Consider the following 136,875-nt stretch of genomic DNA (forward strand, 5'->3'; position numbering starts at 1 on the left):
ACTGTGCCGGGACTTCTGTGTCTAAATTTCTAGTTTCAACATTGAATCAGGCGATTTTTTCAGATAAAGTTATTTAAAACCAAAACCCAAACAACAACAACAAAAAACAGTATCTACAAGACAAAGTCAGGGGCTCTACTAAAATGTTGGGGGAAACTCTTTTAGGCTTATTTCCACGCTTTGTTGCATCTCATCTTAAAATTCTCATTCCCAGACGGGACTTAGGGAGAGAGATGGAATCTCAATCTCATTGACTCATTGCTGGTGGCATCTCTCAGAGATGGCTACTTTTCCTTCCATGAGGGTATCAGAACCCTCTTGTGCCGCCAAAGAATCTGCTCTGTTCTAGGGCACTGCAGTCCTGCGAGTTACGGACATGGAGCCAGGTGAGCTCTAGTTGGGCAAAAAGCCCAGCTCCCTGTCAGGGAGGGAGGGAGACGGCTACGACTTTCAAGGTCACTTGGCCATGAGGTGGGGACCATTCTTCCTCAAGGCCTCTCCTTTGCAAGGCTCCTGTGTGCCCCTTCCAGAGGAACTCTGAGGGCCTAGACCCCTCCTACCTTCTGCTGCGATGTAGTTGTCTGTTTTATAGGTGAGGGAGGGGAGTCCCTGTGAAGTTAAGTGTATTTGTTCAACGTTACAGGTTGAATGTGGGGTCAAGTCTTGGGATGAAATCAAATCATCAGTAGCAAGTCGCCCTTCTAAAAACCCAAACTGCAAATGTGTGCCCAGAGCCTATGTTGGGGAAGTGAGGTGGTGTTCCTGAACGAGACCATTGTTAGAGTTAAGATGAAGCAAGGGCCGAGTGGAGTGAGTGACCACAGCAATGTGGAGGGGCCTGTTTTTCAAGGCAGTTTAAGAGAGGAAGGAATCACTTTATTATTGGGGGAATGTAAAAGCGGTCACATGGAGTTGGGGAGAAGGGTAAGCTGAAGTTCTGGGAGGCTTCCTGGAGGAGGTCGCCTTTGAACAGTATCTGGAAGAATGTACTCAACAATTGACCACTGGTACCTCCCTCCACTCCCTCATTTGTCAATCTGTTTATTCATTTACTCATTTGCCCTGCATTCACCTGTCCCTTCATCCATCCACCATGCATTCACCTGTCCCTCCATCCATCTACTCACCATGCATTCACCTGTCCCTCCATTTATCCACCATGCATTCACCTGTTCCTCCATCCATCCACCATGCATTCACCTGTCCCTCCATCCATCCACCATGCATTCACCTGTCCCTCCATCTTCCACCATGCATTCACCTATCCCTCCATCCATTCACCCACCATGAATTCACCTGTCCCTCATCCATCCACCATGCATTCACCTGCCCCTCCATCCACCCACCATGCATTCACCTGTCCCTCCATCCAGCCACCCACCATGCATTCTCCTGTCCCTCCATCCAGCCACCATGAATTGACATGTCCATCCATCCACCATGCATTCTCCTGTCCCTCCATCTATCCACCATGAATTGACCTGTCCCTCCATTTATCCACCATGCATTCACCTGTCCCTCCATCCATCCACCATGCATTCACCTGTCCCTCCATTCATCCACCCACCATGCATTCACCTGCCTCTCTATCTGTTCATTTTTTTTTATCAATCCATTCATTTATTACATAGATATTAAGTTTCTACTGTGTGCCAGGGACAGTTCTGGGTACTTTCACATACATTCTTGTTTAATTATAGGAATTCTATCAGTTAGGTAATAGTATCCCAAATTTACAGATAAGGATGCTGACTCTAGGCAACAAAATTCTTCCCCTTTTACCCCTTTACAGTCTATCTCATCCTGCATCAATGAAGAAACATCTTATCTTCAAAAGCTCCCCCAACCTGCTTCACCAACCTCCCTGCCTCTATTCACTTCTCCACTCTAATCCATTCATGTCTCAACTGCCTGAGTTATCTAAGACACAGACCGAAGCAAGGCACATTTCTTGCCAATAACCTCACAGGGCTTGCTTTTGACCAGGGGCCAAGTCTCATCCATGGAATTCGATGGTGGAGACCCTGCATAACCTACTTTAACTGACTTCATCTCATGTGTTTTTCTCACAAACTTTTATTTTAGTTAAATTAGGCAACCCACTGTTCTCTGAGCACCTCTGCATTTTTCCCATTTCGGAGCCTTTGTTCACTCTATTTAAAATTACCCACCCTGTCTAAATTGACCTCCCTGCACAGTACAAATGTGTTAAGTTGAATTCAATTCCAAATGTGCCCTAAATCCTCCTTCCTTCAGGATGTACACAGAAGGGCACTTTCCAGATCTTATGGTGCCTCCTGGAACCCAGGACAATAATTGCAGCCCCCAACCCCAGCTTGTGGGGCAGGGAGCTATTTCTAGTTGATGATATTGGGCAGGCAAACACCCTGTTCTCAGGTTTAGTTCCCAGGAGTCTGCAATGCCTCAGTCATAGCGAATGGTTCCCAGTACCAGCCACCATATTGGATATTTTGACTGTGTGCCCTCAAACTGCATACATAGTATTTGTTATCATCAGGAAATATATGCCATAGGCATCTCCTTCTGCCCGGATCCTTTCCTCCCTTAGCTGCTGATTCAAACCCCATCCTGAGGTTTACCCAGCCCTGACTTTGATTTGGTCACATGCTCAACTTCATTCCTTAGAGATGTTGATGTAGATGTCAGATTTGCCTGGTAGTTCTACTTTGTTAATCAGCAGGGAATGTTACTCATTGTTCTTGTAAAATAGTATTAGGAACTAAATATTTATGTCTCCCCAAAATTTGTATGTTGAAACCCTAATCCTTAATGTGATGGTATTTTGAGGTTGGGCTTTTGGGAGGTAATTAGACTGTGAGGATGAAGCCATCATGATAGGATTAGTGCCCTTATAAGAAGAGACATAAGAGCTTACTGCTTCTTTCTCTCTGCTCTCTACCATGTGAGGACATAGCAAGAAGACGGCCATCTGCAAACCAGGAGGAGAGCTCTCACCAGGTACCAGATTTGTCAGTATGTTGATCTTGGACTTCCAGCCTCCAGAAGTGTAAGAAATAAATGTTTGTTGTTGAAGCCACCAGTCTATGGCAATTTGTTATAGCAGCCCAAATGGACTAAGACAAATGGAAAAGTAAAGCACTCTACCAGCTTCCCAGGTGGGTTTTCATCCGTTTTCACATAATTCATTCCATAAATTAGAGTGGGAGTTTTGCAGACATGGCATCAAAGCACCTGCTTTCTGTAGAAGGTAGTTCAAGGCCAGTGCAACAAAACAAGGTGCTCAAAAGTGATGCAAGGATGAGAGATGCAGGAGCACCAGGGACAGGGTGGGAAGTAGAGATTCCCAGAAGGTGGGGACAGATTGAGGCTCCAGTGTGGTTTGGGGCCATAGTGCCAGATGCATACTTATTTGGAAATAAAAAAGAATTTTTAGGCCCTGTCAAAATGTTTTCTCAACATAGCCTGGCATTAAAATGGTCTTGTTAAGCAAAGACCAACTAACTTTGGAGGAGAGATCTGCTCTGCCATTCACACCAGCTCAACGCTGGGGTCAGGGGACCAAGGCTTTCATCTGGGCTTTCTCTCAAACTTGCCATAAGATCTCTTTTCACTGCATTTCTGTGATTGGCTTTCTCCTCTGTAAATTGAATACCAACTTGCAGAGTGACCGAAAGGGCACATACCCTAATGCTTTGAGCTCCTTGCTTTGTTGTACTGGCCTTGAACTACCTCCTATAGAAACCAGGTGCTTTGATGCCATATCTGCAAAACTCCCACTCTAATTTATGGAATGAATTATGTGAAAACAAATGAAAACTCACCTGGGAAACTGGTAGAGTGCTTTACTTTTCCATTTGTCTTAGTCTATTTGGGCTGCTATAAGCAGTTTGAAAATGTGCAAAGCCTCCTCCATGTGCAAAGCTCTCAGAATGATGGTTTAACAAAGGCATCATGGCCAGGTGAGGTTGCTCATGCCTGTAATCCCAGCGCTTTGGGAGGTAAAGATGGGAGGATTGCTTGAGGCCATGACTTTGTGACCAACTTAGGCAACATAGCAAAACCCCATTTTTACAAAATAATGAATGAGTGAATGAATAAATAAATAAAATAATAATAAAATAAAAACTAAAAAATTAGCTGGGTGTGGTGGTGTGCCCCTGTAGTCCTGGAAACTCAGGAGGCTGAGTTGGGGGGATTGTCTGAGCCCAAGAGCTCAAGGCTACAGTGAGCTATGATGGCACTGCTGCACTCCAGCCTGGGAGACAGAGTGAGATCCTGTCTTAAAAAACAAACAAACAACAACAACTACAACAAAAAGGCGCCTTGGGAGAGGAAGCTCATTCCCAGCAGACCTGTGACACAGCCTGTCTCCCCAGCGAACCCAGACCATTTCCCACTCTGTGGGCAGATTGACCAAGCAACAGCACTTTTCTGTCTTCATCTGGAGTCCCTGGCAGAGGCCACCTCACTGAGGTTCAAGGCAATCCAGACTCTTGGGTAGAGCACACTCTGATGGTGGCACTACATCAGCTTGCACGAGCATGTGGCACAGGGGCCAGGCAGGAGCTGGTGTCTGCAAGGAGCCGGGAAGGGAGGGGCTCCTAGGCTTGCCACGGCTGCAGTCTCCAGGAATGAAAACCTGTCCTGCCAGTTGCATATGTAGCAATTTTGAATGCAAATAGCCACTTCCCAGATTTTTTTTTCTTTCTTCCCAGCAAAACACCCACATCATTTCCTTCCTTTGTTGGGCCCTTCCTGAGACCACTGGCTGGGGGCACATAGTAGGCACTCAATAAATATTTGCCGAGTGCGTGAATGGGTGGTAATCCAGCACTAATCCCCCTCTCTTCAGCTCCCCACCCCCAGGAAGAAATAAAAGATGTCCATTTGTGGCTTGGCCACATTCAGGCAAACTTCCATATTGCTGCCAAGTCCTGCCATCTGCCACCTCCGAGGTGCAGGTGCTGGGCACCCACAAAGCCCGGCCGTGGGCACAAAGGCCCGATGTGCACTGATAATTGCCGAGTGCACAGCCCGCCAGGCCGGCCAGGCTGATGCAAGTTTGCTGGGTCTGCTGAGATTTGCATACAGATGGCCAGTCGGGGCGCAGGGCCGCCGCCACCGCGACAACGCCGCCCGCGCCCCGGGTAGACCGGCCGCAGCCCCTTTAGAAGTGCGGGAGGCTTTGACTGCAGCCGAGCCCCAGAGAGGCCTCATTCTGCCTGTCCTGAATAGTCCGTCATTCAAAGCAACGCTTTGAAATTTGAAAAAGAGAGAGAGGAAAAGAGAGAGAGGAGAGACTGAAAAGCAGAGAGAGAGAAACAGAGACACACAGAGAGACAGGCAGAGACAGAAAGAGAGACAGAGACAGGGAGACAGAGACTGAGACTGAGACAGAAAGATTCAGACAGAGACTGAGAGAGGCTGTGAGACAGAGACAAACAGTGAGAGAGCTAGAGAAAGAGAAGGAGAGCTTGGAGGAAGGGGAAAAAAAAGCAAATTCTTTTCTTTGTGAGACTGGGGAGTGTTGGGCAAGGAGCCAGGGGGCTTCAAGAATGTGAGCGAGGCACCAGGAAGGAGGGGATCTCTGTGGAGACGCAGCTTCGGACGTGTGGCATGCACTCTCCTCCTGGTCATCCGGAGCAAGGGTCTTCAGAGCCCGAGATGCGCGACGCGCAGGAAGCACCAGAGAGGGTGGCGGGAAGAAAAGGCACCTCCATCACTTTGAAATGTCAGAGGCAAGTTGCGGCTGCGTTGAAACTAACAAAAAGAAAACACCTGCACACGCAGAAATTTTTAAAAACCCCTGTAAGCAAAACCACAAGCTCCGAAGGTAAAGCCGGAGGAGCTGTCCCTGAGTCGCGCCCGGGAGCCCCTCCGCTGTCAGTAGGTGCCGAAGGCATTTGTTCTTTGTGTGTCTTCATCTCATTTGGTTTGGAAACGGCTCGCAGGGGGAGTGTCCAGGCCTCAGGGACACGCCCGGGCGCTCTGGGCATCGGACACATGGCAGGTGTTCCGGCCTCGCCTGATTCAGCCCGGCTCTCTGTTTAACAACCATCCCGAGGCCTTCGCTTCATGTTTACTAATACCCCTCGCCCTCAGTCCTCCCACCAGCTCCCCCACCCCACCGACATCAGTGAATGACCAACACAGCTAAAAACAAGAAAGGCGTTATTGAGAGAGGGTTGCCTCCCTTGTCCAAACTAAATGAAAGGGAAATAGAATAGCAACAGAGAGTAGCTATTTATCATGTTCCTAACGGAACGTTCCAACCTGCTTCCCGTCCTGTGTCACCTCTGTATGAGAAATCTGGACGCCCGCCTAGATTTTCCACTGTCACCCTCAGCAGCCAGGCAAGCCCCGGGGCGTCGGCTCTCCTGCCTTTAACTTGCTACTGTCCATCTGCACTTTCTGCAGGCTGCCCCATGGCCCGTGGGGGCGCCTCTAGCGCTCCTTTTCTTCACCCTTGGCTCCTCACCCCCCAACCCATCTTCTCTCACTGCAGCCAGAAAGCTGTTTCTAAAACACCATTTTAGTTATATCTCTGTCTTCCTTAGAACAGTCCAACGACGGATGACTGTCATCCTGAGAATAAAGACCAACCTCTTCAGGTTGGCATGGAAACCCTCATTGGTCCAGTTGCTCTCCTGCACCTTGCAGGCTGGCCCTGCACCTTGCACCTAATGAACAAACTGCTTCTAGATTCCTCCCTAGTCTGGGTTGTTTCACGTCCTTGCCTCTTTCCTAAAATGGCGTCACTTCTTGGCTTGCCCTTACCTCACTTGATGAACAAGATGAGGCTCCTTCCTTCCTCCTGCCTACCTTTCCTTTTTTCTTCCATTCAGCTGGCAAGTACTTTTTTGGTACCAAGCCGATCTCAGGTGCTGAAGAGAAAGGGATGGAGAGAGGAACACTTTTGTCTTCCACACTTTCCCCTAGTATTGTAAGGCAAGCAGAGGGGGTAACAGTGGGGCCCCCTGCCGTGGTACCCCACACCCCTTCCCAGGCGAGACAGGATGGTATGGGGCCCCCTGCCATGGTACCCCATCCCCCTTCCCAGGTGAGACAGAATGGTATGGGGCCCCCTGCTGTGGTACCCCATCCTCCTTCCAGGCGAGATGGCTAAGGAGCCCCCTGCCGTGATACCCCACACCCCTTCCCAGGCGAGAGAAGATGGTATGGGGCCCCACACCCCTTCCAGGCGAGACAGGATTGTATGGGCCCCCTGCTGTGGTACCCCACACCCCTTCCCAGGCGAGACAGGATGATATGGGGCCTCCTGCCGTGGTACCCCATCCCCCTTCCCAGGCGAAACAGGACAGTATGGGGCCCCCTGTTTTGTTACCCCATCCCCCTTCCAGGTGAAACAGGATGGTATGGGGCCCCCTGCCTTGGTACCCCATACCCCTTCCAGGCGAGACAGGATGGTAGTTTCCACCGTCTGGATCCAGACATTGACTGTTTTTCCATCAGAGGCAAAGCCAATGAACTCAAGACTAGTGAACCCTGAACCGAACGATTTTCGTCAATATTTTCATCATATGTTTATCGTCTGAAACTTTGCCAAGAGCTCAGGGGAAGTTATTCCCAGAGGATCAATCACAGAGAGTCAATCGTGAAAGAGAAAAGGGAAGTTACTGATAATTTGACCCAGACATAGTTTTATGATCTCTTTTTCCTTTCACCACTTGAAAGGTCAGAACAAAACTCACTTTAGATGCTGTATTTCATTCTTTCAACAAATATTTGACTCGAATGAATGAGACTGTGAGTGAGGTATTTGTGTGATGATTTTCTGTGAATTAGCTCTGAAATGTGAATATTTTCATGCTCAGGAACATACCCCTATGTGGTGACTTTCTCAGAATAACTTTGTACATGCTCTTCTCATTCACTGCAGGTCTTGCATGGATTTTGGCCAAAAGCAATACAGTCTGGTCTAACCAGAAATGGAAAGATGTGCTATAATTTAAAAAGCGTTGCAGGGAGCAGAATAGCTAAGTAAAATGGTTTCTTGCCTGGCTTTTAGTTGACAATAACCCTTCTTCAGGCTTCTGCTGATTCCTCCATAACTTAGCAATAGGCAGAGCATTTTCAAGGGCTGGGCATTGGGGGGGTGGCAGAGGGGAGGGGAGAATAAATGATCATAAATATGAGAAAACAATATAAGTATTGTAGATGAGCTCACAAGCACTTTGGGAAGCCAAGGTGGGAGTAGCTCTTGAGGCCAGCTCTTTGAGACCAGCCTGGGCAACACAGTGAGACTCCATCTCACAAAAAATAAAAAAAAATTAGCTGGGTGCATTGGTGCATGCTTGTAGCCCCAGCTACTTGGGAGACTGAGGCAAGAGTATCGCTTGATCCTGAGAGGTGGAGGCTGCAGTGAGCTATGATCACACCACTGCACTCCAGCTGGGCAACAAAGTGAGACCCTGTCCCCTCCCCCAACCCCCCCCCCCCAAAAAAAAACGACACAATATATTGTAGGTGATTTCAAAGTGTTCACCTTAGTCAGTTTCATCTCATTTCAAACTAAATTTGCATCAGTGTTGGAAAGACAATGTGGTAAAAACAAAGAGAAGAGACAATGTCAGAGGAACTATGGAAACCCTGTTACCAGGGATATGATTTGGGGCCAGGCACTCACGCTTGCTGAACACATTTTTCTTAGCTTTAAAGATAATAACACCTCCTTTCTAGGCTTTTTGTAAGGATTAAGTGAAATAATGTATACCCAGTGGAGTATCTGGCAAATAATATGGTGCGAAAAAGGTATTATTATTATTATTTATATTTATTATTGGTAAGAACAAAGTAAAAATGAAGAAAGAAACCTATGGACGGTTGGATCTTTTACCCACAGAAAGTATGCAACAGAAACAAATAATTATTGCACCTTAGCTGCCCTGTTTCTAATTGTACTTCATTTGCAACATTTTCTTTATGGCAAGTTCACAAACATGAAGTGGCACTAACTTTATTTAGAGTACGAAATGGCTGTGTTCCCACTTCCTAGTCACTTCAAGGGGCAATAGCTATTGAAATATAATATATTATAAGACATCACTCAGATAAATTCCATTTAATTCTATTCAACAGATATTTCTGGAATGTAACAGACATTTCTGGAAGAGCAAGGCACTATGATGTGGGCAACAAAATGACTAGAATGAGTAATACATGTAAGAGCTCTAACAGATTACTACAGCAACACAGCCTGGGATGTTCAGTGCCCTGACGCTGAACCCCGCCCCGCAACTGACTCAGGGACCTTGAGCAAGTTACTTAACTTCTTCTTCAACTGTAAAAAGAAAATAGTACATTTGATCTTGCAGGGTTGCTGTGAAGAAGAGAAGAGAGTAGAGATAGACAGGTAGGATACCTGGCGTTGGGGCACAAGCTAGTCTCAGGCAATTTTAACGTATGGACAAGTGTAGCCATGACATTGTCATCAACGGGCATAGCAACTTGTTCTCTTACTATGATGCTTTCCTTGGCTTCTTCTCTCTGCTCCAGGCCAGAGGCCACCAAAGCTATGGGCTGTCAGCCCGGGGCAACAGTAGGCATGAGAGAGGCAAGTTAGCTTTTCAGTGCCACGAAGACTAGAGCGTCTTGGAAAACTGGGGCCTCCCTGAGCCTTGCTTTCCTCCTTTCACTAATGGGGAGATTCTGCCCTTTCTTTCTTTCTTTCTTTCTTTCTTTCTTTCTTTCTTTCTTTCTTTCTTTCTTTCTTTCTTTCTCTTTCGTTCTTTCTTTCTTTCTCTTTCTTTCTTTCTTTCTTTCTTTCTTTCTTTCTTTCTTTCTTTCTTTCCTTCCTTCCTTCCTTCCTTCCTTCCCTTCCCCTTCCTTCCTTCCTTCCTTCCTTCCTTCCTTCCTTCCTTCCTTCCTTCCTTCCTTCCCTCCTTCCTTCCTTCCTTCCTTCCTTCCTTCCTTCCTTCCTTCCTTCCTTCCTTCCTCTCTCTCTCTCTCTTTCTTTCTTTCTTTCTTTCAATGGCGTCTTGCTCTGTCTCCCAGGCTGGAGTGATTGGTGCAATCTTGACTCACTACAACCTCCACCTCCCGGGTTCAAATGATTCTCTTGCCTCAGCACCCTGAGGAGCTGGGACTACAGGCGCACAGCACCATGCCCAGCTAATTTCTACATTTTCAGCACAGACGAGGTTTCATCATGTTGGCCAGGCTGGTCTTGAACTCCTGACCTCAAATGATCCACCCGCCTCAGCCTCCCAAAGTGCTGGGATTACAGATGTGAGCCACCATGCCCAGCCTAGATTCTGCCTTCTTGGACTTCCTCCCAGTGTGGGGGGAAGAGAAATGAGAAGACAGGCAGGAGAGGGCTCTGTAAATAGTAAATTGCCATACCAGTGCAAAAGATTGTTGTCAGCTCCCCAAAAAGGAGGCACAGAGACAATCCTATCAATGAATGAGCTCTCTCAGTTTTGTGTGACTTCTGCAAGGAGGTTTTGTTTTGGGCTGGTGGGGAGCAATTGCCAACCCAGTCTACAACCTTCCCACTCAACGTGTGGTCCACGGACCAGTGGCATCTGCGTCACCTGAGAGCGTATTAGAGATGCAGGACCGGGGTCCTCAGGTCACACTTAACAGAGCTGAATCTGCCTTTTCACAAAACACTGAGTCGTAGGCACATTCAAGTTTGAGAAGCAGTGGTCTACAGGCCTTGGTGTTAAAAGAGAAAGAAAAGGCATTGATAACAATGTGCTCAGTAGAAAATAAAGCCAATGATAGCCAAGAAGTGCTGTGGCCCCGGAGGAGCAAAGCGATGAGCTGTGGGCACCCACCTTCGGGGCTTTGTGGTTACTTGGGACCATGGCAGAACTAATTATAAACAATAAAAGAGAAGGTGAGAAAAGAGTAAGGGGACCTCTGTACTCAAAAAAAGTTATAAAATGTTAGGCTTTCGCAAAATATAGGGGTTCATGCACTGATTGTTTTCTGGGGTACAGCTTCCCCAGAGCCTCCTTCAACCACCGATAGTTCAGCTCCGGCGGTCACATCAGATCACGTCGCATCATTCCTCAGACAAGCCTTTTAGGAGCTCTGCAAGAAAATCCAGGCAAACAGCTGTCTCAGAGGAACAGCTGTTTCAGAGGAGCCTAAATTCTTTGGAAGATCCTACTTAGCTCAATCAAGGCTTCTAATGAGGAGATAGCATTTAGGAACTCTTTGTTATCAATTGGTTAATCATTAGGTCAACCTGCACTTATTGATGGTTGGACTAACTATCCTTAGAGGCACCGTGACATTTTTACTTTTACAAGATTACTCAGAGGTGGATCTCATTGTCTCCCCATGCATTTTCAGGCTGTCTTACATTTCAGTGCCAGGTTCCTTCTGCTTAGAAACCTTTCTCTTTCATTCTTTTCTCAATTTAATGCTTAATGAGGGACTTATTATCCCTTAAGACTTAGTTCAGTTGCCACCTCCACAGTGTGACGCCGATCTCAGGGGGATCCTCAGCCCCATCAATTTTGGGTAAGAGTACACTTGGAAGCTGAAGACCTGGAAAGGGAAATTATTCCCTTAAAACTTCCAGCGACTTCTTTCCTCATGGGAAGTCTTTGTGTAATGGGGCAAGATGTCTGGCATTACTGGCAGAGCACCTCCTTTGTGGATAGCACTTTCTAGGTGTTTTGCAGCCATTGATTTATGTCATCCTTACAAGGACCTTCCCAGGTAGGTGTTATTATCTCTGTTTTACACACAAAGAAAACTGAGACTCAATAGAGCTAGGATTTATACACAGCATTCTCTAGCTCCTTCCACCCTGTGCAGGTTCATGGAGTGGGGAGCAGGGTGAGGAGTGGAAGGTGGGGGTTGAGGGGAGGGAGGGAGGCCCTGTCTGTGATGGGGATCCCCTGCGAGGTATCACCAGGTTCCTGGACTGACAGTACCTGGAAGTCCAGCTTTGGAGGGAGTGCACATGAGGATTTCTAATATGGGTTGCTCAGGCCATTGTCCATCTTTCCTAAGTCCATGGATTTCTTTAGGGGGTGGATCAGGATCCTATAGCCCCAAACACCTGGATGGGCTAAAATGAGAGATCCCTTCCAGCTGTAATGCTCCACAGTACCATGAGACTAGAGGAAAAACATACCCTTTTTTTCTTTCTTTACTAAACTTTCTCTCTTTTCTTGTTTCTTTTTGTTTCTTTCTTCTTTCTTTTGTTTTTTCTTTTCTTGTGTATTTAGCCATTATAACTGGTTAGAAGCCAGAGATAGTTAGGCGTCTTCTGGTTGAAACAGAAATGGCCCTGTTAGCTGTGGACTGCGTCCAAGCTCCTGAACAGCGCCACGAAAAAGATCTCCATATAAATGGTTCCTTCAGGACTCCCCTTTCAATGCTTTCTTGGTCTTGGGGGTCTGAAATGGAGCCAATTTGAGGGAGTTCCAGGCATTTCCCACAGGGCCTCCTTCCCAAAAGCTTTTCAAAGCAATCCCAGAGGTCCAAGCATCCTCTCTAACTAGGGACTCTCGCCATTGTGAGGAATTTGGAAAACTTGCTTGTTAGGTCCCTGACACCTTTGCCCCTAACAATTTGGAAATCTACAAACCTGGCTGGCACATCCTCCAGTGCAGAGACACTACCCAGGACAATAACTGGCACATAGTAGGTTTGCAGTGAATGTTTGTTAGCTAAAACTATAAAATATATAGAAATTCTCAAATACACTGATGGCCAAAGGATTTCTTGGTGTCCACACAGTTACTAATTACACTTTTAATAAATGGAATAAACTAGTGACCTATGTATACCCTTAAATATATGAAAGAATCTCAGTAAACTCACTGATATTCCAAGTTTTCTTGCATGAACGTGAACCCTGGAGGTATTACGTGTTTGTTAAAATAATAATAGCAAAAGCAGGCCAGGCACAGTGGCTCATGCCTGTAATCCTAGCACTTTGGGAGGCCAAGGCAGGTGGATCACCTGAGATCAGGAGTTTGAGACCAGCCTGGCTAACATGGCGAAACCTGTCTTTACTAAAAATACAGAAAAATTAGCCGGGTGTGGTGGCAGGTGCCTGTAAACCCAGCTACTCGGGAGACTGAGGCAGGAGAATCTCTTAGACCTAGGAGGTGGAGGTTGCAGTTAGCTGAGATCACGTCACTGCACTCCAGCCTGGGAGACAGAGTGAGACTCCATCTCAAAAAAACAATAATAAAACAAAGAAAACAACAACAACGAAGTCACTTCAGCAAAGAACAGTAGGAAAAGGTACGGTCTTGGCAGATGTTGGTTTGAACCCATGTTTTCTTCCTAGTAGGACTTCAGATAACTGCTTGATCTCTTTGAACCTGTTTCCTCATCGCTATTAGCTTTTTAAAGCATTTTCTTGAATGAGATAAAAACTAAGAAAACACTTTGCAAAGTATAAGCTTATTCATACTTCTATTTATTTAGGTTAATTTTTAGAAGCTAGCAAACTGAGCTTTAAAGGAAAAAAAACCCACATTCTAAATGAACTCATCCTGAGTTAATAGTATTTCATTGTGTTTAAAATGTGCAGTACGTGGGAAGAGGGAGCTGAGGCCCAGAGAGGTTTAGTAACCATCCACATCTTCACAGCCCTGGCATCTGGCCTGAGGAATTATTCTCTTGAACCCCAGACTCCATGCTTTAGTTTCCTTCTTCTCATTGGCCAGAGAGCAGTCAGCGTACCTTGTGTCTTTTTTGCCCCCAAGGTCACCATTGTGCTGTGGAAACTTGGACAATTCTGCTTTCTCCGGGTTGCTGTTTCCTGGTATGTAAAGTAAACATGAGGGACCTGAAAATCTCGAGGGCTCTTTCCCATTCCAGTCTTTCAGCATTCTAGTTCAGGTTCACCAGAAGACAGTTGTAGAAAGAGCATGCTTAGTTTGCACATTCAAATCTCCCCTTGGATTGAACAGACTCCTTGCTCCCCTGAGCTGGCACACATTTTTTTTTTTTTTTAGGCTCAATTGCATCAGGTGTTGTACTGTGTTTCAGTTTCCTTGGGGGTAGGAAATATATCTCATGAATATTTCTTTTTATCTTTTGAAGACCCTAGCACAGAGCTGGCACAAAATAAGTGTTCAGGAAATGTTTGTTAAATTGAAAACCCATCAGGCAATTGGTCAGCACCTTGATTCTACTGCCACTAAAATGGTAATGAAGAAAACTACAGAGAACCAAGGAAAAATGACTAAGACATAGGATCAATGAAAACAGTGGACACTGAGATAGTCTCCACACTCTGATTAAATCAGAAAACGTTTGCATCTGGACAACGGTAGAACAGGGTAATAATAATAGTACCACCCCCCAACCAATATCTCTTGAACTTACATGTGTCTAGTGGTTTTTTAAGCTCTTCAAATATATTATTTCACTTAATTGCCACAAAATCCTCATGAGGAATGTAATAACACTATGTGCATTTTACAGATTAGGAAACTGAGGTGCAAGAAATTTAAATAACTTGCCTCGGGCCCCACAGCTAGTGGATGGCAGAGCTGGGACATACACCTGAGGACCTCCTACATGGCAGGCACTTTCGGTGTTCTACAGTGATTAATTCAGTTAATTTTCACAACCACCCTCCCAGGGAGTTATTTTTATCCCCAATTTACACCAGAAAAAACCTGAGACTCAGAGAGAATTCGACAGAGCCAGGAACTGCTCCCTATCCAACAGAGATCACAGAATAGCAGCAAGAGAGGCAAGGGGACACCCAGGTATGAGCACGGTCTCTGAGGCTGTTTTGTTCTGCCTGGGTTCTAGCCCTGCTCTGCTGTTGGAAGCCATGTGAACTTGGGCAAGTTGCTTAATCATTCTGTGGCTCAGTCTCTTCATTTGTAAAATGAGGATAATTTCAGGTAATGACCAGTGCCTTGAAGAAAACTCAACAGAGTGATGAGAGAATGATACAATCACGCCAGGCATGCGGAGATGAGCATCCCAGCTGAGGCTGTGTGTATTCAAGGAACAGAAAAGCTCTAGTGACTGGTGTATGGAGAGAGGGGAGAGTGGTAAAAAGAGGATTTTTCTAAAGAGAGAGTCTAAGCTCCAAATAGGACACAATATAGCCTTGGAGATTAATGTGGATTCTGCATAATATTTGATTTTTCTGAAGTTGTCCTTTATGTTAATACAGCAGTAAACATTTTAGAGGAAACAAATTTGGAATGAAATAACAAAGAAAATCAGTTTCTGAAACTGATCACTCACTGTGGAATCTGAAAGTCACATTTTTCTCACTGGTCAGGGAACAGCTCATTCTCCATCATATTGTTCTTGTTATCACTATAATGATGATCATATTAAGGCAATTATTAAAAATAATTATTACCATTGTTTATTGATTTATAAACGTGCTTTCCAAACTGTAAGACCCTCATTTATATATAAAGAAAGAAAGACCATTAATGAGCAGAGAGCTGGATACTGTCAGCTGCTGCTTTGATGTGTTAATTGCAAGTCATTCTAATCTTATTATTAAAGAAGAGCTTCTGCCAGGCAGTGAGCCCAATTGTAAATACCATATGTACTTGAAATTAATCCGACTGCATTTATTTTGAACACTCCTGCAATTTTCACTTTATACAACTGTTTATTAAGCATCTACTGTGCCCATAGCACCACAGCCAGCTTTTTGGTTGAATAAGGAGCAATAAACGACATGACCGTGGCCTCTGCTTTCAAAGCTCTTAGAGGCTAGCTGAGATTACTAGATGCATCAGCATGAAAAGTATAGGGAATAGGATTTAAAATCAGATGTGATTGCATGTGCCCTGTGACTTTGAGCAAGTTATTTTGTATCTTTGAGCTGCAATTTATCATATAGAGATAGTGATAGAGGCAGGATCACATAGAGGTTACACACTTGGACTCTGGAAACAGACTGAGTTCTGACACCTCTCAGCTGTGTGATCTTAGACATGTTACTTAACCTCTCTGTGCCTCAATTCCCTGTCTGGAAAATGAGGGTAGTGATAGTTCTTGCCTCATGAATTTGCTATGAAGATTAAATTAGTTAATAGTATAAAGAGCTTAGAAGAGTCCCTGAAAAATGATAAATTCTAAGGGTTTATTAAATCAACGAAATAAGTAATGCCTATCTCACAGTATTGCTTTTAAAATTAAATGGAATAGCATATAAATTTCCTAGTATAAAACTTTGCATATAATATTCAATTAATGTTGTTTCTTCCTTTCTTTGCTCTTTTTCTTCCTTTTAGAATAGTATACCAGGAGCATTTTCTGCCTATGTTTGCATATGAGATGTAGACTGGTGGTTCACAAACTTTGCTGCATGTTAGAACCAGTTGGGATCTTTAAATATTCCTGATTCCTAGGCTCACCTTAGATGAAGTAAATCACATTGACTAGGGATAGAACCCAGGAATCAACATTAAAAAAAACTGTCCCACGATTTCAATGTTTAGCCAAGTTGGAGAACCAGTAGAATATAGAATAGCAGGGGCCCAGAAGGTTTCTTGGAGGTCTTCTTCTTTTTTTTTTTTTTTTTGAGATGGAGTCTCACTGTGTTGCCCAGGCTGAAGTGCAGTGGTGTGATCTCTGTTTCCTGCAACCTCCGTCGCTTGAGCGATTCTCCTGCTTTGGCCTCCCGAGTAGCTGAGATTACAGGCATGTGCCACCATGCCCGGCTAATTTTGCTAGAAGGTTTTCACCATGTTGGCCAGGCTGATCTCGAACTCCTGACCTCAAGTGATCTGCCTGCCTTGGCCTCCCAAACTGCTGGGATTACAGGCATGAGCCACCGCACCCAGCCAGGAGGTTTTCTTTTTATTGGCTCATAGAAGTTGTCTTTGCAGCTCAACCTCCTCAGCAACTGAAATTGTACCTTCCACAATCATTATTGGCACTTGTGATGTGTGGGGTACAAAGGGTGCATCATTGAGCAAGGAAAGCAAAGGCCCATCCTCATGGAATTTTCATGAGAAAGTGGAGGTAGACACATGTGGTAAAGGATAAATATAGTGCTAAGAAGGACAGCAGTGCATGCTACAAAGTGGAGAAAACAGCAGTGGTGTAGAGTAGTGCAGAGTGTGGGGTAAGCTCAGGAGAGCTTTTCTGTGAAGTTCAATGTTGGAGCTGAGCCCAGAGTGAGGAGATGGTGCCCCTCACGGGAAGAGCACCACAGGTAGCAGCAACGGCTTCGTGAATTAGAGGGGCAGAGGCTGTGAGGCGGCTGCACAGTGGGTGCTGAGGAAGGACCTGGACAGGAGCACGGGGCATGGAGAAGTGGAGCATGGAAAGGCAGACCCTGGGCTTGCAGGACTTTTTGGAGATGCTGAGGATTTTATTTGGGTTTTGTTTGACCTGCAATAGGAAGCCACCTGAGGCAGATAAGTGATCTACTTTACATTTTAAAAAATGGTCCCTGTCACATGGGTAGGGGCTGGGGCGTTAAGGGTGAGCAGTGAGTGCAGGGGGACTGGTCAGGAGGCTGCAAGTGCAGCTCAAGTTAGAGGTGACCTTGACCACCTTTGGACAAGGGTGGTAGCAGTAAGGCAGGATGGCATCAGTTGGATTGCAGAAACCCCATTGAGGAAGAGCCCATATGTATTAGTCCGTTTTCATGCTGCTGATAAAGAGATACCCGAGACTAGCCAATTTACAAAATAAAGAGCTTTAATTGGACTTACAGTTTCACATGGCTGGGGAGGCCTCACAATCATGGCGAATGGCAAGGAGGAGCAGGTCACATCTTACGTGGATGGCAGCAGGCAAAAAAAATAAGAGCTCGTGCAAAGAAACTCGTGTTTTTTAAAACCATCAGATCTCGTGAGCCGCATTCACTATCATGAGAACAGCATGGGAAAGACCCGCCCCCATGATTCAGTCATCTCCCACCGGGTCCCTCCCACAACATGTGGGAATTATAAGAGCTACAATTTGAGGTTTGGGTTGGGGCCACAGAAGCAAAGCTTATCACTCACTATAGGACTTGCTGATGGACGGGACCTAGTAGGTTCAGGAAGGCGCAGAGTCAAAATGACTCCCAGATGTTTGGCCTGAACAAGTGAATGGATGGTGCCATTTTTAGAGGGGGAGGACTGAGGGAAGAATGGATATCGAGAGGGTGGGAACAAGAGCAAGAGTGATGAGACAGGAAACCAACAACTCTGCAGCAGACAGGTTAAGGTGCCACGTGACATTCAGGTGGAAATGTCTGGGTCCCAGGGAAAGGGTCAGACTGAGATCTCAATGCAGGCAGTGTCATGTTTAGAGGACATTTAAGCCGTGTGCCGGTTGAGATCCACCTCCCTGAGGCTCAGGGTCAGCTGTTGTTCCCCAACATTCTTCAGGCCCCCTTCCCACTGGTCGGAGGCTCGTAGTAGGGTTTCTGGATGTCTTGGGTTGGTACCCGTGGCCAGGCTGGGGATGAGGTGGAGAGACTAAAACTCCTGTTTTTACTGGGAATGCCAGGCCTATTCAGAATCCGGCTCAGGAGCATTTGGGAGAAGCTGTGGTCTCACCTTGAATCAGCTGTGAAATTTCTACAAATGACATGGCCATGCTGTGCAGAACAGCACCTGGGAATAGGTATAGTCTAGAGGGATTTCAAGCATTCTTTTTTTCTCTCTCTGTCTTTCCCTGGAAGCAGAGTTGAGTTGGTTGCCTCGGCAAACTCATCTCAGTCATCTTAAAACTGAGCTTTGAATTTCTTTTCCAGCAACTTCCTGGAAGCAGCACGGTTGAAAGAGCCCTTGGCTGGAAGCCCAGCTGACTGGCTTTGTGATCTTGGGCAAGTCACTTAACCTCCAGGAGCCACGGTGCCTTCATCTGCAAAATGAGGAGGTCAGATGGGGTGTTGGCTCCACTCTCTTTTAGCGCTAATGATCCGGCTCCTTAAAGTCAATTGCTTCCTCTGCTCCTATCAAAGAAGTGAGGCAGAGAGAGGTGGGGAGGGGTTGCCTGCTCGGATCAAAGTGTTGCCTCCCAGAGCCCTTGCCTTCAGCCTGTGGGATTTTCTCATCCTGCCTCTTAAAAACTAAAAGGAAGAGAAATGTGACAATTGAAGACCTTTGTGGATTCTGGGGTGGGACTTGATCAATACTTGATCACCTACTCAGAGCCTAAGCATAAGCTCCTCTTTGGGGAACTAGAGAGGATTAGTCAAAAGAAAGAAGAAAGGAATAACAATAATCATAAAGAGACGATTCATTTCCAGCTCTTAAGAAAGTCATATTCTAATTGCTCAGTAAAGCATAACATTATCGAACCCTTACTATGTTCTAAGAAATGAATGTTAGATAAATGTGGTATATCATTTAATTCTCTTTTAAAATGCTAAATACTTTCCTTTTTATCAATTTTCAGGATAGCTTTGTGCTCAAGCAACTTCTAAGATAAACAATGATGTTTAAAAATTTATTATGAACTCAAAGATTTTTATATATTTCACTTTTTTCTTTCTTTCTTTCTTTCTTTTTTCTTTTCTTCTTCTTTTTTTTTTTTTTTGAAATGAAGTCTTTCTCTGTTGCCTAGGCTGGAGTGCAGTGCGCGATCTCGGCTCACTGCAACCTTTGCCTCTTGGGTTCAAGCAATTCTGCTGCCTCAGCCTCCCAAGTAGCTGGGACTACAGGTGCCCACCACCATGTCGGGCTACTTTTTGTATTTTTAGTAGAGACAGGCTTTCGCCATGTTGGCCAGGCTGATCTCAAACTCCTGACCTCAGGTGATATGCTCATCTCCCAAAGTGCTGGGGTTACAGGTGTGAGCCACCGCACCCGGCCTGTATTTCACATTTTAATCCTTTGGTTTCCTTTTTTTTTTTTTTTTTTTGAGACAGAGTCTCACTCTGTTGCCCAGGCTGGAGTGCAGTGGCATGATCTCGGCTCACTGCAACCTCTGCCCTCCGAGTTCAAGCAATTCTCCTGCCTCGGCCTCCCGAGTACCTGGGATTACAGGCACCTGCCAACGGGCCTGGCTAATTTTTTTGTATTTTTAGTAGAGACAGGGTTTCACCATCTTGGCCAGGCTGGTCTTGAACTCCTGACCTTGTGATTCACCTGCCTTTTGGTCAGGGGCAATCCTTCAAATTTGCTCCTATGTCTTTTGACACAGTTTCCTTGTTTTTTGGTACATTACTTCATTCTTACAACAACCCCAAAGAGATAGACACTATTATTATCTGCATTTTACAGATGATGAAATGGAGTACTGCCCAAGGCCACAAGGCCATTAAAGGTGGCTTTGGGATCTGATCGTCACCACTACACCATATAAACGATTTGAAGAGATACATTAACACACACACACACACAAAAGGATTCAGTAAGCGGCACTGAGTGATGTATTCCTTTTGATCAATTCATTGGCTATTTGTTGGCTCCAATCACATGCAAATTTCTAGGTCTCTGTGGAGCTCATGTTCCAGCAAGCATACTTGTGGACATTGGTGCTCAGGATACTGAGTAGGAAAGGAATTCACTGTGGGCTGCGAAAACCTGGGGAGACCCCCGGGATGGGATTGGAGATGGCCTTTGAGGCCTGATTAAGAGCTTGTCAGGGAAGAGGCATTTCAGGCAGAGGATGGCATGAGCAAAGGTTCAGAGGCAGGAACCGGGCTGGCAGAGGAGGTGGCAGAAACCCACCTTGCCTCAACCCTCTCATTTTCCGTAAGTTTGACCCCAAGACGGGGGAGGCTCACGGATCAAGTGTGTTATGCAAATGATGCTTAAATGTCAAAAGAACACTCAAGTTCTCCGTTGTGGGGGAAGTCACGGGTTATGGGAAGATTTGCCCCAAATGGTCTGCAACATTATGCTATAGTTTTTATTGAACTGTTCCCATACAGAATGACAATGATAGTCCATTTTGCATGGGGTTTAGAGTGGTGTGTGTGTATGTCATGGGATCTCCCCAAGGTAGATGCCATATCTGTTGGTCACTGTGTCCTCAGTAATCACCATACAGGTTGGTTCTTAATAATTTTTAAAAATAGAAATAAAAATTCCTTTAAGACATCATAATTGATAATCCCACTATACGTTCCAGAAAATCTGTTGCAAAGAAATAATCAGGACCCAGACAAACATTTATACCAAAAATGTTCATTACAGAAGTATTTGTATGAAAAAAAAAAACAAAACCTAAGGTGAATGCTTAATTACACTATGGTCCATCCTATGCTATTCTAGGTATGATTGCAGTAGAACCGGAACCTGATGTAGATATTAAATAGCATGTTTACAGAGAGGTGTTTTTTTTTGTTGTTGTTGTTTGTTTGTTTTTAAGAACGAGGCTCACTCTGTTGTCCAGGCTTGAGTGCAGTGGCACAATCTCGGTTCACTTTAACCTCTGCCTCCTGGGCTCAAATGATCCTCTCACCTCAGCCTCCCAGGTAGCTGGGACTACAGGAATGCCCCATCATGCCCTACTAATTTTTTTTTTTTTGTAAAGATGGGGTTTCGTCATGTTGCCCAGGCTGGTCTCAAACTCCTGGGCTCAAGCAATCCTCCCGCCTTGGCCTCCCAAAGTGCTGGGATTATAGGCATGAGGCACATGCCTGGCCCTACACAGAGTTTTTCATCATATGAGATATTCTTAGGACATACTGTTAACGCAAAACATTCAGGGTGTGAAATTATAAACACAAAATGACCCCAACTATGTAAAAACAAATGCATATAAAAAGCCTGGCAAGAAATACACCACAAATGTCAGTAAGTGCTTGTCTGTGAGATGCTTGTTATTTTCTTCCTTTTGCTTTTCTCTGCTTTCTAAAATGGGTATGCCTGACTTTTATAATAGGCAGAGCAAAAGTCACGGAAAGGGTGGCTATTGCGCTTCTTTAGATCCTGACTCAACATTTTCACGAGTTAAAAGTAGAATGTTATTTTTGCCACCTAAAACCCAACATGAAAGCCATGAAGGGTGATGAGCGCGCTGGGAAGGGTGGGTGGGTAAAGGTCCCAGCGGAGCCATCCAGGCAGAGGAATGAGGTCACAGAGTTGGCGTGATGAAGGGCTGGGGGGTCCCCACCTTGGTGGTTCCCACCCCTGCTCCTGGGCTACCTGAAAAGGTAGCTGGGCAAATGCTGGGGGAACCTTCAATTTTACGGCAATTAGGGGCACCCGTGGGCTGGGCAATCAGCCGAGGCTCTGATCTGGTTAACCTCGCTGGGGGTCAGGCCGCGCTGACCTCGCAGTGTTCTCACTCCGAAGCCGCAGCTGGGTCAGTGCTCCCATTGTGTGACCGGTCGACATTAACTCCCGGGCCAAAGAACAGGGCCTGCTCCCCACAGCCCTGCCTCCCGCCCAAGTGGGCCAGCTTTGTTCGCTTCCCATTGGCTCCCATTGTGCCTACTCAGGGGGAAAAAGCCTGCGTTCATTTCCTTACTCTAATGGCTCCATCCTCTTCCAGCCCATAAGCATTTTGTCACTGTGACCCCAGAGGTTATTCAGGCCTTTTGATCTTGCCTACCTCCAGCCCAGTTTCCCAGCTGCCCTGCGGACCCACCACCCAGAGGGTGAGCCTATGGGCAGGATTGGGCCCCGGGCATGAGGAGGGGTTACCTAAGCGGGGGCGGTGTTGGGGGGATTGGAGACCAGGGTGGGGTGGGCTCCAGCGGGAGGCATTTCAGTCTTTCTCTCCATCAGAATCTCCTCTCCTCCTGGAAATCAAAGGCCCAGGGCCTGGGGCCTTCTTCCCTCGGGGAAGAGCCAGGAGGAGCTCTCTCTAAGGCCTCCAGCCCTCCATAGCTGCCCAGCGAGCCGGGCCTGTCTGTCTCCCACTCTTGGCCCCGGTGCATTTCCTAGGACTTTCTGTTTGCTTGCTGGACAGTCTTGTTGTCCCTGGATGTTCAGCCCTGCCCCCCTCACTCCGTCTTCCACAAGTTCTCCCCCACACTCCACATTAATGTAACACTGCCCTATCCCTGTAGCACGGGGTCTATGACAACACTTTGGTGGCCAGCTGCCGACAGCCCAGCTACTTCCCCTTACCTTGGGGTCCACTGTGACCGCCAGCTCCTGGGGACAGATGCCTTGCTTTCTGTATTGTTGGAGCCTCCCTCCCCACCCCACAGCCTGGAACAATGAAGGGTAGTGTTCAGTCCCTTTGAGCCAGGAATAGGGTGACTTCGGATGTTTTTAGAAGGAGCTTTATAGACTAGACAGGAATGAATAAGGTTTATGACCCAAATTCTTCTGATAGGCGTCTAAGATGTTGAGAGGTGGTAGAGGTACTGGAAAGGGCTTGGTGAGTTTTTAAAACATGAAAGGATCGATTTATTTGCTCACTTATTTGTACAAACAGGAATGGAACCCCTTCTCTGGATGACTGTTAAATTGCTCTTAGCACTGGGAAAGCAGACGGTAAAAGACTCTAGTCCTGCCCGTGCTGGGTTCGTAGTCTGGTAGTGGTGACAGGTACACAGAGAGGAACTCACGACCCACCAGGAGGTCTCCTGACAGCTCAGCCCTTATGCATGTTTAATTCTACACAGAGGGAGAAGGAGCTGGACCTTAAAGAAAAGGTTAAACTTACTGAGACAGATGTAAAATGTCCACCACACCAAATTTATTAGGCAATATTGTATAGCCTGGGAGAATTAATCTATTTCCTCCAAAGTGAATAATCTCAATTCAAATTCCAATTAATGGCTTTGAGGAAACTACACTGAAGCATCAAACAGCAAATTAAATACAGCCTTTTCTGTTTGCCTCTCGACAGCCGGATGCACTTTATTGACATTTGTCTCTATGCCTCTTCAGGAAATTTGGGCTCGCCCATCGGCAGCCAGCCAGCACTGCCTGTGCTCCGTGCCAGCCCTTCAGGAATCTACCTAGAGTCCCCTCTCCAGCAGGGTGGAGTCTATTATGGGTCGATTAGCTGCTCCTTTTCAGCGCAGATTTAACACTGTCCAAAAGGTAAACTTACGTTTTCTCATTAGTACATTCTCCTTCATTCATTCATTTCCAATCTATAATTAATTCTTTCTCAGTTAATGAGTTATTTTCATTTCTTCATTACACAAGTGCTTTGCTAAGTGCTTGGCACCATGCTAGGTTTAGGAGTTATAAAAATGAATACAGGGTGGTCTCTGCTCTGAAAAAAAATTATTTTAGTGAGGGTCTCTGATGAGGCCACCTGGGAAGTGCTGTGCTGAGGGAGAGAAACATATTAGGGAAACCTTTGGGAGGGGCCTTAACTCTATTTGGGGATAGCCAAGAAGGCAAAAGCTTTGCTGGACAAGACTACACTGAAAGCTTTCCTTTGTATTTTTTGAAAAGTGTTTTAAGAGATGGACTCTTGCTATGTTGCCCAGGCTGGTCTTCAACTGGGCTCCAGTGATCCTCCTGCCTTGCCCTCCCAAAGTGCTGGGATTACAGGTGTACACCACCATGCCTGGCTCCTTGAATGTGTCTTAAAAGTTAAAGAACTATCAGGTGAGGAAAAGGGGAGGGGTGGAGAGTTGTGTTTAAGGTCAGAAGGCAGGTGGATTAATCGGGGAGACCTTGGAAACAGGGAGGAGGTTGGCATAGGAATCCAGGCTGGACCCCAAGTAGGCCCTGGCCCTCGTTTCCGCAGCGCCCCTTCAGGGTGGGGATTGTGCATCCCATCAGTGTGGTTTCTTTTTTTTTTTGGAGACGAAGTCTCGCTCTGTCACCCAGGCTGGAGTGCAGTCGCCCAATCTTGGCTCATTACAACCTCCGCCTCCTGGGTTCTTGCAATCCTCCTGCCTCAGCCTCCCAAGTAGCTGGGACTCCAGGTGCGCACCTCCGTCCTGGGTTAATTTTTTGCATTTTTAATAGAGACTGGGCTTCGCCATGTTGGCCAGGCTGGTCTTGAACTCCTGACCCCAGGTGATCCACCCGCCTCAGTCTCCCAAAATGCTGGGGTTACAGGCGTGAGCCTCCGTGCCCAGCCCCATCAGCATGGCCTCTGCTGGAACATCCCACTGTGTCCTGGGCATGGGCCGCAGTTTGACCATGACCTCCTGATAGACTGCAGCTCTGGACACCAGATTTGCCCATACCACTCTTTAGCAGGACCTACCTTTGTCCCTCATAAACTCCCTAGCAGCATGGGGAAGCTCCACCATCCTCCAGAATGGTTTGCCTGGTCTGTGCAAGTAGCTTTCTTTCTTTCTGTTTTTAGTTTTTGGAGATGGAGTTTCACTCTGTGGCCCAGGCTGGAGTGCAATGGCGCCATCTTGGCTCACTGCAACCCCCACCTCCCGGGTTCAAGCGATTCTCCTGCTTCAGCCTCCTGAGTAGCTGGGATTACAGGCGTGCACCACCACATCCAGCTAATTTTTGTATTTTTAGTAGAGACAGGGTTTTACCATGTTGGCCAGGCTGGTCTCGAACGGCTGACCTCAGGTGATCCAGCTGCCTTGGCCTCCCAAAATGCTGGGATTACAGGCGTGAGCCACCTCACCCGGCCGCAAGTAGCTTTCTAGAACACTCACTGCCTCTGGACAGTCCTACATTTAGTTGAGCGGCGTCTTCTCCCCCACCCCACTCCCCGGATATGTGGACAGATGCCGCCGAATGCACTGTCTGGATGTGAGGCAGAAATATAATTATTTTCCTTTCTCATAAGGAAAAGCTAATTACTAGAAGGAATCCTAGCATAATTACACAGTTAGGCTTAGCGTCTTGGTACACATTGCTTCCTGGCAAAGACGTCCAGTTACCTTATAGCCATTTGTTGGAGGCAGGGGCGGCCATTTCTGATTCTCTCCTGCTCCCCTACCCCATTGTCTGCCCCTCACTGATGACCCCTTGGGGTGGGTAAACTGAGTCAGATGCCCAGGTAACAGGACCAGGGAGCAGTGCCTACAGCCGTCGGCTCCTCACTGTCCCTTGTAGGGGAGTTACCAGGCCACTCACACAGAGGGGAGAGCTGGTGCTCAGGGAGCCTGTGCCACTCGCTCGGGATCTCTCCTCTCCCTGTAGGAATTGAAGCTGGGATTGGAACCTGGGTCTCTCTGGCTGGAAAGCTTCCCCCTTTCTCCATGACAGCCTCGCCATGGGATGTTTGACTTAGCTGTCACAGTGCCCCATGTGGACGGCCAGGGAAGGAATGAGGAATGTGCTTCTCAGTGGGCCGGGCCAGGTAGGGGGAATATTTGCAGTGTGGTTGAGCTCCTACTGGCATGCCCTGGCAGAGAGGGTGGGATCCCAGGTGTGGTCCTGGGGGGTGGAGGGCAGCAGTGCCCAGCCCAGAGGGGGTGAGTGTGTCTCATCAGGGGTGCTTCCATCCCTGGGGGCCCACCCCATCCCAACACAGACAGGGAGGCAGCGCTCTACAGAGGAGGGCCAGCTGGCTTTAAAGTCTGTGGTTTTCTCCACAAGGAGAGATGGGCCAGGAGACAGTATGAGGATGTTCCAGGCAGAAGAAAGAGAAGAGCAAAGAATTGAGCAAAGGCCAAATACTGGAAGTGGGTCAAACTGGCAGGGGTGGAGTGGAGATGGAGGGTTTGGGGGGAAGTGGGGTGGAGGGGAGTGTTTTGTTGAGTGAGTGGTGACTACTGGCCCGGATCACATGGCACCACTGTGAGTTCTCATCTGGAAGGGGTGGAGCTGACTGCAAAGGTTCCTTCCTATTTGACACTCTGTAAGTCAATATTTAAAATATGCTTAAATAGTTAGAATGCTGTTTGGACACATTGATCAAGGATGTTAAACTATTCATACCCTTTGACTTAGTAATTCAACTTCAGGAAATCTTTCTGAAGAAAATAGACATATAAACAAGGATGTTTGTTACAGCATTGTTTATAACAGGGAAAAATTGGGAATAACCTAAAGATCCAGCACGAGGGGATTCACTGCGTAAACTCTATTACATCCTGACAACAGGTTTTCAGACAGTAGTTGAAAGGATGTTTGTGAAGACTTTATAAAAACAAATGGAAATGGTTATATCATAATACTATGGGGGAGAGACACCAAGAGGTCAAATGATGCATTTAGTCACAATGGTGAACACACACAGTCTCATAGAGCAACAGACATGGAACTAGCATACGGAAAAGCTAGAAAGAAGTATTAATGGTATTTGTCTTTGGTTGATGAAACTACAGGGAATTTAAAAACTATTTTACTTTGCTAATAAAAAGGACAAACTTGGCTTGCCAGGGTGGCTCACACTCATAATCCCAGCACTTCGGGAGGCTGAGGAGAGCGGATCGAAGAGTTCAAGACCAGCCCGGGCAACATGGTGAAACCCTGTGTCTACAAAAAATACAAAAATTAGTCGGGTGTGGTGATGTGCATTTGTAGTCCCAGCTACTCGAGAGGCTAAGGTGGGAGGATCGCTTGAGCCCAGGAGGCAGAGGCTGCAGTGAGCTGTAATTGTGTCACTGCACTCCAGCCTGGGTGATGGAGTGAGACCCTGTCTCAAAAGAAAAAAAGAAAAGATAAACTGTATTAATATGTTAAAAAAAGTTAAAACACAAAATAGGAGCAACAAAAACAGGACAAAAACTCTAGGACAAGGGCTGGACAATTCTCATTCCTCTCTGGCAGCTGCAGACTATGACTGGTCCATGCCTTGGCAGGAGACAGCCTCAGGCCATAGAAGAGACCTTGGAAACAGACAACCATGTAAGGAAGCTTTGGAGGTGGGGGTGATGGGGGACCTCAGACCGAAAGGCAGGTTTCTTAGTGAGTTCAACTCCCCTGAGGCTCTGACTGGAGCCGTCAGGTCGCACTGAATCTCAGGGGTCTGTCAGCACCTGCAGTGCCTGAGCTGACATGGAGAAAGTTGTGAGTCTATCTAGGGTTTTGCAAAATGTTAAAATGGCCTAATTTCTGTCTTTAAACTTCTTAGGACACAGTGGGAGGCCAAGTGGTTTGACGGTCGAGTTTAGACTGTAAGCTCAGAGAATCAGGCCCAAATCCTGCTTCTACTTCTTATTCCTCCTAAATTCTTGGGTTTTGTCTGTCAAAGAGGGAATTATAACCCAGGCTCCAAAGAGGTAGGCACAGGAATTTAAAGGAGGTCTTGTCTGCAAAGTGCCTGAAACAGAGGAGGGCTCAGCACCCGGTAGCTCACGTTTGCAGTACTCTTCTTAGCTAACAGGTAACCTGACTTCACTGCTTCTTTCTTTGTTGGTGAGAGGCGTTTTCCTGGTTGTGAGCAGTGGCTGTGACCATCCAGTTTTAAATTGGCCAGTTTGGTTAATGACATGGCCTAGCAGGCAGTCCTCATTGTGTGATGAGCACTAAATTAGTCCCACAAAGGAAATTGCTTTACTGATGTCCTGTACTGGTACCAATGAGAATCTTCTTCTCTCCCCAGGATAAAGCAGGTGGCCAATTGCTCCACGCTGCCGAAGGGTTTTACATGTCTGAGACCTGGAGGCAAAGCTGGCTTTTACAGGGGCTGGCTTGGCTCCTGGGGAGGTGAGCTTGTGTGCCCTTCTGACATGTCTTCCACCTGCTTGGCACCAGTTTAGTGAACACCTTTAGGTTCCATGGCTATGAGCAAAATCTTCCCATTGTTGCTAAATGGAGATTTCACAAAGGTTGATGACACGTATTTTCTGACCAAATGGTTCAGGGAAACCCTGAGAGCTCCAAGATGACCGAATAAGCTAGGGGCTTAGATGGCTAGGATTTTTGGGGTTGCAGGGGAGACTATGTTGTCTAGAAAGGCCTGCTAATTGATGCCTGCTATTCCACCATGCCAGCCCCAACTCTGCAGAGCCTTGAAGGCACTTAGGTCTCAGGTCTCTTTTTCCAAGGTAGACCATCTTGGGAAGGTCACGTCCTATACCATTACTGGTAGCTGTCATTAGGTCAGGTTAATAGGAATTAGTAAGGATAGAGTGCTGGCTAGGTCCTGAGAAGCATGGCCAGGCAAAAGTCAAACCAGACAGGAGAACAGCAGTGGAGACAACACAGACCAGCCCTCTCTGATCCCCTGGGATTTAGATTCCATCTGTTTTTAAGTGTAGTTTGAAGTTAAGCCTAAAGCATGATAATGATTAAGGTAGGAGAGAATCTAGGGAACCATCTTGCATGGGGGTGGGATGGGTATGGGATGGTGTCAGGGAGATAGTGAGTGACATTGGTGCATGATGCACAGGCAGGGGACATCGAGGGCTTGGCTGTTCAACTAGGACCTGAGGGGTGGCCGAGATGACCCTCCAGAGTCACTTTCAAGCCCAAATATTTGCCTTCCATTCTTAATGCAGCAGAGAAGTTCCTTCTGATTTGTTGATCTCTGGTTGATACCCGAGCATTGGGGTTGTCATGGAGTCAGGATCGACTGAGGAAAGTGAATTGGGAGCTGCCACAAAATCGGATTCATGCCCACATGGCTATTCATACATTTCATACATTCACATTAAATGCTGTCATGTGAGGACTCCTAACGTCCCTGTGCCTGGACTGTAAGTAGGAAAAGGACCATAGCATGTCTGGGCCATACTTTTTCAGATGGGGAGAGTGAGGTCCAGAGGGGAAGTGACTTCCCCACTGTGAGTCACAGAAATAATTCACCCCAGTCACCAGGCCCCTGTTTTCTTGGTTTCTAGACCCTCTATCTCCTTTTTGTGCCCTGAGTCTTGGATCACTCCCCCCAGGCAGGGCTCTTAGGCGTTTCCTGCCTCATGTGTACAATTGTGAGGATTTATTGTAGCTGGGATTTTGTTTCAAGCCTTTAATATGATTAGCAAACATCAAATATCAAAAGCTTATCTAGTAAACACCTCCCGTCCATGCCATGGATGTTATGGTCAGCTCTGGATTGAAGTCGAGTCACATTTCAAAACAGATGCAATTTCAAGAGGCCAGAGCGAGGCCGCCGCATCTGCTGGCTGTGATCTTTCGTGTGCAGTAAATGGCATTGTTGGAGAGCTGGGCTGTAAAACTCAGCCTGGTCAGCAGGACCTGCTCACAATGCAGGGAGCTTTCCGGGGGATTTTAAAAATGCAGTCGAGCACTCCGAGCCTGGTGGGCAGTCTGCCGGGGCAAGAACAAGCCGTCTGTTCAAGACTGGGATGTTCAAATCAAATATTTGTAATCTTTGACCAAAATTTAAGTGATACTCTTAGGAACCAGTGGGGTTTCCAGGAATGACTCTGTCAGGGGAGGAGGGAGGGAGATGGTGAGCGTTTGTAAAAGAAGACTATGGTGCCTCCCAAATCTCACAGTTTAAGCCAACAGAAGCACACTTCCATCCTTTTCCTAGACACGAGATTAAAAAAAAATTCTTTGTTCTATTTGTGAGTAAAAGTGCTGGAGGAATCTAAGGTCTGCTCAGTGGTGTTTCCCTTGGGTCCGTGGATATTGTGGCGAAGTGCAGTGCGTCTTGTTGGACATATCAAGACCAGAGGCTGGGCTCTGTCCCAGTGCCACTGAGCACTCCAGCTCTTCTTCACGGATGCTGGGTGTATTTATGTGAGCACATGTGTGTGAGAGAGCAGGAGAGTGGGTGAGTACATGGACTTCCGAAGGATTCCGATCGGTGCAGCTCAGCCCCTACCATGTCCAGGCCACTTTGCCCTTCCTGCTATTCCCATGGGAGGCAGGAGACACCCTATCTGGAGGACTAATGTTTCCCCAAGTACCACAGCCCATGGAGTTCAGTGACCCGTTCCAGCTGTTTCTGGCGGCAGCGCTGAAGCTGTCGGCAGCCCGGCGGGTGGCAGGGTGGGTTACACCGTGGAAAATGCCTTCCTAATGGGGCAACAGCTGCCACCGGCAAGAGCTCCAGGAATTGGTGTAATGAGAGAAATTGTTCTCTGCTGCTGGGTATGGCTGATTTCACCCATAAAGGAAGATTTGCTGCTTCCAACAGGGGAGGCACTCTCTTGTTTAGATTCCTGTAAGTCGATGAGGAGTGAGCTGTAGCCATGAGAAAGTCACCAAGGACTCTTGCAAGAACATGGGGCTTTGCTCTGTATTCTAGCTGGGGGTGAACTGGCCCAAGCTTGATACCATCTGCAGTGTACCGTGTTGCTGAAGTTCAAAGTCACCTGGGTTTCTCAAGGTGAATCCCAATCTAGGTGCTGCATCTGGGAGGGGGCAAGAGCAGAGTGAGAGGGCAGGGATCATTCTCACAGGACTGGAGGGTGGGACTGGAAGGGATTTCCACCTGCCTGCCACAGCCAGTGGCTCAGGGTGTTGACATTGCCACACTGACCATTGCTAAAGTCCAGTGAGGCTTCCCTCACTCCCTTCCTCCCTCCCTTCCTTCCTTCCTTCCTTCCTCCCTCCTCCCTGTCTCCCTCCCTCCTCCCTGTCTCCCTCCCTCCTCCCTGTCTTCCTCTCTCTCTCCTTCCTTTCTTTCTTCCATCCCTTCCCTTCCCTTCCCTTCCCTTTCCTTTCCTTTTCTTTCTTTCTTTCTTTCTTTCTTTCTTTCTTTTTCTTTCTTTCTCTTCCTTTCTCTTTCTTTCTTTCTTCCTTCCTTCCTTCCTTCCTTCCTTCCTTCCTTCTTTCCTTCCTTCCTTCCTTCCTTCCTTTTTAAACTTTTATTAAAGTTATTCAGGCACACTATTTAAAACTTCCCCAAGGCTTCTTGTGAAAAGCAGCAGTTTCCCCCACCCTCTTTCTTCTTGTTTCCTTTTCCCCAGAGGCAGTGACTTTTAACTCTCCTGGTTGAATCTTGTTATTTTCTTCCTCCCCTTTCAGCAACATATTGTTTCTTGATGTGACAGCTTTAGGAACAATCTGTACACTTTGCACCATGGAAGATGAACATTTAGCTTCTTTTATATCGGTCCCTGTCTCAATACCACTGGCGCCAGCGCCAGTGCCTGATCCTGAACTAGTTTTGCTACTTCTCAGACCCGGCTTCATCATGAAGGTCGGCGTTAGGGTTACTGATTATTTCCTTTTCTGCCCAGGTCTGTTTAACTGGTGGACACCAATCACCTTTCTGTTGCCTGTAGTGCTTTCCCACTGATAGAATTCCCAGTTCACCTACTACAACTAAATGACTCAGAAAAGTGTCCAGAGAGCTGGAGATGCAAGTGGGAGGAGGGGGTCCCTAGTCGTGCTCAAAGCACCTACTTTTCTTGCTAACTCTAAAGGAAGGAAAGCAAGGGCTTTCACTCTGTTCAACTCTGGACTCTGGGTTTGGGAGCATGATTTTTTTTTTTTAATTAAAAAAATGTGCCCATTACAGTAAATTTCTATTGATGTAAACATTGCAGTTCTCCTGACAATGGCCCTCACATCACAACTCTGGGCAGGGAAGAGCAAAGGGGCTCAAGCAATAGAATGGAGCCCAGACACTCGCAGCCAAGTGAGGATAAAACTATTTCTCAGTGAATGTGGAAAATGTGGAGTTAGGAGCTAAAATTACCCACGAAAAGGCTGACTGGTGCATGCAGACCCCAAAGCAATGCGATGTATTCCATAAGGCAGGGAATTCTTGGAAAACCTGTGTGTTGGTAAAGTGTGTCTTTCTCCACCTTTCTACCCCTGCAATACTGTGTGATAGAGAAACCTAGTTGAGATTAGAAATGCACTTTTCTCAGGGCTCAGGAGACCCAGGAGAGGTGGGCAGGGGACACATAAATAATAGAGGAGATATGGCAAATGCATTAGAAGTGAGCCATCTGTCCCTGCTGCAGAACTGAGCCGTGAAAATGTGATTCAACCACAAGCTCTCAGAACAGGGAAGGACCAGTTTACATTTATGACAGGCCCTGGATGGAGCATCGTGCTTGGCACAAAAGTGGATGCTTGAACCGAATTTGTCTTCAATAAATCAAACAGCTCATTTTGCAAATAAGTAAACTGAAACTCAAAGAATTAAACTGGCATGTCCCGGGTCATGCAGCAGGTTCATGGTGGGGCTAGTAGAGCAGCCCAGATCCCCTGACTCCTCTACTCCCTGCACCTCTTCTATTGATTCATTCAGCACAAACCTGTGCCAGGTACTGTGTAAGATGCTAAGGAGTAAAAACGCAGAAGAGGCTGGGCGTGGTGGCTCACACCTGTAATCCCAGCATTTTGGGAGGCTGAGGTGGGTGGATCATCTGACGTCAGGAGTTTGAGACCAGCCTGGCCAACATGGAGAAACCCCATTTCTACTAAAAATACAAACATTAGTCGGGAATGGTGGCGGATGCCTGTAATCCCAGCTACTTGGGAGGCTGAGGCAGGAGCACTGCTTGAACCTGGGAGGTGAAGGTTGCAGTGAGCTGAGACGGTGCCATTGCACTCTAGCCAGGGTGACAGAGTGAGACTCTGTCTCTAAATAAATAAATAAGTAAAAAGACAGAAGACCAGACTCTGTGTCAGAGGAGCTGAGAGTTTGGCTGGGAGGCCACAAGTAAACAAATAATTACGGAAGTGTGGAATGCTGTGATGGGACGAACTTATGCAAAGGACTTTGGGAAAATGGAGAAGGGGGAATTAATTTAGATTAGGAATCAAGGTGGGGGGGGGCTCCCAGAGGAAGTGATAATTGAATTTGATCATGAAGGATGAATCAACTCAGCCCAAACGAATATGGCCAGACTTCCATTATACGCTCTGTTGACAGAAGATGCCAGGACAGCTGGGAGGAAAGGGTCTGGAGGCAGGGAGATCAGGGAGGAGGCTCTCGTACTTCTCCAGGTGAGAGAAGACATCAGCTTGAACCAGCAGGACAGTGGCAGGGAAATGTGAAGAAAGGGAAGATTTGAGAAATACCTTGGTCCAAGAGGTGCATCACCCTGTGGTTGGCTGGAGGAGGGTGGGAGAGGGAGGGCCTAGGCTGACTCCCAGGGTCCTGACCATCCAGGTATTTGCCTGGATGGTGATGCCATTCACTGGAATGGAGGACACAAGAGATGATGAGAGAGGTTTTTGGGGAAAAAGGGTAAGTTCAGGTTTGAGCTCCCAGCATTTGACATAGGTGGACATGGGTGAGAAATCTAAGAAAAATATTCAGCAAGCAGTTGAACTGAAGGCTTTTAAATACAGAAGAGAGAAATTGGAGGTGTAGATGGTTGTCAAAGTCATAGAAAAGGAGTGGTATCCGTCAGGGGCACGTGCAACAACAGAAGAAGCTTGAGGGCAGAACCCCGAGGAACACCAACATGTTGGGGGGGGACACGTAAAGGTGTCTGCAAAGGAGAACCCAGAGACATAGGAGGACCTGCTGTCAAGGAGAGAAAGTTGATTTCAAGAAGGAGGTGATGGTCAATGTGTCTAATGCAGCAGGAAAGTCTAGGAAGGAAAAGACTGGTGAAGCCCATTGGGTCAGGCAATGTGGTGGAGAGTGAACACCAGAATTCGGTAGAGCAGTGCACCTTTGGGAGCCAACTTTCATGTCATACAGACACTCTCTCTGGCCTTGGGATGAACAGAGGATACCAATCTGCAGTCCTAGCTCCTAGAGACCCATGGAAGAGCTGACCTAGCAGGCCAGGGGATGGATTCCAGCCCAAGCTGAGGCCAAGCCAGTTTGACTGATGAGGAAATAGTGTCCATTTCTTCTTCTTGACAACTCTATACCCTGGTGAATGTTTTTTCTCCCCACTCTGACTGGTGTACACATTTATGAGCATCCAGTGCCCAATGTTTGCTGCTCTTTCTAGGTGGAGATTCACCAGAATGAGATATTGCAGAACCAGGATTCAAAGGTAAGGCCCACAGTCCACAGAGTTTTAAATTTTTTTTAAATTAATTAATTAATTAATTAATTTTTTTCAGACAGAGTCTCGCTCTGTCCCCCAGGCTGGAGTGCAGTGGCGTGATCTCAGGCTCACTGCAAGCTCTGCCTCCTGGGTTCACGCCATTCTCCGGCCTCAGCCTCCCCAGTAACTGGGACTACAGGCACCTGCCACCGCGCCCGGTGAATTTTTTGTATTTTTAGTAGAGATGGGGTTTCACCCTGTTAGCCAGGATGGTCTCAATCTCCTGACCTTGTGATCCTCCCGCCTCGGCCTCCCAAAGTGCTGGGATTACAGGCGTGAGCCACCATGCCCGGCCGTTATTTTTAAACTCTCTAACAAGATCTCCTTCCTGATGGGAAGACTGAGCTAAGCAGTTTCATTTCTTCTTTTCTTGAATAAATCCACTGGCAAATCTTGTATGTGTGATCTCTAAACCTTGGGTTAGATGAGGACCTTGCATTTATTCTTTGGATGAGAAAAATAAATGGCAAAGATGGGCCCCAGATAGACATGTGGGGTATGTTATACATATTTCTGCTTGTTTGTGTAATAAGCCATTTAGGAACCAGACAGATAAAGGGTATGTGTATTTTCCACAGATTATTTCCAGATTTTTACTCATTTAATAGTTTCCTATGAGTGTCCATGGTGGGGTGGCTGGAGAGCCAGTTTTGACTTTGACCCAAATGGCGCTTAAACCTTTTCATTAAAATTCTGCTCTTCTAAAAAAAATCAGAGGAGTTTGAATTGTCACGTCAATGAAACAAGACCATTCAAGACTAGAGAAAAGAGACATGGGAATATCCTGTGTGGGGAGAGAGAAAAGCATCACAGGTAGTTGGGATAAGGTAGAATTGCAGGTGAGAACTACCTTTGTTAAGCTTCTTGATCCCAAGGCAAGAAGGAAAACGAGCTGGTTGTATAATTGTCTACATTGAAATTACATAAATACAATCAGCAATGATTTTAGAGATTGTATAATTGTATATTTAGACAAAAGGGCTGGTATGGAGGACAAGGAGCCCCACTGGCTTCAACACTCCCATCTGCCCCCATCCTGGTATAGGGCTTCACGAAAAAGTGTAAGTCACTTTTCTCATTTAGCCACTTCATTTCACAGATGGGGTAACTGAGGCCAAAGAAGTGAATGCATTTGCTCAATGTCATTCAGTTAATTGGTGGGTGAACTGGGACTAAATTCTGAGTCTTCTGCCTGCTTTTCTATCTATAGTCATTTTATGAGTCTTCAAGAAAATCTATTATTTAAGGTTTGATTCTTATTAAATCCACTAAACATTGGCCAATCTCATCATTCAGAGGTAGGTCCTATTAACATTCAGACACACACAAACGCAAACACAATTTATAGGTTATATATCCATTTATTTTTGCCTTTCTTGACTTAACATTATATCATAGTTTCTCATATTGTTACACATTTTTCTTTGACTGTGATTTTTAATATTTATATCAGGTATTGCTGGGTGTAGTGGCTCATGCCTGTAATCCTAGCACTTTGGTAGGCCGAGGCTGGTGGATCACTTGAGGTTAGGAGTTCGAGACCAGCCTGGCCAACATGGTGAAACCCCTTCTCTACTAAAAATACAAAAATTAGCCAGGCATGGTGGCAGGCACCTGTAGTCCTAGCTACTAGAGAGGCTGAGGCAGGAGAATTGCTTGAACATGGGAGGCAGAGGTTGCAGTGAGCCAAGATCGTGCCACTGCACTCCAGCCTGGGAGACAGAGAGAGACTCTGTCTCAAAAAAAAAAAAAAAAAAAAAGATATTACTATAAGGATATATCATATAATAAACTATTGGAAGGATTGGCTGTCTTTTATCCCCAGGTAAAATCTGTTTAAAGACATGCACATCTGCCCAGCCTTCTGGGGGAAACAACCCCAGGAAAATTTTCCAGCTCTGAAAGCTCAGCTCACCTTCCATATAGTGATATTTGAGAGGATGACCTGTAGCTTCTGAATTCCAGGGAGTAGCTTCCATTATTTCAATACTTTTGGCCAATGTCTTCCCACAGCTTTATTTCCACAACCACGGCTTGGCTTGCTGTCTGGGCTGGAAGCACTCAGTGCTTCCTCACTCAGCTGAGGAGCAAGGGGAAAGCCACTGACTTATCCAGCATCAGTAGCGGAATGTCCGAAAGAGTTGGGCATTGACCAAAGAGGACATCGATTCTTTGGGATTTAGAAGGGCTAACATAAAATCGATTCCTACAAGACTAACAAATTGGGAAAGAATAAGGAATGGTGTTCAGAAAGATGACCTCAGTCATGGCCAGGCCTGAAAGCACCTCCGAATCATCAGAGAAAAATTGCACTGCTGCCAGGGTGGTTATAATGTCAGGTTCTGTTTATGATGTCTGGATGCCTTGAAAATTAATCATTTAAGAAAAAACATTATTTATTTATGACCCATACTCTACTCCCCTGCTCTATCCCTCCCCACCTCCTTAAAGGCAACACATTTTGGCACTTTAAGTTGGTTTTTCCATTTTCTATATGCTTCTATTGGTATTTTTAGATTTATTAATGCCAGGCATTGTGCATATTGACTGCAGGTGCGCTTCTGGTGGATTACATGTGTTACTGATTCTTTTTGTTTTTTGAGACAGAGTCTTGTTCTGTCACCCAGGCTGGAGTGTGGTGGTACAATCATGGCTCACTGCAGCCTTGACCTCTTGGACACAAGTGATCCTCCTGCCTCAGCCTCTGGAATAGTTGGGACCACAGGTGCACACCACCATGAAGGGCTAAGTTTTTTATTTTTTAAATTTTTTGAAGAGACGGGTTTTGCTATGTTGCCCAGGCTGATGTCAAACTCCTAGTCTTGAGCAATCCTCCCACCTTGGCCTCCTAAAGTGTTGGAATTACAGGCATGTGCCACTGTGCCTGGCTGTATTACAGATTCCTGATGGAGCACCAGAATACAGAGTGAGATATTACAGAACTAGAATCCAGGAAAGAATAGTTAACCATCACACGACTTGAGTAGACTTGAGGAGTTCAATCTGTCATAACTATTCCCCTCAATTTCTCTCTTTCTATTCTCCCCATAATGCTCACTTTACAATTTGAAGTTAAATTGATAGTATTTACATTTTTACTATGAAAATATTGTTCACTGAAGAAACAAGTACTGTATGAGTACCTCCCTTTTTAAATAGAATATTTTTGTTTCTTTTGGAGCTAATAATTTTTTCATTTTTTTCTCTTTTGACTTGAATAGTACTACGTACATATTTTTCTGTTTAATTGAGCTTGTTAATCATTTTCTTTTGCCAGTGCTTATATAAAGCAGATAATCTGCCAGTTGCATTTTCCCACCTGTAAAACTCCCTCCCGTAGCGCTCCATCTTCTGCTCCGGTTCTGAATGACTGTTTTTTGAGCCTAATATGCAGCTGTCATCCTGGGATGTGGTAGACTGCTTGTTAAACATATTCACTGCACCTTCTTGCATGGGGATTATATTTCTGTGTCCCATTGATACCTGGCTTTGTCACGTAATTTGCTTTGGCCAATGAAATGTAAGTAGAAGTGTAAGTAGTGTGTATCACTCTGGAGAAGGAACTTTAGAACCAGGAAATGGTTTATCATGGTCTCTTTTATTTTCTGCCATGACAGTTGTCAATGTTTCAGATAGAGAATGCTAAGTCAAGTCAGATCTGGGGTAAAGAGGACATGGAGCAGAGCTATAGCCAACCCACAATGGACATGTAACAAGAAGAGAGCCTCTGTAGTTGTATGCTACAGCCTGAACTGGCCTATCTTGTTTAGGCCACACAATTGATGATTGTAGCCTTCCTGCTTTGGCAGTTGCTGTGTTCTGAATGTTTGTGTCCCTCCATAACTTGTATGTTGAAATCTAATTCCCAATACAATGGGGTTAAGAAGTGGGGCCCTTAGCAGGTGATTAGATCATGAGGGCAGAACTCTCAGGAATGGGATTAGTGCCCTTATAAAAGGTCCAAAGGAGCTAGTTTGTCCCTTTCACCATGTAAGTATACATAGAAGGCACCATCTATGAGCAATGGGACCTTACCACCCATTGAGTCTGTTGGTACCTTGATCTTGGACTTCTCAGCCTCCAGAACTGTGAGCAACAAATTTCTATTGTTTATAACTTACCAGTCTAAGGCATTTTGTTATCGCGGCCCTAACATACTAGGACAGCTGGTCTGTTCCTAGCTTGCTTGCTTGCTTATTGTTTAATCTATTGTTTTGATGGAGCATAACCTATTCCAGCTTCCTAAGAAATGGTGCACAGAACATAAAACTTGTGAGTTCTTGCTTAACTAAAATTTCCTTTCTTCTATCTTCACATTATTTGGCTAGTTTGGTTGGGTATAGTGGTCTATGTTAAAATTACTTTTAGAATTTTGAAGATGTGGCTTCTTTGTTTTCTAATATTCTGTGTTGCTGTTGAGAAGTCTGATGCCATTTTGATCCAATCCTTGGAAGAAAATTTTAATTTTTTTCCATAGAGGCTTTAAATTTTTTCCTTATCCCAATGAGTTGAAATTTTACTCTGATATAACTTTCTATGGCTGTTTTCTCATCATTTTTTTTCCTGTATACTTTCAATCCTGGAACTCGTGTTCTTTCCTTCTAGAAAATTTTTTCAAAAATAATGATTATGTCTTTGATAATTTCTCCTCTCTGTTTTATCTTTCTGTAATTAGCATTAGTCAGATGTTAGATATTCTGGATTGATCCTGACATTTCAACTTTTCTTTCCTATGTTCCAACTCTGTTATTTTAAAAAAAAAGGATATTTGAAGATTCCTTATTTTCTGGTCTTTCTATTAAGTTTTCTATTTTAGCTGTGTTGTCTAATTCATAGGAATTTACAAGAGAATACAGAGGAGATGACTTTGGGAATTTAATTTATGACGTTTAGATTTAAAATTTGCATAAACCTTGAAATTGCTGATGTTGGTGTCTTCCACTTCGCAATACCACCCCGCAGTTCACAGATGAGAATGATAATTTCCAGAAAAGAAAATGACTTAAAGTAATAGCACGTCCTCCTAATTCTAGGTCAGCTTCTTTCCACCCCCAATGTTGTGCCTTTTCGTCTTACTGTAGCTGAAACTTTATTTCAATTCTAATAAAGGACACTTTTAAAATTAGCTTCTGAATGGAAGGAAGCAATGAAGATTGGTTAGGGCATCATTGAAAAGCAGGCACTTGGCCGGGTGTGGTGGCTTACGCCTGTAATCCCAGCACTTTGGGAGGCCGAGGTGAGCGGATCACAAGGTCAGGAGATCAAGACCGTCCTGGCCAACATTGTGAAACCCTGTCTCTACTAAAATACAAAAAATTAGCTGGGCATGGTGGTGGGCACCTGTAGTCCCAGCTACTTGGGAGGCTGAGGCAGGGGAATTGCTTGAACCTGGGAGGTGGAGGTGCAGTGAGCCAAGATCGCACCACTGCACTCCAGCCTGGTGACAGAACAAGACTCCATCTCAAAAAAAAAAAAAAAAAAAAAAGAAAAAAGAAAAGCAGGCACTTATGTGGTGGTGAGCTAGCATCACTTGGGGCTGAGATGAAAATCCAATGCCTCTCTGGCTCTGACTCACACGGAATCTGTCGAGTTGTTTCATTTTTTTAGACATTGGTTTCTTCATCTACAAATTGAGGAGGTGGGAGTAGGTCTTTGCTCTTCAAACTCTTGAGGTTCCATGGGGTGCCTAGGGCCTTAAGGGCTTGGGGAGGGGGCGGAATGAGGGAAAGGGAGGTAGGGCTCTGGGTCCTTGCTCAGCTTCACCTGAACAGTTCCACTTAGTCCCGTTTTATGTATTTGGTTTTCATGTAGGCTTTTGTTGCTAAAAAAGGTTTTGTGACTAAATGTTTGGGAATCACTTCACCAACCTTCTGTAGGTTTTCTTTTGGCATTGTACTTTTCCGGTACTCTGATTAGAGATGTTCTTTTAGGCTCTCAACTTTGACTGGCTGAAACTTATAAGCCATCAAGCTCTCTGGCGTTCCTATAAATTAGGATGCATGTGGAGGTAATTACCATTCTGGAATTCTAAGCCCTGGAATCCTGGTCAATTCTTTTTTTATTATTTTATTTATTTTATTTATTTACTTTTCTGAGACAGGGTCTGGCTCTGTAACCAAGGCTGGAGTGTAGTGGCATGATCTCTGCTCACTGCAACCTCTGCCTCCTGGGCTCAAGCGATCCTCCTACCTCAGCCTCCTGAGTAGTTGGGACTACAGGTACATGCCACCACGCCTGGCTAATTTTTGTATTTTTTTGTAGAGATGGGCATTTTGCCATGTTGCCCAGGCTGGTCTTGAACTACTGAGCTAAAGTGATCTGCCCACCTCAGCCTCCCAAAGTGCTGGGATTATGAATACTAGTCAATTCTTAAACTGTCTTTCAAATCAATAGTCTCACTGCAGACACTGTCACTCAATACATATTATCAATGCCAACACAATGGGAAACTGGATCCTGCCATTTTCTTGATTAGATAGTAGAGACAGGCTGGATCCTGCCATTTTCCTGATTAGATAGTAGAGACAGGCTAAAGTAGAGTCTTAGCTGTCATTCTGCTGTCGGGGTCCTGCTTCCCTCCACGGAGAATCAAAGTCTGGATGTCAGACTTTGTTCCCTTGGCTGAGGAGAGGGACAGAAGAGACCAGCTTGTAGTCCCTTGCCCTTGGGAAGGAAACTGGTTTTCTGCTCTGTTCAACCATGTTTACTAATCATTAAAGGAAACAATAGATGTAGGCCAAATGCTGGTATCAGATGAGAGGGTTGAGAGTGAGCAGATCAGTGTCGGAGCCTGGGATTAAGGAAGTCAAGGTCAGCAGTGGATCCCTCGGAGGCCCAGAGAAATGGCTTGGTTAGGGCACGTCTGCTACCTGGGGTGGGGGAGGCAGAGATTCGCTTCAAGATGAATCGCATTCGCCTTAGAATTAGAATGCCCTTCCTAGAAAGCCCTTAGAGATTATGTGATTAAACCTCCTTATCTTACACATGGAAAAACTAAAACCTATAGAAGGGACACCTCTTGCCTGTGGTCACCCACAATTAATGTTTTATTCCTCCCAGTCCACACTTGTGCAGTCCTCACATATCTCTGAACAGGGACTGGGTACTTAAATTAGGTAACTGGCAAGGAGGTTTTTTTGAGAAGGGAAGGTGAGGGAATTTTTCGACCTTGTGCCATTGCTTGAGAGGCAGAAGCCAACACACCATTAGTTAAACCCAGACCAAATTCATCAGCTTGTGAGACTCTAGACCCCACACCTGTCTAAGGACTGCAAAGAGCAGTCAGTGTACATAAGAATTCCCTCCTGCCTCCTGTGATTCTCAGCCCTCACCAGCCTGGGCCCATTGGTAAATTTATCTTGAGTTAAAAATACTGCTTCTACCACCAGCACACGCCAAATAGAGTCCTTGAGACACCTATGCACTGAAGCACCTACACGGTGTTTAGCACTGATACGGTACTCTGCCCTTTCTGAGCCTGGTAGTCTGGCTGTCTGATAGGAGCAGGGAACCCACAGATATCATCTACTTCCGTAAAATTCGTTCAATTAATGAGCATCCACCGGGAGAAGAAGGATCATTTTCAGCCTCCCTGACCACAGGCTTTGGTTTCAGGACAATGCAGACTGGGCAGCAGATCAAATAAAGCCATCACCAGCGCATAGGACAGTCTCAAGGGGGTTAACTGTCCCTGTCCTCTACAATTGTTGCTGGGGAGCAATTTGCCCTTGAATCTTCCATACTGTCCCTAAATTGACAATTTCATTTCCTTCCAATCCCGCCCCCTGCCCTGAAGATCTGCTGAGGCTGCGAGTTCCATGTGAGAAGGCAGGAGGATAATAGGTGAGTTCCATCCATCCGTCAGCCATAATGGTCGCGGACACTCCACGCCTTTTGTCTGCTGGTTTCCCTGAGGATGCAGGCTAGGGACCTGGGGTATTTACACTGCCTTTATGTGTGTGGTTTTTAAATCAGCCCTCTTGTTTACTTCCCAGCCTTTACCCAGGCTGTTTACTACCTTTGGAGGGGCCAGGCCACTAAGTCAACATGCATTAAGACCCAACATCAAAATGTCATAATGCGAATGAGCAGAATTCTGAAAGGCCAGGGACATTGGCTGCTCTGTTGGGTCCTGTTTAGTCTGAGGGTAATGAAGAGCTCACAGATGACCTGATTTCATTAAACTAGGTCAGACTCAGCTGAAAAGCGGCTATGACTCTCACCCAGTTATATAGCCAGCTCTTCCTCTCTCCCTGCCTCCCTCCGCCCCCACCCCCACCTCGGGGCTTGAATGCTTTCTGGGAATTAACGCTGAGTTTTGTCAATACAGTAGCTAAATCTCCATGGAATAATTGGACCTTTCCCTTCGGCTTCTGTTTGCGCAGTGGCAAGGCCAGGCATGGGAGAGAAGCGGGTGGACTTTAACGCAGCATGTATGATTCAGTTGTAGCAGTTTGCTTTTGAGCCAGACATTCTGAGTTACAGCATCTTATCTGAGGGCTGTATTGACGGAAGCAGCTGAACTGACTCAAAGAGGAGTTATCATGCAAACAAGGCTTTCAATGTGTCCAGGCTCACCAGCAACACACGGGCCCTCTGCATCTTCAGAAGCCTCCTGGTGGGGAGTAGGAAAGGGACCAGGCAGAGGGTGGAGGCAGGAAGGAGTGGTGTCTGAAGGCTGCTGAGGGAGGAGAGGTGGTCCTCCCCCGTCCCTCCTTGCCAGGGAAAGACTGAGTCTGTGGTGGGCATTCCAGGCAGGCAGAATTCACTTCATCCATACAGAAGAAAGCATTTCTAACAATTAAAACTGTCTGAAGATTGGATGGGCTGTCAGATGAGCTCACTTATACTTTATTAAGCACCTACTATGTCTCAGACTTTATGCTGGGGACCTTGCTCTGAGCTCTGCAACATCTCAGTTCATAAGAGATGAGGAAACCAAGGTTTAGAAGTAAGTGACTTATGTAAGGTACCAAAACTAATATGAGGCAGACACAGGATTTGAACCCAGATCTTTCTATGTCCATGCTCCTTCCACTGTCCCCTCTGCCCCCACCTCTTGTTCAGGGCACATGGGGGATGGCTTATTTTTGCTCCATGATGTCTGAGGCCTTAGCTATGAGACTCAAAGTTTGGGGACTGAGATCACTGAAGGCTTGCTGCGTCACATGCCTGGTGGTGAATGCTGGCTGTTGGCTGGGGGTCTCGGTTCCTCTCCACATGGACTTCAGTGTGTGGACTCTCCATGTGGGTTGCTTGGGCTTCCTCACAGCATGGTGGCTGGGTTCCAAGGGTGAGCGTCCCAAGACAGAACATAAAGTTGGAACACTTTTTCAGTCTATGCTTGAAAGTCACACAGTGTCACTTCTGCACATTGGTATTAGATAGAATTCATTAGAAGCAAGTCACTAAACCTGCCTCATGTTCCAAGGGGAGGGAAATTAAACTCAATCTTTTTTTTGTTTGTTTTTACGATAATACCTTTAAACAATTTTTCTGATTATAAAAGTAATGCATGAGTAAGGCAAAAACTCCAAACATTGTAATGTAGAGCGTATGACACCCTTATGCTAAATTCCCAAATGAAAGAATCATCAATATGTGTCGTTTTCTTGTTGCTTTTTGTATATTACTATTGCTTTTTGAATATTACTATTTGTATTAGGGTTCTCTAGAGGGACAGAACTAATAGGATTGAAGTATATATGAAGAGGAGTTTATTAAATAGTGTTGACTCACACGATCACAAGGTGAAGTCCCACAATAGGCCATCTGGAAGCTGAGGAACAAGGAAGCCAGTCTGAGTCCCAAAACCTCAAAATTAGGGAAGCCGACAGTGCAACCTTCAGTCTGTGGCGAAGGCCTGAGAGACCCTGGCAAACCACTGGTGTAAAGTCCAAGAGTCCAAAAGCTGAAGAACTTGGAGTCTGATGTTCAAGGGCAGGAAGCATCCAGCACAGGAGAAAGATGAAGGCCAGAAGACTCAGCAAGTCTGCTCTTTCCATCTTCTCCTGCCTGTTTATTCTAGCTGCGCTGGCAGCTGATTAGATGGTGCCCACCCAGATCGAGGGTGGGACTGCCTCTCCCAGTCCACTGACTGAAATGTTAATCTCCTTTGGTAACACAGACACACCCAGGAACAATACTTTGCATCCTTCAATCCAATCAAGTTGACACTCAATATTAACCATCAAACTATTCTAAGTAGTCGTATGACATGATTAAAGTGGTATTTTGGAAAGATCACTTTGGTGGCAGCAGTAATTAGAGGGAGAGAAACTGAAGTCCAGGAGACTACCTAGGGGTTAGCATCATTATTTAACAAATGTATGAATACCTTCAATGTTGGCTTCTCATAGTCAAGTCTGAAGATAATAGGGGACTGCTTTAGGGGAACAGAAAAAATTAAAGAGGAATGGATGAATTCAAGAGACACTTTCAAGGAAGATTCATTAGGGTTAGTGACTGGATTGTGATTGGGGCAAAGGAGAAAGAGGAGCAAAAGGTGCCTGGGGATTTCAAGTGTGAGTTTTTGGGAGAATCACCCATTATCAGCTCGAGGCAAGTCAGGGATGGAAGCTCAGTTTTGGGGAGAGAGATGAATGGGATGTATTTGGACTGAGCTGTCAGAAATCACTATGTTTAGGAGCTAAGCAGAGAAGCCACTCAAAGCAATAGGCAAAGAACAGCCAGGTTTGGGAAGACAGAAGCAAGAGCATGCAGGCCCAGAGCAGAGGGGAAGAGATTCAGAGAGGGTGGCTACGGTGCCAGGTGCCGTAGACATCTCAGAGAGAGTAAGGCTTGGGAAAGGTGATGGGCATATAGAGCGAGCAGTCATGGTTGACTGAGCATCCTTGATGCCAGTGAAATGGCAGAGGCAGAATCCAGATTATAAAGGCAATAAAGAATATTAACAGCCCTAAACTCAATCTTTTGATGAGAGGAGTGGCAAGGTTCTAGAAACACACATGGAACCAGAAGTATTGCTGAGGGCTTTTTGGGAAAATACAACCTAAAACAATATTCAAAATCCTTAAGCTCGTGTTCTAATATGTAAGAGGCTGAAAGACTACCTCCTAGGGTTGTAGGCTTAAGCCACAGGTTTCCCAGACTTTTTGGATCATGGTGCTCCTAGGCCAAAAAAATATGTAACTGTTCTGTTTAAGTGTTTATATATATATATATATATATATAGTATCTCCTAATGAATTAGTAGGTATTTGAAATAATACTGATAAATGGAAAGAAAAAGTACTGTCTTTATTTCTTTCACAAATAACTACAACTCACAGGATATGTGAGCCAGTTGGGCCCTATGCACCTTCTCAGATCTTGGAATCTGATGGGCCACTACCACCTTCACCGCCCGTTCCACATTGGTTTTCACACTGCACGTGCCTGTTATCCCTGCAACCACCTCAAACTCAGCTTTGCAAGGATATGATGTCCTTGAAAGGGATGCAGCACAATCTAATGCTGAAACGGTGAGCAGCCTGGAGCTCAGAGCTGTATGTTGCCCTGTGGGTGTTGGGTATGGCTTCTACATTTAAAATACTCTTCAGGTTGGGCATAGTGGCTCATGCCTGTAATCCCAGCACTTTGGGAGTCTGAGGTGAGTGGATCACCTGAGATCGGGAGTTCAAGACCAGCCTGGCCAACATGGTGAACCCCATCTCTACTAAAAATACAAAATTAGCTGGGCATGGTGGTCCATGCCTGTATCCCGGCTACTTGGGAGGCTGAGGCAGGAGAATCGCTTGAACCCAGGAGGTAGGGGTTGCAGTGGGCTGAGATCGCACCACTGCACTCCAGCCTGGGCAACAAGGACGAAACTCTGTCTCAACAAAACAAAACAAAATGGAAAAAAAACCAGCTCTTTAGTGCTCTTGTGAGTTTGCTGTGGGCCTCAGGGTACCTCATCACACAGTTTGAGAAGTGTGGGTTTAAACATAGTAGATCCAGAATGAGGGACTATTTAATGTGCCAAAGTGATAGTTTCCTAACACATACCAAACTTCCTAACAAGGTTATTCAGATTTCACATGTCTAGGATATATTGAACTTGGATAATTCAGAGTCGAGGGCAGTGAAGGTGATTTGTCCAAATTGATGAATTTTTAGGAACTGCCTTGGCTTTCATATATAACAGGTAAGAGACAACAATCTCCTCCCCTTATCTCAGGGAAGGTGAGCTATGAGTTATATACTGTCTTTAAGAAATTGACAATTGCCCTGAAAAATGTCACACATAGAGACTGAGGGAAAGATAGGAGGGGAAATGCGATGCATATATAGGTTGAGAAAATTGCCCAAGCCATGTAACATGGGTAGAAAAAAACAGAGCAATGTTTCATTCCCAGCTTACCTCAAGAACCTTCCCACTATCGCTGGGCATGGTGGCTCACGCCTGTAATCCCAACACATAGGGAGGTAGACGCAGGTGGATCACCTGAGGTCAAGAGTTCGAGACCAGCCTGGCCAACATGGTGAAACCCCGTCTCTACTAAAAATACAAAAATTAGCTGGGCATGGTGGCGCATACCTGTGATCCCAGCTACTTGGGAGGCTAAGGCAGGAGAATCACTTGAACCCGGGAGGTGGAGGTTGCAGTGAGCCGAGATTGCACCATTGCACTCCAGCCCGGGTGACAGAGTAAGACTCTGTCTCAAAAAAAAAAAAAACAAAAACCTTCCTAGTATCCTAGAGTGCTACCCAATATAAGATGAAATTTTACATGAACTGGAAACAATTAGGATAAACCCACCCAACCTCCACAGCAAAGTAGTTTCTGCAACTCCCAAAGTTAAATGAACCTAGAACATTGACATATTTTCCAAAGCAATTTCTTATTTAGCTCAGAACTTTATATGTGACCTCAATAAGGTCATTTTATGGCTCTTAGTTTCTTTAAATAGAACACCAAAGTTGTAAAAAGGCGCATTTTTTCTCTAAGGTTACTTAGCAAATTGCAAATGAAAGAGGAAATATACATGCGACTAGAGAGTTCATCACCTTACTGCACTAGAAAATATGGCCCAATTTCTCTCTCTCTTTCTTGTTCATAATTCTCAGACAAGACAATAGGAGTCATGTGATGTGACTGAGAAATTGGGCCAGTTAAAAATAGAAGGTGCACTTCACCAAGTTTGTTAGAAAGTGGAAGTTTCATTGCTGATTGCTGTTCATTTATCTCTGCCTGCCACATCTGTGAGGGAGTGGGGCAAGAGACAATTGCAGATTCTGAGGGCTGGAGCCCCCACACCCCCCTCTTTCTATTTCCTGGCCCGGCTAAACAGCAATGCCCAGGAGCTCAACTGAGCCCCGTGCACTCTCTCTCTTGGTCCTCAGGGAACTCTCTTCTCTGGTTGGCAGCAGTTTTAGTTGGGAGAAAGCTCTAGCTGGCTCCTCGTTCCTCCCAATGGGAGTGCTCAACGTCAGCTTTTCTAAATGGGAAATGAAGGTCTCCAGCCTCACGTATGCAACATAGTGTCTGTACTTTTGCCCTTGCAGAGTTCTGAAAGTCTTCACAAGCCTTGCCTGCATAGCAGCTGGCAGGTGGGAGAGGAGAGAGGCCACACTGAGACCTGCCAGTTTCATAAATGGAACTGAGTCCTCCCCTCACCAGCTCAGAGTGAGCACCCACCATGGGTCCAGCAATGCCTGGGGCCCCAGATCTAGAAAGCACGATGATATACACTTGCAGGCCTTGCAGGGTTCCCAGGACAGAGGGTCCGAGGAAGGCCAGGCCAGGCCCAGAACTCCCAGACCTGATTCCCTCTGATGGTGGTCAATATTCTTCACATTAGGGTTTGCAAATTGTTTCATTTAACCAGGTATTCTCGCCTCCTCCCCACTTTTTTTTTTCCACTTTCAATTTTTATTTTAGAATCAGGTGGTACATGTGCAGATTTGTTGCAAAGGTATATTGTGTGAGGCTGAAGTTTGGAGTACAAATGAATCCGTCACTCTGGTAGTTTTTTTGTTTTTTTGAGATGGAGTCTTGCTCTGTCACCCAGGCTGGAGTGCAGTGGCGCGATCTCGGCTCACTGCAAGCTCCGCCTCCCGGGTTCACGCCATTCTCCTGCCTCAGCCTCCCGAGTAGCTGGGACTACAGGGGCCCGCCACCATACCCGGCTAATTTTTTGTATTTTTAGTAGAGATGGGGTTTCACCACTTTAGCCAGGATGGTCTCGATCTCCTGACCTCGTGATCCGCCCGCCTCGGCCTCCCAAAGTGCTGGGATTGCAGGCGTGAGCCGCCGCGCCCGGCCTCTAGTAGTTTTTTTTTCAACCCTTGCCGTCCTCCCTCCCTCTCACCCCTTGTATCCTCCAGTGTCTATTGTTCCTATTTTTACGTCCATGTGTACTCAATGTTTAGCTCCCACTTATAAGTGAGAATATGGGGTACTTGGTTTTCTGTTCCTGTATTAATTCTCTTAGGATAATGGCCTCCAGCTGTATCCATATTGCTGCAAAGGACATGATTTCATTCCTTTTTACAGATGCATACTATTCCATGGTGTATGTGTATCACATTTTCTTTATCCAATTTGCCATTGATGGGCACCTGGGTTGATGCCATGTCTTTGCTGTTGTCTCATCCTTGTTTTACAGATAAACAAGGCCCTGAGAGGAGAAGTGGTCAGACTGCACTAGGACCCTTTCCTGTCAGGGTGGGTGATCTGTCCTTTGTACCAGATGCCTTCCTTCGATGGTATAGGAAGAGGGTGTGTGTCCTAAGCCTGGGCTCCCCCTGCAGAGAGTGCTGAGTTTGGGATGGGCAGGCACATTTGGGCCAGGCTTTTCTCCCTGACGTTATCACAGAAGCCATGGTTCTGCTTATACCCTATGATTCCCTCTGAGTTGAGGCCAGCTGAACAGCAGACACAGAAGCCAGCAGACGGAGGTTCGGTCTCAGCTTTGCTGCTGATGACGGTGGCGTTGCTGGAGCCTGGCTTCCTCATCCCCCACCTTCCAAGTTTATACTTTGAGACAACCTGCCCGAGGAAGTGCCGGGGGTCACCGAGCTGTACTGTTTTCCCTTGGTTTCTGCCTCACCCTGTCTAGCCCATTTGTTGGAAGCATGAGGGATGAAGCTCCCGTTCTATGTGCAGCAGGTGGGCCAGGCCCTGACCTTTGAATGCTCATCCTACAGGTGCGTGGGTAGATAGACCACCCCAGCTGGCCAGGCAGGCCCCCGGAGGGCCAAGCCACTCAGCCTGCCTCACAGTCAGGTAAGCCTGGCTCCTTCCTTAGCATGAGTGGCGAGTGGCAGAGGGCCCCAGTGTCTCACCTCCTCATTTTTCCCTTTTGGGAGAGAATGCACAGGTTCCCCCAATGGCCACCAAGTAGGGGGCAGCCTCTCATTTTGCCTCTAGTTTACCCTAAGCTGAGGGGCCTCATGCCATGTGACCTGTGCACACGGGGTGCCCCAGCAGTGTAGACTGCATGGCCCATGGTGCTGACTTGAGCTGTGGTGGAAGAAGCCCAAACCACAAATCAACTCACAAAGAGCTGATTCTTCACTGCTGTCCAGGGCTGTGGCATTGGGGAGCCCGCCCAGCAGGTGCAGCAGTTTGTCCCGAGAGCAGCTGGCCCCACTTGCTCTCCAGGTGGACTTTCAAGCCTCAACTCTTGCAAAATGGCTTGTCAATGGGACACGCCCACTGGGTCCCCACCTGGTGTTCTTTTGGACAATTAATCTTAGGGCAGCTGGCGAAGGAGCCTTGGAGAGCAGGAGCATGGGGTGGGGTGAGGTGAGGGTGGGAGGAGAGTGTTAGAATCGCTCATTTGAGAGGTTTTTTTGTTTTGTTCTGTTTTGTTTGACATGGAGTTTCGCTCTTGTTGCCCAGGCTGGAGTGCAATGGTGCGATCTTGGCTCACTACAACCTCTGCCTCCTGGGTTCAAGCGATTCTCCTGCCTCAGTCTCCCTAGTAGCTGGGATTACAGGCAGATGCCAAGATGCCTGGCTAATTTTTGTATTTTTAGTAGAAACAGGGTTTCACCGTGTTGGTCAGGCTGGTTTCAAACTCCTCACCTCAGGCAATCTGCCTGCCTTGGCCTTCCAAAATGCTGGGATTACAGGCATGAGCCATGGCGCCCAGCCCATTTGAGGGATTTTAAGATATGTATGTCTGCACCAGCCCCTTCCACTGCCTGAAAATGAAGCTAGGCCAGGTTACTATTAGAATATCTAAGAAGGGTGATGTTCTACAGAGTATTTTTTACCTTCTAAGTTAGAAACAGAAAACAGAGTCTTGAGGACATCACTAGGAGACTGGTAGCTTTCTCTTGGTTTTGCTTTTGCTGCTCTTTCTAGGTTCTCCTCATTTGGCCCATTTCTAAAATACAGGATCCTGCTGCTGAATGACTCCCCTGGGAAGTGATGATCTCCATCCTCTTCCTCCTCTTGCTCCCCCTCTTCCCTCCTCCTCTTCCCTAGACCTCAGCTAAAAATTCAACGCTATGCCAGGGTAAGAGAGGATCTTTGTGTTTTATAGTTGAGGAAACTGAGGCCCAGAGTGGGGAAAGAGGCAAGAGACCTCTTGGGCATTCTAGGTGTGTACTGATAGATCCAAAATGAATTTGTAGAAATTGAGTTTTGGCATAGAAAGAAATAAGCATTTTCTGAGTCACAGCATCCTTATTCAGGAGGCAATGTCCTTGGTGCTATCCTGGTCCAGTTATGGTACATGGAGCCTGTACCATGTGAGGGATGTGGTGTGTGACTTATCTCCCAGGTTGGTCTTCCGTAAAATGGGGGTATTCGCTTGTCTACGTCACAGGACTCTCCCCAGTGGTAAGTGAGCTGGTGTATGGAAAAGGGCTATGATTGGACCTGGTGCATTAAGACACACCATTCATTCATTTCCAAAGGGTAGCAGACATGGTAGTTAGGATGTGGGTTCTGGAGCTACACCATCTGGGTTCTGATCCTAGCTCTGCACTTTATTAGCTGTGTGACCTTAGGTGAGTTATTTTACCTCTCTGGTCCTCAAATGTCTTGTCTATAAAATGAGGATAATAATCGCATCACCTCAGAGGGTCAATATGAGGATCAAATAAGTAAACCACCAAGAACAGTGCCTGGCACATAAGTTCTCAATAAATGTTAGCTGCTATGATAAACATTATTATGGACAAACCATGAGTGTTATTATTATAATTGTTGTTCCATCTTCCAGAGTCTCAGGGGCTGTAAGTGATGATGAAGGCAGATTCCTAAAGAAAGTTAGGATTGATGAAAAATCCCCCCAGCTCACCATTAATGGGGATGTCCAGGGAGATACTGAACAATTATTTTTTCTGAGATGTTAACAAGAGGACTCTTGCATGAAAGGATAACTTAGACCTAATTTCCCCTTCAAAGACTCTGTGTTTCAAAAATAACACTGAATTTTTCGGGTACTTAAACAAATGGGTAAGGGGCTGGGCACAGTGGCTCATGCCTATAATCCCAATGCTTGGGGCCAGGAGTTTGAGACCAGCTTGGGCAACATAGCAAGACCCTCATCTCTACAAAAAGTTAAAAAAAGAATTAACTGGGCATGGTGTTATGTGCCTGTAGTCCTAGCTACTCAGGAGGCTGGGGTGTGAGGATCACTTGAGCCTAGGAATTTGAGGTTACTGTGAGCTATGATTGTATCACTGCACTCCAGCCTAGGCTATAGCGTGAGACCCTAGCTCTAATATATATATATAATAAAAAGGGCAAGAAGGCATTGCATCTTCTTTTAAAGAAGTTGATCTTTATCTTCTCCCACTTGGTCATTCAATGCTTTCAGAATACCTTCTATGTGACAGACACTATATAGGCACTTGGGACCAGAGTTAGATGAGATGCAACTTTTGCCCTCAAGAGAGACAGACATACAAGCCTATGTTTTTAGGATATGATATTGGGTACAACGAACCTATCAGGTGCAGTGTGGGCAAAGGGGGTTCTGTGACTACTTCTGGGGAATTCTGACTGAGAAGTCTTCCAAGAAAGAAAACCACTAGTCCTGGGTTCCAAAAGAGAAGTGGGAGTGCCTCAGGCAGGTAAGAGGAGAAGGACATTCCCAGAGGAGGAAACACCATCTTCTCTCTTCCTCCCTGATGGCATTGTAAGACTGAGACCATGATGGCAGTTTAAGTGCTTTGCAAAATAGCAGATGAGAAGGGTTATCGACAAGCCAACAAGTGTGCCTCTGACTTTGCAAGAAGCTGCTGGCCCTGGTTTTGGGAGCAACCAGCATGTCTGAGGTCTGCTGTTAATGATCTCAAAGCTGAGGGTTTATGCCTAATATCAGACATCCCCTCCCTGAGGGGATACCAGTCAAGATGATCCCTGTGTTTCTGAAATGTAGAGGAAATAAGCCTCATTTCCATCTTTACCTCGTTTTTTATAAATGTCAAGAAAGGCCCAACATTGCTCACATCCCCACCGCCAACTCAGGTCCATTCAAATCAAAAGAGGAGATCAAATCCCCCACCTTGAAAACCTTCTGGAATCCAATAGCCTCTGCCCTCCTTGCATCATTGCATCCATCCCCACATCACAGTCAAGTCAGGTGTGAGTTTCAGTTAACCTGGGACAAGGTATTGAAGGCTGAGTGCCTGCCAATTACCTCCATAGAGGCAGAGCCCAGGACCAGAGAAAAGAAACAGCCATCATGTCAGGCATGTGTGATTATAGGAGAAAGGAGGAATTCAGGTGGGAGAATTATGGGGAGGGGAGGAGAAAGCAGAGCCTTAGGGATTATGTGTCCCAATGGCCTTTGTAGGAGGCTGGCTGATCCTGCTTCCTCTGATCTGGTGACCACAGGAGCTGTGCCAGCAAGGCTCAGGACCACAGATGGCTCCAGCCTGGTGCAGTAGAAAAAGCAGAGTATTTGAAATCACCAAGACCTGAGCTACAGTCACAGCAGGGGCTCTAGTCAGCTGCATGACTGTTCACAGATGACTTATATAAATCTTAATTTCTTTACTGGTAAAATGAGGCTAATAAAATTTACCTCCAAAGGTAGTGGGGATTAAACAATATAATGAAAGTAAAGATGCAGGCACAGTATTGGCTACAGAGACATAGCAGGTGGTAATCAGTAGTTGTTCAGGCATCAAGGGACAGACATTTATTGAACACCTAGCAAGAGTCTTACCTGTTGAACTGACTGCCCCTGATCATCATTGTCCAAACTTATGTCATTCACTCACTTGATAAACATTTATTGAGATAAACTATATGTCAAGCACTGAAATATGCTCTGAGGCTGCAGACTTGTAGATAATAGGTGTCTTTGTGGAGCTCACACACTATATCCATGAAGATTCTTTTTGCAGCCTCGTCTATAAAATTGAAACGTTGGAAATAACCTGGAGGCCCAACAATAAGGGAATAGTAAAGTAGACGATGGCTTGTCCACTCAAAGGAGTATTCATGTATGGCAACAATGACAATTGCTTATCATATATTAACTGAAATAAGCAGGAAAAGAAATTCTAAGTACAATTAAGCTTTGTTATTCACAATAGTTATGTTTTATAAGTTTATTAGTCTGTTCTTACATTACTAACAAAGACATACCTGAGACTAAGTAACTTATAAAGGAAAGAGGTTTAATTGACTCACAGTTCTGCAGGGCTGGGAATGCCTCAGGAAACTTACAATCATGGCAGAGGGAGAAGCAAACACATCCTTCTTCACATGGCAGCAGGAAGGAGAAGAATGAGTGCCCAGCAAAGGGGGAAGCCCCTTATAAAAACATCAGCTCTTGTGAGAACTAACTCACTATCACAAGAACAAGATGGGGGAAACTGCCCCTATGATTTAATTATCTCCACCTGGTCCCTCCCAGGACATGTGGGGATTATGGGAACTATAATTAAGGTGAGATTGGGTGGGGAAACAGCCAAACCCTATCATTTTGCCCCTGGTCCCTCCCAAATATCTTGTCCTCATGATTCAAAACACAATTATCCCCTTCCAACCATCCCCCAAAGCTTACCTCATTCCAGCATTAACTCAAAAGTCCAAGCCCAAAGTCTCATCTGGGCCCTTCTTCCTGTGAGCCTGTAAAATCAAAAGCAAGTTAGTTACTTACTAGATACAACGGGAGTACAGGCATTGGATAAATACACCCATTTCAAGTGGGAGAAATTGGCCCAAACAAAGGAGTTACAGGCCCCTTGCAAGTATGAAATCCAATAGTGCAGTCATTAAACCTAAAGTTCCAAAATGATCTCCTGGATGTCTCACATCCAGGTTATGCTGATGCAAGGGGTGAGCTCCCATGGCTTTGGGCAGCTCTGCCCCTGTGGCTTTGCAGGGTACATCCCCCCTCCCAGCTGCTTTCATGGGCTGGTGTTCAGTGCCTGTGGCTTTTTCAGGAGCATAGTGAAAGTTGTTGGTGGATCTACCATTCTGGGGTCTGGAGGACTGTAGCTGTCTTCTCACAGCTCCACTAGGCAGTTGCTCTAATGGGGACTCTGTGGGGGCTATGACCCCACATTTTCCTTCTGCACTGCCCTACTAGCAGACGTTCTACATGAGGGCTCCGCCCCTGCAACAAACTTCTGCCCAGACATGAAAGGCAGTTCCATGCATCTTCTGAAATCTAGGTGGAGGTTCTGAAACCTCCATTCTTGACTTCTGTGTACCCACAGGCTCTACACCACATGTAAGCTACCAATGCTTGGGGCCTGCACCCTCTGAGTCAATGGCCTGTGCTGTATGTTGGCTCTTTTAGCCATGGCTGGAGCTGAAGCAGCTGGGACTTAGGGCATCATGTCCCGAGGCTGCATAGAGCAATGGGGCCCTGGGCCTAGCCCAGAAAACCATTTTTTCCTCCTAGGCCTCCAGGCTTGTGATGGGAGGGGCTGCAGTGAAGATCTCTGACATGCCCTGGAGACATTTTCCGCATTGTCTTAGTGATTAACATTTGGCTTCTCATTACTTATGCAAATTTCTGCAGCCAGCTTGAATTTCTCCCCAGAAAATGGATTTTTCTTTTCTGTCACATCATCAGGCTGCAAATTTTCCAAACTTCTATGCTCTGCTTCTTGAACACTTTTCCACTTAGAAATTTCTTCTGCCACATAGTCTAAATTCAAGTTCAAAGTTCCACAGATCTCTAGGGCAGGGGCAAAATGCAGCCAGTCCCTTTGCATAGCAAAAGTGACCTTTACTCCAGTTCCCAACAAGTTCCTCATCTCCGTCTGAGACCACCTCAGCCTGGACGTCATTGTTCATATCACTATCAGCATTTTGGTCAAAGCCATTCAAGTCTCTAGGAAGTTCTAAACTTTCCTGCATCTTCCTGTCTTCTGAGCCCTCCAAGTCTCTAGAGAGTTCCAGACTTTCCCACATTTTCCTGTCTTCTGAGCCCTCCAAATTGTTCCAACTTCAGCCCGTTATCCACATTTTTAGGTATCTTTACAGCAGTGCCCCATTCTGAGTACCAATTTACTGTATTAGTCTGTTTTCATTCTGCTAATAAAGGCATACCCTAGACTGGGTAATTTATAAAGAAAAGAGGTTTAATTGACTTACAGTTCTGCAGGGCTGGGGAGGCCTCAAGAAATGTACAATTATGGCAGAAGGGGAAGCAAACATGTTCTTCTTCACATGTCAGCAGGAAGGAGAAGAATGAGTGCCCAGTGAAGGAGGAAGCCCCTTATTAAACCATCAGATCTCATGAGAACTAACACACTATCACGAGAACAGGATGGGATAAACTGCACCCATGATTCAATTATCTCCACCTTGTCCCTCCCACAACACATGGGGATTATGGGACCTACAATTCAAGATGAGATTCAGTGGGGACACAGCCAAACCATATCGCCATGAACACTGAATTAGTGAATGCTGAACCATTGCCTCCAGGAGGAACACAGAGTCCTGAGAGCCTCTGGTTATAATGTTTTGTTAGTTGATTAATTCATGACTTTATTTTATGCAGGCTTCTATCCAAAGACAGAATCTTGTTGATTCACTAAAATGAAACTCATGGCCAATAGCCCTTGAAGTCATGTTGAAATGAAGCTCATCTAACACATATTCTCTCTGTAAGGCACATCCCAGCCTCCTTGCACTCAGAAACACTAGACAACACTTCAGCACTATGCTTAGGAGCCATTTAAAACAGACAGATTTCCAAAAGAAAGCACAAAAATGCAAAAAACGTGGGCACTAAATAGTCTGTGAAAGGGATGCTCATTTACAGTATGTGAGCTGAAACAAGGAGGCAGAACTTGTCCTGTTCAAACTCTGCTGGGAACATATGTGTGGAACTACTCAAAATTTCCGCCACTTTGTGCATGTCTGTGGACGACCAAGAAGTGCCACAAGTATTGATTTTGGAGTTACAAATACATTTTAGCAAGTAGGTGAATTCACAAGTATGGAATCCACAGATAGTGAGGGTGTACATGTGGATAAAGCTTGGAAACGTTGTAGAAGAAAATTAAAACGTTGGTCACAGGATTACTATTGATGCTTCTCTGTTTTAAAATTTTCATTAATGTCAAATTTTTTCCTTTGTTTAACAATAAATAACACTTTAGGGAAAACAAACAAAGCCTCCATCTGGCTCTTACACCCTCCTTCTCTGCCACCTTGTTCTCATGACATGGGCTTAGAAATGGAGGCGATGAAGCTTCAGGGTTAGGGGTTCCCAGCCTGGGCTCCTCCATGCCAAGGCTTCTGGAATGATCATTGACAGTTAAACATTTTGCCCCAAGGTAGCTAAAATCATGCCTTAGGCTGGGCGCAGTGGCTCACACCTATAATCCTAGCACTTTGGGAGGCTGAGACAGGCAGATTGCCTGAGCTCAGGAGTTTGAGACCAGCCTGGGCAACATGTTGAAACCCTGTCTCTACTAAAATACAAAAAATTAGCTGGATGTGGTGGTGTGCACCTGTAGTCCCAGCTACTCAGAAGGCTGAGGCAGGAGAATTGCTTGAACTTAAGAGGCAGAAGTTGCAGTCAGCCAAGATTGTGCCACTGCACTCCAGCCTGGGAAACAGAGAGAGACTTCATCTAAAAAAAAAAAAAAAAAAGCCTTTACTCAGCCTCACCGGGGCACAAAGCACTGACCAGTTTTTCTCTGGTTGTAATCATGTCCTCACCATGTGGCAGCTCCAGTGACCTCAACTCCATCAGAAGCTTTCATGCAATTTCCTGTGTTTTGATGACAGAAAATTTGGAAAACAAGTTAGTGTAGTTTGTTTAATAGAGTCTCCCCAAAACTGGGCTCTTTGGAGAAAAGATTTTTTTTTTAAAGGAGTGCTTGTGATGGAAATATTAAGAGCTGTTGCTCTAAATTATGTGAAAGGCACCCCTTTGGGTTCCTTTTCAAAGGTATTTGGCAGGAAAGCAGCTCAGCCATTGACGGGACCTAGATGCCCTATTGGATCATTCTATGGGGCTATTTGAAGAAGATATAGAAACTTCTTCATCAATACTTGCCGAAGCTAGGAGTATTGTCCTAATTTCTAACTATGGGGACAGGAAATTCCAGGCCACAAAGGTTGCTCACATTTTTACCTGATTTGCCTCCAGATTTGAAGTTATGTGAATGGCTTGTTTGTCTAACTCAGCTCTGCTCAAATCAATCTTTCACGGGTCCCCCCAGTAAAGATCACCTTGGGTCAAAGGTTATAGGTCATCATGGTTCTTAAATACCTACCCACTTTGTAGGAGTTCCAAAGTGGACAATTACTCAGAAATTAGGAATAAAAGCATATATTTCAAAAGACTAATTGGGAAAAATGGGTATGGCATGTGCAGTAATGTTTCAAATGTTGTCTTTATGGCTATCCCAATTAATTTCCAGTGTTTCTCCAACCTGACTTTTAAAAAGATAGAATACAATAGAAAGCAACCTGCTATTGATGTGCAGAGTTGCCTGTGTCACATCTGCTGTACAATGACTTGACCATTAGGATATTCATCCTTTTTATGTGCCTGGGTGCGCTCATGCCAGCACATTCTTAAATGTATGTGAGTCCAGACACATACATGCAAAGTTGTGATCAAAAGATTTCCCTAAAGTAATTAATTCAGGGCTACTGCTGAGAAACAAGGCAAAACTTGGAGGGGCTTTCCAAAAATATCATAGTTTTGCCGTTCAGTAGTGCTGACTTCTTGTGGTGCAAATCTATTAATTTTGATGTAATAAAAAAAGTGTTCATAGAAACAAGCAAGAAATAAATAGGGACATTAAGATTATATGGAAAGGTGGAAACTGGAAGGTGAGCTAAGAATTGTCCAGATGACAGGCAAAGGCAGTGGAGGCAACGTGGATGACGCAGGTTGGTTAAATTCATGTGTATTTTAAAAGGGTGACTGTCCATTATGCACACAACTCACAGGCTCTGCTTCCTGGAGAGCCAGGCCGTTGCTTTTTTGATGAAAGAAAATCATTTCAACATGCGGAAGGAGAGGGCTTTTTGACTATAGCTTCTTCGAAGTGTGACCTCCAAATGGTCACATATCAAGGTGCCTCGTATTTACCTTCATGCCGGGCTTTCAAATCAACAGTTGGAGACTTTCAACATTTCTATTGTGCGGTTTTAGCGCACGGATTAAAAAGAAATCCATCTGTTAATATTTGTTTTTCTTGTCCTTCGTTAACCAAAGATTCTTAGGAACTTTCCAATTTGAAGGAACAACTTTTATTCATCATCTTGGTTAGAAGCAGCTTCTGCAGCTTGGGCCTTCCTCTTAGAGGGGAGCACATCTTAAATAAGGAAGGACTTGGTGAGTGATACTAGCCCTTCTCTAGCAGAGCGAGATGCCAAAAGGTACAGGCCTGGTTCTAAGGTGCTGAATGAACTAACTGCAAATGGTTGTTGATTCTGTTTGCTTGTTGGAGCGCCTACTGTGCGCTGGACAGGGAGCTGGACACCTGGTAAATCTTCTATAGTCTTTATAACAATGTTGCAAAGTGAGCATTATCAATATCCCTGCTTAAATGAGACAGCGTGGAGAGGTTAAGGAATTTACCTAGAGCCACTCAGCTAAGTAGTTGAGCTGGGATTCAAGCCACATGTGTCTGTCTTTGTGGCCTCTATTGGGTCACACTTCCCAGAAGCCCTGAAATCACCAGGGAAAAGATGGCGTCTCCGAGAGCCCACCGAGGGGGATGGGGGACTTAGGCTCATCTCGCCAGGGTGGGGGAGGTAGAGGGAGCAGCCAGATGCTCCAGCCATCTCAGGTCAAATGAAGCCTGATCCTTTCTCAGCTTGATTTGACCTAGAACTGGGAAACAGATGGGTCCAAGCAGCCCCAGGGTCTGAGGACGGCTGGGCAGACACATGCGTCCTGGCTGCAATCGCTCTCGTTCTGAGGGCCCAGGGCTGGGGGCTGCCCTGGGACCCAAGCTCCAGTGTGGGTCTTTTGACTTATAAAACCTTAGCTAGGAATTCCTCTGTCAGGCTAGAGGGCTCGTCCTTTCTGAGGGCAGTAGACCCAGGGAGGCCCAGAGCAAATCCAGGGAGATAAGGCAGATGTCAACAGATGCATTGTAAACAACGTGGTGTGGATACTGGAAGAGATAGCGGAGGAGATAAACAGGAATCTAGGAAAGGTGCCCCATGGACTTGAGGCTAACTCAACCCCAAAGAGCTGTCCTTTTGCAATGCTGGGCCATGAAGCTGTTTAGAAACACCCTCTAACTGTATGAGCATGGGACCTGGCTCACAGATTTTTACTACATGTGTGTTAAGTGAATGAACTAATGAATAGAGACCTAGGCATTATTCATTCACTACTCATTTACTGATGTGAGGACAAACAGTTCCAGTTTGTCTAGGACTAAGGGGTGTCCCGGGATGTGGGACTTTCAGTGCTAAGACAAGGAATGTCCTGGGCAAACCAGGACTAGTTGGTCTCTGTAGTTACTGAGGATCTATGATGGACTGGACCCTGGGCCCCCACTGGGCATATGGAGGTAAGTCAGACTCAGTTCTCACTCTCAAGAAGTGCACAGCATGGTTGCAACAGGAAGATAGAAGGAAGAGTGGCAAGTGTCATGATAGGGCCATGAACAAGAGTGAGGCTATGGAGCCTGACACTTTGGCGATGGCTTTTTTTTTTTTTTTTGAGATGGAGTCTCGCTCTGTCCCCCAGGCTGGAGTGCAGTGGCTCGATCTCAGCTCACTGCAAGCTCCGCCTCCCGGGTTCACGCCATTCTCCTGCCTCAGCCTCCTGAGTAGCTGAGACTACAGGCGCTCCCCACCACGCCCGGCTAATTTTTTATATTTAGCGATGGCTTTTAAGAGGAGGAGTAAACACTGGCTTGAGTCTCATGGGAGAGGAACTCACCAGATCCCTACAAGAAGCTTGGAAAGGGCCTTGAGGTTAAGAGACAGCTGGGACTAAGGCCTAGAGGCTCACACAACAATGGTTTGGTTCAAGAAACAGTAGGCAGCATATGTGCGTGTTGGAGGGGTGGGATTGGGAGCATGTGGAGGTTGTAGGGTTGGAGAGGTATTTGAGGGTCCAGTTACAAGTGGTAAGCTATGCTAAGAAAGATTAAATTGATAATATAGGCAATAGGGAGCTGTTGAAGGTTTTCTGAGCATGGAGAGATAGAATCAGATATTACAAAACATTTCATTCATTCAACACATGTTTACTAAGCATCTATTATGTGCCATACATTGTGCTGGAGGAATGAATGAATAAATGCATGCATGCATGGCTATCACTTAATTTTCCAATCACAGTGAGGATCCTTGAAATCCAGGGACCAGCTGATGTGACTTGTGGGCCTATGATCTCTGTCAGAAAATCATTCTGCAATGAGCAAATCTAAGACAGCCAGCATTGGCTCCCGCCACCGCCCCCTTATCTGTTTTTCTTTTTGCAAAAGACCTTGAGGCCTGTAGTCGGTTCCACTACAAAACGGTTACACAATTTCCCTGGGAGAAGGCGAGTTTCCACCTTTGGGGATGAATGAGCCCTTTCTTTTCTGGAGAGCCGGCCAATGAGGCACAGGCTGGGTACTGCAGGAGGCGCGGCTGAGGGAACAGCAGGCCTCGGTCTAATTTGGGGGTAACTATTTGTTTTTTCATTAAACAAAGTCTGCATGGTAGGAATTGTGGTTGCAGGAGCCTCGGGAGGCCGATAAAGCAGGCAGGGCGAGTCTGCCGGGAGCAGCGGGCGAGGGAGCTGCTCTCTGATTCTGCTGCTGCCCAAAGCTTCCACTTTTCTGGGGCTGCAGGTCCTATAAATGGTGCCTTTGAGGAGGCTGCCCTGGTGACAGCAGGACCCTCCCTGCAGCACCCACTCGGCCACTGACTTCTGAAAGCGGGATTGTCCCTCCCCAAGCCCTGCCCTCCTGCGACATTCCTCATGCTGACCATTGTCTGCAGAAAGAGGCCATTGTCTGGGGCTGACATATCTGCTGACCAGGCACATGAAACAAGCAGAGCTTTGGGGAGGAAGAAATCCACCCAAACCAACAAAAAACCTGAGCCTAGCCTGAGGGCAGGGCTTAGACCCAGCTTGCTGAATTTCCTGATTCACTGGTGTTCTTCCCGAGACGAAGTGCCCACCATTGTGGGAGGATCCGAGTTTTATCTCTGGGCTGGAATGACACCGTCTCTGCCTTTGTGTCAACAGCACTGAGAGGCCTTGTTTAGGATGATGTGGCCAGTGCTGAGAAGGGCTTGTTTGAAGAGAAAAAAGAAAAAAACAGAACAATGTTTATCCAGCAGGCAGCTCCTGCCAAGGCGGCCTCCTCGCTGTCCTCTCCGTAGGATGCTGCTCGCCAGGCCTTCTTGGCTGTTCCTCGGCCTTGGGTGCAGGCCGTGGGTGGGGGGACAGCCAGCTGGTAGACACCGGTATTCGATGTCAGCTCTTACAACAGGGAGGTGGGTAAACAGGCTGCTGTCCCCACCTCTCCCAGGCACCCCCTGTGGCCTTGACTGCCCAGCCCTCCCCCTAACATCTTCCCCACCCACAACTAAGTTAACTCACACCAGGGGCAGCAGAGCCTTCAGACCTGTGGCCGCTACATCCATTCTGGGCACTTGGTGCCCCCACATGTACCCTTCCCTTCGGATTTGGAATATCACCGCTGCATGCAGGCACATTGCTGAGGCCAGCTGAATTGCCTTTGGGCATTAAGCCTCAGAGAGCCTCGCTACTCAAATGGTGGTCCCAGGACCAGCAGCAGCGGTGTTACCAGGGGCTAGTTAGAAATGAAGATTCTCAGGCCCATCTTGCTGTGTCAGAATCTGCATTTTAACAAGATTGCCTGCATCTATTTGCACATTAAGTTTGAGAAGCACTGGTCTACATCAGTGGTTCTCAAACAAGGCAGCCTATTGGAATCACCTGGGGAGCTTTTAAGAGTCTCAAAGACCAGGCAGCCTCTCCGGCCAATTATATGAGGATCTCTGGGGTGGGGGCGGTGGGGAGTGACACTGGAACATCAGTGTTTTCTCACACTTTCCAAATGACTTCAATGTGTCTCCAGGTTTGAGGCAGAGGAGCTAGGATGGGGCCCTCTTTCCCCAGTCCTTGGACTGGGTTTCCGTCAGTCACGATATTCTCACTTAGTACAACTCAGCAACTTTTCCTGAGAATTTTCTATGTGCCAGGAACCACAACAATTGCTGAGGTTTTATCAATGATGTTGGTACGTGTTCACTTCTGCAATGTCTTTCTGGCCCAAAGAACTCCTAGTCATCCTTCAAAGCCCAGTTTAGAAACCTCCTTCTCTGTGATGTGTTTTTTGACCTCTTGAAATGGGGAAAATGCTTCTTCCTTTTAACTCACATTGTCCTCTGCATTTTTCTATTATTGAATTTGTCATGCTGAGTCATAAACATCTATTTACCAATCACTGGACTGGGAGCCTCAAGGACAGGGACAGTATATTATTTATCTGTCGCCACGCTGGAGTGTGGTGGCGCGATCTTGGTTCACTGCAACCTCCGCCTCCTGGCTTCAAGTGATTCTCCTGCCTCAGCCGCCCGAGTAGCTGGGACTACAGGTGCGCACCACCACGCCCAGCTAATTTTTGTATTGTTAGTAGAGACGGGTTTCACCATATTGTCCAGGATGGTCTCGATCTCTTGACCTTTCGATCCACCCGCCTCAGCCTCCCAAAGTGCTGGGATGACAGGCATGAGCCTGGGCTATATCTTATTTATCTTTGCATCCCGGGGTCTAGGGCAGGGCCTGGGCATAAAGCAGGTGCTCAGTAAATGCTGTTGACTGATAACATGAATGCCTGAAGGAATACAAGAATGGGTGAAGATACATTCCCTACCCTTAAAAAACTTAAATTCTAGAAGGAGAGACCATCATGTGCAAAATTAATGTGACATTAACGTCTGATGGGTGTTTGACAGAGGTTTACCCAACTTCTGTGGGAGTGCAGGGCTGGGAGAGGGCCATCGACAGTGAGATCCGGAGTGGTCCACGCTCTGCTTATTATCGCTTTTCCAGTGTATACACCAGGGATGTCACTCGAGTGGTCCTCTTTGGCTCCTTTCCTTGTTGTAGTTGGAGACAAGAAAATAGTCCAATAAATGGAAGGTAAAGATATTTTTACATTTCTAGAAGGTGGTTGTTCTGCTACATGCAGAACAGATGACTGTGGTTAGACTGTCAGGCCCTGGACCCAAGTCTGGAGAGCCTCAGATAGAGGGAGGAGTCTAATGGGCCCAGACAACTGCTAAGCAGCTGCTGCAGTCCACGCTGGCCACTATGTGTCTACAATGGTGTAGGTTGTGGGGTGGCTGGTCACAGCTAAGATCAGGGCCCTGGCAGAGTGAAGGCCTGGCCCATCAGAGGCAGGACGCACTGCCCAGGCAGGTGTGCATCTGGCTCATGTGGGCTCCTTCCCCGCAGAGGCTTCGCAAAGCTAAGCCATCCTGTCCTGGAGGAAGGGCAGAGGCCAGTCAATCAGCTAAATGGGTACAAAAAAGCAATAGAGACAGAGCAAGTGTAAGGCAGGTGCTGGAAGCTGATGAGCACAGCAGAGGTCAGTGGGCACAAAGGTTTGAGCCAAAGGACAGCAGGCTGGAACAGGCAATGGGGAGGGGCTCTGAGACACGCAGAAGGGGGTTCTGACTCTTATGGCAGAGATTTTAAGCCCCTAGGGTGGCATGATAAGGAAGAAAAGGGTTCAGTGAAGGGTAGTAGAGATGACGGGTGATTCCTTTACCTGCACAAAAGAGGAGAAAGCTGGGAGGGCTGACACTAATGCTACTATTGGCAGCTTGGCTGGAATCTCTCCCCTAGAGCAGCCCTGAGGGTCTCTCCTAGAGCTCAGTGGAGACACAGGCCGCATGGCTGCTTGGCTGCTAGCAGATACTCGGGGGTCCTGGGATATTTGGGAGGAAGGTTTCCATTTCCCTGTCTTTTCTCATTTTCCTGCACAGGCCAGGGATTCATTTTCTGCGTCAAAGATATCTGTTCTACTCTTTAGCAATGCATCTCTCTCTTCCCTTTGCACCACACACAGCCAGCTCCTGTGTAAGGAAGTCAAGATTTTCTCAAGGGAAAAATCACCCTAGAAACCATCAACTCATGACAAACGTGATCTCCAACGTTCATTGTGGAAAATAGCCTCAAGGATGAGATGATGAGGATTTTGAAGATGGGTGAGTAGGTCGTCTACTTCCCGGAGGAGAAGGAAGGCCAGGACTCTCTGGGGCATGTCCTAAATGTCCTTCTCTTCAGTTCTGACTTTTCAAATCTGTCTCTTGCTGGGGCCAGCGAGGAGGGCTGGGCAGGATGGGCACCCGAAGAGGCTGGGAGGGAAGATGCTGAATTCCAGGGGGCCCTACATCATCCTGAAGGTCAAATTGAGTGAGCCTAGTTCAGAAAGGTCCAAGGCAGATCACAGGGCTGGAAAAGGGATGGAGCTGCTGGGTAGACACTCTGTGTAGACTCTGGGATGAACTGGGAATGGGAGCCAACGTCAAGCCCAAGCCAGGGAGCCTGGTGAATGGCCTCCTTCGATAGCTGAGGAAGCCTAAACCATTCTTTTGTTGGCCACTGGGTGAGGGACACACATGGGACTGTCAGACTTGGTTCAGGAAGTTGGCAGGTACATTACCCTCCAGGAAGTCTCTCTGATAACCCCAGAGGGTGATGATCTTGCCCTCCTGGGATTCACTCTGCACTTGTACTTTCCCCTATGAGGACAGGCATGTGTCTCTCTGCCCCACCACACACAGGCCTAGTACGTTCCGCAAGGCTGGCCTGGTCTTGTCCCTTCTGTGGTCCTCTGGGTGTCCAGCTGAGGACCTGACCTGCCCTGGAGCACAGTGGGCATTTCCTAAATCAAATGGACAAATGGATTGACTTGTCTCTTGCTAAGAGCGCCTACCTTCGGGGTGTGGAGGTAGAGACAGGAGAGAAGCTCAGGATGCTGCTCAGAACAACCCATGGCTCAGACTTCCCACCTGCAAGATGAGCAGACGGGCAGAAGGGTCCTCTCCTTGTCTGCCACCCGCATGGCGTGCTGTGAGGAGCCTGTGAGAACCTGCCCATCACCATGAGAAGTGCAACACCAACCTCAGGTGGAAGGTAGGGTCGAGGGATGGTCGGGGCTTTACCCTGTCACCAGACTGCCAGGAGTGAGGCTGGCTCTGCTGCCGATTGTTGTCCAATCTGGGGCCAGTGACTGAGTCCTCATGCCCCAGACTCCTTATCCGCCACGGGGGCTCTTGTGAGGATTAAACGAATAAACTTACTTACATAAAACCACTCAGGCAGGGAAGTGTGCTGTGCTCCAAAGTTTGGGACCCTTACCCTGATTCCAGATTTCTCACGTTACCAGTCTTTAAAACATAATATTGACGGCCGGGCGCGGTGGCTCACGCCTGTAATCCCAGCACTTTGGGAGGCCGAGGCGGGCGGATCACGAGGTCAGGAGATCGAGACCATCCTGGCTAACATGGTGAAACCCTGTCTCTACTAAAAATACAAAAAATTAGCCGGGCGAGGTGGCGGGCGCCTGTAGTCCCAGCTACTCAGGAGGTTGAGGCAGGAGAGTGGAGTGAACCCCGGGGGGCGGAGCCTGCAGTGAGCGGAGAGCACACCACCGCACTCCAGCCTGGGCCACAGCGAGACTCCGTCTCAAAAAACAAAACAAAACAAAGCAAAACGTAATACTGACTTCTTAAAAAAAAATTAACTTTTATTTTATATCCAGAGGTTACATATGCAGGTTCGTTACATGGGTATATTGTATGATGCTGAGGTTGGGGGTACAAATGGCCCCAGCACCCAGGTAGTGAGCACAGTGCCCAATAGGTAATTTTTCAGCCTTTGCCCCCTCCCTTCTCTAGTAGTGCCCAGTGTTGATTGTTGCCATCTTTATGTCCATGAGTACCCAATGTTTAGCTCCCACTTATAAGTGAGAACGTACGGTATATGGTTTTTTTTCCTGTGTTAATTCTCTCAGGATTATGACTTTCAGCTGCATCCGTGTTGCTACAAAGGACATGATTTTATTCTTTTTTTGTGACTGTGTAGTATTCCATGGTGTATATAGACCACATTTTCTGCATCCAATCCATTGTTGATGGGTACCTAGGTTGATTCCATGTCTTTGCTATTGGAACTTGTGCTGTGATGAACATATGAAAGCATATGTCTTTTTGGTAGAATGATCTATATTCCTTTGAGAATATATCCAGTAATGGGATTGCTGGGTTAAATGGTAGCTGTTTTAAGTTATTTGAGAAATCGTCAGACTGCTTTCCACAGTGGCTACACTAATTTACATTCCCACAAAGAATGCGTGGCCTTTTCTCCGCAGCCTCTCCAGCATCTGCTATTTTTTGATTCTTCAATTATAGCCATTCTGACTGGTGTGAGATGGTTTTGATTTTCATTTCTCTGATGATTAATGATGTTGAATATTTTTTCATATAAAACGTAATACTGACTTTGAAGGGCAGTCCTGCCCCATCCCACCAACGGCATTCCTTGTGGGACACAGGAATGGGACATGCTGTGGTCTATTTGCAGAAACTTTACAAATAAGTCTGGTTAGTTAGTAGGATTTGCCCATCATCAGAGTAAAGTCACTCAGGAGCTTAAGGCAAAACAAAACAAACAAAGACAAAACAACACACACAAAAAATCCCAAGCTCTAATTTATTTTTTATTTGTTTGTTTTGTTTTTTTTTCTTTTGAGACGGAGTCTCCCTCTGTCACCCAGGCTGGAGTGCAGTGGTGTGATCTCGGCCCACTGCAAGCTCTGCCACTCGGGTTCACACCATTCTCCTGCCTCAGCCTCCCAAGTAGCTGGGACTACAGGTGCCCACCACCATGCCTGGCTAATTTTTTTGTATTTTTAGTAGACACAGGTTTTCACCGTGTTAGCCAGGATGGTCTTGATCTCCTGACCTCGTGATCCACCCGCCTCGGCCTCCCAGAGTGCTGGGATTACAGGCGTAAGCCACCGTGCCAGGCCTAATTTATTTTTTAAAACATTTTATTTACGTCAAAAATTCCATTTCAGGGCTGGGCACAGTGGCTCATGCCTGTAATCCCAGCACTTTGGGAGGCCAAGGCAGGCAGATCACCTGAGGTCAGGAGTCCGAGACCAGCGTGGCCAACATAGTGAAACCCCATCTCTACTAAAAATACAAAAATTAGCCAGGCATAAAAGTAGGTGCCTGTAATCCCAGCTACTCAGGAGGCTGAGGCAGGATAATTGCTTGAACCTGGGAGGCAGAGGTTTCAGTGAGCCGAGATCGCACCACTGTACTCCAGCCTGGACAACAAGAGTGAAACCCCATCTCAAAAAAAAAAAAAAAAAAATGTGCGTTTCAGAATAATGGCACTTTCCCCTCAACATCTTTGCAGATTTCAGACTATGGTACAGTCCTCCAGGTAGGTGGGTTGTTGCTGAGTTGTCGTCATGTAGTTTTATCAGTCAGTCCACAACTGTTTGCTTCCCAAGAACCTACTGTGTACTTAGCATTGTGTTCAGGCTGTGGAACACCAGGGGGTGGACACGTGCTCACACCCTTCAGAGACACATAGTGTGACTCTCACTCCTGAAATGAAACCGGGCGTGCTTGGTGCCAAGTGTATGACACAGTTGGGCATTTAGGCCAAATGAGAACTGAGGGGGCCCAGAGTTCATCAGGCACCTCTGTAGTAGGAATGCTGCTCACAGAGGGGTCTTGCAGGCTTTGTCAATAGACAGAGCAGGAGGACGTTCCACAACCGTGAAACATCGTAATCGTGGCTAACAGACATGTAGTGCTTACTTTGTGCTTTGCCCTGTTGGAAGAGCTTCTCATATCTAAGCTCAGTTAAATGTCACTACAGCCCCATGAGAGAGCTACTTTTATGATTCTCACGTTACAGAGGAGGACACTGAGTGTTTCAATGATTTGCCTAGGTTCACACAGCATGTAAGTAGCAGAGCCAGGATCAAACCAAGACTTTGATAAACTCTTTCTTCTCTTTTGTTCAATTTTTTCCCCCTATTCCTTTTATACTTGCTCTGGACTAGAGAATTTGATAAACTCTTAACCATCCCACCAGACAGTCCCTCCTTGGATGGGGTCATCTGACTATATTCATGATTAATAAATGTAGATGATTTTAGCAAGAAAAATGTCCAAAACAATGTGAGCTGAGATGCTAAAGTGAGATGTTTGGGTGAATTGGGAAAGAACAAATGTAACACATGATATGACCCTTTGACATGTAGCTGTGGTTCGTACAGATGGAGTTAATGGAGAATGACCAGGAGCTGGAATATGTGAGAGCCAGAGTCCAGGAACAGTGTTCATAATAAACGCCATTTACCAGGTACCCAGGACTGCACTGGGTGCAGGCATGTGTCTTATCTCACTCCATCCTCAGAGGTGCCCCCAAGGGAGAAATAATCCCCTCATTTTGTTGATGAGGAAACTGAGGCTCAGTGAGGTGAGGGGCTAGGATTTGAGCTCCTTTCCATCTGGCCTCCATGCCAAGCCCTTTCCAGCTGTCACGGGCTGATTTGTATCTCCTCTCCCCAGCTCATGTGTTGCAGTCCTAACCACCCCTGGTGCCTCAGAATGTAACTGTATTTGGAGATAGGGTTTTAAAAGAGGTAATTAAGTTAAAGTGAGGTTATTAGAGTGGACCCTAATCCAATAGACTGATATTCTTATAAGAAGAAGAGATTAGGACACAGACACGCACAGAGCAAAGAACAGGTGAAGGCAGGGAGAAGACGGCCATCTATGGGCCAAGAAGAGAGGCCTCAAAAGAAACTGATTCTGCAGATACCTTGATCTTGGACTTGTTGCTGGCAGAACTGCAAAGAAATAAAGTTTTGCTATTTCAGTCATTCTGTCCATGGGTCTTTGTGATAGAAGCCCTGGAAAGCCAACATGCCACCCTATTACGTTGCCTCCCAGCAATTCCAGGTCTTAGATAGTAAGTGGCACGCTGCACTGGTACTTCAAGGCCTGGATCTACCATCTCAGATTTAAGATGACACAGGGCTCCCCTGCATTGGAAGCTTAGCACATCTGGGCCACGCACCACCTTCTGTCTTGCTTTGGGAATGAACTTCTAGTACACACAGAATGGGTGAGTGTGTGAGAAAGTCCCATAGAAAGCCTTCCCAGGTGGGCACAGGGACCGAGGGGACTGGAGGCAGTGAGAGGAGCTGCAATGTGAGGGTCAGTGCTCTGTGGGGGTCTTCAGGACTCTGTGATGCCATCTACTCTTACAGCCCACAGCAAAGGGGAAAGGTGCTTGGTTTATTATATGCTCACAAGCCAGAAGGCCATGGGCTCAGAGGACTGCAGAGAATAGAGCCTAAAGACTCCATCTGACACTCCTGTCTTCCAGGACCAGGGAGAAGCTGAACATGCTCTGTCGTGGCAAAGCCAGGGCAGACCCCAGTATGGGGCTCCATTCTGAGCCCTCACTGTGTGTGGAATAGGTCATGCCTGCATCCACCAGAGGATGAATAGAGGCTGGAAGCAAGCAGGTCAGCTGAGGAACCAGGCTGGAAATGGGGCTGCACCATCTCCATGGGGGAATGGGGGATGACCTGGATTCTGACTCCTTCCAGCTCCAAGTCAATTATTCATGCAGTAGACAGTCTTTGTGTTGGGAAGTCAGGTTTCAGCACATGCCCTTTGGAAGAAAGCATCTACTTCTTGGCGTTTCAGGCCTTTTATCATTTCCCCCAATCTTTCCTAATCTTACTCTTTCCCCTTTCCCTGCATGTCCTCTGCTCCTGCCACGTTGTCCTGCTTACCATCCCTGCATCACACCTTTTCATTTACTCATTCTTGAATTCATTGATTTATTTTTAAAAAAATTTTTATTGAGCACCTACTATGTGCTGTGCTAGAGGAGCTGGGAACTCAGAGTCGAGCAGGACTTGGTCCATGCCCTTGATAGGTTTTGGTCTAGAAAGGAAGGCAGACCTGTGTGTTCACCCTGTTGAGCACACAATACCAGGGTGCTGTGTTTTATCAGAAAGTGCTGAGGCTATGAAAGGGTCTAAATGACTTCCCAGGCTAGGGGCAGGGCACCAGAGAAGGCTCCTAGAAGACATATGGTAGAGTTGGTCAGACGAAGAAGTAGAGAGAGAACATTCCACAGAGAAGATCAGCACACACAAAGGCCTAGGGTCAGAGGGCCCTTGGTGCAGTTGAAGAACTGAGTGGCCACCACTTGCAGTCTGAGTCATACCCTAGAGCTGTGGGAAGCCCGTGGGCTTGTTTTGTGTTTGGCCAGTGTTGATACATCACTATTCATGGAGCTCTCTCTTTTCTCTTTACCTATAGCCCTTACCATCATGGAGCTTTTAGTCTGGAGCAGGGGTTGGCAAACCTTTTTTGTAAAGGGCCAGGTCATAACTGTCTTAAGCTTCGCAGACCATATAGTCTCTGTTGCAACTCCTCAACTCTCCTATTGTCCTGTAAAAACAGCCACAGGCAATATGTAAATGAATGAGTGTGGCTGTGTGCCAGTAAAACTTTATTTACAGAACCTGGTGGTGGGTTGGATTTGGCTCCTGGGCTATGACTTCTGATCTAGAAGAAAAGATAGACCTTGAACAAATCTTGATAACCTGGTGGCAGCTCTCAGTAATGATTTTTCTTCCACTTTCTGGACCACAGTGCGGAGGGTTGAGTTACTCTGCAGTTCATGAAACATTACCTCATTGCTTCATGCCAGGCTCCTCTTCTCATTTATCCACTTAGTTTAAATTCCCATCCCATGCCCCTCTTCTCATAGGCAACTGCTCCAACGCATCTGCTTTGTATCCTTGAAATTACAAGCATCTCTCTAAAGCACGTTGCCTTGTGTGATGTATTCTAAACTTATATAAATGATATTGTGCTATCAACTGTTCTGTTTCTTACTTTTTCCCCGTTCAGCATTGTGTTTTTAAAATCTAAGCTGTGTGTACATCTAGTTAATTGTTTCCAAATGCTGCAAAAAATTTCACATCGTACATCACTAAGTTTTCCTTACTCATTCCTCTGGTGATGGCCACTGAGTTTGCTGCTAGTTGCCCCCAACTCCTGAGTTTGGGCCAGGCATCCTCCTGAGTTTCCTGTGTGGATGCTGCACACCCCTGGCTTTCCCCCTTGGCATGCCCCCTTGTTGTACCATTTGTCCACTGGATGGGATCTGGTAAGCCTGGTGCTCAGTAGAGCCAATAGTATCGGGTGAATGAATTAGTTTTCCTGGAAAGGACTCTGCCAGCTTCCTTTTTGTCTGTCAAACAGTCTAGTAGAACACTTGGTATGTCCTGGTTGTCCCCAAACAGCAGATTTAGCCCCCACCCTGGCAGCACCTGTTCTGTGGGGCATCTTTTCCCTGGCAAAGCGCTTTCCCATTATTGCTTCTTATGTAGTGACTGACTGTTAGGTAGGCTGATTCTTTTTCATATTGCAAACTTGGGGAGCATGATGGCTAATTTTGTATGTCAGTGTGGCTAGGCTAAGGTGCCCATTTGTTTGGTCAAATGCCAGTCTAGATGTCACTGTAAAGGCTTTTTTTTTTTTTTTTTTTTTTTAGATTAACATTGAAGTCAGTAGATTCTGAATAAACATATTATCCTCCAGGTCTTAAGAGAAAACACTGAGGTCCCTCGAAGATGAAGAAATCCTCATGAAGATGAATCCAAAGGTGGATTCAATTTCAGCTGTCTTTGGACTGAAGACTGCAACATCAACACTTCCCAGGGTCTCCAGCCTGCCCGCCTCTCCCGCAAATTTCAGATTTGCAAGTATCCACAGTCATGAGCAATTCCTTAAAGTAAATATTTCTCTGTTTCTTTCTGGATATGTATAGGTTGTTTCTCTGGAGAATCCTGATTAATACATGAAGGGTCAAGATAAGTCTACTCCAGGGTAAGATCTTTCACATGATATTTAAGACTTGAAAGGGACTTCAGGAGACTGTCTGTGACAGCGTCTAGGAGTGACTCCCAGCAGGTGCCACCCTACACAGACGTGGGAAGTGCCAGCTGATGTTCCTCAAATCTGAGTTGAATCAGTGGGCTTTAAACTCAATGAAGACCCACATCATTTCTTTCCTCCATCTGACTTTAGAATGTAAAATCCCTCCAATGGATTCAGGGACCAAGCCTCACTTAAGCCTTGATCATTATGAACCGCTTGTCAGACTAAGCTTAGCCAGCCTACAAGGATCACAGCAGCAAGCCACATAGTGCTTTATTACATGGCCTCTCAGAGCACACAGCACCATACAATGGTTCCAAGGGGAAAGGCAGTCTGCCATCTGATCCCTGTTATTTTTTCAACTTATGCAACACCTATTACTGGGTCCCAGGCACTCAGTAAACTGCTTTTAATTTTCACAACGACCTTGCAAAGGCAGCCCCCTTAGTTCCATTTTATAGATGAGGAGATGGAGCTGGTGTTGTTAAGTCACTTGTTTGGAGCATTCAGAGGTGGGTAGTGAAGGCGGATTCAAGCCCAGGTTTGGGTTGTGAGGCCTGTGATCAGCCCATTGTGCCTCGACTTTTATTCATTCATCTATCCATCTATCCACCCACCCACCCCACCCACCCCTCCATCCATCCATCCATCCATCCAGCCAGCCATCCTCTCTTCAGTGCCAGGGTATGTTCTAGGAGTGGGAGGATCTGGAATAAGATATTTCCTTTTTCTTCAAGGGGCTCACAGGCACATTGAACAATAATGGGATGGTGAGACAGTCCTGACTTGGGGGTGTGGGCAAATTGAGCGTAGAAGTGAAGACACTATTCTTTCCTGGGGTTGTTGCGGGAGGCTGGTAGTTTCAGCGGGAGAGTGTGGCAGAGCTCCCAGCCCTATATGTATACAGGGGGCCATTGGTGGCATTGGAGGAGGGGCTGCCCAGGTGGAGTGGGGACCCCAGAGGCAGCAAGGACATTGCAAGAAGAAGGAAGAGTATGTGCAGAGGCTGTTTGGAGAGCTGGTCACTGGGCTGGGGTGGGTGTGCAGAGCCTGTGCTCAGGGATGAGGTGGATGAGGCTGGAAATGCAGGCAAAGGAAAGAGCTGGAAGGCTGTGCTGAGTGTCCTGGACTCAGCCATCATCCTGGGGATCACCTGGGGCTTTTGTTGTGGGCCAAGACAAGGGTGAGGCAAGTGAGACACTCATTTTAGGTGCAAATTTTAAGGAGAAGCCAAAAAAAACTCAGTTATCAAGATAAATGATAACAAAAATCAGTGCAAAAATGTCCATGATGAGCAATGGAGCGAAGAAACTTTGAAATGAGGACAGGAGTTGACCCTGCACTTGGATGGCTCACCTTGCTCATCTCAACCAAAACCTGGCCCTGCTTTTGTTAAAGACCCAGATTCCTGGTTCTCCCCATGGACCTGCTAGCTCAGGCTCTGCAGAGGAGAGGCCCTGTTATTTCCTAGTGCCCCGGGTGATCCTCACAGTGGTGTTTCTTCTTTCTAAACTGGTTCGTGGTTAACAACACCTATGGACACTCAGTAAAAACAGAGATTCTTGAGTCACTCCCAGACCTTTTGCATCCGAATCTGCCATAAAGCAGCCCAGAAGGCTGGAGATTGAGCACGGGCCTAGGGAGCTTCACACTGTCTGGGCAAGAGGGCAGGCAGTGGGGAATGAAGAGGAGGCTTTTAGGCCAATGGGTCTTGCTTTGATTGGCCCATATATGGGTGCCATTCTGGCTGAGTTTTCCCACTTTTCAATTTCCAAATGGGAAAATGTCCTTGTTGTTAAAGACTGCACACTACACCCCTACAGTAGGTATTCTAAGAGACTGCTTACACAGAAAGCCCCAACTCCTGGCTCAACTTTCAAGGCCTTGCACGTGTGGCCCTCCCTCTCTCTCCAACAGGCTGTCGGCCCAGGACCTCAACATTGTCTCCATCAGGGCTTCCTGCTTGAAGCCTCTTCCCAGGCAGGTCCCCCTGCTAAAGCACCTCGCCATCTCCCCTCTACTACTCTCAATGCTGCTCCATCCTTAAGGCTCAGCTGGGCCCTTCCTCCCCAGGAAGCCCCTCCACCCCCCAGAATGCCACTGCCATGGCGACTGTTCTGTCTTCTGAAGTCTCCACCTCTCCCTCTGGCAAGAACAGTTCTGTCTCTGCTTTCATATGTTCTTGTGTTTTTGTCCTACCCTGGAAGCTTCCTCTGGTTCTTCTGCCTTCCAGGGGTGCTCCTCTAGAAGCAGCGGGGCACTCCCCAAGTTTCATGGCTGCAGAGTCCGAAAACTTAGCTCGAAGTCTTGGCTCCACCTCTTCTGGTGACCTTGGACACATCCTCTGCCCTTTGGTTTCTTGGCACAAGATCTAGCTACCTCAGTGGGGGTGTGAGAGCCAGAGGAGATGGTGTCACTTGCAGGGGGAAGTGCATGATGCTAATGAGGTCATTACCATTCCTAAGTTAGAAGCCCGCAAGCATTTGCCGAGGGTAGTGCGGGCATCTCAGGACTCCATCCTCCCCTCCTCGTGGACAGCGGTTCCGGGAGCCCCAACTCACTGGCTGGGGACTTGCCTCCCACACCAGCACCTTGTCCTCTTCAGCAGGAGGTCGAGGGGGTGATTCTAGCCATCCATTCTTTCCACGCATAGGGCAAACTTAGGGTGGAAATGTTTAGAAAGGGCTTGTTGATAGCTTACTTTATTCTACAATAAGAGATTTTACAAAGATTCAAAGGGAGGTAGAGAAAGTTCATTTTAAAATGTCTTTGATTCAGTTTTTAGGATTCCAGGAGCTTCTGGAAAGCAGGCTTTTATGGAAGGGCACTTGGAAGGAGGTGTGTGTTTTAAATTGCTCTGCAACATGAACATTTTTCAAAGAGACACAGTTCTCTCTTCAAGTGCCACACTAGGAGAAACAAATGCTGTCTGAGTCAGGTGCTCTGTCCTAGCGGCATGGGAGGTGCTGGGAGGCCCAGGATGGAATCGGGGAGCCGGGACCCAGATCCGATCCTCTTGTGTGTTCCGGTACCGGATGCTGGTGTTGGCTGAACAGACTCCGCTCGTGGTTTCATCTCGGTAAAGACAGAGTAAGGGGGGCTTGTTTCTTTGTGTAGAGAGCCTGCTGGTGAGTACGAATGGAAAACTCAATTATCAGTGAGGTTAGGGGCAGGGTGAGAGGTCAGAGCCGAATGCCCGCGCTTCCTCTGGGTGCTGAGAGAGCTGCTCCTGTCTGCACTGCTTGGGAGGAGGATGCATTGATCAGGGTCAAAGGTTGTGTGTCATCAAAGGCGGTCCAGGAATAAAGGGAGCCCTTCCCAGGGATTCTAGGATGGCCTGTGGAAACCCAAGGCAATTCATGCTCAGATGTGCCTCATACCCAACAAGTCTAGAATTCTTATTACAAAATTCACAAGAGAATGTTGCTTTATCTTAGGATAGCTTTCAAAGACTTAGGACTTGAAGGTGGAGAGTTTGGAAACCCTCTCCACCTATCCTCCTCAGCCAAGAATTCTCCCCCCTCTGGGGCAGAGGCTACACATGGCTTCCTTTTTTGAGAAAAAAAACAAAAAACAAAAAACAAAAACAAAACAGTTCATTAAAAAGTTCTTTGTGTAAGTCTGGACACCCCAAAGACAGGACCCTAGCTGCCCTTGTTTCACACTTATCTTTTCCCAGGGGAATATTTCCTTTGTAGACAAGAAAAAACCACACACACAGTAACTTGAGAATTGGAAGTTAAATTTGAACAATAACATGGCTAAAGGATTGTGTAGAGAAACCATAAAGATGGGAAGAAAAAAAGAAAGACGATCTACCAAAAGACAGAGAGGTAAAAAGAAAGACAGAAATTTAGAGGGAAGGAAAGGAAGTTTATGTGTGAACCCAGAAGAAAAAAAAAAAATGCCACACGGGCAGATGCAGCCAACTATCATCTGCTGATTTAAAATACGACAAACATTCCCAATTGCAAGATTCTGAACTAGAGGGGAGAAAGGAGTTTTCCAGCAGATATATACATTTTTCTATAATCATTTCTTGTTTTTTACAGTGAAGTGCAAAAAATGAACAAGGAGGCCCAATGATGCATCTGCTTAACTTTTCAGTTGTCAATGCAAATTAAGCACAAAGAGGACAGAGTTGATGACATATCAGGAACATTTTTTACTTCCGGAGCAGGTCTGAGTCCCAGCGGAAGACTGAGGCCGACTGAGCCAGAGGCACCACTTCAATAGGTCACTGGTCTCTGCAGGGAAAGGAAAAGGTGTAAGAGTTCTCCCTGCATAGATGCTATTTGTGACTTGGATGTTTTCTTTCTAATACAAATGCATCAAAGTGTTCACAGGAATCTAGCTATATGCAAGAAGTCTGGATTATCTGCCTGAGAGAACTGGCCAGTATCTCACCCATGAGCACCAGAACCCATTTCTAGATTACTAAGAAAGGAGCACAAGAACACTGTGTATAAGGCTCTGTGTTCCTAGAACTTTCTAAATTTTACTTAATGCAGGTTAACTTCATCAACCCTGGTGAAAATGCCACCTCCTCATGAGGAAGCCTTCCCCATTTGCTCTGTCTCAGAGACACTTGACTCCATGGACTTCTCTGCAATTCTGTTCTGTGTAGGACTGCCTAGTGCCTAGCCTTCTTGTGATGTTCCTTGCTTATGTCTTGTCTCCCCATTTGATTTGGAGGGTCCTGGGCAGGGACCACTGGGCTGGGCTCTAGTAGGCCCCCTGTAAAGACCTGTTGAGTAATTAGAAGAGACAGTGGCCCCATCTGGGTGAATCCTGAATTTAATCAATTTCCTGGATCCTTGTTTATTTTGCAAGTAGGATAAGAATGTCATTGAAATCCTATCATGTAGTCATGGAAGGGCTAATACAGTCAGTGTACTGCTACTCACTAAGCATGCTGTTTAGCTCAGCGGTTTTTTGTTTTGTTTTGATAACAAGACTGTCTCGATGAAAGAAGCAGGGCGTTGTTTAATATTCTAATGCAGGCTCCTTATTTCACGACATACTGGTAGTTACACTTGGAGTCGCAGTGAAATAAAACATCTAGGCCAGCGCCGTGGCTCACGTCTGTAATCCCAGCACTTTCGGAGGCTGAGGCAGGTGGATCACTTGAGGTCAGGAGTTTGAACCAGTTTGGCCAACATGGTGAAACCCTGTCTTTACTAAAAATACAAAAATTAGCCTGGCGTGGTGATGCATGCCTGTAGTCCCAGGTACCTGCGAGGCTGAGGCAGGAGAATCGCTTGAACCTGGAAGGTGGAGATTGCAGTGAGCCAAGATGGCACCACTGCACTCCAGCCTGGGTGACAGAGCAAGACTCTGTCTCAAAAAAATTAAAGAAAATAGAAATAAAACATATAGCCTCACCCTCTTCATTTGACAGATGTGGGCTTTGAGGCTGATAGAGAGGTAACTTGTCCATGATTAGACAGCAAGAAATAGAGCTGCAGTTGGTACCAGGGCCTCATAACACTGGGTCTATAATCACAATGAAGCACCACCAGTGTCAATGCATGTAAATTTCACACCCCTTATCACACTGCATCTACAAAGTAGTGCTGAGAACTGGGCATGGCAGGCATTAGTCTCTCCACGAGGAAACAGGCTCAGAGACTCTGAAGATCCGTCCAAATGCATAGAGTGGGGAAGCAGTGAAAAGACGACGTTAGGACATCCCAGCCCTGCCCACGTTCAGAGTTTGTTCCAACACATTAGTCTTCAGATGAGCTCACTATTTTAGTCCTGCGTGCTCCAGCAATGGCCTGAGAGGTGTGGGTACGTGCTGAATGTCCAGGCCTTGTTAAAGATAACTGCAGTACGGGCCAGGCGTGGTGGCTCGCGCCTGTAATCCCAGCACTTTGGGAGGCCGAGGAGGATGGATCACGAGGTCAGGAGTTTGAGATCAGCCTGACGAACATGGTGAAACCCCGTCTCTACTAAAAATACAAAAATTAGCCAGGTGTGGTGGTGGGCGCCTGTAATCCCAGCTACTCAGGAGGCTGAGGCAGGAGAATCACTTGAACCCGTGAGGTGGAGGTTTCAGCGAGCCAAGATCGCGCCATCGCACTCCAGCCCGGGCAACAGAGCGGGACTCCATCTCAAAAAATAAAATAAAAAATGAAAGATAACTGCAGGATGGATACACAAGTGCTATTTTAGAAATTGAAATGCTCCAAGTTTTTAGCAGTTTTATCTGTAATAGAACTCAGTTTCTAAGAGGCTCTATTCCTGTGTCTTCTGGTAACATACCTACTAGTTATCTTAAATCTGTTTTTGAACAAAGTATGGAAAAGATAATACCTCAAAATGAGCCTTGATTTACACAGCAGCAGGCAAGGTCTCTGATAGAAAATACTTTGTAAATCATGAACCTCATGCAAATGCTAGGTATTACTTATATTTTGAAGCCCAGAACAATGAGATGTTTGACATTTTTCAATTAGAAGTATGGAGCTGAGATACTTGTCCATTGAAAACATAACACAACCCATAAAATTGTATTTTTTTTAAAATTTTCTTTTCTTTTCTTTTTTTTTTTTTTTTTGAGACAGAGTCTCACTCTGTCACCCAGGCTGGAGTGTAGTGGCACGATCTCGGCTCACTGCAACCTCTGACTCCCAGGTTCAAGTGATTTTCCCACCTCAGTCCCCTGAGTAGCTGGGATTACAGGTGCCCGCCACCATGCCTGGCTAATTTCTGTACTTTTAGTAGAAACGGGGTTTCACCATGTTGCCCAGGCTGGCCTCAAACTCTTGAACTCAAGTGATCTGCCTGCCTCAGCCTCCCAAAGTGGTGGTATTACACGTGTGAGCCACCGCATCTGGCCTAAGTTTCATTTTTAACAACACAGATTAGTTCAATCAAATATCTTAAATCTTAAAATGAAATCTTTTTGAACAGAAAACCAAATACCACATGTTCTCACTCATAAGTGGGAGCTGAACATTGGATACTCGTGGACATAAAGATGGGAACAATAGACATTGGGGACTGCTACAGCAGCGAGAAAAGGAGGGGTGGAGGGAGCAAGGACTGAAAAACTATTGGAGACTATGCTTAGTACCCGGGTGGCAGGATCAATTGTATCCCAAACCTCAGCATCACACAATATACCCAGGTAAGAAACCTGCACATATACCCTAAGAATCTACAATGAAAGCAGAAATTAGTAAAAATAAAATAAATGTAAAAAAATAAAAAAATACTTTAAGCAAAGCAAGCCACATACAGGAACCAAGAGGATCCTTACAAAGATTGCTTCTTCCTCTGGAGCAGACACCCACCAAGCCGACAACCACAAGTAAGTTTCCTTGCAATTTTAAAAGCCAAGGATTTGCCACACTTTTGTAGACCTCACATAAGCTCTTCATTGCACGTGGGAAACCTATGAACACTTTATTTCCGCTCACAACTTCCTGTCTGGATGTTGGCATTCAGGGGGCCTGGGAAGGGGTTGGTGGGTGCAGGGCCCCCCATGCTCTGTGGCTGCCAGATAAGGCCTCGTTTGTTATAATGAAGTGAATCAAGCTGGCCGATAAGCCTAAGTTCCCTTTTCTTTTTTTCCCCAGGAGAAGTTAGACTCCTCAAGTGTGGGGTCTAGATTTGCTGGAAGGATGCTTAGCTGAACATAGTCCACAGAGAAGGATGGGGAAGATATTTGTTTTCTAGACCTGTGACTTTTCTAATTTAAGTGGCTAACATATGATCTTTTTAAGGAAAGAGGTCTTTACACCAGCTTGGACTGCAGCGGAAAACTGGGAATTCCTTGGCAGAAAATCTCTATTCGATTTATTTTTATTTTTTATTTAGAGACAAGTTCCCAGCCTGACCAACACAGTGAAACCCCGTCTCTACTAAAAATACAAAAATTAGCTGGGCGTGTTGGCGCGCGCCTGTAATCTCAGCTACTCAGGAGGCTGAGGCAGGGGAATCGCTTGAACCCAGGAGGCAGAGGTTGCAGTGAGCTGAGATCTTGCCACTACACTCCAGCCTGGGCTACAGAGCAAGACTCCGTCTCAAAAAAAAAAAAAAAAAAAAAAAAAGAGAAAAAGTCTTGCCCTGTCGCCCAGGCTGGAGTGCTGTGGTGCAATCTCAGCTGACTGCAGCCTCCACCTTGCGGGACCAGGTGATCCTCTTACCTCAGCCTGCAGAGTAGGTGTGCACCACCAGGTCTGGCTATTTTTTTTTTGTATTTTTTGTAGAAATGGGGTTTTGCCATGTTGCCCAGGCTGGTCTTGAACTCCTGACCTCAAGCAATCCACCTGCCTTAGCCTCCCAAAGTGCTGGGATTATAGGTGTTAGTCACTGCACCCGGCTTCTATTTTAATTTTTTTTTTTTTTTTGAGACGGAGTTTCACTTTTGTTGCCCAGGCTGGAGTGCAATGGCGTGATCTTGGCTCACCACAACCTCCGCCTCCCAGGTTCAGTTGATTCTCCTGCCTCAGGCTCCTGAGTAGCTGAGATTACAGGCATGCACCACCAAACCTGGCTAATTTTGTGTTTTTAGTAGAGATGGAGTTTCTCCATGTTGGTCAGGCGGGTCTTGAACTACCGACCTCAGGTGATCTGCCCCCCTTGGCCTCCCAAAGTGCTGGTATTACAGGCATGAGCCACCATGCCCGGCCTTCTATTTTAATTTTAACACACTTTGCAAACTCAACTCACACGTTTTCAGAAAGATTTCAAGGTCTGCTGCCTCTAGGATGAAATGGAAACTCCTAGGCTGGTCTGAATGACAGCAGTGTAGCGTGGCCATAGGCAGAAGAGCCAGGCTGTGGAGGTGGCTGGAATTTGGTCCCAACCTTGACCAGGTACACCCTGGGTCTGAGTGACAGCAGCGTAGCGTGGCCATAGGCAGAAGAGCCAGGCTGTGGAGGTGGCTGGAATTTGGTCCCAACCTTGACCAGGTACACCCTGGGTCTGAGTGACAGCAGCGTAGCGTGGCCATAGGCAGAAGAGCCAGGCTGTGGAGGTGGCTGGAATTTGGTCCCAACCTTGACCAGGTACACCCTGGGTCTGAGTGACAGCAGCGTAGCGTGGCCATAGGCAGAAGAGCCAGGCTGTGGAGGTGGCTGGAATTTGGTCCCAACCTTGACCAGGTACACCCTGGGTCTGAGTGACAGTGGCATAGCGTGGCCATAGGCAGAAGAGCCAGGCTGTGGAGGTGGCTGGAATTTGGTCCCAACCTTGACCAGGTACACCTTAACAGTGAGCCAGGAAGGCTGCCCTACTTCCTGGAGGCTCAAGGTCTTGATATCTGAGATGGGGCCAATGCTAACATCTAAACTCTTAAAGTTATTGTGAAGATTAAAAGAGATAATGAATAAAATGTCTTTTACCCCCAAACACTGATGACCTCCTCCCTCACCCCCTTTTCCTCTTTTTAATTATCTTTCCAGCCTTTTTCTTGCTTCTTAATTCATTGAGGTTATCCTTAGAGGAAGGCCCTAGACACGAGGGGACCGTGTTGAATTCCATGAGGTTCCAGTCCTCAAGGAGAACATCTCCTGGGGCAAACGCACAAGTGAATGGAAGGATGGGGTACACAGGCTGTCCACGGGCTCAGAGGAGGACCAACTAACCTGGCAGTTCCCACTGTCCTTCTGGGCCTGGGTGACTCCTTTCCTAGCTTTGTGTCTACAGTTTTATTCATACCTATTGTCTGTCTTGCAAGGAATATCCTTCAGGCATTTGGGGGAAATGGGTGTGTGTACAAAGAGAGGGAGAAAGAGAGAGAGAGAGAGAGAGAGAGAGAGAGACACTAATCCTCTGTTCCCTGACCACCCAGGGCTCCAAGGAGAAATGGAACAGGACATGGCAGCCACTGTCCTTCCACTCCTGGAAGCACATGACAGTTGTCCAGAGAGCGGGTCAAGAGCCATTCGTGGGTGACAACAAAGGACTCCAGTGCAGGGAAGAAAGGCAGGCAGGATAGTTCTTATGATGTGTGGGTCACTTCACGGTCAAGGCATCCGAAGGGAAGAGGATTCAGCTGGGTTTGTATACAGAAAGGAGGTTCCAACAGGCTAATGCTGGTGAACCCTCAACCCCTCCTTTGGGTCTTTAGAGGGACCCGGAAGTGGCTACCTAGGTATTGGGCAGACTGGGTCCTCAGCCAGTCCTGGCCCCACCAAGGTGAGCCGCAGGGGCTGTGGCCAGGATTCGGGGGCCTTCTCTCCACCCAGCCTTTTGGGCCTTCAAGGGCTGAAGCAGCAGCGGGGCAGGCCACGCCCAGTGGATACGGCTTATCAAGTGCCTGGCCCCCATCTCTCTCCTGAGCACAAAAGCCTCTTGTGTGGCTGAGTGCAGAGAGCGGACACAGGCCATCCTCTCTTCTCCTTGTCATTAATGTAATCAATTTGATCTTGAGGGTGGTTTTGTTTCAGTCTTTCAAGGGGTGAGGGGGACAGAGGGTGGCATTTCTTCTGACTTTGAAGAGCAGAATGAAAGGGTTAAGCAGGAAAATTAAGCCCCGGAAAAAGATGCATCTGGGATCCTCTCTACCTTGTCAGAAAAGAATTTATGCTCAGACCTACAGGAAATTCACCTATTCTTTGGAAAGAAAGTGATTTTGTTATCATTATTGCTACTACTAATATGATTATACTTGTTTACATTTATTTATGTACATCTTACCTCTTTTTCAAAAGGATTTTAACATACCAGTAAAACAGGTTTACAATGATTAAATAAAGGAATGATGGTCAAGAGAAAATAAGGATAGAAGAACTAAGGTGATAACAGGTAAAAAGTTAGAAGTTAACATTTCCCCTCTGAGGGCCTGGGGAATGACTAGATGTGGACAAGGACTCAGTTCTGAGCTTCCTAGCAGCCACATTAATGAGGGAAACACTCACATGGTTCACAGCATCAGCAAGAAGCAAGCTGTGTCAGTAAAAGACAGCACTGTGTGATGTATCAAAAATATGTATTATCAATAAAATCCCTCTATAGATTTGAATATTAGAAGATATGGCCCTTTGGGAACTCCCAGCTACCTCTAGAACAGCATTTTCTGTTTGTTTGGTGTGTTTTTTTTTTTTTTTTTTTTTTTTTGAGACAGAGTCTTGCTCTGTCTCTGTGGCCCAGGCTGGAGTGCAGTGGTGGGATCTCGGCTTACTGCAACCTCCACCTCCTGGGTTCAAATTATTCTCCTGAGTAGCTGGGATTACAGGTGCCTGCCTCCATGCCTGGCCAATTTTTTGTATTTTTAGTAGCGACGGGGTTTCACCATGCTGGCCAGGCTGGTCTCGAACTCCTGACTTCAAGCAATTGCCCACCTTGGCCTCCCAAAGTTCAGGGATTACAGGTGTGAGCCACCATGCCAGGCCTAGAACAACATTTTCTTTTTCTTTTTTTTTTTTTAAGATGGAGTTTCACTCTTGTTGCCCAGGCTGGAGTGCAATGGCATGATCTTGGCTCAGCGTAACCTCTGCCTCCCAAGTTCAAGCGATTCTCCTGCCTCAGCCTCCTGAGTAGCTGGAATTACAGGCATATACCACCATGCCTGGCTAATTTTTTGTATTTTTAGTAAAGATGGGTTTTCTCCATGTTGGTCAGGCAGATCTCAAACTCCTGACCTCAGGTGATCCGCCCGTGTTGGCCTCCCAAAGTGCTGGGATTACAGGCGTGAGCCACCACACCCGACCAAACAACATTTTCTAAATTGTGTCTTCTGAAAAATTGATTCTGTGAGACACTAAGAGGTATTTCTTAAAAGCAGACATTGTTGCCAGATACGCATGGCAAGTCTGACACTCTAGTCCCCTCTCCGAGATTTGCAATGTAGACCACTGAGGACTCTGAGAAGTCTGCAGAAAAAAATACCTGTTTACTTTTGTTCAAACAATCATTTTCCAAACTCTTTTGATCACAGAGCCAGAATTTGGAGAAATCTCTAAATTCATGTGGCAAAAACTAGTTTTCTCAGGGTGCTTCTGGGAAATGCGGCACGTTCTTTCTGGTTCCAATTTCCACACACACATACCAAACAGGTTCTATCTCTTTGGGAGAGTTATGGTGCGCCTATGAGTCCCTTGCCATTTTCCACCTCTGCCTCCCTCAGGGGCTGGACTCCACTCAGCCAGAATGCTAGAAGCCAGCTGGGCTCTGATCTGAGGCACCTGCACCCTGGAGAGACAGAGCAAGACCTCGGGGCCTTTGCACAGCCTTCCAAACCGAGCACCCACAAGATGAATGGATCTTTCATTTCTAATATTTATCCCCTCTCATTGCATAATACCTATGCCAACGAATTTTTGTTCTATTTTACCGAAGACTTCCCAGTGAACCCAAGGGCTCTGGGGTAGGGGTGGGTAGTCCCACGGCACGGGTACCAGGCAATTACATTACAGCATGATAAATACAGATATCTCTGGGCTCTTGGGAGAAACAGAGCCCTGTGTTTCCAGGTAGGTAGGCTTCCTGGAGGAGTTGACACTTTAACAGAGATTTAAAGGATTGGCACAAGCTATATGGAAGAGGAGGTGTGGGGTTGCATTTGAGGCCTGGATGGAACAAATGGTCAGAATTGGCTCTGGGTAGAACAAATGGTGGGGCAGAGGGTGAGGCTGGGGAGCAGGAGGAAGCCAGCCCCGCAGGAGGCAGCATGAGCTTCCTGGCCAGGGTCCTGAGGAAAGGCATCAAGGGACCTCCGGGGAGCATGGCAGGGCTTTCCTGTTAGAGCCTCCTGATGATGATGGACTGTGGTGTAGAAGGATGCATGCCAGCCGTGGGCTGAGGCTGTGATCCACAGAGACGAGAACCCACCCAGGGCAGCAGCTTTGGGGCTCATGGCAGAGCCTCCGCCCTCGGCTCCAGTGGGATAATAGGGCGACATGACAAGCTCTTCGTGCTCCCTGGAGGCTTGGTGCTCCCCCTGGCTGGATGTCAGAACAAATTAAGGGCACTTGTCTCACAAGCCCCACCTGGCCGGCAGCGTCGTGGGGCCGGCTGGCAGGGGAAATGTGTCACCAGCAGCATCTTGGACCTTGGCCATTGGCCTCAGAGCAAGAAAAGCTCTCTCTGCCCTGCCTGTTTAGTGAACAATGTACAGGAGTACAAGAGACTCTATGGCAACCAAAGACCTGTGTCAGGGTCATGGTTCGAGGTTTTCTGTGCTCACTAATGTGGAAAACAGAAGCCTCATGCTACATCAGCATCGCGGCTGGTTTACATAAGCAGTCGGAGGCTGCACAGAGCCAGAGCTGGAGCTGGGGCCGGGGCAGCTCCACATCTTGCATTTGCATGTTGCTAAGTGTGCATGTGTACATGATCTCCTTTGACTTCACAATACCCTGTAACTCTGGGATTCCTTGTTATCCCCATTTTACAGACAAGGAAACCCTGTAGGTTCCAGGGAGGGGCAAGGACTTACCCAAAGTCTGATTCTAACTTCAGTGCTCTCTTGAATTGACTAGATGTGGAGGCGTCTCAGAGCTTGGTGTAACGTGAGCTGGTGGGCAGAGTCCCCTTCCCCACCAGTGTCTCCCTGAGTCCTGATGCCAGGAGGGCAGGGCCCCCTAAGGTAGGGCACCTTGAATGCATCCTGGGCTGATTCTGGGGTCTGAGGACCAAATGGCTGGGAATGAAACAGGGACAATGAGTTGGATGTTTTCATCCAGTGCTTGGAAGCCGTCCTGGAGTTACCACTAACAGTGCTGAAGAGTGGAGAGCCTCTGGGTTCTGGAGAAACACCTGGGCCCATGCTGTCCCTTCTTCCTGAAAGCTCCTCTTCTCCTGTCCCTGCATGAGGCTTCGCCCCTTCACGCTTGAGCTAGCATATCCTGTTATCTGCAAAGTGTCTTGAATCTCTCATCTGGGCTGGGTGCCTCCACTCTGTCTGCTCACTGCTCTTGGGACACCCCTCCCACAGCGCTTATGCCACTCTCAGGTCACGGCTTCATTTGTGCTTTTCATTGCACGAAGACAGAGACCTCCCATGGGCCCTCAGATGTGTCCCTAGCACCTAGTATTGTGCCTGGCACACAGAAGGCTCAACGAATATTTGATGAATGAGCAAAGGAAGAAATGAACAAATGAAAGATTTCCAATGGTAGAAAAACAGACATTAGGGCTCAGGAAAGCTTGCTCCATGGCTGGGGCAGCTGGGCTGGTGGTTCTAATTATGGGTAAATCTGAGCACTGGATCCCCTGAGCTCAACTGAGGTGTGCAGTGGCTCCTGGCATCTGCCTGCCAGTAGAAGCTTGTCAGGGTTCTAAGGCAAACAGTTATTTTGTTGAATTATGCAAAGAGTCAGATTGTTGGAATTCCATGTAGATCTCAGCCAAAGCCTGGTGATGCTTTGAGAAGATGGAAATACAAATGGAATTCAGAAACAACTATTTTTTTAAAGTAATATGTGTTTGCTATAGAAATTTTAGAAATGCGGGTATACACAAAGGATCAAATAAATAGGCTGGGCACAGTGGCTCACACCTGTAGTCCCAGCACTTTGGGAGGCTGAGGCAGGCAGATTACTTGAGGCCAAGGAGGTTGAGACCAGCCTGGCTAACATGGTGAAACCCCATCTCTACTAAAAATACAAAAAATTAGCAGGGCATGGTGGCTCCCACCTGTAATCCCAGCTACTCAGGAGGCTGAGGCAGGAGAATCTCTTGAACCTGGGAGGCGGAGGTTGCAGTGAGCTGAGATCACACCTCTGCATTCCAGCCTGGGCAACAGACAAAGACTCCATCTCAAAAAAAAAAAAAAAAAAAAAAAAGAATCAGTTAAATAAATAAAATGATTATCTCACCACCTGGTGGTATTGCGCATTAGTAGCTGGGGCCACCTGTGCACTTTTCTTTGATTCCATGTGGCCCCTCCACATGGTCTCTCCAGCACCGTGGCTTTAGGGTAGCCAGACTCCTTCAGTGGCAGCTCAGGGCTCCAAATATCCAGGTCCCAGTAAACAGACCCAGGTGGAAACGGAAGTCACTCACTCATTTTTGCCAGATTTCATTGCTGGAGGGAGTTAGATAGTTCCACCCAGGTTCAAGGAGAGGGAGCATGAATCCCATGTCTCAATGGAGGCCTACTATCCACCCCAGTATAAGGAGAGTTTACCAGATGGGATATGAAATACATTGATGTGCTCATCTTTGGAAAAGATTACTTGCTACAATTAAATCTCAGTATTTACTATTACATTGTTAATTGAAGCCAATGTTATTTCAATCAGGATTCCTTTATTTATTTATTTATTTATTTTTTGAGACCGTGTCTCGTTCTGTTGCCCAGGCTAGAGTGCAGTGGTGCGATCTCGGCTCACTGCAACCTGTGCTTCCCAGGTTCAAGTGATTCTCCTGCCTTAGCCTCTTGAGTAGCTGGGATTACAGGTACACACCACTGTGCCTGGCTCATTTTTGTATTTTTAGTAGAAACGGGGTTTCACCATGTTGGCCACGCTGGTCTTGAACTCTTGACCTCATGGTCTGCCTGCCTTGGCCTCCCAAAGTGCTGGGATTACAGGTGTGAGCCACCACGCCTGGCTGGAGTCCTTTATTGTTGCACTAAAGTCAAAAAAGAATTCTTGGCCAGACGATGTATAAGCATCTTACATTGTATGGTGTTTCTCAGGTTCCAAAAATCTTAGCAGAACTCGTTTCATTCAGGGCTTACAGTTTCCTGGTGGGGATCATCAACCCCATCTTACAGTGATGGAAACAAGTCTAGAAGGGAATTAACAAAGATTTCTTCAGTGTCAGCAACTGATGGAGCTGGAAGTAGATCTAAATAGCCTGTTTCAAACCCAGAATTCTCTCCTGTACTCCAGGTAACGCCACTGGTTGTGGGCAAAATCCACCTGTGAGCCACAGTCTAGTCTTACGAAATTGTAAAACGGATGCAGGGGGTGAAATTTCCTTTTTAATGTTTTAACTTTAGATTGGCCTTCTGCCTCTGACTCTAGAATGGTTTGTACTGAGTAAATATTAACCCAGGGCTCCATGGCCAGTGTTTTATGAGCTGGTGGAATGCCCTGCAGCAGGGGCTGGGGAGAGGGGAATTGGCTGGCCCCACATTTGAAGATGGCACCTGATGCTTGGGTCGGCAAATGTCTGAAAGGCTTTGCAGCTTGCTGGGCAGCCCAGGTGGGAACTTACCTCTTGGTGAAAGCATCAGGAATCTCCCAATCCCTCAGGTAACCCCGATCCCTCAGAATAGATCAGATGATGGCCGGGACTTGTATTGGTTCATTTTCACACTGCTGATAGAGACATACCGGAGACTGGGTAATTTATAAAGAAAAAGATGTTTAATGAACTCACAGTTCCACGTGGCTGGGGAGGCCTCACAATCATGATGGAAGGCGATAGGCACGTCTTACATGGCAGCAGCAAGAGAGAATGAGAGAACCAAGTGAAAGGGATTTCCTCTTAGAAAACCATCAGATCTTGTGAGACTTATTCAGTACCATGAGAACAGCAGGGAGGAGCCTGCCCCCATGATTCAATTATCTCCCAACCCAGTCCCTCCCAATTATGAGAGCTACAATTCAAGATGAGATTTGGGTGGGGAAACAGCAAAACCATATCAGGACTCTTTAAAGACCTCTGTAGGCCTTCAGCATTCTTTTATTCTTTTTTTTTTTTTTTTTGAGATGGAGTTTTGCTCTTGTTGCCCGGGCAACAAGCATGCACACACGTGCAATGGCATGATCTTGGCACACCACAACTTCCACCTCCAGGGTTCAAGTGATTCACCTGCCTCAGCCTTCCAAGTAGCTGGGATTACCTGCATGTGCTACCACACTGGATAATTTTGTATTTTTATTAGAGACGGGGTTTCTCCATGTTGGTCAAGCTGGCCTCGAACTCCCAACCTCAGGTGATCCACCTGCCTCGGCCTCCCAAAGTGCTGGGATTACAGGCTTGAGCCACTGTGCCTGGCCTAGCATTCTTATTTTTGGAGACCCTGCCCAACATCACATCAAATATGTTATGATATACTTACATCGCACATCATGTTATTTATTTATTTTTGCTTTAGTAAAAGCTTAAGCCTGGTGTGTTGGCACATACTGTTAGTCCCAGCTACTCAAGAGGCTAAAGTGGGAGGATCGCTTGAGCCCAGAAGTTGGAGGCTGCAGTGAGCTATGATTGTGCCACTGTGCTCCATCCTGGGTGACAAGAGAGAGACATCATCTCTATTTTTTTTTTTTTAAGTTTAAAAGAACTTTTGTAACTTTGCCTTTGAAATTATTTGGCTATAGATACTTTACTTTCACAGAAAGTTTTAAAAATTTTCTCAGCCTATTTGGGTACTCATGCAAAGTAATGAAATATAATCAACAAACTGTTTTTGAATGTAATGAAATTTTCATGAATGATAAATTCATCAATTCAGGAAGTGGCATATGAAAGAACTTTACATTTCTCAGACATTTGACTTACCATCCATCTGCTTTGACCTTGCAGTTTTCATTTTGTGTTGCAGGGCCAATCTTTTTTTTTTTTTTTTTTTTGGTAGAGTCTTTCTTTGTCACCCAGGCTGGAGTGCAGTGGTGCCATCTCGGCTCACTACAACCTCCACCTCCCAGGCTCAAATAATTATCCTGCTTCAGCCTCCTGAGTAGCTGGGACTACAGGCACCCGCCACCACGTCCAGCTAATTTTTATATTTTTAGTAGAGACGGGGTTTCACCATGTTGGCCAGGCTGGTCTCAAACTCCTGACCTCAAGTGATCCGCCTGCCTAGGCCTCCCAAAGTGCTAGGATTACAAGCGTGAGCCACCGCGCCCAGCCCAGGGCCAATTATTTTTTGTTTTCAGATCTCAAATAATTTTGCAGGACTCTAAAGAGCTGATAGCCCGGTCCTGTAGCTCTAGGGCCTAACAGATAAGATGACTCTGATTGTAATGATGCTGGTATTTCCTTGATATGAAGAGCCCCAAAGTCTCTATAGTTGTGTCTCCAAAGTGGCAAAGTGGAAGCCACATAAAGAAATCACTCCCCATTACCAATTATCTTTTCAAGTGTGTCACGTACACTGCTCTGCTGCTGCTCTGTACATGGAACATATTGGGCAGGGATGATTACCAAATAATTCTGGAGGCTCATGGCTTTGAAACACCAATGAGACAGAGAACTTGATGGTGGAAAAACTCTTCCCGAGAAGAAAATAGGCCATAGATGGGACTTGCCCAAGTCTTCCTTAGGGAGTGGGAAAGATAAGGGAGCTCACATTGCCAAAAACCCAACCCAACCCATGGTGTACTGGGGATTTTAGGAATTTCATTTGTCCCTCTGATATCTTTTCAAAGTGAAGATTCACCCCATTCTACAGAATAGACCACTGAGGCTCAGAAAGGCCAATACTTGACCCCAGTGATACAGGGACAAGATCTCGGATCTGCCTAATTCTAAGGCTCTGCTTTCTCTTCCTGCCATTGTGGATGGACAGAAGTGTGTGACATTTTTAGAGGAAATGAGCACTATGCTGTGTAGTTTGTGCTTGGAATACCAGCAGGATTAAGAAAATTGCAGGACTGATACCTTTTAGAATTTTCCATTTGCAAAAGCCACAATCCTGTAACAAACATCCCTACAACAAAAACTCAAGATGAAAGAGCCAGAGAGAAGCAAATTAAAGGCTTGGAAAGATGCAAATCAAGTCTTTGTCTAGAGTAGTGGAGCCAAGAACCTGGTGGCTTTACTCAACAGGTATTCACTGAGCACCTACTCTGTGTAGGAGACCCTGAGAGATGATAACCTCTCAGTCTTTTTTCTTTTTTCCTTTAAATAGGGATGGGTTCTCGCTATGTTAACCAGGCTGGACTTGAACTCCTGGACTCAAGTGATTCTTGCCAGAACTCCTGGCCTCCCAGAGTGCTGGGATTACAGGTATGAGCCACCATACTTGGCCAACCTCTCAGTCTTAAGTCCTCTGTTACATGTAGACACCAAGGTGCAGTGGAGAGAGAGGCTGCAGAAGAGTTGGCCTATGACACAGAAGATTGGAATTCACAAACTTTCCACTCCCTGGCAGTGTGGCCTTAGACAAATGAGTGCATCTCTGAGCCTTAGCTAACTATTTGGTAAGATACAGGTGACCATTCTTGCTCAGTCTACCTCATGGGCCTGTGATATTCTCAAAGGTCCCTGGTAAACAGGTGTGTGGAGAGTCCTCATTATGACTCCCCCTAGAGTAGGCCCTTTTAGAGGGCAGGAGTGTCTGTGTCTCTGTCTTCAGCACAGGCCTGGCAGACAGCACATGGGCCCTTGTGAGTGTGGGAGGCAATCTCCTAAATCTTAGCTGAAATACAACATTCGTCAGGATCTTCCTGCTCTGTTCACACCTTACACATGAATCCAACCTCATGGTGCACGGACCAGGGCTCTCTTCTTTGAACCTGCAGAAGATGCTTCATTAAAGGTCAACTTTGTTTGCAAAATAACTTTATGGCTCTTTCTGTAAAAGCTGAAGGACTCCAGTGGTCATCTCACTGAAAAGGAAGTTTCTTCCCTAGCAGCTGAGTCTTCACAAATAATATTCTCTTTCAATTCACACCGCAGATTAGGCAAGGATCCTTTGTAACTCCCAGTACCACAGGTCTGAAAGGGCCCTTGGAGGTCACATATTCTTATTCCTTTATTTTGCAGATGAGTTTGCTGCAGAGTGCAGAGGAACTTGCTGCAGGTCATAGATCAGGGCTGGTCTTAGAGTTATGTGTCCTTCCTTCAACTTGATGAAAACAACTCTCCTGGCACTTCTCTGGAGCAAAGCCGGCGGTCCTCCTTGGATACGGTGAGCCACCAAGCTGGGCTCTAAAGCAGGTGGACAAGTTCAGGGCCCCCTGTTAGGATGGGTTCACAGTCATTCCGAGGCTTTTGCAAGTGTTTTTCTGGTGCAGGGCTCTGCACTGGCTCTCCAAAGAGAGACACAAAATGGCTATTTTTGCAGATACACTCATGGTGGGAATGGCCGTCAGCCAAAATGCCCCGATGTGCTTCTCAGAGTGTGTGGATAGACCTCCCTTCCTCCTCCAGCCATGAACTCGCAGGGCCATGGGAGAAGATGGGTGTCCTGCAGGTCAGGGCTGAGAACAGTGGCTGACTGATGGCGACAAGGGCAGTCCTGAGTGGCCTGCACAGCACCTAGATCTGGAACCCAGAGGAGTTGTTGGCTGCAACAGCAGATTAGTCAAACTCCCAGATGGCATCTCTGAGCAGGGAGTTTGAGGTAAAAAGGCCTGGACTTCCTTCCTTCTTCACTAAAACAGGACTGGAGAATGAGGTCCTTGCACTGTAATTATACTCTGGCAGGAAACAAATAACTAAGGCATTTCTCTAAGTGAGGAAGGAAGGAAAACATCCAAGGCTCTGGGGATCCTTCAGCTTCTGCTCTTGTGGCATTGGAATAATAAGAACAACCATCTACTCTTCAATCTTTGCCAAGCCCCATGAAGTAGGTATTTTCCACCTTAGTCTACAGATGCAGGAATGGTGGGTTGCCCACAGCTGCAATGCTGGTCAGTGGTGTCACAGAGCTGGGACTGAATTGTACTTGTGCCCAACTCAGAAGCCCCGCAGGTCTCTCTGCCTCACCTGCTGTTATGTGGAGGGGGCACTTTCTCTTATGAGCTCAGCGTAGTCACAGGTGCACAGCGATGCCCAACCAGGAGGCAGAAGTCCACCCTTCACTTTCCCTGACAATTTGAGTGCCTGGGTGCACTCAAGGAAAGGGCTCCTGTTCCTTTATACAAAAGTGCTGTCTGTTCACAAGCCATGCCTCCTGGGGCTGCACCCACCCCACAGGGGCGCCTTTTTTCTAATTCACATGGAGGGACCAAGTAGACTAGTGGTGGCCTTATATTAGCTGTTGTCAATTGAACTTCTTTGGGCCTGAGTTTTTTTCTCATAAGAAGTGAGGCTCTTAGGATGCCTTCTTACTTACAAAGTAAGTGTTGGGGCTTACTTACAAACACCTGCAGGTTGGCAGATGTTTGTAGGCCGGCGTGTGTGTGTACGAATGAGAAGCATCCCTTCTTAGACTCCTGTCTCCCTGGGCTCACGGTACTTCTACTGGTCATCCCAGTTCCTGGGTTGGGGTTCACCCAACACAGGCTGCCTCAGCCTGAACTTTGCGGTGATGGATTGGTGACCAGGCCCTCACCACAGGGCTTCCAGGGACCACCAGTCTCTGGTGTAGGCATGTACTAGGAGGAAGGGATTGAGCAACCAGCTGCCCTGTGCTCTGTAAGGACCCATGGTGCACCCCCACTGCAGCCACTCTGGGGATGGACCCTAACCCGTCTCTTTCTCACTGTCTGGCTTTTGTAAATATCCCTGGCCTCTTCTTTGCCCAGCAGATTCCTGTTCTGCTTCCTCTGTCCCATGCTGAGCACACAGCATGGAGCGCAGCCCTGGGCGCACAGTAGGCGCTCTGCCCTGCTCCCTGAACTAGTGGTCAGGTGAACGAGCCCTGACTTTGCTCTGCCATTGCTGGGCTGTGTCCCTCGGATTGCGCCCCCCGTTCCCACACGCCTGGGCCCATTAAGCTTCCATCTCTCACCTCGTTATCGCCTGGGCTTGGGGGTTCTTGGCTGGGAGGTCCGAGGTGTCCCAGCTTCCCCCTAGGCAGAGCCCCTGCAGGTCTTATTTAGGGAAACCCCCACACGCAGAGGGGCATTGTCTCAGTGGGTTGAAAAGGCTACTTTCCTCCAGCTCATTGATCAGATCCCAGAGAACAGTGGGGAGCCTGAGCCCAGGGGCCGAGGCATCTTGAGGGGCTGGGGCTTTCTGAGAGCCTTTATCTCAGCACAGGAGATAAGACTCCAGTGGCTGCAGGAGCCATAAAGCAAGGAGGGGCTGGCAGTTGAGGATCCCGGGGAGCCGGGCTTTGAACTCTGCCCTCATGGGGGTGGGAAGCCTTTATGGCTGGGCTGCTCTGGGGCCGAGGTGGGAGCAGAGCCATCACGGGAGAAAAGAGTCCCCAGAGCCGGCCCCCTGGCACCCAGACTGCACGGTGAGACAACGGAGCCCGGAGTGGTGGGACCAGCGGCGGAAACAGCGCTCCATCCGGGCTTTATTGACTTGTAAACGGTACCATTAAAGAGGAAGGCCTCACCTTGGCTGGAAGCAGCTGTGTGCGCTGCCGTAAATCTAGGGCGAGCTCTGAGGCTGCAGCCGGGCCTGGCAAATGCCAAGCATGCCCTGGGCAGAAGGGGGTGCAGGCCAGGGATCCCCACCACACCCAGCTCCTAGCTCCACTGAGGGGCTGAGTATGGGAATTTATAAGAAGGATGTTTACCAGGGGAAATATCAGCGGCTAATTAGACTTTGCAAATAAAAAAACTTTTCAAACTTTGTTTTCCACTTTTTTTTTTTTTTTTTTTTTTTAAGAGAAGGGATCTCGCTTTATTGCTCAGGCTTGTCTCGAACTCCTAAACTCAAGCAATCCTCCCGTTTTGGCCTCTTGAACGCTAGGATTACAGACGTGAGGCACAGCACCCAGCCATCCAAAAAAAAATTGTTAAAAAAGAGAAAAATGTCTAGACATCTTTGAGTCTCCATTTGCAAATTTAGCCCAGAAAGAAGGACATTGAGAAGCCGAGGCTTAGAGTGGCCTGCAGAGGAGTGAGCGAAAGTCCATCACGGTTTCTTGTTCACTGTGTATCCGCGGACTAGCTCCGGAGAAGCCCAGGTCTCAAGTTTTTCTTTCTTGTTTTTTTTTTTTAACATAAAGAATAAACATAATACCAGCTCTCAAAGGTTGGCTATGATGATGGAATGGGATGAACGTAGAACACCTCACCAGTGGGAGGGGCTCAACAAGTGAATTTTCTCTCTTCTCCGATTGACAATAAAACAAAACAGAAATTGGAGATATTGGCCCTCTTTTTGTTTTGTTCCCCTGGAATTAGCTAACCTTGCACAACAAAAGGCTAGACTGCTAGCTGCCTGGGGGCAGGGACAGCCCTGCCTGGTTCAGTTTTGTAGGTTAGTTGTTAGGAAGGAAGCTGGTGTAGAATTCTGAGAATGTTTTCTACAAATGTTGGGTGAATAAAAAAAAAACAGGGGACTAAGAAAAAAGAAGGAAAGAAAGAGTGGAAGGAAAGGAGGGTGGAAGGAAGAACACAAGGTCACTTTTCCTCTGGACAAAGTCCAGAGTTTTTGGAAGAGAAGGAAAGGAGAAGCAACATTTGCCACCTCCTGCTGTGAGCCCAAATGTTATAAAACTTAGTTCTCACAACCACCAGGAGGGCCCTGAGGATAATTGCCCAAGCTCTGCTATTTACTTATTAACCAATAAGTAAATCTGTCTTCTGGGCAAGTTATTTGCTGAGTGGGTGAGTAAGTTCTTTGTGCCCCTGACTTCTCCTCTAAAATGGTGAGAATTAAATGAGATAATAGGTGTAAACCCATTATACAGTTATTGGCAAATACTAAGTGCTCGATACATGTTGGATATGGTTATGCTTCACGATGAAGAAACAGAGGTTAAGTAACTTGGCCGATTCACAAACCTGAGAAGCACGTGGCTGGATTCCCACTTTGCTTCTAGAGCTCACACCAGTTCTCCGGGGTCTGCAGCTCTTGAGGCATCACAAGGAGTGGTTTGTGGAATCCCCACGCCACATGGTCTCAGAATGTATTACCAGACAGAACTACTAAAAGGAACTCTTTAGGGGACATAACTTTTAGGCTGAGCTGCTGGAAAGGGTTAATTGGGCCACTGGGATTCTTATCTTTGTCTGAGGGATTCCTTCATTCATTAAATAACAAACAGATAAATAAACAAACAAAGCCAAAAGGAGGTAAGATCCTTAATGCTTACAGAGCCCTTACCCAGCCCAGCCTGAGCCAGGAGCTGCAGGAAGCTCAAAGCTCTAGGACAGGGCCCCTCACCTCCCTGTCTCCAGGGACTTAGTATTTGCTAATCACTGCTTGTCACAAGTAGGACATCCTCAGTGCTGTGTGTTGATGGGAATCAGTTTCTTATCGTATAACAAGGAGGCTGGATGGCAAGTGGCGTTTACCACCATCTAGAATTCTCTAACGATTCACAGTGAGAGAGATCTCAATCCAGGAACTACCATGGTCCCTCTGCGTCTGGGATTTCAGCCTAGCCTTTGTAGGTGCTGGAATATGCTTAGATAGCTCTCAGGGCAAGGCACTGTTCTGTATGTCCACACATACTAACTTATTTAATACTCACCTCAATTCCACTCCTTTACTGTCAAGGAACTGAGACACGAAGAGTTTAAGCCCACACAGCCAGCATGTGGTGAAGAATTCGACTCCGCACAGCCTGGCGGCAACGTCAGCGCCATGCAATGCTGTCTCCCTGCAAAACAGATCCCAGTAAAATGGAATTCAGTTTACAAAGTGGCTATTCATCTTCCAAGGAGGGATAGAATGAAGGAGCTAAAGACAGAGGGAGAGAAGAAAGAAATGCAGAACAGGGAGCGGAAACGGGGGCTCCTCCCTTGCAGCACCTGAGACACGTGATCTCTCTGCCTGTTCCTTCCTCCAGCACCCAACCCCCTCTGCCAGCAACTTCCAGATAATCCCACTAAGAATTCCAAGCAGGTCTCATTGCTTCTTGGAAAGTAGCCGGCAGAGGCCCACACCCTGAGCGTGCGAGTCCGGTTCCGAGTCCTGAGACTGGCAGAGAACGCTCCTGGGAGGGGTTGGCCTTCCCATTCCCCTGAGTCTGGGCCCAGGCCTGCCACATTCCATTCTTCAGGTCTTAAAAGCCTCCTATTCTTTTACAAATCACTGGTTCAGACCTAAATTATCCAGATAATTGAGCCGCCTGGCCCGTCATTTTGTTGGCATAGACACCATTTATGTGTAATCTGAGAATATTCTATCTGCCGCGGAGTTTCTTCCAAAGGCATTATTTCTAACCTTCTTTAAGAAACAAATTTCCTGTTGCCATGGAGATCATCTTTTGGCTAATTTTATCAGGCTCAGGAGCCAGGCTGGAAGCAGCTCTCTCCTGTCTCCCAGGTTCTCTACTTTGCTGAGTCCCAGGTTGTCTGTCAAACGAGGCTCTCGGATCTCAGCAGCCTGCGCATGAGACAATTCAGATGATGGCTACATTTTGGTTTTGAATTTTAAAAGCCTTGACATCATCTGCACAGGCATTTTTGATTTGTTTTAATGAGAAAACACATACAATAAAGATTCAGAGCTGATAAGTTTCATAAATGCATGCTTTCTGGAACCTGACTGTGAGGAAACTGTTAAAATGAGAAGTTTCTGAGCTAGCAAAGACTGTAGAAAATTCAGAAAGAGGAAAAGGCATTGCTTGGGCGCCAGGCCTTGTGCTGCCCTGAGGTGTACTAGGGGAAGCGGGGAATGGAGCGTGCAATTTGCCTCTTTCCAGCTATCTGGGGATAATTAAATTGCGTCAGTGCTTGGAGGGACTGCAAGGGTCATCTCTTTTAAAACTCTCATTTTATAAATTGGGAAATTAATCCAAATTCTCTGGAGTTAGATTTGGTTCTTGGGAGGGTTTGTACCCAATGTCTCTGGACTTGCAGTCACTTGGGATAAAATCCAAACGAAATCCTCCCAGGCTGGACCAGGCACATCTCCCTCCAGACTCTGAGGCACTCACAGCTCCCGTGCAGCCTGCTTTTCTCACCTCCGTGTCTTTGCACAGTCTACCTTCTGCTCTTTGGAATGCACTTCCACTTTCGTACCCTCTTGGACAGTTTTCGCTATCCTTCAAAGCTCACCTCAAGTGTCACCTTTTCAGGAATTCTCTAGGCTGGGTCAAGTTGTCTTACGAAGCCTTCACACTGTGCAATTATTTGCACATGTGCCATTTTGTCTACTGGACAGGGATCTCTTTGGGGAACGTGTTCTAGTCACCTCAGAGTTCTGGCTTGGAGGAGACACTCACTGAATGAAGAAATCAATAATCCCAACAGTTAACATAGGAGAACCTACTAAGCACAGGTATTGTATTAATGTATTGGTTCACTTAATATGAAGTGATATTAATATTAGAAGGTTGATACCTCCTAGGATTAGTGGGAATGTTAGGTGAGCTAATACATTAATAGCTAATACATTGTTTGACTGTTGAGGAAACTGAGGCATAGCAAAGGAACTTGCCAAAGGCCACGCGGCTAGACAGTATTGGAACCAGGATTCAAACTTTGGCGATTTGCGTCCAGATTTTTCACTTTTAACAGTTATGGGTTCAGGATATGCTACCCCAAAATATGGCACCTTGGCATTTTAGAAAACACCAGAAGCAGGGAAGTTTTTCTGACCCTGTCCTGCCATTCTCCCCTGAGGCAGGCCAGAAAGAATTCTCTGACCTTTCTCTAAAGTGGGTCCAGAGGGTTCCTCTTTATACCCAGACGAAAGGAATGAAGACACAGAGGCACAGATAATAATCTGGATAAATGTGTCTTACTAAGATCCCCGCCACCGTAGTTTATTCACATTCTTTTTTATTTTTATTTTTATTTTTATTTTTATTTTTATTTTTTCGAGACAGAGTTTTTGCCCTTGTCGCCCAGGCTGGAGTGCAGTGGTGCGATCTCAGCTCACTACAACCTCCACCTCCCAGATTCAAGCAATTCTCCTGCCTCAGCCTACCGAGAAGCTGGGATTACAGGCATGTACCATCATACCTGGCCAATATTTTTGTATTTTCAGTAGAGACAGGGTTTTACCATGTTGGCCAGGCTGGTCTCAAACTCCTGACCTCAGGTGATCTGCCTGCCTCAGCCTTGCAATGTGTTGGGATTACAGGCGCGCACCACCACAACGGCTACTTTTTATATTTTCAGTAGAGACAGGGTTTCATCTTCTTGACCAGGCTGGTCTCAGGCACCTGACCTTAGGTGATCTGCCCACCTCTGCCTCCCAAAGTGCTGGGATTACAGGCATGAGCCACCCTGCCTGGCCAGGTTGTTCACGTTAGATCAGACCATTTTGTCCTTCAGTCACACTTCTGAATGACTGTCCATAAAAATACCGTTCTCCAGCCAGGCACGGTGGCTCACGCCTGTAATCCCAGCACTTTGGGAGGCCGAGGCGGGCGGGTCACGAGGTCAGGAGATCGAGACCACAGTGAAACCCCGTCTCTACTAAAAATACAAAAAATTAGCCGGGCGCGGTGGTGGGTACCTGTAGTCCCAGCTACTCGGGAGGCTGAGGCAGGAGAATGGCGTGAACCCAGGAGGTGGAGCTTGCAGTGAGCTGATATCGCGCCACTGCACTCCAGCCTGGGTGAAGAGCAAGATTCCGTCTCAAAAAAAAAAAAAAAAGAAAAAAAAATACAATTCTCCTGATTTCTTTGGGTCTTCATTTCTTTCTTTTGTTTTGTTTTTTGTTTTTGTTTTTTTTTTTGAGACAGAGTCTCTTTCTGTTGCCCAGGCTGGAGTGCAGTGGCTCGGTTTCGGCTCACTGCAAGCTCCGCCTCCCAGGTTCACGCCATTCTCCTGCCTCAGCCTCCTGAGTAGCTGGGACTACAGGGTCTTCATTTCTGAAGGCTTTGTGTCACATAAAACTTACATAAATTTGTACGTTTTTCTCTTGTCAATCAGTCTTTTGCTATAGATGCCTCAGCTGTGAATCTTGTGATGGGTGAGGAAAGGTATCTTTTTTCCCTCCTATAACAGGTATTCTAGATGCCTCTTGGATCAATGAGCAGGCCTAGCGTGCAGGTATAAACCACACTTTATAGCTGAGGAAATGAGCATGATGATAAGATGCCTCTTCCCAGGTCACATGGGCAGTGAGTGATGAAGCCGGATTCAAAGCTGGAATGTCTGACTTCAAAGTTGATTCTCTTGCTGCTTCACTGTACTATTTCCAAAATTAAGTATGAAATTATGCGGCACTGACCACAAATGTTGTGGAGACCACTTCTCTTGTGAGACTTTCTAATTTTCTCTTATGATTTCCATATAAAATACTTCAATTCTGGGATCACCCCTACTCTCTAGCACAGAAAACCCCAAGGCTTATCTCTTCTTCGTACCTCTGAGACGCGTAACAAGTGCCAGTGTGACAGGGGGCAGTTCTCTCCATCACAGGGAACCTTCCCTAGTACCAAGATTGTGAGCAGATGGTTTTTATCTTAGTTCTGTTTCTTCAATTTCGATAATACATGAACGGGTCCTTTAGCCTGAAGTTTTCAATCAAAGGAATAAATGGAAAGGAATCAAACTCTCTTCACTCAAGAGACAAAGATGCTGATGCCTACTTGTATAGATGGTACCTGTAGCAGTAAAATACTTGCAATATGTCCTTGGGATGTGATCTTCTTCCTCAGTAGGAGGTTGGGAAATTCCTCTAAACTAGAAGCAGAAGGCTGGCCAGAGGCACTGTCAGTCTTGGCCTTGCCATTGGTGCCACCATCTCGTGAGGGCTCTGTGTGTTCAGATCAGGCTCGTTACTGTGTGCAGCAGAGTGGTACCTTTCATGCTGCCACCCTTACTTGTACATGTACAGTTTACTAAGACAAGATTGACATGCTGATGGCCTTGGCCACAAGGTCTTGGAGCTACACTGACCAGAGCATCTTTTTGTAAACCCTTAATTTATCCCAGTGGTCACATTCCTGCCATCTGCTCTAGCCTCTAGTTCTCACTGTTTCCTTGAGTCTTTAATTTCAGCCTAAGAAAGGGGTCCCTGTCAGACTGACTGGCAAGGGGGCAGATTTCAATACATATGACCCTATGGCTGCCTTTGATTCTCCTGCATCAGACTTCCTCTTTGTTGCATCACTGATGCAGAGGTGCAGCTCTGCATCAGGTGCAAATGCTGAAACCAGCCTTCAATGGCATGCCCCAGCTGCAAAGCCCGATGGGGCTTTTACATCCTTAAAGGTGCAGTGGTCTTGAGTGCGTGGGCACCTACCCGGCCAGTCTTTTATTTTTCTTGCTCTGAATTCCGAGAGCATGTATTCAGGCTCTACTCCACTTGGTATGTTCTGATTTGTCTGCCATTTCTCCAGGTAAGGGTCATGTTCCTCCTGGGCTATGAGACACTCCAGGCAGTGACTTTGTGTTATCCTCTCTGAGTCCTCCGTGCCTAGCAGGGAATCCGGTACAGGATGAGTGCTCAGAATGTATTTGGTGAATGAATGAATAAATGGATGGTAAAATAAGGGAAGATAATGGCAGGTTCTCTTTTTCATTTTAAAGCTAAACTTGGTCTTTATTCAATAACTTTTAATTTGAAGCCTTTAAAAATTTGGAATGAAGCCCCAAGGTCATGGGTTTGCCTGTTTTGTTTTGCTTATTATTGTTTTTTTTTGGTGGGGGAGAATTATTTATTTTGGCTTTCTTGTATGCATTGGGTGCCTTTCTGCTTGCTTTAATTCTGCTTCCATTTGAGATGTGAGTCCTTTAGAAACAGCTAACTTCTGAGATACTGGAAGAACTCCACACCAAAAGCCTTGATGTCTGGGTTCGAATTTCACTCTGCTGACATCAAGGTGGCCTTTGAGACAATCACTTCTCCCCTCGGCATGTTATTGATTTATCTATTCATAAATCTCTAAAATGTGGAGGTAAACTAGATGATCTCTAAGTCAGCCTTCCTCTCTCTCAAATGTTCTCTAACTATACTGCTTATGGTAAAGTTTCATTTTTGATGCCTGATTAGGTAGAGAGGAAACAGATCTTCATTGTCAATGCCACAGTTATTCAAGCACAGCGGTGGTTAAAAGGTCTGAGGAGGAATTCACCCGGCCAAGCTAGAGGAGTGGGAGGAAGAGCCATTCTCTGGGAGGGTTTTCTCCATCCTCCAGATTTTTCACTTTTTTTTTTTTTTTTTTTTTTTTTTTTTGAGACGGAGTCTCGCTCTGTCGCCCAGGCTGGAGTGCAGTGGCGGGATCTCGGCTCACTGCAAGCTCCGCCTCCCGGGTTCACGCCATTCTCCTGCCTCAGCCTCCCAAGTAGCTGGGACTACAGGCGCCCGCCACTACGCCCGGCTAATTTTTTTTTGTATTTTTAGTAGAGACGGGGTTTCACCGTTTTAGCCGGGATGGTCTCGATCTCCTGACCTCGTGATCCGCCCGCCTCGGCCTCCCAAAGTGCTGGGATTACAGGCGTGAGCCACCGCGCCCGGCCCAGATTTTTCACTTTTAACGAATGATGGGTTCAGGATATGCTACCCCCAAATATGACACCTTGGTATTTGAGAAAACAGCAGAAGCAGGAAAGTGTCTCTGTCTGACCTTCTGCCATTGTGACTTGAAACAAGTTAGAAGAGAATTCTCTCACTTTCTTCTAAAGTAGGTCCAGACGGTAACATATTCCAAGGTGTGGTGTCCTGAAGCAGCTCAGTGTTGCTGGAGCATGAAGTGTGAGGAAGGGGAGGAGGCCACAAGGTGTGGCTGAAGCTCCAGGCCGGGAAGGTCATGGAGGTCCTTCACACAGCGGCTGGGAGGTTGGGCTTTGTTTCAGAGGCAATGTGGAGCCTCTGAAAGATATTGGGGGTAGGGGGGCGGGGGGCCTGAGGCGAGGAGTAGCCTATTGTAGGGAATGAACTGTCATGGAAGACCCGGAAGTAGGGTGGCCAGCCTGGAGGGTGTTGCGGAGAGTGCAGGTAAGAGGTGAGAAAGGCTTGAATGGCGCAGTGATGGAAGGAGAGGAGAGGTTGACAAGCCTCCTAGAAATAAGCAGAAAGTGAAACGGCAGGAGTCAGCTCTGGTTTGGAGGTAGGGATTGGAGGCAATTTGCAGGGGCCTCTTTTGGCTGCTCCACCTCACGCAAAGTACACAGGGGCACAGGAGCCACCATGAGTTCATTGTTGGGCGTGTGGAGGTGGATGGCGGGTCAGCGGCCTATCCTGCTGGAGCTGTCTTGCAGGCAGCTGGCCATCCAAGTTGGAATTAGGGCCGATCGCAGCTGGGAATGGAGGCCTTGTGGCCTCCTCCCCTTCCTCACACTTCACACTCCAGCAACACTGAGTTGCTTCAGGACACCACACCTTTGAATATGTTACTGTCTGGACCTACTTTAGAGGAAAGTGAGAGAATTCTCTTCTAGCCTGCTTCAAGTCACAATGGCAGAAGAAGGTCAGACAGAGTCACCCATCTAAATTGTTAATGGAATAACCAAGAGTGAGCTTTTAGGGCAAGAAGACATTGGTCCAGAACAGGGCTGAGGAGACAGTTCTGTTTGAGGGATGGACAGAGGGACTGCTCACTGAGAAGGAAGCAATCCCAGGGGGTTTGACTTCAAGAACTCTAAGAAAAGAGCTTCAAGATAATGTGGTCAACAGAGCCAGACACGGTGGAGGGGTGCCGTGAGATGAGGACTGAAACCATCTCACTGGGTCTGATGAGTGAGTGTAAGTTCGTTGGAACACTAAGAACATCATCAACTTGGGATCTGTGGAACCCAAGTTAGAATGTAGACTACTCTTTTTTGCCTGTTGAAAAATGAGAGAGATACATTAGACAATAGAGATGTGGTCAAGGAAAGAATCTTTCAGGATGGAGGAGATCTGAGCCCACTGCATCCTGGAGGAGCAGGGCTGGAAGAGAGGAAGCAGTTAAAGGTACGGTGTGTGCGCATGTGTCTCCGTGTGGATGTGTCTGTCTCTCTCTCTGTGTTGGTATGTGTATATGCCTGTGTGTCTCTCTCCATGTCTCCGTGTGTGTGTCTGTGTCTGTGAGTGTGTTTGTGTGTCTCTGTGTGTGTGTATATGTGTCTGTGTTTTGTGTGTCTAAGAGTGTGTCTGTCTCTGTGTTTGTGTCTGTGTTTGTGTGTCTGAATCTGTGTCTGTGTGTATGCCTGTGACTACGTATGTGTTTTTGAGTGTATGTGTGTGTCTATGTGTCTGTGTGTGTCTATGTGTCTGTGAGGATATTGTGTGTGTGTCTGAGTGTGTGTGTCTATGTATCTCTCTGTGAGTGTGTCTGTGTGTCTCTGTGTCTGTGAATGTATATCTATGTGTCTGTGTGTCTGACTCTCTGTGTGTGTCTATATATGTTTCTGCCTCTATGTGTATGTGTCTGTGTGTCTGTATCTGAGTGTGTGTGTGTCTGCGTGTATGTCTGTGTGTGTCTGTGTCTGTGTGTATGTCTATGACTGTGTGCCTCTGTGCCTGTGTGTGTGTCTCTGTATGTCTTTGTGTGCGTCTGTGTGTATGTGTGCATCTGTGTGTATATCTGTGTGTATATCTGTGTGTATGTGTATCTGTGTCTGTGGGTGTCACTGTGTGTGTCTGAGTCTATGTGTGTGCCTGTGTGTATCTATGTGTGTGTGTCTGTGTGTGTATCTGTGTCTATATGTGTTCCTGTCTGTGTGTGTCTGTGTGTTTGTGTCTGTAGATGTGTCTTTGTGTGTGTCTGTATGTATCTGTGTCTCTGTGTGTGTCTGTGTGTGTGTCTGTCTGTGTATGTCTATGAGAGTGTGTATCTGTGTCTGTGTGTGTGTCTCTGTGTGTGTCTGTGTGTGTATGTCTATGTGTGTTCCTGTCTGTGTGTGTCTATATGTTTGTGTCTGTGTGTGTCTCTGTGTGTGTGTGTCTGTATCTGTGTGTGTATGTGTGTCTGTGTGTCTATGAGTGTGTGTGTGTGTTTGTGTGTCTCTATGTGTCTTATGTGAGTGTCTGTGTGTCTATGTGTGTCTGTGTCTATGTGTGTCCCTGTCTGTGTGTGTGTGTGTGTGTGTGTGATGGTGAATATTCCAGGGGCGGCAGGAAGAGAGGAAGACCAGGGCACAGGTAGAAGAGTTAGGCAGCACACAGGGACCCTCAGGAGGGAGTTGAAGAAGGGCCTCGTCTGGTTACCCATTCTTCCTGATGTCATAGGAGGCAAGGACATCTGTGAGAGTGGGGTGAGAGTTGAGCTGTGAGGGCTTGGGGTACAGGCTTAGACTTATCTTTGAGGAATGGGAGGGAGCTGTCCAGAGACAGGTGGAGAAGCTGCTCAGGGATCCCCGAAGTTGGCAACCACAGGTCGGTATTGCAGCAGTTTGCACAGTTGTGAAATTAAATGTTCCCCTGTAGCTTTCGGCCTGCAGCTGTGGGAGTAAAGAGGGTGGGCAGTGACGCTGGCACAGGACAAGGCTTTGCTGGGCCCATTCAGGGGACGTGGGAAAATGCTGGCATTCATCGTTCGGAGGCTCCTCTGCAGTGCTGGTGACAGCTGGAGACATTTGCTCAGGACCCATTGGTTGCCAGGCCTTGTGTGGGGTGTCGCGGTAGTGAGATAGACAGGACTGAAATTGGACTCTGGGGCGATGTGGCCCGGGCACCTGTGGAGACAACACCATCATTAAAGTCACTGGACCGGGTTCCAACGCTGCCACAAGCACGCTCAGTGGTCTCTCCTCTGCCCCAGGGTCCTCCTCTGTGATTGATGTTAATAATATTTGCTTCATAGTAATAGTCATTATTGTCAGGCAGGAATCGATGGAGCTTTCTTTGACCCTGTTGGAAACAAGAGTGAGGGGTGAGTTGAAACTCAGCTCTATCCTTGCTGGACTCCTTGAGGGGTCTGCGTGTGCTGTTTCTCATCATCCTGGTCATCATCAGACCTGCCCGTGGTGGGCTCAGGTCCCAAGTCCTTTCTGAGCCATGTGGCCCTGGTGTATGCTATGACTTTGTGCTGTGCAGATGGGCTTGTGGCGCTGGTTGAGGCCCAGCTGAGCCATGAGATGCTACCGGCCTGGATGATGGGTTATCAGAGCCCTGTGCAGACCACACAGACGGCTGCCCAGAACCCCACTGCTGCCGGCTCTACCACCCAAGCAGTCGCTAGGCCCCCCTCCAGCTGCTCTGACATTCCCTTCCCAAGGCCTAAGAAATGCTCTGGCCAAGCTAGATGATCACAGAGTTCAGTGGACTCCTGGTGCACTAAAAGAAAACACACACAGTGTTAGGGCTACGGAGGGCATGGTTGGATGTTTGAGGCAAGACTGCTGTTAGTCAAGGAGGAGGGGAAGGGGCGGTGCCGGAGGAGGCAGGACGCCCTGAAGGATCCAAAGGTCAAAGGAAACAAATATTGCAAAGCAGCTACTTTAAGCCAGGAATTCTGTAATGGTTATTTCTTTGGTTCTCTCTGAAACCCTGTTAAGCAGGCATTCTCATTTCCAGTTCATAGATAAAGAAACTGAGGCCCAGGGAGATTGTGCCGAGTCTGACTCCAAAGCCTGTGCCCTTTCCACTACACAACCCTTGTCAGAACCAGCCCTTAAACAAGGTTCACATCCAAGTCATTTATTATACATGGAAAGAGCTTCTGAGGCCTGTTGAGGCTGATTTGCATAATTCATTTTTAGAACATTAATTAGCCGGGATGTGTAATAGTTCTTGTGCCAATTTGTGTTTCAATTTCAAATGCAAATACAAATTAGCAAATGTTATTCCTGTGGCACCTTAAGGATGAAACATTTGCTGCTCGTCGTATTAATCTTTACATTTCTGAAACTATCACTGATAGAAGCAATAATATCCTCTAATTTGCAGGATTGAGAAAAAAATGTAGTCTGATGGGGGCTGGGGTGGGTGAGAGGTTAATTCTCTTTCAGCAAAAGAAAACAGCATCCATCCATCGATTAAATAGTGCTGAGTACCTACTAAATGTCAGACGTTGTGGTAGCAGGCAGAGATAGGGCCAGGGAGCACCCACACTTAGAGTTCTATAAATACACAAGCATACTATGTTGTGATGTGTATTAGAATAGGCCTGCACTTTAAGCGGTGGAACAGAAAGATTGGAAGGCCTAGAAATGTTTTCCAAAGATGGAGACACGGGGCCAGCCAAGTCTTGGAGGGGAAGCTGGAGGAAGCCTGGTCAGTGTCCTTGGTGGTGAGGGGAGCAATGGTGGCAGTGGGGATAGGATGAGAGAAGACAGAGACAAGAAGAGACATGAGAGCTGGTGTATTTGGGGAACTCCAAGCCGTTCTGCACCACTGGAACTCAGGATTATTTGCAGGTGTGACAGCAGGGGCAGGATGATGGACAGATTGCATGCTGGCTGTTCTTTGGAATTCACTCTGCAAACCTGGGGGAGCCATTCACAGAAGCAGCTGGTTAGACTGACATTTTAGAAAGCTCACCCTGGAGGCTGTGTGGAGAAATTTTGCAAGGAGGGGATTCAGTTAAGGAGTAGACAAAGGGTTGGGATAACCCACCAGTGGAAGAGGAAGTAGAGATGGGGGGTGGGGGACACTGTCAAGGGATATTTTAGGAATATCACTATAAGGAGGCAATATGGGGCGGTGCTTAGAACTCATCCCACCCTCTTGCCATCTTAGCTCTAACCTCGGGCAAGTCTCTGACCTTGAGCGAGTCTCTGCTTTAGCCTGCTCCTCTGTAAAACAGGCATGATAATAAAAATGAGCCCCATCTCATACAGTTGTTTTTCACAAAGGAAACACTCAAGAATTGATAGAGATGATAGGGAAGATGATGGTGGGATGGTTTCTAACTGGATGTAGGGGCTGAAGGAGAAAAAGGTCTGGACAAATGTCCAGATTCCTGATTGGGAATGCTGAAATGGGTGTGGTTACTCTTCATTCAATAGAGAACCTGTGGAGGCAGAGGTTTGAAAACGAATAAGTCAGTGTAGACAGGGTAGGGGCAGGGATTTGGTAGACAATCTATTCAGGTTCTAGAAGCAGTCTTCTAAAGGCAGCCCTCTCGTAATCATCAGCCCCTGTGTCCTTCTCAGCAAGTCCAAGGTTATACTCTTTAGCATCTCTAAATAAATACAATACAATACAATATAATACAATACAATACAATACAATACAATACAATACAATACAATACAATACAATACAATACATTATTGTTGACTGTAGTCACCCTGTTGTGCTAGCAAATACTAGATCCTATTCATTCTAACTATATTTTTGTACCTATTAACCCTTCTCACCCACCTTCCCCTGCCCCTACTTTGGCACATTTTGTTGGCTGAAACAATTCACAGAGGCAATCCACATTGAATGTGGAAGGTCTACAGTGGGAGGTGACTACAGCAGGATGTGGTTCATGAAGAGCCATTTTTCGAGCCCCCCCCCCCCGTGACAGATGCGTACACACGTTGTCTGTCTTCGCAATAATAAAGTAATCATTATAATGGGCCATGCAGCTAATAAGTGGCAGCCACTCCAGCAGGCCCTTTGCATACAGTTTCGTCTTTGCAACACCCCTTCAAGGCTGTTGCTACTCTCACTTCACATGTAAGGAAATTGGAAATTGAGGTTCTATAACTAGACTTTGGTCACAAAGTTAGTAAATGGTCTAAACTGGATCTGAATATGGATTACGCTAACTCTAAAGCTCATGCTTCCTTCTCTCCTCCATGACAGATGCTGTAACAGATCTTTAGAATCCCAGGGATAGCATCTAACCTAGTCTCATGGTGACGAGGTACACTTCATGGCGGTTGTGATACTTGATTGCCAACCTTCCTCCCAGTCCTAATATTTCATGTAGGTCAGTTACAGTCTAGTGTAAATGGGGTTTCATTGGGTGTTAACTTTACATAGGATGAGGCCAAATCACTTTGGTACTCTGGGACTCTGGCTAGAACTACAGGCTTTTGTTACTGTCCAGCATCCAAGTAACTTTTTTTTTTTTTTTTTTTTTTTTTGAGACAAGAGTCTCACTCTGTCTTATAGGCTGGAGTGCAGTGGTACGATCTAGGCTCACTGCAACCTCTGACTCCTGGGTTCAAGCGATTCTCCTGGCTCAGCCTTCCAAGTAGCTGGGATTACAGACATACGCTACCACACCTGGCTAATTTGTATTTTTAGTAGACACAGAGTTTCACCATGCTGGCCAGGCTGGTCTCAAACTCCTGACCTCAAGTAATCTGCCTGCCTGGGCCTCCCAAAGTGCTGGGATTACAGGCGCAAGCCACCGCGCCTGGCCCAAGATAACTTTGTTATACTTAAGTAAATAATATATGTATATATAAATATACCCAGACATCATTACACAACACATGGTGGAAAATGTTCTGTACCAACCTCTATGCTTCTAAGATGGAGACATGAAGCACCAGCAATCATTTGGTAAAGGAGAGTGTTGATAAATTAGTGATATCAAGTTTAGCAGTGACTAAATTACCTCATATTGCCATGGAAAATATACCAAGTATTAGCAAATCTACAAAGAAGTGAAGTTGCAGTGTCATATTGAGGCTGGCATACCAGAAATTTAGTTGAAAGAACATTTGTTTTTAGCAGATGACAGCTACTCAATTACTGGAACATCGTGCTGGGCAAGGCCAACTTTCCCTGTGAAAGTTAAAGCTGAATTTTGTGTTTTTTCCGCAGAGAGTGATTGCCCACCTTCTACAGGTATGTATCAGGATTTATAACCTTCGAATAAGTGTTTAGAAACCCAAGCTAGAACATATGTTAAGAAAATAGAGCAGTTTAGTAGTGACAGTTGAAAAGCTACTGTCATACTACTGTGGGGTTTTTGGTAACAATTAAACTGAGAAATGAGCAACAGAGAATCTCCCTTGGGTGAGCCTGATGAAAGTGCCCTCAAGCCTGGGCAACATAGTGAGACCCCGTCTCTACAAAAAAATAAAAAAGTTAGTCAGGTATGGTGGTGTGCCTGTGGTCCCAGGTACTCAGGAGGCTGAGGCAGGAATGTCGCTTGAGCTCAGGATATTAAGGCTGCAGTGAGCTGTGTTCCCACCACTGAGTTCCAGCCTGAGTGACAGAGCAAGATTCTGTTTCAAAAACTAAAACAAAACAAAAAACAGTGACCTCAATTTGAACCTGCAAACTTTTAGTTCCCCTTCCATTTGAGGAGCACGATGGGAAGGAACTTGGGTTCTCTGGGACTCAGTTTACCTAACTGTGGACTAAGGAGGATAGATGAGATAATATTTTTTTAGACCTCTGTCTGTTCTTTCTACAATTTCTTTAGGAATCCTTTATTGTGAAAATTCTAAATCCATCAGTCTATAGTTATTTTATGTATTATATCATGATAGTGATTTTGGATTATAGGGATTCCTCAGATATGGAAGGACAGGCTGTTTCTACAAAAAACAAAAACAAAACAAAAAGTCTCAACAGTATTTCATAGGTCTAGATTTTCATATTTATTTAAAGCTATTTGATATAATTTGGCTCTGTGTTCCCACCCAAATCTCATTTGGAATTTTAATCCCCATGTGTCAGGGGAGGGACCTGGTGAGAGGTGATTGGATCATGGAGGTGGTTTCCCTCATGCTGTTGTCATGATAGTGAGTGAGTTCTCATGAGATCTGATGGTTTAAAAGTATGTGGCAGTTCCCTACTCACTCTCTCTCTCTCCTGCCACCATGTAAGACGTGCCTTTCTACCTTGTCTGCCCTTCGCCTTCTGCCATAATTGTAAGTTTCCTGGGGCCTCCCCAGCCATGTGGAATTGTGAGTCAATTAAACCTCTTTTCTTTATATATCACCCAGGCTCAGGTAGTTTTTTGTAGTAGTATGAAAATGGACTAATATACCATCTAAATGTATTTATTCTAATTTTCTGAATTCCACTCTTTCCCAGTCAATGTCATTTACTAAACTTGGCAAGGCTGTGAATTCAACTTCTATTGTAATAGGTGCAACCTGTAGGATTAAATTTTGGGTTTCACTTTCATCTGTATCAAACCTGAAGATATAAGAAAGTGGAGGTTCTTTTAGGGCTGACACAGAAGTTTTCTGGTTTTCAGATTGTTCTTTAAGCTAGGTGTTCAAAGTCAGATCTTTCAATTCTCTTCATGTAAGCTCCTCAGTGCAATCAGAAACAGCTCCTCTCTACCCATCCAAGTTATTGTAATTATTATTCTCTACATCATCGGTAACTTGATCTCTTAGAACTTTGCTTTCAGTGAGCACATTATCACAGACAACCACAGGTAATAACGTAAGCAACTGCTTTGTCCCTGCGCAATTATAGTTGTGGTCTACTAGTACTTGAAACTTGTCTGCTAGAATGCCATTTTATTTCTCTCTCTCTCATTTTTTTTTTTTTTTTTTTTTTTTTTTTTTGAGATGGAATTTTGCTCTTGTTGCCCAGGCTGGAGTGCAGTGGCACGATCTTGGCTCACTGCAACCTCTGCCTCCTGGGTTGAAGTGATTCTCCTGCCTCGGCCTCCCGAGTAGCTAGCTGGGATTACAGGCATGTGCCACCACGCCCAGCTAATTTTTTGTATTTTTAGTAGAGAATCACTGTGTTAGACAGGATGGTCTCGATCTCCCAACCTCAGATGATCCACCCACCTTGGCCTCCCAAAGTGCTGGGATTACAGGGGTGAGCCACTGCACCCGGCTAGTATGCCATTTTCACTATACATCTAGATAACTAACCTCAGGTTCGCAATTTTGAAGTTGGTTGCCAGGGTCCAAGACTGTTGATGCCATGGAGCTGTTGGAATGACTGCTGCTATTGCTGCAAACACATTGCTTTTCAGGAAATCAGATGCCTGCTGCTGTTAAGAGCACAGGCTCTTGGGAGGTCACAGTGGCTTGCTTCTGTTCTGTTCCTCCAGGGTCAGAACCCTCAGGTATCAGGCCCCTGAGATTGCTGACATGCTGCTGCCACTGCTAGAGTCAGAGTCTGTGAGTGCCATGCTGCTGGCACATCCCTTCTCATAATGTCATTACCAAAGGATCTGTGCTGCCTGAGTAGCAGAAACCCAGGATTCACACTTGCCTGCCACTTTTGTTGCTGCTGCTAGAAGCAAAAGTAGGAAAAACAAAATGGCTTCTCTCTTTCTCCTGCCTCTCAAGAGGAGTGTCTCCAGGCAGTGTCTCCCAATGGCAGAGCCCTATCTAAAGCCAGCTGGCAAGGGAATCTGGGCTGTGCATATATGTGGTTTTCAGGCTTCCAGGCTCCTGCAATTCAGAGCAGAGAGAGAGAAAGAGTGAGGGGGAAAAAACAAGGAACTGGGAATAGAGCTGTTAGCAATCTGTAAAATGGTTGGTGCCTATATTATACACCAGATAAGTTACTAGGCATAATATAGAATTGAAAAAAATTGAGCCTCATGGCTCAAGTATCCTACTTATTTTCCTTCCTTTATCCATGCAATCCAACTTTTCAGCTCCTCTCACTAAGAGGTGGGCCCTACTTCTTCATCACTTGAATCTTGGCTTGCCCTGCGACTTATTTTAGCTAATAAAATATAGCAGAACTGATAGTGCCAGTTCTGAGCCTAGGCCTCAACAGGACCTCTGTGTTTTCACTTACCTTCTTTGAGTCATGCCTCCACACAATAAAAAGCCCAGGTTAGAATGTTGGAAGTTAAGATACATGGAGCAAAGACGAGTTGTACCAACTGAGGCTTCACTGTAGACCAGTTAGCCCTTAGTCAATCTGCCAGCTAACCATGAACACATGAGTGAGTTCAGCCGAGAACGGCTAATTCCAGCTTCCCAGACAACTCAAAGATTGGTGATTTTAAGCCACTAACTTTTTGACTGATTTGTTATGCAGCAATAGCTAACTGATACATCTACTCTCAAGAGTGCAAAACCCAGCAATGAAGAGATAACACACACATAGAGAGAATGAAAAGACATGGTTATGTAATGTATATTTACTGCTCATTAGATTATACAGTATGTCACGCTCAAAAAATTTCCAAGGAGGGGAGGAAGTTCCTGTGGACTGAATTTTTGTGGAGTCTTTCAGTAAGAGATAAAACATGAGCAGGGCCTCGAAAAGTTAGCAGTATTTCAGTTGACCCAGATGCAGCAAAATATTTAGGAAATAGTACAACAACAACCAGTCTTTTTTTGTTTTGTTTTTTGTTTTGTTTTGAGACGGGATCTTCCTCTGTTGCCTAGGCTGGAGTGCAATGGTGCAATCACAGCTCACTGAAGCTTTGACTTCCCAGGCTTGAGCCATACTCCCACCCTCAGCTTTGCAAGTAGTTGGGACCACAGGTGCATGCCTCCGTATCTGGCTAATTTTTTTGATTTCTTTTAGAGACGATGTCTCGCTATATCACCTAGGCTGGTTTTGAATTCCTGAGCTCAAGTGATTTTCCTACCTTAGCCTCCCAAAGTCCTGGGATTACAGATGTGAGATACTGCATCCGACTGACAACCAACAATTTAACACAAAGATCAAATGTATTGAGTGAAAATTTTGAAGAAGTCATCACTATCTCTTTCACCTACATTAATATTCCTTGTTGGGCAATAGCTGAGTGCTGTCAGAGTAATGAAACATGTAAACAAACCCATATATTTTTAAAACAAGTTCAATTACTATAAACATTTTTCAAACTAGCGCAAAAGTCTATAGTTATTGAAGAATAGTTGGAAATTACAAAGAAGAAACATTTCTCATCTAATCTATAATCCCACTTACAGAAGCAGTCACTATTACTGTTTTAGTATATTTTTCCAATCTTTTAAAAACACATATTCACATGGTAAGTATCAAATGGTAAATATAATTTGTGTAATTCTTTTGCCCTTTTTGTTTTAGACAGGGTCTGGCTCTGTCACCCAGGCTGGAGTGCAATCTCGGCATACTGCAACCTCTGCCTCCCGGTTCAAATGATTCTCGTTCCTCAGCCTCCTAAGTAGCTGGGATTACAGAAATGTACCACCATGCCTGGCTAATTTTTGTATTTTTAGTAGAGACAGTTTTAGTAAAGACAGTTTTGCCTTATTGGCCAGGCTGGTCTTGAACTCCTGGCCCCAAGTAATCTACCCACTTCGGCCTCCCAAAATACTGGGATTACAGGCATGAGCCACAGAGCCCAGCCTACCTTTTCTATTTTAATAAACATTTTCACATTTATTAAATTGTCTAAAAAATGTAGTTTTTAATGACATCATAATATTTTACTTTATCGATGTACCATTATTTAATCTTTTCCCTGTTTTGGACAATTATGTTGTTTCCTGTTTTGTTTTATTGTAAGTAGCTCTAGGACAGCCACCTTTCTGTATAAAACATATTTAGATTATTTACTTAATATAGCTTAATAGAACAAATTTTGTGCATTTTTAGGGGGTGGTGGTATATATTGTCAAATTTCTTTTCCAGGCACCACTTATTTTATTGCATCTTTCCTGAGTTGAGCACAGGCAAGTATATACATGTATATAGAGTTACTTTAATAAACACAAATCGGAAAACCTGTTGTTGTTTTAATTTGCATTTCCTTAAGTATGAGATAGCCTGAACATTTTTTCATGCACTTATTGACTCTTTGCTTCCCTTTTTTTTTTTTTTTTTTTTTTTGCGTGTGAACTGACTGTTCATGGTCTAGAGAATTGATATCGACATCAAAGTTCTTTTGTGGATGACCAGCTGCTCCTTGCCTCCCGTGGGATGTGGGCTGTGCAGTAGGGAAGCTGTCATCTCCGATAAAAACGCCTATAGGATGGGCTGCCTCACATGGCCGTCCCCGCAGCTGTCACCAGGGTGGCATTGCCAGGGCTCTGCTATAGACAGCCCATCTACACGGGAGGACTTGGAATCTCAAACCTGAGGCTCCATTCATGCAGTTGCCTCCAGGGCCCTGAACGCTGCAGCACTTGTGCCCTGGGGGTTGTTTGCTATATATGATAGAAGCATTTTAAGGGCTTTCAATTTTCCAGTGGTATAAGGCCCTGCTGTGACCAAGAGGAAAGTAGGTACCATAAGGCCATGTTGCACTGGGATATTGTGGGCTGCTTGGCCTGCACTTGCCCGTTTCTTCTCTGGCTCCATAGTGTGCAGTGCTGAAGTCGCTAGTAGTGAGCTTTTGAGCCTCATTACCTATCTAGAGTACCGTGTGCTTCTGCAGCAAGCCACCTGTTAATGTCAAAAGAAACCCAGATTTGTGCATATTCGCTGGAGGCAATATATCCATTTTGGCTCAGATCGAGCTTGGTAATGTGAGTGATGACGATAACTCAGAGATCAGCTTGTTGCTGTTCTGTACTCTGTGGCATTCAGAACACCCTTTTATTGCAGCATTTATCTCTCAGTGGTTTAATTATCTACTCACTCAAATGCTTGTGCCTCTGGAGTCTGAGCTCCGAGTGGGAGTGGGAGCAGACAGCATTTTATCCATTGCTGTATGTCCAGTGCTCTGTATAGGAGCTAACACACAGCAATTGCTCAGGAAATATTTTCTGAACCAAAGGAATATCATCATTTGGATTCCGAGGAAAAGAAAACCTCATAAAACCTTGGATGAAAAGGTAATTTGCCAATGAAGTTTTCAAAAGCAGCTAGCAACAGGATGGCTCTGGTCCCATTGCTGCTGCAGACTCCCTGCCCAGTGCTCTCTCCTGTGCATGCTCTGCAGTCCTGAGCCAGAAGGCCCTGCAACAGACAGGCAGCCATAGTCCTTGCAGTGGGAGAAGAAGGCCAGGATTCATTGAATCTTGCCCAGCTCTCATAACCAAGATTTTTCCATTTGGTGTGTTGTCACAGATTGAATTACGTCCCCCAGGCCAGGAGTGGTGGCTCACACCTGTAATCCTAGAGCTTTGGGAGGCTGATGGGGGCAGATTACTTGAGTTCAGGAGTTTGAGACCAGCCTGGCCAACATGTTGAGACCCCGTCTCTGCTAAAAACACAAAAATTAGCCTGTGTGGTGGTGCACACCTGTAGTCCCAGCTACTGGGGAGGCTGAGGCAGGAGAATCTCTTGAACCTGGGAGGCAGAGGTTGCAGTGAGCTGAGATAGCCCTACTGCACTCCACCCTAGGCGACAGAGTGAGACTCTGTCTCAAAAAAACAAACAAAAAACTATGTCTCCCAGAATTATTGTCGACATCCTAACCCTCACTACTTCAGAATGTGGCTTTATTTGGAAATAGGGCCATAGAGTCATTGAAGATGTCATCAGCTAAGTTGGGGTTACATTGGAGCACGTGGACCCCTACTGCAATATGGCTGGTGTCTTTATTAGAGGAGGGAAATTTGTACATGGTAACAGAAAGGGAAGACAGAGGCAGAGATTGGAGTGGGGCTGTGACAAGCCAAGGAATCCCTGGGGCTGCCAGGAGCTGGCGGAGACCAGGAAGGATCCTCTCCCGGAGGCTTCAAGAGGGAGCATGGCCAGATGACACCTCAAGGACTTTTATCCTTTAGGACTGGGAGAACATTCAAACCCTCATTTATCCTTAGAATTGGGAGAACAGAATAAATCTCCGCTGTTCCAAGCCCCTGGGTTTGTGGTGCTTTGTTCCAGCGGCCCTGGGAAATAAGCACACATGGTTTGGTATTGCCTCCTCTCCTGTGCAGCCAGGGTTAATACGATAAAGAGGAAACCATGGTTTCTTAGTGAAATCCTTCTGCTTGAAAGACAAATTCAGCATCTGAGGACCTGGTTTGAGGTCTGGTTTGAATGTGGTCAAGAAGTGCAGCCTGTGGCAAATCCCTGAGCTTCTCTGAGCCTCGTTTTCTTCACCTGGAAAATAAAAATGACAATGTACACCCAGTGGGGCAGTTTTGACCTCAGATGAGAACGTGGGCGTGAGACTGCTTGGCTGGCCTGCAGCTGGGATGGGCCAGAAACGCTGCCCAGCCCAGCCCAGTCCAGAGTCTCCGTGTTTTCTCCCCTTCTATGTCTCCTTCCCCCATCTGTGGCCCTCTAATGGCTTTGGCATCTCTGTGGTCCATTTCCTGGAGGGTGTAAATTATTTATGGGACAGACATATCAGCCTGCAGGCGGAGGCCGCTGCATCAGACGCAGCATTGTGCCTGTAGGAGGAGGCTGGGGATCAGCCTGACCTGGCCCTGCTCCCCGCTTCCCACCCCCTAAAGGCTGCCTCCAGCCCTGTGCCTCCACCACAGGGACCTTGCACTGCTCCCCGGGGCTGTCCCTGGAGCCCTCCTCCCCTGGCCTCGGCCATGCACTCTGAGCCACTGGGTTTCTCTCTTGGAAGGAAGCTTGGCCTCTTACTGGCCATGAATAATAGATAAGCGCTTAGGGAAGGGGTCTGGTGAGGACACTCCCCTCGTTAGTGATCCTGATATCACCCCTGAGGAGCCCCCTCTCCACGCAGCTTCTGCCCCCAGCACACAGGCTTGGGCTGGGTTGGGTGTGGGAAGCAGGGTTTTTCGAACCATTGATAGAATGGCTGAGAAGAGGCTCTGAGCCCACTCAGGCTGCTGCCTCACTAGGGAGAGTCCAGAGTGACTCTGGTTACCCACCTGACGATGCACAGGATGGTTTCCCAGCAGGAAATGGTGTGTCAATATCCCTGTGCAGTTGTTCTTGGCCTGGGGGAGAGGAGGGAGGTAATGGATTCTTTTCAGTGTCCAAGGATGCTACAGATGCTCCCCAGAAACCGCACATGTGCACAAACACAAAGACTCGCAAGCAATCTCGGCAGGTCCCAGCAGGTCCCCTGACCTCCTTGCTAGTGGTCTCTTGTACTGAATTGAGCCCAGTTTCTGAATTCAGACAGACTCACATGTGAATCCAAACTTCACTAGCTCTCCACCCATCTGCCTGGGACACCTTCCCTGTAGCCTCTTCCTGCCTCAATCCTCAACCTTCAGGTCTCAGCAAAAGCCTTCTTGGGCTCCCAGGATGAGTTTAGGTTCTGGCACTCTTTATTTTTCTTTCCCTGACGTTTGTGACACTGGTTCTTATGGTTTTATTGTTGGTCTTCTCTACAAGGACAGCAGTCACTCTGTTTTCTTCACCACTGCATGCCAAGTGCTTAGCACAATGCTTCTTACCCAGCAGGCACTGAGCCAATATTAATCTTGGATTAGTCACTCAACTTTTCATACTACTCTGCCCACAGAAGGAATGGTCGGATCCACTTCCTAAAATAAAGCTAGGTTATATACCGGGAGAGGATTTCCGTTTATCTTATAATGACTTTGAGATGCATCCTTATTTTTATCTGGTCCCCTAAGCTTGGGGGTTTGTGGATCAGAGGTGATTTGCATGGTCCTACCCCATACAAACACTGGAGGCAGTATTTAGGACCCTCTGTCACTTACCATGGCTGACTAGTTCTGGCCTTTTTACTGGAGCAAGAGGAGTATACAGGTACTAGACATAGCTTTTCCTAATCAAGGAAAGGCATAATTAAACCCTGGATAAAGGAGATTGAAGAAGCTTTTCAGGTTGCTTTGTAGTTTACCAAGGGTCTGGGGCAGCAACGTAAGGGTTGAAACCACCTTGGGGGCAGAGTAGGGGACAGGAATGAGAGGGGAGAAATGAGATCACCACTTGTGAAGCTGCCATGGACCAGGGATGGTGCTGGGTACTTTCTTTATTAGGTTATTCATTTCATGTGGGCCCGGGGATTAAGTACTTTAATATCCATTTATAGAAGAGGACACTGAGGCTCAGAGTGGTCATATGCCTTGCCTGAGTTCACCTAGTTCATACACCGGGAAGGACGGGGCAGGGATAATATTTTAGCATGCCATGTGTGCTGAGCTTCTTTCTTTCAAATCACGTGTGCATTTTGTGAATGGTCTTGGCCACAAGTTCACATGCTGGGAGAAGTAGATATCACTGTGTCCATTAGATTGGTGAGGGGTGGTAATGCTTGAAGAAGTGAAGTGGCTTACTAAGGATTGCATGTCTCGGAGAGGCTGTGTGGCCAGGGAGGGAAAGACTGCTGGTTGAATGGAACCCGAATGAGTGTTCCGGGATATCGATTCATCCTGCCCTGCTCTCCTCTCCTTTGATGTGTCAGGCCTGAGAGCCCCTTAGCTGGGGAGCTCTACTGTCATCAAAGTATTGTCTTCTATAGGGACAACATTTTCCAATTTCCGAAGGACTTTTATATCTACTAGGCCCTGTAACCTCCAAACAGCCCTTCAGGGTAGGTACTATTGTTCACAGTTTAGAAGTGAGGAAACTGAGGCTCCACAATTTTGTGCAACCTGCACAGGGGCACACTGCTAGGAGGTTGCGGAGTTGGGATTCCCTCTGACCCATCTTCTGGTCTTCCACAGTCAAGGTCAACCCTGGACTGTGCAGGCCAACGACCTTGGTCTCCCTCTGATCTCCCGCTGCGCTGGGCTCGTTGTTCCTGGATGGAGGGTTGGCTCCCTCACTTTGTTAGCCCGACTGATAAGAGGAGAGCTGCTTTCCAACAAACCAGAGACTTGCTTGGGGTCGTGCAAAAGAAACATTGACTCCCTTATGTCACAAGGAGCCTGTGGGACCTTGGTTTGTGGCCACATCTCTGGATAGTGACTATCTGGAAATGTCTCGTTGGCTTCCTGCAGCATGCCAGGGCAGAGCGTCAGCCAGCCGTAGTAAGAAAACACACTCAAGTCACTTGTCCCTCACAGAGTACATAACCTTCACTCAAATGCAATTTAACAGCTGCCCAGAATGTATTTGTTTCTAACGTATCTTTTAAAATTTTCTTTGTGCTGCTAGATCTAACAGAAGTGATTTCTGCATGTGAGTGACTAATAGATCCTTTTACCTTGTGATTCATTTTTTCAAAAAAGATTTGCCAACAAAAATTGCATTTGGTATATAATAAAAGGAATGTCATAGAAGTTTGGAAACATAGAAAGATAATAGGTTGACTAATGAAGACCACAGAACACATCTAAGCTGTGGACCTCTGGGCAAAGATGTACCCCTTCTTAGTTTTCCTGTTTGTGAAAGTAGGGGGAAGGGAACTAGCTGACCTGGACACTATTCTGAGTGAGGTGCAAAATTTCATTTAATCCACACAGCAACCCCAGGGAGCAGGAGGTATTAGCATCTTTGGGGCTAATGGGGCTTCAACAGGAGGCTGGTAGGGTCAAACTGTCATTCCAGAGGAACCTTCTGAAGACTAGGTGGTGAGGGGGCTGGAGAGAGAGGAGACCAATATTAAATGGCGCCAGCAAAAGCTGATGAAGTCCTGAACCAAGGCAGGGAAGAGACGAGACCATAGATGTGGCTGACGCAAAAACGCAGCATCCATCAGGGAAGGTGTGAGGTCACCCAGGAAGACGTGACTTCTGAATAATGCGTGGACCAGGAGGACGTGGCTTCTGGGGGACCCCACACCTTCCCCGATGGATGCTGTGTTTTTGCATCAGTCAAGATGAGAAAATGAGGTTCAGAGTCTTCACCTAAAGTCTTATGAGTAGTAACAGAGGTGAGTGGGGGAGGAAGCACTTGTATTTGTCCGATTGCATAGACATGTGCTCCTGGGAAACCCTATACCTTCCCCGAGGGACACTGCATTTTTCATCAGCCACATCTATGGTCTTGTCTCTTCTCTGCCTTGGTTTAGGACTTCATCAGTTGTCCCTGGTGCCATTTAATATTGGTCTCATCTCTCCCCAGGCTCCTCACCACGTAGTCTCCAGAAGGTTCCTCTGGAGCCACCGTCTGACCCTACCTACCAGCCTCCTGTAGAAACCCCACGCTGGCTCCCAGTTGACCAGAAAAACAATTTTTAGTGTGGCATTCAAAACTTCTCACTTGTCCACAGTTTGCCTTTCCAACCTTTAAAATAAACACCTACATTTGCAAGAGTAATGCACTTTATGGAAGAAGATCTCATATATGTTAACCTCAGCAGCTTATTGTATCTCTTATTTTCAAGCCAATAGGTCCAGACACCATTTTCTAAACATTTGTATATATGTTTCTGCCTTGAGGCATTTCTTCATGAGCTTTCTTCTGCTTGAAATGTATTTTTCCTTAAATTCACATTTTCTTTTTCCTTCAATGACCCTTCTAATGGGCACCTTCTCCAGGAAGCATTCTATGGTCTCTGTGCCATGCCAGAATCCACTCTTTGATTTCCGCAGTACCACAGAATGCCAAGCTTTCGGAGGGGAAGATTTGTGTCTGAGCCACCGCCATCCCTCCCAAGACTCAGAAATGCCTCATGAAATGTTTGTTAAACCAAAACATTAGATAGCATTGAATTAATTTGTATCAATCAATACTATTGCTTTCTGAATGAATGCAAGTTGGGTTTAATAATTATTATTAACCAGGACTGTGAAATATAATAGAAATAAAGTGACCAGATCCTGGCAAGAGGAGGGCAGCGAAGATATGCCTCGTTGGGTGAGCTCTGGGGAAGGGTTTTCCATGTTCTCCATTGGAACTAAGGGTTTGAAGGGGCAGGTGTGGGGCCCCTCAGTCTCCAGGGCCATCCCTGCCTCTCCTTCAAGAACCTTCCAGAGCACTCATTAGCCCACATCCTGCCCCATTCAAATAGCACAGTGGTGCCCAAGTAATTTGACAGCAGAGGGATGGCAGAGGAATATTAAACATAATAGACATCCTGGTTGCTAAAAGGTAACCGTGTTTTACCATTGCTGCGCTGTCCCTGACTAGGTGCTCCTATGTGATCTGTTTTCTTTTTCACTTCCTTGTTAATTCTGAGGCGTTCCTTGACCTATCCTTGGCAACCTATGTGCCAAGGATTATAGTGTTGAAAAGATGGAGAAGGCAGTGAGGGAGAAGAAGAGGAGATGAAGAGTGGGAGAAGTGTTTATACTCAAACACACACACATGCATGTGCACACATACGTGTACACACATTGCATGTACACACATACACACACCTACGCACCTACACATACACACATACACACACACACACACACACATACACACACACACACACACCACGTCTATTGCCCTGCAGTTATTTGCAGTTGGTCTTGAGAGATCTGATGGGCAGGTGAAAAACTTAAGAACAGGATACCACAGTGAAGCACAAAATGCAAGGCCCCGCCTTAAGGGCTTTGCGAGTTCTGTGCACTCCTGAAGGGTGATGGAGCATAAGAGTGAGATTACCTGAAGGATTCATAGGATGCAGGCCCCTTTAAAGAGCTAGGGTCCTGGCAGGTTTCCATTCTTTGAACCGTTAAACTCTTAAGTCTCTCTCAGTTAATTGGCACAATGCAGCTTGCCCCTTTGGAAATGTGGAGCCCCCGTTGGGAGTGTGGAATGATGCCCCACTGGGGTCTAGAAGGCTGGGTTGGGCAGACCTGATGGTGGCTTCCTATGACAGGGGAGACCTGGGAGAAGACCCTGGGATCCGTCCTGCAGGAACGTGGAAAGCACAGCCTTTGGAAGTGCTCTTTGTCAATATCATCCCCTGCAGGGCTCGTCTGAACCTCTGCTCTGAACTGTGCATTTTTAGGTGTCTGTGTGTTGGGGGCGGTGACGCTGATGGTGTTGTGACTGTGGGAACTCTTTCCTCTCTCCTCTTCATGGCGTTACTTCATACAGCAATCTGCTCAGTTGTCACCTCCTCAGATTAGATCTTCCCTGGCACTCCATCTAGAATAGTCCCTCTCCCTGACTTTATTTTGAAGCATTTTAAGATGGCCTCGGTCGGGCGCGGTGGCTCACGCCTGTAATCCCAGCACTTTGGGAGGCCGAGGCGGGCGGATCACGAGGTCAGGAGATTGAGACCATCCTGGCTAACACGGTGAAACCCTGTCTCCACTAAAAATACAAAAAATTAGCCAGGCGTGGTGGTGGGCGCCTGTAGTCCCAGCTACTCGGGAGGCTGAGGCAGGAGAATGGCGTGAACCCGGGAGACGGGGGTTGCAGTGAGTAGAGATCGCGCCACTCCACTCCAGCCTGGGCGACAGAGCGAGACTCCGCCTCAAAAAAAAAAAAAAAAAAAAAAGATGGCCTCTTTTCCTGCAGCAGAATGTAAGTGTCATGAGGTCAGGGACTCTGTCTGTCCTGTTCACAGATGTGTCCTCAGCATAAGGAATAGTACCTGACACTTAGCAGATCCTGGATAATAACAAGAATAATTCCAAACTACCACTTGTACATAAATAATTACATGAAAGGCACAAGGCAGCTATCATTTTCTGACCATTTAAGTGTTCTATATATACTTTTTTGCATTGAATTCTCAAGACAAAGTAAGATATACAACACTAACCGCCTTTTTTTTTCATAGATAAGAGGCATTTAAGGCTTAGAGAAGTTAAGTGACTTGCCCAAAGCCACACAGCTGATACTTGGCTGAAGGAATAAAAGTGATTGGGTTACATATTTAAATTCCCCAGGGGGCAAAAATCAACTCAAAGTGGATCAAAAACTTAAATCAAAGACCTGAAATCATTAAAATCCTACAAGAAAACCTGGTAGAAACTCTTTCAGACACTGACCTAGGCAAAGAATTTACGACTAAGACCTCAAAAGCAAATGCAACAAAACAAAAAATAAATAAATGGGACCTAATTCAACTAAAAACCTTCTGCATAGCAAAAGAAATAATCATCAGAATAAACAGACAACCCACAGAATGTGAGAAAATATTTGCAAATTATGCATCTGACAAAGGTCTAATACCCAGAATCTATAAGGAACTCAAACAAATTAGCAAGAAAAAAAATCCCATGAAAAGGTAGACAAATGACATGAATAGACACTTCTCAAAATAAGATATATAAATAGCCACAAACATATGAAAAAATAATCAACATCACTAATCATCAGGTAAATGCAAATTAAAACCATAATGAGATACCACCTTATCCCAGCCAGAATGGCCATTATTAGAAAGTCCAAAAACAATAGATGTTGGCATGGATGTGGTGAAAAGGGAAGAGTTTACACTGCGGGCAGGAATGTAAATTAGTCCAACCTCTATGGAGAGCAGTATGCAGATTTCTTTTTTCTTTTTTTTTTTATTTCGAGATGGAGTCTTGATCTGTCACTCATGCTGGAGTGCAGTGGCGCGATCTCGGCTCACTGCAACTTCCACCTCCCAGGTTCAGGCAATTCACAGTGTGGAGATTTCTTAAAGAACTAAGAGTAGATTTACCATTTGACCTGGCAATCTCACTAATGGGTATTTACCCAAAGGAAAAAAAGTTATTATATCAAAAAGATACCTGCACACCTGTGTTTATAGCAGGACAATTTACAATTGTAAAGATGTGGGATCAACCTAAGTGCCCATGAACCAATGAGTGGATAAAGAAAATGTGGCATATATACACTATGGTATACTACTCAGCCATGAAAAAGAATGAAATGTCTTTTGCAGCAACTTGGATGGAGCTGAAGGCCATTATTCTAAGTGAAGTAACTCAGGAATAGAAAAGCAAATACAGTAAATTCTCACTTATGAGTGGGAGCTAAACTATGAGAATGCAAAGGCATTCAGAGTGGAATAATGGACATTGAAGATTCCGGAGTGTAGGAGGACCTGGGAGACAAAAAGTTATATATTGGGTACATGTACACCACTCAGGTGACAGGTACACTAAAATCTCAAACTTCAACACTAGCAAGATTGGTGCAGAGCAGCTGCGGGAGGCAGTGGTGTCGTCTGAGAGGGTCCTATGGACCAGCACCCCTGCCTGTAAATTCTTATTATTACCAGGTCTGCCTCATGGGCCTGTACAGGGTCTAAAGGGTAAACTTAGGAGCTATGATACACTGGCTGCACATGGGCAGGGCTGATGATGGCTGTGCAATGTCAGACGAACTTTGGATCTAATCTTGGTTCCGACACTTACCGGCTAGGTGACCGAAGCCTCAATGACCTCAGATGTAAAATGGTAAAATAATGATAAAGTTAAAAAAAAAAAAAGGCCGGGCGCGGTGGCTCACGCCTGTAATCCCAGCACTTTGGGAGGCCGAGACGGGCGGATCACGAGGTCAGGAGATCGAGACCATCCTGGCTAACACGGTGAAACCCCGTCTCTACTAAAAATACAAAAATTAGCCAGGCATGGTGGCGCGCGCCTGTGGTTCCAGCTACACGGGAGGCTGAGGCAGGAGAATGGCGTGAACCTGGGAGGCGGAGCTTGCAGTGAGTCGAGATCGCGCCACTGCACTCCAGCCTGGGCGACAGAGCGAAACTCCGTCTCAAAAAAAAAAAAAAAAAAAAAAAAAAAAAGCGAATGATTATATAATACACATTCTATAGGCAGGAACTGTTGGTATATGTGTATGTGTATTCATTTAATCCTCCCAACAACTTGATGAATTTAAAGCTGTTAAATTTTCATTTTACAAATAGAGGAACTGAGGCATAGAAAAGTTAAGTAACTTGACTTCTATCTGGGAATAGGTCTGGGATTCAAACTGGGCAGTCTGGCTGAGCATGGTAGTATATCACCTACTTCCCAGTGTTTGAGGTAGGTAAGAGGAGATAATGGGTGTAAGGCCCGAAGCACTGCTGGTGCTTTTGCAGCATACATTTAATTGCTTTTATGATGCTGCTGCTGGTTTTGCTGTAAAGATAGAGCTCATTTTAGAAAAACATGAGCCCCAAAGGCACGAATAACAACCTGACTTTCCAAATTATTCTCCTTCTTCTCCCCAACCATTTCCCACACTTACATCTTTCTTTATAGCTTTGGGAATATTTTAATGCTTTTAAAATGGACAAGTCACGAAGTTTAGTGTCTACTTTGACCCAACCTTCTCCAGTGGCATTTAAGGACCCAGAGAAGTAGAGAGAATGTGGCCAGGCATGGGAGCGTCCATATTGCCTGGGGCCGTGTATGCGTGCAGTTCTGTCAGTAATTCTACGTGTATGCAGACATGCCTTTCTTAATAAAAATGCAGTTGGATGGTGTGTTCTGTTTCTCTCTTCATTGCTTCCTCTATCTACCCTTGATGGAGAACGGTCTTTAGCATGCTTACTTACTAGTGTTATCCAATGAGGTCAATATTAGCAAGGGAAATGAATTATAGGTGCTTTACTCTGAAGGGTATGAAAGATTAGAGTGAACCTTTCAGCAGGATAGGGATGGGGGTGAGGTAAGTGAGGTGCGGAGGGTGCACCTAGGGACTGGTTGCACCTTGAGAGAGATGCACCTTAAATTTTGCGCCCTAGATGCTTCTGGCCTCACTGGAATCCCTAGCCCTGGGTTTCACGACCCACCAGGAATAGAAACTGTGGCTACTAACAAAGATCTGTGTAGCCTGGACCTCACAGGGAGCTCCAGGAAGAGGTGCTTTGCAGGCAGGGCAGAGGGGCCCAGAAACAAGAGATTGCCTGTCTATGGGCCACTGAGTGACTCCATGGGCAAGACACTGTTTGTATGTTAGGCCCTGGTCTTTGTGTGTTTGGGATCGGCCAATAATTCTTCCTGGTGGCATTGTACTTGTGTTCACTTTCACACTTTGAAGGGTGTCATGGAAGAGACACCAACACATAAATGAAATGAAATAAACTAAAACAAAATAAAATATCCAAGCCATCCCTGCCTGGCAGCTTCAGTCTCCTACTGCTGCAGTGGAAGGTGGCCTTGACTGTCCCCAGGAATCATCTCTGTGTGGTGGGGGGTCACCAAACAATGCTCCACAGAGCATGAGCATTTGAGGTCCTACCTCTGATTGAACCCTGGTGCCCACAGTTTTACCAAGTTGTATACATTGGGATTCTGGACATTTGCTTTAATTTTCCATGTGGCTAAGAAAACAGTTTGAATCACTGTCCTAAGAGATATCTTATTAATTGCCTTTGAGGACACCTCTTGGCCTCCAGATGGCCCAGCTCCCCTTTCTTGCTCTGATCTGTGCAGGACAAATGAGTATTGCCTTCAGCCATTACAGTTAAGACCAGGTTGTTGTAGTCAGACAGACCTTACTCATAATGTCTCAGGGATAACACCAGGGATGCAGACATGTAAAGACTTGTGTGGAGGTAGCCTGACTCACAAGGCCTACCCATTCACTAGGACTAGAAAATTCCAGGCCACCCCAGCTCCCTATCTCTTGGGCACTGTCTCAGTTTCTACCCAGGAGCTCTCCTCAGCTCAAAATATGGCCCTGAGACAGTGACACCTGGAGAACCCTGAAGTTCATGGAAAGCAATTCCCTCTGCTTTTTCCCCAAGGCTTGGATTCTGTGTCAGAGTGTCCTGTGTGAGCCCCACTTCTTCCTAGGATGACTAGCATGGGCATGTCTGTTAACTCCTTCCAGGGAAGACCCTTCCTATGCACTGGGGTGTAGCCATAGAGATCCCTATAGTGTAGTTCTCAGAATACAGCCCAGCTGTGTCCACTTTCAAACAAAACACCCACCCAGCCACGCCCACACACACCCTGGCAGGAGGTGCTCCCTCTTACTAGTTCATTATTACCAGGGTCACCATACATTCTAGCTTGCCTGGGACAATTCCATTTTGTGCCTATTGCCTGGGTGTAAATCAATAGCTCCCCTGTTACTCCCAAAGTGTCCTGATATGGTTTGGCTGTGCCTCCATCCAAATCTCATCTTGAATTGTAGCTCCCACAATTCCCATGTGTCATGGGAGGGACCCAGTGGGAGGTAGTTGAATCATGGGGGTGGGTCTTTCCCATGCTATTCTCATGGTGGTGAGCGAGTCTCATGAGACCTGATGGTTTTGTAAAGAAGAGTTTCTCTGCACAAGTTCTCTTTCTTTGCCTGCTACCGTGTAGGATGTGACTTTGCTCCTCTTTCACCTTCCACCATCATTGTGAGGCTTCCCCAGCCATATGGAACTGTGAGTCCATTAAACTTCTTTCCTTTATAAATTGCCCAGTCTTGGGTATGTCCTTATTAGCAGCATAAGAACAGACTAATACATGTCCCATTTGGGGTGATAAATTGTACGTTACCCTAATTATCATTGTTATGATGAGAGAGCTTCCTGACCCTCAGTGCTCAGCAGAAACCTTACTCTCTCCAGGAAGCCCTCCTACCAGATACCTTGAGCTGATCTGCTCTTCCAGGCAACTAACTACCAAAGTGTTTAGGCATTTTCTCCAACCCCACTCCTTTACCAGTCTTTCCCATACTTTATTCACTCAAGTATTTCATGCCCCTCTACAATGTACCAGGGAGTAGTGAAGGCACCAGGGAAAAACACGAGTACCAAAAGGAAGACTGACAGGAAGTCTCTAGCTATATCTACTTATTTATAGTATACACTGATAATAAAGACATGCACACATACATATGTATTTTTAATATATACTTTATCATATTTTATGTTATTAATATTTTTATATTGTTTATATTATATATTATAATAACATATTATATGTTTATAATATATATTTATATGATATATACACACACACACACACACACACACACATATATATGTATAAATGCTTCCTGATGATAAGGACTGTGAAAAAGGGAGAACCAGGCTGAGGTGAGGCAGGAGGGATGGGAATGTGTGTGCTGTCTTTTATGGAATGGGCAGAGCTGGTTTCTCTAAGAAGGTGATATTTGAACAGAGGCCTGATTAAGTGAGGGAGTGACTTTGATGTGGAGAAAGCATTCCAGGACAAAGAACTTCATGTGCAAAAGCCCTAAAAAGGGAGGAACAGCAAGGTCACTTGTAAGGGAGAGGCCACTGGTGTGCACATGGATTGGGAGTGTCTGAGGCTGTCTTCCTCAGGCCAGGCACTGATGCCCACATCCCGAGGACCTTGGTGAATGTTGATTGGTTGATGATTGATAGTTCACACATCCCTGTGGTTTTCTTGGTCACTGCGGCACTGGGTCAAAGCTTCGTGGGTCAGCCTGTTTCTAACCACACCAGTGTGGCTGGACTGTTGACCTCTTGTTATGGGCGATGGAGGTTCCCACATGATCTGAACCCCAGGGCAGAAAGGCCCATGCCACCTCTGTGCAGCTGAGCCCACTCCACAGAACTACCCGAGGCAGAGATCTCAGTGACACACCATCTTCACTCGACACCATTCTGTATAATTTTATAAAGCCATACAACAGGCTGTGTATTCAGAAGGCAGAGAGTGTGGCTGAGACCTTAAGAGAAGTCCCATAGTATATGTTTGCTTCAGGATGTTACATTTGTTAATATTGCATTCTTGTCTGATGGTGTATTTCAGTAGGTGTTCTCTGGACAATATAGACTTTAAAGTTGATTGTGTTTCTCCTCTGCACTGGCAGCCAGGAAGCTCCTTGTCAACCCAGAGGCTCATCGGTGATAACTGAGCAGGAACAACCAGCATGAACTCCTGTGAATGAACCCTTCCTTGGTTTCAACTTACCATTCTACTCTTTCTTTTCTCCTGTGTTAAGTTTTCATCTTAGTAAACCAGTTTAAGCCTCCTTGAAGTGGTCTAGATCTTAAATTTATCCCTAAGCAAATCACTTTTCTAGACACTTTTATTTGTAAATAAGTTTTTAGCACCTACTATGTCAAAAGAAGTATGTTAGGCTGAGTGGCTCATGACTATAATCCCAGCACTTCAGGAGGCTGAGGCAGGCAGATCACCTGAGGTCAGGAGTTTGAGACCAGCCTGACCAACATGGAGAAACCCCGTCTCTACTAAAAATACAAAATTAGCTCGGTGTGATGGCACATGCCTGTAATCCCAGCTACTCGGGAGGCTGAGGCAGGAGAATCGCTTGAACCCGGGAGGCAGATTGCGGTGAGCCAAGATCACACCACTGCACTCCAGCCTGGGCAACAAGAGCGAAACTCCGTCTTAAAAAAAAAAAAAAAAAAAAAAAGAAGTATGTTAGGCTCAGAAGGAAGGACTCTAAGTGTTTCAGAGTCCCTGCCCTCCAGCTGAAGTTCCTATTCTATTTGTCTGTCTATTTCTCATGGGTCAGATCTCAATGAATGCAGCATTCTACAGAACGAAGAAACTGACCTCTAAATTCCATCCCTCAAAAGGATTAACTATTAGCATAATTTACTTTGTTTTAATAATGGTTCTGAGCCTAGTACCTGCAGAGAGGAAATAGATTTTTTTAAAAAGAAGATGGTTGGGTCGTCATTACTTCAACATGTCTGCTTGTGTCTTTGTCTTGAAGGGAATTAAGAACCTTGGTGTGAGTTTTTAAATGTCTGACCAACCATCCCCCACACTTTCACCCAACATGGCCACAAAGGAAGGTTGAAACTAATTCAAACCAGCACTCAGCTGCCTCATACAGTCCTATGCATGAGGGGGGAGGGAAGGGGTTTGGGGAGAGAATATATTGAGATCTGCCCTTTGATCGTGTTCAATGCGACTTTGCATTTACCTGAGGGATTAAAAGTTCTCATTGACCAAGGCTCCTGGCTTCCTACTCAGCCTTTGACGGGACAAGTGTTAATTGGACAATATAATAGGGACAATGTTAATTCCCCTCTTAGAGTTCCTTTTCTTGTTCAGTCAAATAGAAAGGCCCTTTTAAATGGCAGAGAGAGGAAGAAAGGAGCTGGTTTATAAGGGTAATAGACTGCACATCTTCCCCCTTGTCTCAAAACAAGTGCAATGGAGTCAGCATAAAGGCAGGCCCCTGAACAGGGAAAGAAAGGGAAACGACGTGGTGGTTTGCCTGGAATGTCACCCTGGATTAGGGATCAGGGAAATACAGCCAGTAGGTTCTGTCTGTTTTTATAACAGCAGTGGTGGTGGGGAGGGATCGAGGGTAAGGAGGGGGCAAGAGTTGCAGAGGGCAGAAGCTCATGAGACTCAGGGGTAGGGGAAGGGCAGGATAGTGGGGGTGGTGGATATGTGGCAGGGGGTGACAATGATGATTGAATGTAAACAATCAGAAACCCGATGGGACCCCCTGAGCATTTGGGCTGATGCTGATGTTCCCAAACACCAGAGAGTTCACCACTGTGCATGGAAGATGGGCATGAGTCAGGGATTCTAGAAGTAACACTGCTTTTAGGAGTTTCTGTAATTAGAATCTTCCTCTTGCCAGATCTCAAAATAGATGGATGTTGAGTTCCCTCTGGGTTCTGGGAGCCACCTCCCTACTCCCTCACATGCACGGGAATCAGGATTTCCCTGCCAGCTTCCATCTCTGCCCTGTCCTTATGATTGGTTTCTCTCCTAACAAAGTCTTCTTCCCATTGAACTCCAACTCCGACGCTTCCCTCAGCTCTGGTTTTTATGAATGATGACTCTGGCCTATTCAGTTTTTTATTTGATCATTTACTCAATAAAAAGTTTCTAGGCATCTCTTATGTGGTAGGTACTTGACTGTGTGCCCTTGAACAAGTGACTTAAACTTGCTGTGCCCCATACACTTGGAGATGGGAATAACTGACTTGGCCTAGAGTTTACAGGATTCTCTTTGGGATCAATGGAGATAACGGATGGAAAAAATGTCTTATAAACTGTAAAACATGTAAAATGAATTATTCTCTTTCTTATGTTTATTCACTGGCAAGATAAAAGGAATGCAAAAGTGGTGAGGAAAAAAGACGATCTGTGTTAAAAGACAAGCTTGCTCTTGTTAGGCATGACGCAGTACAGGTAAGGCCGGAATGGTCAAAGTGGGCTGCGGCTGTCCAGGCTAAGTCACCTGAAGTCCTTTCCATGCTCTTCTTTTCTGGCACTAAGGTTTTCTGTCAGAAAATGGACGGGTTGAGCTGCCTCTCTGATGGAGCATTTATGATCCTACCTGGGTTGGCCTCTTTCCAAGTTTTTATGTGCAAGTCTTTCTTGATAACCACATCAATTTGAGATAATTTGAGACTTGCAAACAGAAATGAAATCTGCAGCTTTTAACCAAATTAATTATTCTTTTGGTTTCAGGGTTGATCAAGAAAAGAGAAGTAGCTGATCCCCCATATTGTAAGGTCAAATCCTGGAGAAACTCCTCAAACTTATGAAGGTCCTATTTTATAGTAAAAGAGCAGGAAAAGGTAGGGGAGGCCAAGCTTCACTTGATGAACCTGGAGTGATTTCCCTTCAGTAGCAAGGGGGCGGTACTTGGGATTTATCTGTTATATCTTAGTTCTACACACTTCTTTTTATATTTCTCTTGGAACTAGAAGTCTGCAGACTCCATTTTCTTAGGTTTCTTTGCCAGCAGGCTTCTGTCTGCTTCTGCCAGTAGGCGATGCAGATGGGAGATTGACCAGAGAGGGAAGGAAGAGAAAGATTCTGCTGTGACTCAGACAGGATGGTGTTGCTGGCCATGCTGCCGGCTGATGTCATGGCAGCAGGAGAGGGTGCCTGGCTAGAAAGAACCAGTGCCTTTTCAGCAGCTGCAGCTCTAGTTGAGAAGATGCATCTTTGGCAGATCCAGAAGCCACTGAGACACCATCCCAGAACTCAGCAGTGAGAGCGGGCTCTGACCTCTGAGTATGTCCACCTCTTCCTTTTGGTCTCATGAATGCCAGTTGATTCTCTTTTTTGCTCTTCCAATTCTTCCAAACCTTTTGTAACCAATTTCCTGTACTAAATTCCCTCCATTTAAAACTGAAGAGCAAATGATTTTTTACTAATACGAAGACTACACAAGAATTATTCACCTATGGTGCTCTTAGGGCTGAGAAGACAGAAATTCCTCCACACAGGTGAGTCCAGGAACTTAGTTAAGGCCCACTCCTTGCTGACACTAAAACTTGGGGTGATTCCCTCCACCTCCCTGAGCCTCAGTTCTCCCATCTCTGAAATGCACAAAATAAGTTCGGGTCTTCATTCTTCATGGTAGTGAGTTGTTACTCACAAACGGACCAGCCCTGTGTGCTGTCCATGATCTCAGCATTTGGAGCACCTGAGGGCATCTGGGCGCACTTGAACCTGGCACAGTTCCTCACCAACCCATCTTCATGCATTTGCTCCATCATCTGGTATCTGGCCTTTGACAGGGCTCTTTTCTGCTCTGGGCTGAAAGCTGCACACTTCAGACTCACAAGCCTTTAAATATTTCATAGCAGACTGGCTGGGAATTAATATTTAATCACAGACTCCTTGGCACTTAAATATTTAATCACTGATGTGGCTGATAAGTAATGAATCAGCGCCCAGAAAAAACTTTTGGTCTCTGGTGCCAGTTTTAAAGGATCTTCGGTTCTGGTCTCAGAGAACAGATAGATACTTGACAAGTTTATTTCTATACCAAGTTTACTCACATTTAATATTTTTAAGTGTCAAAAAAATTTGCTTCAATACCAACCTGAGACTTTGGATCAGAAAATCTCATTGTGGAAGACCATAAGCCATTAGGAATAGCCATGGATGGTTAAAGTAATAAACATTTGTGTCAGTTCACAACCTAAGAAAAGAGAGGTGCTGGGTATGACATAAAGATATCCTCAGAGGTACAAGAGTCGGGGTGGGAGTGGGAAACAGAACTCCTTATATTTCCAGTGGTGATTTAAAGTATGGAGTGAAGAGAAGGTTTCAGGAAAAAAAAACAAAACAACAAAAAAACAAAAAAAGAACAGAAATTCTTGGAGTCAAAAGAGTAGGTAGAGAAAAAAGAAAAAAGTGAAGTGGGAAAAATTCATGGAGCTCCATGTTGAAAAAGTAAGGGACGTGAACATTGTGAGTTGAACATCAGAGACTGCTGATATTCATGTCTGTGGTAACAACAGCTCCATCACCAGAAAGAAGGATGTTTCTAGAATTCAGCTTTAAAGGACTTTATTTCTCAACAGTGGCAGATACCCATCTTCATTACCCAACAGTCATTGTCCTCATTCCTCCTTATTCCTAGTAGAGCCCTAAATTTGTTCACACACTCACCCTTCCATATGCTTTGGGGAGAGGGACATTCTGTTGCCTAGGATGAATGCTGATTAATCTAACTGACCAGGGAAGCTCCATTCCCCTTTCTTGTCACTCCTTTACCCATGGGTGTGTAATGCAATTCTGACCAATACAGTATGAAGGGTATGAAGGAAAGCAGGGACACCTGATCAAAGGGCCTCTAGGGGAAGTATTTCTCACTGAACAAGAGGCACAGGAGGAGGACTTACCTTCCTGCCTGTGGGTGAGATTGTGTAGAGTTGTGGGGCAGTGAATTTGCTATCGTGAGAAGACAAGCTGAATACCAAAGCTCAAGATGGTGGAGAAGAAAAATGGAAGCACCTGGTCCTAGTGCTACTAAATTGACCAACTATAAAACAAACCCTACCTTTAGGCTTCTTGTTATGTGTTTCAGCTGCTTCTGAGTGTTTCATTATTTGTAGCCAAGAGTATCTAATTAATGGACCACATGAATAAGGGAGGTGGCAAGATAAAGATTAAAGGCAAATAAGGAGTAAATGAGAAACTGTTTCACACCCATCAGATTGGCTAATAATTAAGCCTGATACACGCTGACCTTGGGTGAGCAGTGCAGCCACGGGACCTCTCCTACACGGCCAGCGGAAGTGTAACCTGCTCGATAACTTCAGGGAACCAGTTGGCAGCATCCAGTGAAGCAAGAGACGCAAGGAATCCACGATCAAGCAATTCTCCTCTGTAGCTTAGAGCTAGAGATACTGTGGTCCATGGATGGAGAGAAACATCGATAGTCATGCTTATTACAGCATTCTTTGTGATAAAGGAAATTGGAATAATATATATTCTATATAATAATATAGAATGTATATTATATATAATAATACAGAATATTATACTATATATAATAATATATAATATAATATTAAAAATAATAATATGTAACATAATATTAAATATAATAATATATAATATAATATTAAATATAATAATATTTAATATAATAAATATAATAATATATAATATTGTATTATACATAATAATATATAATATTATATTATACATATTATTACATATAATACATAATAATATATAATATATTATATATTATGTATTATATCTAATATATTATATCTAATGTATAATATCTAATATATTATATACTACATATTATATCTAATATATTATATACTATGTATTATATCTAATATATTACATACTGTGTATTATATCTAATATATTATATATTATGTATTATATCTAATATATTATATATTATGTATTATATCTAATATATTATATATTACGTATTATATCTAATATATTATATACAATGTATAATATATTATATTATATATTATGTATAATATATATAATATATATTGTACATTGTATAATATATATAATATATTATACATTACGTATAATATATTTTATATTATATATAATATATAATATGTTATATTATATTATAATATATATTATATATTATGTATACTATATGTCATATATTAAAATATATTACATTATATCATATATAATATATTAATATTACTATATTAATATTAAATTAATATAGTAATATTAACATTAATATAAAATTAATATATAATATTAAAATTGATATATAATATATAATGTATTATATATTATGTATACTATATTATATAATATTAACATAATGTAATTAATATAATATAATATATTATAATATATTATTTTATATTTATTGTATTACAAATATATTATATTTATATATAATACAATACATATATTTATATCAATATATAAATATATACATTTATATAAAATATAATATATTATATTATATGATACTATACTATATTATATGATAATATAAATATTTGTAATAAAGGTATAAATATTTATATTATAAAAATATATTAATTTATTATATTCATATGAATATAATATAATATAATTAATATTACATAAAATTAATATATATTATATTATATATTATATTGTATACATTATAATAAATAATATATGATATAATATTGTACTGCATATTATATAATAATATGTGATATTATATTATCTTATATATTATATAATAATATGTGATATTATGTTATATTATATATTATACAATAATATATATTATATTATATCATATATTATATAATAATATAAATTATATTATATCATATATTATATATTATATAATAATATATGATATTATATTATATCATATATTATATATTATATAATAATATATGATATTACATTATATACTACATAATCATATATATTACATTATATATTATATAATAATATATAATATTATATTATATATTATATAATAACATATGACATTATATTATATAATATATAATTATGTATCATATTATATCATATTATATATTATATAATAATATATTATATTATATCATATATTATGTAATAATGTATTATATTATATCATATATTAATATTAATATGTTAATATTTTATCAATAATTTATATTACTAATTATAATATATAACATATAATTACATTATATTAATACTTTAATATTATGTATTATATATTTTCTTATATTAATATTTTAATATTATATATTAATTTAATATTAATAAATTACTATTAATAT

The 136,875-nt window shown here is 45.7% G+C and overlaps 1 long non-coding RNA gene across 1 annotated transcript, besides 9 other annotated features; it reads left to right on the forward strand.

Annotated features, from left to right (window-relative positions):
- Positions 5,204–5,815: an enhancer, noted in NCBI's record as "H3K27ac-H3K4me1 hESC enhancer chr2:16153570-16154181 (GRCh37/hg19 assembly coordinates)". NCBI's record gives its function as "activates a minimal SCP1, AML or CMV promoter by ChIP-STARR-seq in naive H9 embryonic stem cells {active_cell/tissue: H9 hESC(naive)}" and the evidence as "EXISTENCE:reporter gene assay evidence [ECO:0000049][PMID:30033119]".
- Positions 26,041–26,541: an enhancer, noted in NCBI's record as "H3K4me1 hESC enhancer chr2:16174407-16174907 (GRCh37/hg19 assembly coordinates)". NCBI's record gives its function as "activates a minimal SCP1, AML or CMV promoter by ChIP-STARR-seq in primed H9 embryonic stem cells {active_cell/tissue: H9 hESC(primed)}" and the evidence as "EXISTENCE:reporter gene assay evidence [ECO:0000049][PMID:30033119]".
- On the forward strand, positions 42,183–77,445 carry GACAT3 (gastric cancer associated transcript 3). The gene is made up of 4 exons (NR_126559.1): positions 42,183–42,433; positions 65,060–65,198; positions 72,654–72,846; positions 77,045–77,445. It is a non-coding gene; the product is annotated as a gastric cancer associated transcript 3 (long non-coding RNA).
- Positions 47,747–47,826: an enhancer, noted in NCBI's record as "active region_15348". NCBI's record gives its function as "activates an Ori minimal core promoter by ATAC-STARR-seq in GM12878 lymphoblastoid cells {active_cell/tissue: GM12878}" and the evidence as "EXISTENCE:reporter gene assay evidence [ECO:0000049][PMID:35858748]".
- Positions 49,396–49,896: an enhancer, noted in NCBI's record as "H3K4me1 hESC enhancer chr2:16197762-16198262 (GRCh37/hg19 assembly coordinates)". NCBI's record gives its function as "activates a minimal SCP1, AML or CMV promoter by ChIP-STARR-seq in naive H9 embryonic stem cells {active_cell/tissue: H9 hESC(naive)}" and the evidence as "EXISTENCE:reporter gene assay evidence [ECO:0000049][PMID:30033119]".
- Positions 94,750–95,580: an enhancer, noted in NCBI's record as "H3K27ac-H3K4me1 hESC enhancer chr2:16243116-16243946 (GRCh37/hg19 assembly coordinates)". NCBI's record gives its function as "activates a minimal SCP1, AML or CMV promoter by ChIP-STARR-seq in naive H9 embryonic stem cells {active_cell/tissue: H9 hESC(naive)}" and the evidence as "EXISTENCE:reporter gene assay evidence [ECO:0000049][PMID:30033119]".
- Positions 96,412–97,241: an enhancer, noted in NCBI's record as "OCT4-NANOG-H3K27ac-H3K4me1 hESC enhancer chr2:16244778-16245607 (GRCh37/hg19 assembly coordinates)". NCBI's record gives its function as "activates a minimal SCP1, AML or CMV promoter by ChIP-STARR-seq in naive H9 embryonic stem cells {active_cell/tissue: H9 hESC(naive)}" and the evidence as "EXISTENCE:reporter gene assay evidence [ECO:0000049][PMID:30033119]".
- Positions 96,412–98,072: a biological region, named in NCBI's record as "CDK7 strongly-dependent group 2 enhancer GRCh37_chr2:16245136-16246335".
- Positions 96,770–97,969: an enhancer, noted in NCBI's record as "CDK7 strongly-dependent group 2 enhancer chr2:16245136-16246335 (GRCh37/hg19 assembly coordinates)". NCBI's record gives its function as "activates an origin of replication core promoter dependent on BRD2, BRD4, P300/CBP, MED14 and CDK7 cofactors, with strong dependence on CDK7, by STARR-seq in HCT116 cells {active_cell/tissue: HCT116}" and the evidence as "EXISTENCE:reporter gene assay evidence [ECO:0000049][PMID:35650434]".
- Positions 97,242–98,072: an enhancer, noted in NCBI's record as "OCT4-NANOG-H3K27ac-H3K4me1 hESC enhancer chr2:16245608-16246438 (GRCh37/hg19 assembly coordinates)". NCBI's record gives its function as "activates a minimal SCP1, AML or CMV promoter by ChIP-STARR-seq in naive and primed H9 embryonic stem cells {active_cell/tissue: H9 hESC(naive and primed)}" and the evidence as "EXISTENCE:reporter gene assay evidence [ECO:0000049][PMID:30033119]".

Source organism: Homo sapiens, chromosome 2 (genome assembly GCF_000001405.40).
Source record: "Homo sapiens chromosome 2, GRCh38.p14 Primary Assembly".
Taxonomy (NCBI): Eukaryota; Metazoa; Chordata; class Mammalia; order Primates; family Hominidae; genus Homo; species Homo sapiens.